At 45.3% G+C, this 144,179-nt stretch overlaps 1 long non-coding RNA gene across 1 annotated transcript; it reads right to left on the reverse strand.

Annotated features, from left to right (window-relative positions):
* Nucleotides 1-17,174: 17,174 nt before the first annotated feature.
* On the reverse strand, nt 17,175-77,800 carry LOC135179038 (uncharacterized). The gene is made up of 3 exons (XR_010303878.1): nt 77,624-77,800; nt 20,479-20,604; nt 17,175-17,328 (listed from the first exon to the last, which is right to left on the reverse strand). It is a non-coding gene; the product is annotated as an uncharacterized LOC135179038 (long non-coding RNA).
* Nucleotides 77,801-144,179: the final 66,379 nt, after the last annotated feature.

Here is a 144,179-nt window from a genome sequence, read left to right on the forward strand (position 1 = left end):
AAATTAAAAAAATGGTGGGGCAATGGTTTAACTCCAGCAGTCTTCTTCATCCAAAAAATACTTTGTGAACATTTGTTCTGATCTGTCCTAAACAGATCTTTTATTTTAGACCAAATAATATATGGTAGGCCAATGGGATGAGATTAACAAGGCTGAATGCAGGGTTCTACACTTTGGCCACAGCAATTCCAAGCAGCACTACAGGCTGGGGACAGAGTGGCTGAGAGCAGCCAGAAAGAAAGGGACCTGGGGGTGCTGGTAGGGAGTAGCTGGAGATGAGGCAGCAGTGTGCCCAGGTGGCCCAGAGAGCCAATGGCATCCTGGCCTGGCTCAGGAACAGAGTGGCCAGTAGGACAAGGGAGGTTATTCTGCCCCTGTACTCATAGAATAGAATAGAATAGAATAGAATAGAATAGAATAGAATAGAATCAACCAGGTTGTAAGAGACCTCCAAAATCATCCATTCCAACCTAGCACCCAGCCCTAGCCAATCAACTAGACCATGACACTAAGTGCCTCATGCAGTCTTCTATTGAACACCTCCAGGGACGGTGACTCCACCACCTCCCTGGGCAGCCCATTCCAATGCCAATCACTCTCTCTGCCAACAACTTCCTCCTAACACCAGGCACTGGTCAGGCCACACCTTGAGTGCTGTGTCCAGTTCTGGGCTCCTCAATTCAAGAGAGATGTTGAGGTTCTTGAATGTGTCCAGAGAATGGCAATGAAGCTGGTGAGAGCCCTGTGAGGAGAGGCTGAGGGAGCTGGGGGTGTTCAGGCTGAAGAAGAGGAGGCTCAGGGGGGGACCTCATTGCTATCTACAACTACCTGAAGGGAGGCTGTAGCCAGGTGGGGTTTGGTCTCTTCTGCCAGGCAACCAGCAATAGAACAAGGGGACACATTCTCAAGTTCTGCCAGGGGAGGTCTAGGCTGGATGTTAGGAGGAAGTTGTTGGCAGAGAGAGTGATTGTCATTGGAATGGGCTGCCCAGGGAGGTGGTTGAGTCACCATCCCTGGAGGTGTTGAAGCAAAGCCTGGCTGAGGCACTTAGTGTCATGGTCTGGTTGATTGGACAGGGCTGGGTGCTAGGCTGGACTGGATGATCTTGGAGGTCTCTTCCAACCTGCTTGATTCTATGAACATCTATTCTATGAACATTTCTCATGATACAAAACTAAACCATATGTAATGTTTTCTAAGTAAGGAAAGAAATTATGCCAAGCTTCTTCCCTCTCATAAAGCTTGGTCAAGTAGGACACTGTGACTCATTTCAATACTAAGAGAAACATAAATGCCTCAGAAATCCCAGGGAGTGATTTCTTTGTTCTGCTGAGCTGATGCTGTCAAGATGCCGAAAGCTGGATACGAAAAGCAAGACAACCAACAAAGAATCTTCCTCCTCCTTCTAAGCTGCACTAAAGCCTTTCATGTGGGTGAAGTTCTACTTAATTTTTAAGGGCCTTTATTGCTAATAATTACCTCAAAGCTCTTCAATTACCCTCACCTTTCAGAAATCACTCAAGCATCCGTTTACTTTCTCAAGCAGTCTTGTCAAGAGAAGCCAGAAACTGCACTGAACATTCATCCCTGTCCCTCAGAGGAGGAGCATGTGGAGCTGAAAAGACTAAACACCAAACGGCAGTGACAATCAATTTTGTACTGCCTGCCTTGACACCCTGGTATGCAGCTGTGTTCACTGATCTGGTGCTGCAGTCTTGCTTCCCCTTTGCCTGCCCACAGTACCAGCAGCTGGAACTAACACACCCAGCTGCTCTGTGCAGCTCTCCTGTTGAATACACGATGCAGTAGGAAAATAAATGAAGTGCCACTCTCAACTTTTTGGTCTGCATAACCCAGAATGTGAAACCACAGCCACCATGACACACTCAGCTATTATAGCATTCAAGCTTTGCTGCCCCTCATCAGCCTCTGAGCAGTTTATTTCCATGGCTGTTCAAAAGGTTAAGAGCTGGGATAGATTCAGTGACTTAAAATACTTATTTAGATCTAGGACCTCAAGTGAAACTGCCATGCTGCCTAACTGCTAGGAGCTGTCACAGTGTCCTCTACAAACACCATGGATATCGATGGGCAAAGAACTGGCTTAGTGGCCGTGCCCAAAGAGTGGCTGTCAATGGGTCCATGGCCAAGTGGAGGTCAGTGACAAGTGGAGTCCCTCAGGCATCAGTCCTGGGACATCTTTGTCAGTGCCATGGACACTGACTGCACCCTCAGCAAGTTTGCTGATGACACCAAGCTGTGTGGTGCAGCAGACAGGCTGTAGGACAGGGATGCCCTCCAGAGGGACCTGGACAGGCTGGAGAGATGGGCACAAGCCAACCTCATGAGGTTCAACACACCAAGTGCAAGGTCCTGCAGCTGGGTCAAGGCAATCCCAAGCACAAACACAAGCTAGGCAGTGAGTGGCTGGAGGGCAGCAATGAGGAGAGGGACTTGGGGGTGCTGGTGGGTGAGAAGGTCAACATGAGCCAGCAGTGTGCACTTGCAGCCCAGAAAGCCAACCAGAGCCTGGGCTGCATCAGGAGAAATGTGGTCAGCAGGTCAAGGGAGGTGATTCTCCCCCTCTACTCGGCTCTGTTGAGACCCCACCTGGAGTACTGCATCCAGTTCTGGAGCCCCTGGGACAAGAAAGATGTGGATGTGCTGGAGTGTGTGCAGAGAAGGGCCATGATGATGCTCAGAGGGCTGGAGCAGCTCTGCTATGAGGACAGACTGAAAGAGTTGGGGCCTTCCAGTATCTGAAGAAGGCATCAAAAAAAACTGGGGAGGGACTTTTTAGGCTTTCAGGTAGTGACAGGACCGAGCAACCTAGAATCATAGAATCAGTCAGGGTTGGAAGGGACCACAAGGATCATCTAGTTCCAACCTCCCTGCTATGGCCAGGGACACCTTACCCTACATAAGGCTGCCTGCAGCCTCATCCAGCCTGGCCTTAAACACCTCCAGGCATGGGGCCTCAACCACCTCCCTGAGTAACCCATTCCAGGCTCTCACCACTCTCATGCTCAACAACTTCCTTCTCACATCCAGTCCACCTCCAGCTTTGCTCCATTCCCTCCAGTCCTGTCACTCCCTGACAACCTAAAAAGTCCCTCCCCAGCTTTTTTGTAGGCCACTTCAGATCCTGGAAGGCCACAAGAAGGTCACCTGGGAGCCTCCTGTACTCCAGCCTGCACAGCCCCAACTCTTTCAGTCTGTCCTCATAGCAGAGCTGCTCCAGCCCTCTGAGCATACTCATGGCCCTTCTCTGGACATGCTTCAACACGTCCTGGAGCTCCACTTGCTCTATTTGAAGATGTCCCATCTCACTCCAGGGGGGTTGGATTGGATGACATTTTAAGATACCTTCCAGTCCAAAACATTGAATGATTGCACACAAAAGCTCCTACAAATACAACTGTCACTCTTGTGAGTTTGTGGAGCTTTTCAGGACAACATGCATCTCTGGAAGGTTTGCAACCTATAGATGGAGGTGCTGGCACTTCTCTTCCTTTAGTTTTTTAAATGGGGTAAAACATATTTTGCTTGTGATTCATCCTGAGAAATAGCCAAGTGGTTTAAGCCAAAAACCTGCTTTAATCTACTTTCAAGATCAATTAAAAATGTGTTCTCAGGCAGACACATGGCATGGGAAAATATCTGCCTGGAGGAATTAAAATTGAGCAGAGTTAGAAGCAATGGGGAAGAGGATTAAAAAAAAAGATGTTTTCCTCTGAGGGCAACTGTAAAATAATTTCTGTCTCTAGCACTACAGAACTCTTGTCAGTGAGGCAAAGTTTCTAATGGTATAAAAGCTCTGACTGTAATCTCTGAAGCAAGTTCAGCTCTTCCACTCATGTGTTTTGTGGGTTCAGTTAGACCTGGGCACTCACAAACTCCAACATCCTCTGTGAATGTGGCTAATGTAGGCTCTGTGTGAAGTCCATGGGGAAAAAAACAAACTAAAACAACAACAACAACAAAATCAAAACAACCCAAAACCCAACCAACCAAGAAACAAACCAACCAACCAACCAAACCCCAACAAAGCCCCTGGAGTAAGAATCACAGAATCACAGGAACATCCAGGTTGGAAAAGACTCTCAGGATCACCAAGTCCAACCAGTATCTCTCCTCCACAGGATTCACCCTAAACCATATCCCCAAGCACCACAACCAAATGACTTTTAAACACATCCAGGGTTGGTGACTGCACCACCTCCCTGGGCAGCTCATTCCAGTGCCTGACCACTCTTGCTGGGAAAAAGTGTTTCCTAATGTCCAGTCCCTGGGCAGCCCATTCCAATGCCAATCACTCTCTCTGCCAACAACTTCCTCCTAACATCCAGCCTAGACCTCCTCTGGCACAACTTGAGACTGTGTCCTCTTATTCTGTTGCTGCTTGCCTGGCAGAAGAGACCAAATCCCCACCTGGATCCAGCCTTCCGTCAGGTAGTCATAGACTGCAATGAGGTCACCCCTGAGCTTCCTCTTCTCCAGCCTAAACACCCCCAGCTCCCTCAGCCTCTCCTCACAGATCTCTCACCAGCTTTGTTCCACTTCCCTGGACATGTACCAGCACCTCAACATCTCTCTTGAATTGAGGAGCCCAGAACTGGACACAGCACTCAAGGTGTGGCCTGAGCAGTGCTGAGTACAGGGGCAGAAGAACCTCTCTTGTCCTGCTGGCCACACTGCCCCTGATCCAGACCAGGATGCCATTGGCTCTCCTGGCCATCTGGGCACACTGCTGGCTCATGTTCAGCTACTATCTACCAGCATCACCAGGCCCCTTCCTTCCTGGCTTCTCTCCAGCCACTCTGTCCCCAGCCTGTAGTGCTGCTTGAGGTTGTTGTGGCCAATCGCCCTTGTGGCATGCACATGAAGATAAATCCCTTATCACTAACACAACAAATCATTTTTGTTGCTTGTGCAATTTGAGGCAAGATCACAGAATCACAGAGTACTCTGAGTTGGAAATGACCTTTAAAGGTCATCTAATCCAAGCCCTCTGCAGTGAGTTGGGACACCTTCAACTGGATCATGTTGCTTTGAGCCCATTCCAGCCTGACCTGAAATGTTTCCAGGGATTGGGCACCTGCCACTTCTCTGGGCAAGATGTAGTTTACAGATGTGAGAAAAAGGGAACTGTTAGAAAGGCACAGAAATATTTTGATACTTTTTTTCAGAGGAGAACCCCTTTTGTTTAGCTGCTATCACCTTGTTTAGCTGCTATCACCATGTTTAGCTGCTATTACCAATACCTTGAACAATGCAGCTTTCCATTTGTAAGTGTTTTACTCCAGCTCAGTGTTGTACTCTTTTCAGAAACTGAAACAGGATTTTTTCCTTAGAAGCTGACATTTCCAGTGACAGAAACCAGAGCTTGATGAGAATCAAGCCACAGACAGCAAAAGCTACTACTGAAAACTGCTGTTGCTGCAGCAGCAGCTTCAAAGTTTGAGAGAAGAAAGGAACCCATTTAAAAGTCTGTAATAATTTTTGGCCAGTCACTACAAGAAAGACATCAATGTGCTGGAGCATGTCTAAAGGAAAGCAATGAAAGGTCTGCAGCACAAGTTTCATGAGAACTGAGTGGAGGGAACTGAGGATGTTTAGTCTGGAGACAAGGAGGCTGAGGAGGCTCCCTTGTCCTGCTGGCCACACTGTTCCTGGTCCAAGCCAGGCAGCCATTGGCTCTCTTGGCCACCTGGGCACACTGCTGGCTCATATTCAGCTGCTATCTACCAGTAACCCCAGGTTCCTTTCTGCCTGGCTGCTCTCCAGCCGCTCTGTCCCCAGCCTGCAGCACTACTAGACCCCTAGAGAAGGCTTAAACCGTAGATATTCTCCTTAGAGAGTGGACATCCATTTCTGCACTACCTGCATTTTTATTGCACACTGAACAACCTAGCTCATGCATAAACAACTTCATTAAGCAGGTTTGGAGCCATAACATTTCCTTTTAATAATCCTTACACAAAATATAGACACTCAGGTGCCCTTTTTTACTGCTGGATGCAACCCATTTTCTGTTGCCGAGGCTATGTGATCTGTAGAGCAAATGAGAGGTGGCTTCTTATCTACAAGAAAAAGCTGTCTGATAAATCACAAAGATGAATAATTTATATTCCAGCAGCAGAGAAAACAGCATTTCACACAGTTTTTCATGCAAAATGTCACATGAATTCCAAATGGACCAAACAATTTGTGTGAGATCGAGACTAAATTCACTGCCAGAAATGGAAAGAGAAGGGAGAAGCCTCAGCATTGTTGTGCTTGTAGTTTACTCAAGGAAAAGGATTATGATCTGCTGATTCTGTTCTCTATATTGATTTACATAGAGAAATAAATTAAGACTACTGAAATCAATGCAAAGAATAATTCTAATACACTCCTGCATAGAATCAGTACTGCAAAGAAGAGAGGATTTGTGTTCCTTTGTTTATAACCCCCCCCCTTCCCAATTTCAGTCTTGTTAGAAGAAAACTGTGAGGTTATTATTGTCTTGTTTGATCATTAGAGATTAAAAAGTCCTGCAACTGAAGAAGAGTGATTGAATACCACTGTTGCTATTACTGCTGCCTCCAGTTGCCAATTTCCTTACATGCAACCTCACAGGAGATGGCTTGAAGCATCTTAGTAGATGAGCAGGTTTAGTATGCAACAGGCAGACACAATATCTGCCTGGAATAAAAGCAGCAGAAAGCAGTAGTAGTAAAATCCCAGGGAATGAGGAGCCCCAGACAATGTTGTTGTGACAGGGATGGTGCAGACACACAGAGAGAGGGGTCTCCAGGAATGTGGAGCATTGTGAATAGCTGGGCCCACTTCCTTCTCTTCCTCTCTTAAAGTAAGGGTGATAAAATCATAGAATGGAATCAATGCTTTGGGCTGGAGAGGACATGTAAAAGTCCTCTATCCAAACTCTCTGAAGTGAGCATAGAATCAACCAGGTTGGAAGAGACCTCCGAGATCATCCGCTCCAACCTAGCACCCAGCCCTATGCAGTCAACCAGACCATGGCACTAAGTGCCTCATCCAGGCTTTGCTTCAACACCTCCAGGGACGGTGACTCCACCACCTCCCTGGGCAGCCCATTCCAATGGCAAATCACTTTGTGAAGAACTTCCTCCTAACATCCAGCCTAGACCTCCCATGGCACAACTTGAGAATGTGTCCCCTTGTTCTGTTGCTGGTTGTCTGGCAGAAAAGACCAACCCTCACCTGGCTACAGCCTCCCTTCAGGTAGCTGTAGACAGCAATGAGGTGTGCCCCTGAGCCTCCTCTTCTCCAGACTAAGCCACTTGTAGGTGCCCCATTTTTTTTTTAACCAGTTAAACAGATTATCTTGAAACTGTTAGTTTGCCACACTATTTAAAATAATTATTTGTCATGGTTTAAGAGGTTCCAGCTTATCCCAGACTCCCTAAAAAACACTACAGAGTCCAAGATCCATCCCAGGGAATGAATTAGTTGCCTCCAGATATCATGATTATGTTGTTCAATCCCATAATCCTACAAACACTTTAAAAGTAAGCAGCAAGGTCAGTTTGCTACCTTTTCTCCCTGCCTCTCCAACTCCCCAGAGGGATCCTCATCTGGTACCCAGGTAACTATGTAGGAGGACCCTGTGGTAGGCCGTGGACTTCAAGGCTGCTGAATGCTGCAGTCAGTCTGGCCTGTGTGGGGCATAAACTGGGAGACAATGGTGGATGGGAGAAAATGAGCACTGTGGTCTTGGTGGAGTTTTTATTGGTTTGGCTAGGGGGAAGAGTTTGGGGAATTCTCTTGTATCCTGTGTCTGTATTAGGTGGTAAGGATTCACTTCTTCCTGCACATCTTAAAACACAACCTTGCTCTATTTCTCTCCGATTCAGTCAGAGCTTAGAAAAGAAAAAAGAGTAAAGTAGGATAATCCCAGTCCTTAGAAAAAGATAATCTTAGTCTTTAGGAGAAGAGTAAAGTAAAATAATCTCAGTCCTTAGAAAAAGAGAAAAGATAAACTCATTCCTTAGAAAAAGGTAATCCCAGTCCTTAGAAAAAGAGTGAAGTAAGATAAATGCAGTCCTTAGAAAAAGAGTAAAGTAAAATAATTTCAGTCCTTAGAAAAATATAATCCCAGTCCTTAGAAAGAGTAAAGTAAGAGAATCTCAGTCCTTAGACAAAGATAATCCCAGTACTTACACAAAGAGCAAAGTAAAATAACCCCAGTCCTTAGAAAAATAGCAAAGTAAAATAATCTCAGTCGTTAGAAAAAGAATAAAGTAAAATAATCTCAGTCCTTAGAAAAAGAATCAAGTAAAATAAACTCAGTCCTCAGAAAAAGGTAATCTTAGTCCTTAGAAAAAGAGCAAAGTAAGATAAAATCAGTCCTCAGGATAAAGATAATCTTAGTCCTTAAACAAAGAGTAAAGATAAATTCAGTCCTTAGAAAAACAGTATCTCAGTCCTTAGAAAAAGAGTAAAGTAAGTTAAACTCTGTCCTTAGGAAAAAAGTAAAATAATCTCAGTCCTTAGAAAAAAAGTAAGATAAATTCGGTCCTTACAAAAAAAGAGAATCTCACTCTTTAGAAATAAAGTAAAATATTCTCATCTTGTCGCCCTCTAACACAAAAACCTACGACATTCCTTGCGCTCAGTCCGCGCTTCGCGAGCGGAGAAGCGGTAGGAAAGCGCACATGCGAACTGCTGTTTGGTGTTCACTCGTGACCACTAGAGGGCGCTGTGAGCCAGGCGCAGCTGCGGGTCCCGTTACCCTGCCAGGACAGACAGCCGCTGCGGAGGGAGCCTGCAGGCAGCGATGCAGCCCCGCGAACAGCGGCAGCGCCAAAACAGGGTTACGGCTGGCAGCACGCACCTAAGAGCACGAACGCAGAGTTCTGGCTTCGTTTCGCGTGGTAATAGTGTGGACATAACATCAGCAATTAGGAATTCGGGCACCTAAGCACTGTCTGCTCGCACAGGCTTCCACTGAGGGAAGAGCCAAGAGCTGGTCCCAAAGAGGCGCTTAGAAGCAATCCGTTGCGTGCCACGGAGCCGCAGGCTCATCCCTACCAAGATGTTATCCCGAGATTAATAAGATGGAGTGGAAATTAATTAAATTACAGTGGCAAAGGGAATTAAAGGGAAGGATGAGTTGTGTGGTGCACAGTAGTCATTACTGGCCGTAGCTTGGGCTGAGTGGTGCTCTGTGCTGCTTAATTGATTCTGCTGGAGATGAGGGGGAAATTGTCACCATTTATCCTACAGTTCTCATATGAAGGATGGTAAAAGTGCTCGGAAGGGCCGAGTCAAAGAGCAGCTCTGCTGTGAGGACAGGCTATGAACGTTGGGGCCCTTCAGCCTGGAGAAGAGAAGGCTTTAAGGATGCCCTGGAGTCCTGGGTACCTCAAAATTCCTCTGCCTCCGTAGTTTGAATGGGAGAGGAAAGGTGTGAAAAACCTGTTTCCCCCCTTGCCCTGCAGGTGTGAAGCAGGGGGAGCAAGGGGTCCTTCCAGCACAAGGGGTGCTCGTGCAGTGCCCGCACTGGAATTGGGCTGGGGATTGGCTGTGGTCTTCACGCCTGGGCAGTGGTAAATTGACTCTTTGTCTATGAAGAGTATAAATAGCAGGGGGCTTGGCACCTTGGGGTGCCCGCCTTGGAGTTCTCCCCCGCCTGGACAGTTCCTGCAGAGAGTCCCCTGGCGCTCCGAAGGACAAGCTGCTGAGGGGCAGGACCGTCGCTGCTTGGGCGGCCTCCCACCAGAGCAGCCTTTGTGCAAGCTCCACAGGCCTAAGGAGCCTGGGATGTCCTGTAGGAGAGAGCTGACACGTGTCTGGACTGCCCTTCTCTCAGCCAGCCTGGGTCACCTGTGAGTAGTGAGCTTTCTGCTCAGCCTGGCTGATTATGGCAAAGCTGTGTTTAATGGCTCAGCCTTTTCCCTTCTCTGACTTCTGAGATAGCCAAATTTATCTGTGGGATCCTTGTAAGCTCTTCTCAATCAAACTGAGTCTGCTAATTAGGCTAATTTCTGTGTGTAGTTCCGGGGTGAGGTATCAGGAAAATAGAGTAATTCTATTTTTATGTGTGTTCCTGACTCGGCCACGTTAATTCCCTGCCTCCACAACAGAGGAGACCTTGGAGGTGGCCTTCCAGTATCATAAGGGAGCCTACAGGAGGGCTGGGGAGGGACTATTGACAAGGTCTTGTAATGACAGGAAGAAGAGTAATGGGTTTAAACTGAAAGAGGGGAGATTTAAACTGGATGTTAGAAAGAAGTTCTTTGCAGCGAGGGTGGTGAGACACTGGCACAGGCTGCCTAGGGAGGTTGTGGCTGCTCCCTGCCTGGAGGTGTTCAAAGCCAGGTTGGATGAGGCCTTGAGAGACCTTTTATAGTGGGAGGTGTCCCTGCCTATGGTGGGGAGTTGGAAGTGGATGATCTTTGAGGTCCCTTCCAACCTAAACCATTCTATGATTCTATGAAACACCACATCTCATGGGTGTGGATAATGAAACCTGTTACCAGGGGTTGGCAACTGAATTACAACCTTCATGCAACAATTTAGTCCTGATGCTTTCTAAACTGTTCCTCTTGCACAAATACTTTAAGTGTAGAAGCATCTCAGACTTATACTAAACTGTACTTGAAACAAAGGACTATCAAACATCAGACAACTTTTAGCAGACCTGTTGTGACAGGACAAGGGGTGATGGCGTTAAACTAAAAGAAGGGAGATTTAGACTGTTAGAAGGAAGATTTTTTTACGCTGAGGGTGGTGAGACACTGGCACAGGTTGCTCAGAGAGGTGGTCAGAGCCTCACTCCTGGAGCCGTTCAAGGTCAGGTTGGTGGGGCTCTGAGTAACTTTATTGCTGACTACAACTCCCTGAAAAGAGGCTGTAGCTGGGTGGGGGTTGGTCTCTTCTGCCAGGCAATCAGGGACAGAACAAGGGGACACAGTCTCAAGTTGTACCAGGGGCGGTCCAGGCTGGATGTTAGGGAGAAGTTGTTGTCAGAGAGAGTGATTGGCATTGGAATGGGCTGCCCAGGGAGGTGGTGGAGTCACTGTGCCTGGAGGTGTTGAAGCAAAGCCTGGATGAGGCACTTAGTGCCATGGTCTGGTCTAGGGCTGGATGCTAGGTTGGACTGGATGATCTCAGAGGTCTCTTCCAACCTGGTTGATTCTATGATTCTATGATTCTGTGTCTCAGCTCTCAGAGTTTGGATAGAGAACCTGTAAAGGTCCCTTCCAATGGCATACATTCTGTGATTCTATAGTAGCTTTCCCCCTTGTGAGCAAATCACCAGTAATGTCTTTGTGTATTCATTCAGGACACAGAGGCACACAGTGCTCTCTTTATATAAGGAGCTTTCTTATCTTAAAGATCAGAACTGACATCACACATCAGACTGAGGCTTTGGGATGTCTTTTAGTCACTGCTGTCAACAAATCAACAGAACAATGCAGTGAGGAATTAGCGTTTGAGTAAGTGATATCTGATCCCCAGAGTTTGGGTTTACTTAGATCCTCCCCCGAGGGTGCACTACAAATACCACATGCAAATATCTAACTTCTGAGAAATATTTTCTCAGTAGTAATATAATTAAGTATAAAATCAACAATTTGAAGCTTTCTTTCCTTTCTCTTCCGTGTTCTTAAGCATTTTATGCAATATGATTAGACAGAAGTGCAAACAAGAGTATCTGAAAAAGTGAGGGAAAAGATTAATCACTTGCTCCAACTCTCAATGAAACCAAGGAGTAGGGGGAAAAGCCTCCTTGCAGCATCTGGACTGTTGTAGGATGAAGTTCCCCCCACAGAATCAGGAGTGTCAGATTAAAAAAAATGAAAAAAATAAATCAAGAGTTTATGAAGAATTTTTTTTCCTTTTGGTGAGTTATTTCCAAGTGCTTACTGCAAAGTGCCTGCTTTTTATAGAATCAAGCGGGTTGGAAGAGACCTCCAACATCATCCAGGCCAACCTAGCACCCAGCCCTGTCCAGTCAACTAGACCATGGCACTAAGTGCCTCAGCCAGGCTTTGCTTCAACACCTCCATCGGCAGTGATTCCACCACCTCCCTGGGCAGCCCATTCCAATGCCAATCACTCTCTCTGCCAACAACTTCTCCCTAACATCCAGCCTAAACCTGCCCTAGTGCAGCTTGAGACTGTGTCCCCTTGTTCTGTTGCTGCTTGCCTGGCAGAAGAGACCAACCCCACCTGGCTACAGCCTCCCTTCAGGTAGTTGTAGGCAGCAATGAGCTCTGCCCTGAGCCTCCTCTTCTGCAGGCTGCACACCCCCAGCTCCCTCAGCCTCTCATCCTCTCCTCACAGGGCTGTGTTCCAGGCCTCTCACCAGCTTTGTCACCCTTCTCTGGACATGTTCCAGCACCACAACATCTCTCTTGATTTGAGGAGCCCAGAACTGGATGCAGGACTCAAGGTGTGGCCTGAGCAGTGCTGATTCCAGGAGCAGAATAACCTCCCTTGTCCTACTGGCCACACTGCCACACTGTTCCTGATCCAGGCCAGGATGCCATTGGCTCTCTTGGCCACCTAGGCACACTGGTGGCTCATTTTTGCTATCTTCTATTAGGCACTGTGAGATAAAGTAGGACAGTCCAATCTATTAGCATATTGGTCCAACTAGGATGGCACTGACTATATCCTGGTGTTAATTTTAAGCCCTCTAAGGCTTTAGCACTCTCAGTCCCCAGTCTGTCTTGCCAGGAGAGGAATGATCCATCTGCTTGCCTCACATCTCTGTCCTACATGTGCATGATAGGGTTTATGAGACTGGACAGGACCTCACCACATTCATGGGCTTGGCATTTGGGCAGCATCCTCAATGCTTCTGTTTTACAGCTAGGAGGAGATAGCTCATAATAGGTCTGTCTGTGTCTGCTGGGCACCCACACCCCGATTCATGGCTGCCCAGGTCATCAATGATGGAATGAAGATCCTAAGAGAGCTCTGACCCCAGATTCCATTCAAAGGTCTCTGGTGGTATGCTGGCAAAAGCCACGAGTGAAGCAGGCAGAGTGTGTGAATTCATCTATGCAAACCCATGCTGCAGACAATGGAGCCATCATCCTCAAATCCTCCACAGACATTTCAAAGTCATTTTCCCCATACTTTGTGCACAATATACCACTTGTTTAATTCACATCAGAGAATTTCTTGTGAGCACATTTGAAAAGTCTTTTACAATTGCTTGGTCTATAGGAAAAAAAACCCAAACAATTAAAAAAGGCTGTATTTTATCATGGAGACATGGTAATTTTACAGCATCCCAGAGAAAAGGACCCTACCAGAGGGTCCCATCAGCAGTGTCACACAAGGATGTTCCCATCAGCAGTGTCACAGAAGGATGTTCTTGTGGAAGCTGCTTAGATGAGAACAAATTTCAAAGCTGACTCCCCCAAAACCTAATTACTATCTTCAAAGATCTCTATAAACATCCTTACTTAAGCCTAGAGGTTTCACCCCTCTTTGCCCACAAACATAACTAGCAGACCCCTCCTCAAGGACCTGCTTTAACTGCACCCCTCGGGCTTGAACAGCTGCTCCCCTCCTGTCTTCCACTGACCGGTAACAAGGTACTTGCCACGGAGGTGACTGCCACCTTTCAGTCACCACTTTGCACACTTCTAGAGGGGCATAAATCAGCTGCACAAAGTTAGGTGACAGAGCATCAGCAGGCTGGGTTTGATAATTTTCCAAGCAGTTGAGCCAGACTGCCTCCCTGACCTTGTGTTTCTGTCTCCCTGCTTTTCCTGCAGAGCGCCTGGTTCTTCACCCTCCCTGCCCACAATCCTGCCACTGTCGGTGCCAAAGCCTTCCCAGCTGCTGCTTCTGCCATCTGGAACAGCCTGCCCAGATCTCACTGCTTCATTGCCTCTCTGTCTCTGTTCAAGTCTCTATCCTTTCCTCCTCATTTATTACTACATCATTTTTCTCTTTCCCTCTGCTGTTTCTTGGTTTTGTTAACTCTGTCGTGCCCCTTGGGCTTCAGCTCAAATAAAACATGCTCAAAGAAGAAATATTTTGTGTGTCCTGGTTTGAGTCAGAACAGAACTAATTCTGTTCAGTGGTTTGACTTCTCTGCTCAGTGAGGGCACTTTCTGAAGTTCAGGTGTGCTTGCTGAGACAGTGCCTCCTTCTAGCAGTGAGAATGCTGATGGTTAGAGTTGCTACCATGGGTTGGGGTAGCAAACCAAGGTCACTACTAAACTACAGGTACTATGGGAGGTGAAGAGTAAGTGGTCACACCTGCAGGGAGGAACGGATGGGACAGGTGGCCCTAAACTGACCAATAAAGGACTTCATTCCATGGAAGTCATACTCAATACAGACTTGAGTGATCATGAGGGTCATGACTCTCTATGATGGTTTGGGTTTGACCTGCCCCCCTCCACTTTGGAAAATCACCCAGACTAGGCTCAGCAGCTCTGGAAATTGAATGAAGCTTTGTATTTACAGCTTAGCCCAATACACAAGCAGGTAGTTACAATATCTACAGCTATAGATGGAAATATACAAGTTAAAAGGTAATACAGAGGCACAACAGCCCTCCCAGAAACTTGAGTCCCCAGGAGGGGCTCTCAACCACCCTTCCACCTTCCTCCCATCCCTCTACCTTACCCAAGATCTTGCCTTATGTTTAAGGTAGTATGGAAGGTTGGCCAGGGGGCTTAGGAAGAAGGTGGATTAGTCAGACAGCAGGTTAAGTCAGAGAGAGAGAAGTTCAGCCCAAAGCCCAGAGAACAACTCTTGTTATCTATGTTTTTGTTCTTATTCTTATACACCTCAGCAAGCCTATGAGTGCAGTAGACATCACCACTGTTTCCTTTTCACAGCCTGTACTCTAATGTTTCTCACCAAAACATTCCAGCTAGCTCCAAACTAGCACACTCTCTTCCTTTTCTTCAGAGGCCAAAATCGAAGGAGAACTCCATCTGTTCTGCCTTTGATCACAGCCCATGAGCTCCTGAGTCCAGTTAGAGAATCTAGCTCCCAAATCTGGTTCTCATCTGCTGCTGAGTCCAGTCTGAGACTTTCCCAGTTCCTGCCCACAGCATGAGTGTTGACAGTGACTAATTGCCATCAGGGGAGATTGGAGTCCATACTGGCTTTGTTTATACTTTCATATATTTAATTTTATTGTTGTTATTTTCATTAAAGTAGCTTAGTTTTCCTTTCCAACCCATCAGTCTCTCTCTTTTTCCTCCTTTTAGGAAGGTATACGGCTTAATAAAGAGCATCTATCAGTTGTTAAGCCCAGCCCTAACCCTTAGCAAGTTGTTTAATAATGCTCAATATTCATTCTGAGAGTTTTAGAATCTGAGAAAAAAAGGAGAAAAAGCAGTAAATAAATGTGAAATAGAGGTTAGGCTCTAAACAGAAAAGCAATAAGAACGAACTCTATGACCACAATAATACTCATTATAAAGGGATTTCATATTTGAGGGACAGCTCATCATAGTACAGCCAGAGAAAGAGAACTTCAACCTTTCTGGATGTCTTTGATGTGCTAAACCAAGCTCACTTTTTTCCCCCCCTCCTCCCTGGTTCACAGCCTCACAGAATGGCAGAGGTTGGAAGTGGATTCTGGGGAGCCCAACCCCCTTGCTGAAGCAAGGGCTGCCAGAGCAGGTTGCCCAGGCTTAATAGTATAAAATAGAATAGAATTGATCAGGTTGGAAGAGACCTCCAAGATCATCCAGTCCAACCTACACCCAGCCCTATCCAGTCAACTAGGCCATGGCCCTAAGTGCCTCATCCAGTCTTTTCCTGCATCCAGGTAGGTTTGGAATCTCTCCAGAGACTGAGAATCCACAACCTCTCTGAGCAGCCAGCTCCAGTGGTCCAGCAACTTCAGGTAGAAGCTCCTAGGTTCCAATTTGTGCCCATTGTGTCATGCTCTGGACACTGCTGCAAAGAGGCTGGCTTGGGTAATTTGTGGTAGCATACAGTTCTCCCTAATCACAGACCACTGATTGGTGTGGCAGGAGGTGGAGCAGCTCTCTGACGTTTGTGGAAGGGTGGTTGGGAGCCCCTCCTGGGGACTCTGGTTTCTGGGAGGGCTGCTGTGTTTCTGTATTACCTTTTAACTGGTATATTTCTGTCTCTATATTCTATCTATCTGCTTGTATCTTGTGCTGAGCTGTAAATATAAAGCTTCATTCAATTTCCAGAGCTGCTGAGTCTAGTCTGTGAGATTTTCCAAAGTGGGGAGGGGGTGAGTAACCTAGCACCCAGCCCTATCCAGTCAACTAGACCATGGCACTAAGTGCCTCATCCAGGCTTTGCTTCAACACCTCTAGGGCTGGCGACTCCACCACCTCCCTGGGAAACCCATTCCAATGCCAATCACTCTATCTGCCAACAACTTCCTCCTAACATCCAGCCTAGACCTCCCCTGGCACAACTTGAGACTGTGTCCCCTGTATTATGTGTTAAGGATTCATGTATGTCATATCTTTTCCTGCACTTTTACCAGTGTTGTCTTGTGAATCACATCTCTCTCTCTTGTGTGATTTTATTGTGTCTGAAAGACTTTAAACTGAACAGTTTCAAAATTAAAGATGGAATGCATTGTTCCAGGGTGCTGTGAGCTTTATAGGAATTGTATTTATCTCATTCCCAGATCTCCACTCTGGCACAGGCTTCTTGCCTAGGTTGTATTCCAATAGGAGATATTTTGGGGAGGGACTTATCCAATCATAGAATCAAGCAGGTTGGAAGAGATCTCTAAACTCATCCAGTCCAACCTATCACACAGCCCTATCCAGTCAACTAGACCACAGAATCATAGAATCACCCAGGTTGGAAGAGACCTCCAAGCTCATCCAGTCCAGCCTATCACCCAGCCCTAGCCAATCAACCAGACCATGGCACTAAGTGCCTCATGAAGTCTTTTCTTGAGCACCACCAGGGACGGTGACTCCACCACCTCCCTGGGCAGCCCATTCCAAGAATCCAGTACTGTGGAAAATAAAAGGTAAATTTGAATATCTCCTCACATAATTGAGAAGTGACTCTCTCTCTCTATATGGACCCTGTACAATTATTAGTTAGGTCATTACTCAGTCTACTGGAGAATGAAGATAAATGGAAGCCGTTTGTAGCAGAACATTGCTGACGGTGCTAATGATGATGTAACAGCAAGTCACTATGGTGTAAGTGAGGAATCTTTAATGCAGACATATAGTTAGCCTAAGTAGGAGCCTGAATGAGTCATGGTGGTTTGCTCAGGATTAAATCTTCCAATATCCTGAGTTGTTACACAGGGTTCAGGCAGAGAAGAGGCAAGAAGGCAATTTCTGTGGTTCTGGGAGACATCTGGGAGGAAGCCAAAAAGAGAAAACTGCAGACTGCTCAAATGAGACTCACAGAGGACACAGAGAGTGCAGAAAACAAAGTGAGGAAAGGAAAGATCATTATTCATAGGTGGTTCAGAAGGGATAAGACATAATAACAGCTCAGAGGTGAATTGGTACCACATGCGAGCATAGATCAGGTGGAATGTGACAGTGGCACACCGAATGTATCACATTTAACAGTCACTAGCAATGGAGTGTGGCTGTCTTTCTCTGCAGTCTCTTAATGCTGTTTACACAGTCAGCCTTGTTTCTTAAACCTACAGGCTCATCTCTCCCTTCTGTGCCTTCAAGATGTCATTCAGCACCGTGCCACGTCCACTGACTCACCTGCAGCACAGTGACAGCTGCAAAGCAGGAAATTTTAGCAAAGCAATGTGAAGTAAGAGGTTGTTGAAGAGATAAGCTGTTTAATACTGCCTCACTCGGCCTCAGTGCCTAGGAAATAAACAGATTTTTCAGAGAATGGAGCCTGAGTGAGTGTGTATGTGTTAGATCCAAAATGCATGCAGCAATCTATGCAGTTACTCTCTTGTTTTTGGCTGCTGCTCTGACAGTGGCACACCACTCTCCGTGTGCTTGCATTTGACCCCAGTCTGCTTTTCAGCTGATTTCACTTGCCTTGTTGAAAGGGTCTCAGAACGAATTAGTTTGCCTCTTTTGGTAGCATAGGTCTAGTGGTTTCTACACTTCAAGAGAGCAGTTAGCTTAAAAGAGGTGACCTGACCTACAGAGATGGTAATAAAGGGACAGGAGTATTTAGGAGACTAATTTAATTTCAAGCTCTGTAAGGGGATATGGATGATAATTGCAGGATCATAGGATGTTAGGAGTTGGAAGGGACTTCTGGAGATCTTTGAGTCCAACCCCACCTGCCAGAACAGGACCAGAGAACATAGTGCAGGTCACACAGGATCACATCCATACAGGACTTGAAAGTTTCCAGAGAAGGAGACTCCACAACCTCCCTGGGCAGCCTGTTCCAGTGCTCTGGGACCCTTACACTAAAGAAGTTCTTCCTCATGTTGAGGTGGAACTTCTTGTGCTGTAGTTTCCATCCATTGCTCCTTGTCCTATTCTGGAGCATAAGTGAGCATAAGTCTCTTCCTTCTTCACACTCATCCCTCAGATGCTTATATACATTTATTAGATCATATAATCATAGAATCATTTATCAGACAGACTGAATCAAAACACTGCAAAAATCCAAAGCCAACTCATGTAACTAGGTAGAATCTTTCATTTGAAAACTTGGGGCTGAGGTACTGGGGTAATGTTTTGTACAGTCAATGACCTGAAAGTGATATTAAGTTGGTACTGGGAGCATCAAACAAATCATAGAATCAAGCAGTTTGGAAGAGACCTCCAAGCTCATCCAGTCCAACCTAGCACCCAGCCCTAGCCAATGTTTTTCAGACCAGATCTTTCACAACTGAGCAAGTAACAAGCCCCCTTTTGGTTCTTTGGTAGCAGCAAAACTCTTCAGTCTAATTAGAAAGCTCCAGTTTCAATCTGAAGAACGAGATGGAGGATAACCTGGAATCTGGTTTTGTTTCATCACGGAGATGTAATTTACCAACATGAAATAGAGATTTAAAGGAAGATCAAAAGGTTCTCAGGATAAGCATTCTGAATAAATGAGACAGTTATCTACAGTGAGTTCAAACTACACAGACAAGTTGGTCTTACATTGTAATTGTGACCTTCAGCACCATCCATCTGCTACAGCATAAATTAGAAACCATCAACCAAAGGATCCAACATTCCGTTGATGAGATCATTTAGGTAGCTTCACTTCTAAACACTTCTTCTGCAGACTGCAGCTCGAGCTAATTAATTGGTATCAAGGAAAAAAAGGCACAGGCATGATAGATGCTTCTCTCCCATCTATCTTGTTATGCTTTGACGGCTCATTAGGAAATGAGGGATTGTAACACCTCCAGGAACTGAGAGGAGTCAGTACGACTGGACAGAACCAGTGGCACAGAGGCAGGAATTTAGGTGTTAGCATGCACAGAGGGCACCAGGCAGCATTTCCAAAGCCAAATAGAAGGTTTTGAGCACCTTAGATTTGAGGAATCGCACCCCAGTCATGAATTTCTTTGGGAAAGGTTCAGCAGATGTATATTGTCACCTACAGATACTCCTTAATAGTCAGTTAGGATCCAAATCACAAAGCAGTTCCATATTGGTGATGTTTATAAACAGTAACTGGGCTGTGAAAATTCTTAGAATCAAAGAATCAAGCAGGCTGGAAGAGACCTCCAAGATCATCCACTCCAACCTAGCACCCAGCCCTACCCAATCAACTAGTCTATGGCACTGAGTGCCTCACACAGTCTTTCCTTGAACACCTCCAGGCACAGTGACTCCACCACCTCCCTGGGCAGGCCATTCCAATGCCAACCACTCTCTCTGACAACAACTTCATCCTAACATCCAGCCTATACTCCCCTAACACATCTTGAGACTGTGTCCTCTTGTTCTGTTGCTGGTTGTCTGGCAGAAGAGACCAACCCCACCTGGCTACAGCCTCCCTTCAGGTAGTTGTAGACAGCAATGAGGCTGCCCAGGGAGGTGGTGGAGTCACTGTCCCTGGAGGTGTTGAGGAAAAGCCTGGATGAGGCACTTAGTGCCATGGTCTGGTTGACTGGATAGGGCTAAGGGAGAGGTTGGACTGGATGATCTTGGAGGTCTCTTCCAACCTGGTTGATTCTATGATTCTAAAGACCCCTGAGCCTCCAGGCTGCACACCCCCAGCTCCCTCAGCCTCTCCTCTCCAGGCCAGATAAATATTCTTAGCTCCTCCTCATGTTTTGTTTCTTCTCAAGAGAAGTGCTTCACAGTATAATATTGAGAGAGATATTGGGACGTAGCTTGAGCTAGTGAAAAACGTTTACTACTGGGGTGCTTTGTCCCCTAGAAGAGCCCTGCTGAGAAGCACAGTAAAATCACAATCAGTCTTTCAGCTTTGCTCCCTAGGAGTTTAAAGATTTGACAAAAGAAAATCAAGAAGAAAGCACTCTACTTCCAAAATTGCCTTGATATCCTCCAGCCCATCAGCAGGTATGCAGACATTATTAATATAAGGGTTTAAATAACAGTTACTCACATCACTGCGGTGTCCTGAGGTACACTAAGGGCTCTGGACAGAAAGTTTCAAAGGAGAAATCCAGATGGCATAGCTGATTTAACAGGCCATGAAGCCATGTGTGAGTCTTTCCTGCAGTATGCAGCCCTTTAAAGAAAGAAAACAAACAAACCTCTAGTTAAGTCTGCTTTTAAGAGACTCATTCTTGGTGAGTAAAGAAACATTGCTACACCAAACGAGTGGCAGCAATCAAAGCATTGCAAGAGAAGCATCCAGAGCTACTTGGGAACATACTGAAAAGGAAAAATCAAACATATTGGGAGAGGCTGTTTCAGCAGAACAGATGCCCACTTGTTCAATAAATTGCCTTGGTTTGTATGTTTGTTTCTTCTAAAAGAGAATCTTGAGTTCTATGTTGGGCTGGATGGTCTTGGAGGTCTCTCGTCTAGTCTAAACCTGCCCTGGCACACCTTAGAATCATAGAATCAACCAGGTTGGAAGAGACCTCCAAGATCATCTAGTCCAACATATCACCCAGCCCTATCCAATCAACTAGACCATGGCACTAAGTGCCTCATCCAGTCTTTGAGGCTTGAGGCTTACAGGCTCACCTGAGAGCTAGCCTCCTTTTAAACACCTCTGGGGATGGTGACTCCACCACCTCTCTGGGCAGTCCATTCCAATGTGCAATCACTCCTGTGAAGAGCTTCCTCCTATCATCTAGCCTAAACCTGCCCTGGCACAGCTTAAGACTTAGAGACTCACCTGTGAGCTTTGTGTGGCTGAGCATGACTGTAAATATTAAGTTGTCTACCAAGTGTGGCTATTGATCCTTCATTTGAAACCAGCTAGGAGGAATTAGGTATGCCTCTAACTACCGCCTTTAATTCTCTGTGCCATTTGACACTAATGCCAACAAAACAGCTCATGCAGAGTAAGGCATATAAAACGGTGCTAATGGTCAGTTAGATAGTTAACTGCTGTCACCTCTCACATCATTCACAACTAATGACACGAAACAGTGAGACCAGAAGTCATGCTGATAAGTCTGGGCACAGGGGATTAATAAAAGAGACTGTATTTATCCAGGCAGAAAATAAACAAGGGGTCGGCACAATTCCATTGCTGCTTTTACTTAACATAGGTTGATAATGCATCTCTTCCCTCTTTATACCTTTTTCATTACTGAGCAATTCCAATAAATGATTAAACTGCTGATTATGGTCTGTAATCCAAGTCACCAAAAGTGAGCTAGAGGCAGCCACAGAAGTAACCTACAGAGCAACGTTTGCATTGTAAATTGCCACCTGGGATTTGCGAGCACTGACATCAAGTATGCTGCTCACATTGATTCTTATTTATAATCTGAGGTAATGATTAAATCACAGAAATGGATTAGGTTTCGTGGACATTTTTGCCTGAAATTAAAATCAAAACAAACCAACAAGCAACCACCCCACTACAGGCTGCTGAGAAGGGCTGATGTTGCAGTTCCTTCGATACTGAGTCTTCAAGCTTTGTTCTCTGCTCTTGCCAGCGTTCCCCTGCAGAACAGTGACTATCAAGCACTTCCAGTCGAGGAAAATGCACACTGAAATAGTGGCAGTTGTTTTTCTGATGTTCCAAACTGACTGATCTGTTTCTCTGTATGCACAGCTTCAGTAAACAGACAGCTACTCTCGCACGTCTAAGTAAATAAGGTTTCTGCACATGATTAGAGAATCATGGAATCATAGAATGAACCAGCTTGGAAGAGACCTCCAAGATCATCCAGTCCAACCTAGCACCCAGCCCTAGACAATCAACCAGATCATCTCACTAAGTGCCTCATCCAGGCTTTTCTTCAACACCTCCAGGGATGGCAACTCCACCACCTCCCTGGGCAGCCCATTCCAATGCCAATCACTCTCTCTGGCAACAACTTCCTCCTAACATCCAGCCTAGACCTCCCCTAACACAACTTGAGACTGTGTGCCCTTGCTCTATTGCTGGTTGCCTGGCAGAAGAGCCCACCACCACCTGGCTACAGCCTCCCTTCAGGGAGCTGCAGACAGCAATGAGCTCTGCCCTAAGCCCTCCTCTTCTCCAGGCTGAACATCTCCATCTCCCTCAGCCTCTCCTCACAGGGCTGTGCTTCAGACCTCTTACCAGTTTTGTTGCCCTTCTCTGGACACATTCCAGTACCTGAACATCTCTTTTGAATTGAGTAGCCCAGAACTGGACACAGCACTGAAGATATGGCCTGAGCAGTGCTGAGCACAGGGGCAGAAGAACCTCCCTTGTCCTGCTGCCCACACTGTTCGTGATCCAGCCCAGGATGCCATTGGCTCTGCTGCTCGCCTGGGCACTCTGCTGCCCACCTGGGCACACTGCTGCCTCCTGTTCAGCTACTATCAACCAGCATCCCCAGGGCCCTCTTTGCCTGGGTGCTCTCAGCCACTCTGTCCACAGCCTGTAGCACTGCTTGGGGTTGTTGTGGCCAAAGTGTAGAACCCTGCACTTGACCTTGTTCAATCTCATCCCATTGGCCTCTGCCCACCCATCCAGCCTGTTAAGGTCTACACATTAATAAGAAACCATGACTAGAAGCAGTTTGGTGATTCATATCAGCTACATAATCAGCTACAGTTACAATCCTTCCAGGTTTTTTTTTCTCCAGTTTAGGAGATGTTTGATGTAATCCAAGACCTGCTGGAAGAGTCCAGTGGAGAGCCATGAGGATGGCTGGGGGACTTGAGCACCTCCCTTACAAAGAGAGAATGAGAGCCCTGGAGAAAAGACTGAGAGGAGATCTGATCAGTGTCTATGAATCCCTGAGGGGTTGGTGTCAAGTGGATGGGGCCAATCTCTTTTTGGTGGTCAGCAGCAATAAGACAAGGAGCAACAGTTACAAACTTACACCTAGAATATTTCACATCAACACGAGAAGGAGCTTCTTTACAGTGAGGATGACAGAGCACTGGAATAGGCTGCACAGAGAGAGACTGTGGAGTCTCCTTCTCTGGAGACTTTCCAAACCCACCTGGATGCATTCCTGAGTGAACTACCCTAGGGGATCCTGCTTGGCAGGGAGGTTGGACTGAATGATCTGTGGAGGTCCCTTCCAACCTCTAGTGTTCTGTGCTTCTGTGAGTCTATCCAATTATGACATCTGCAATTACTTTGTTATCTAACTCACACAACACTCTGTATCAGAAGCTTACACCCATTCTGAACTCTTTTATTTGCAGTGGCTTTCCCCAAATGCAACTCTTGTCAGGGATTTTCTTAACTAATTTGCCTTTTTCTTGTTCTTTTGTTTACTAACTGAATAATTGTCAGAGTGTAATTAACACAGATGTCACATGTGCCTAGTTTGCAGGTTCAGGTTAAATTTATGCTACTGCATATGGAAGTGTCTCATTAGATTGCCATCTGAAATGGTGAAGGAGTTACTGTATTTTGAGCAAAGCCTTTATCACAGGCTTTTAGTCAGTGGCACTACAATGTTTTCATTAGTTGGCAGTTTCTAAAAGGAGGCTTTCCTGTTAAGCCTTATGTAAATCCAAGTTTGCTGAGGTGGAAATAGTTGTGAATTATCATAAAATCACAGAATCAAGCAGGTTGGAAGAGACCTCCAAGATGATCCAGGCCAACCTAGCACCCAGCCCTAGCCAGTCAACCAGACCATGGCACTAAGTGCCTCAGCCAGGCTTTTCTTCAACACCTCCAGGGACAGTGACTCCACCACCTCCCTGGGCAGGCCACTCCAATGCCAATCACTCTCTCTGCCAACAACTCCCTCCTAACATCCAGCCTAGACCTCCCCTGGCACAACTTGAGACTGTGTCCCCTTTTTCTATTGCTGCTTGCCTGGCAGAAGAGCCCAACCCCACCTGGCTGCAGCCTCCCTTCAGGTAGTTGTAGACAGCAATGAGGTCTCCCCTGAGCCTCCTCTTCTCCAGGCTGCACACCCCCAGCTCCCTCAGTCTCTCCTCACAGGGCTGTGTTCCAGGCCTCTCACCATCTTCATCACCCTTCTCTGGACACTTTCCAGTACCTGAACATCTCTTTTGAACTGAGGAGCCCAGACCTGGAATCAGTACTCAAGGTGTGGCCTGACCAGTGCCGAGTACAGGGTAAGAGTAACCTCCCGTGTCCCACTGGCCACACTGCTCCTGATGCAGGCAGGTTTGCACAGAGAGTGGCTGCTCCTCGCAGGGATAGCACCCATGGTTAGCTAGCACCAAGGGCTGGGCTGCAGAGAGGAGCTTCCTTAGGCTTGCTCCAGCACCTACCAGGACCCCGAGGCTCCTTTCTGCCTGGCTGCTCTCAGCCACTCTGTCCCCAGCCTGCAGTGCTGCCTGGGGTTGTTGTGGCCAAAGTGTAGAACCCTGCACTTGGCCTTGTTAAATCTCATTCCCTTGGCCTCTGCCCACCCATGCAGCCTGTCCACATCCCTCTGCAGGGCTCTGCTACCCTCCAACAGATCCACACCTGCTCCTTACACACTAATGTAACTCAGACACTAAACCCCCAGCATATCTGGACGTTTTCTACGTTTTGTAGGCAAAAGTTTTACAGCAAGGTTCTTGATATCATGGTCTTGAATTTTCCCAACTCTCTGAATTCCAAACTTATTTCCTATTACGGTGATTTAATTTCCAGGGATTTCCCTTCCATCAACTCCTTTCTCTTTTGGTGACACTTGCTGGCTTTGAAGAACTTCAGCTTCAGATTCAAAAGCTTTGGCAACAAATGCATTTGTTTGTCAGCAGTCACACAGAATCACAGAATATGGTTTTGGTGTGTAACAGCCTTGTTGGCTTTACTTAATCCAGGAGGAAAACGATTGTCAACTAACCCAGGACACATTTGGAAAGGGATCTGTAGTGCACTGCCTGGGAACACGATGACAGATTTGGAGCTGCCTGCATTTCCAAGTGAAATCTAATTTTCCTTCCATGAGCACACTCTTTGAGAAATGAGCCCTTATTTATGCAAATTGCTTTTAAATGAGAATATTTAATGGAAGGGTTTGATCCCCATATAATGAAAGCTCTTATAAATGTGCACCTAGGCAGCACAGACAGCCCCACTGCCTCTTCAGGCACTTACTCTGACACTTGCTTCATTGTTTTTTTGCTCTTTGTCAAAGTTTGAGCTGCAGGTTTCTAATTAGAATGAGAAACAAGTGAAGGATAGCTTGGTCTCCAAGCTGGTGAAACATGGCTTTGATGGGTGGAACACCAGATGGATAAAGAACTGGCTTGATGACCACACCAAAGAGTGGCTGTCAAAGGTTCCATGTCCAAGTGGAGGCCAGCAACAAGTGGAGTTCCTCAGGGACCAGTCCTGGGGCCAGTCCTGTTCAACATCTTTGTCGGTGCCATGGGCAGTGGCACTGAGTGCACCCTCTTCAGGTTTGCTGATGACACCAAGCTGTGTGGTGCAGCAGACAGGCTGGAGGACAGGGATGCCATCCAGAGAGACCTGCACAAGCTGGAGAGGTGGGCACAAGCCAACCTCAGGAGGTTCAACAAGACCAAGTGCAAGGTCCTGCAGCTGGATTGAGGCAATGCCAAGCACAAATCCAGGCTGGGCAGTGAGTGGCTGGAGAGCAGCCCAGAGAAGAGGGACTTGGGGGTGCTGGTGGACAAGAAGGTCAACATGAGCCAGCAGTGTGCACTTGCAGCCCAGAAAGCCAACCAGAGCCTGGCTGCATCAGGAGAAGTGTGGCCAGCAGGTTGAGGGAGGTGATTCTCCCTCTCTGCTCTGCTGAGACCTCACCTGGAATACTGCATCCAGTTCTGGACCCCCCATTACAAGAGGGCTGTGAAGATGCTGGAGTGTGTCCACAGAAGGGCCACGAGGACGCTCAGAGGGCTGCAGCAGCTCTGCTGTGAGCACAGACTGAGAGAGTTGGGGCTGTGCAGGCTGGAGAAGAGGAGGCTCTGAGGTGACCCTCTTGTGCCCTTCCAGGATCTGAAAGGGGCCTACAAAAAAAGCTGGGGAGGGACTATTTAGGCTCTCAGGAAGTAACAGGACTGGGGGGAATGGAGCAAAGCTGGAGATGGGAAGATTTGGTCTAGATGGGAGGAGGAAGTTGTTGAGCATGAGAGTGGTGAGAGGCTGGAATGGGTTGCCCAATGAGGTGGTTGAGGCCCCATCCCTGGAGATGTTTCAGCTCAGCCTGGATGAGGCTGTGTGCAGCCTGATGTAGGGTAGGGTGTCCCTGCCCATGGTAGGGGGGTTGGAACTAAATGATGCCTGTGTTCCCTTCCAACCCTGACTGATTCTATGCTTCTATGATACTTCCAACTCAACTCTTCTTCAGCCAGCCATCCTTACAAATCCAAGAAGGGCTGGCCAGACTGACAGGTGGCAGCACAGCCCAGTGGATGTTAAATTGCTCCAAAACACTTTGGGTTTTTTAAAGGAGGAAAAGGTTCCAACCTTCCTTTGTCTATATGTCACTCAAGATAGGGCTGGCTGTAGAAGTTCTGACCTTATCCCACACCTAAGTCTCCGAGGCAGACCTCGCACAGGGCATATTTGAATAGATTTGGTTAAGAACATACAAAAATTAAATTCTGATCTCTTAATATTCAGTTATGCTCAAACTATGCTGAAGGAAATCTCAAGGATGTTGTAAGTTCTTTTGGCATGCTAATGTAACAGATGCCAAAGCATGAATTAGCAGCTGCAACGGAGAGCTGCCGGCAGGTACTGATTTGTACGCTGATACGAACCCTTGAAGGTAATTGAGGAGTGACTTAGAAATGACTTCACACTCAGAGTAGAAAGACTTTCTTGTTTTTTCTCTTTCCCTACCCATAAGTTTGTCTTCAACTTCATCAGAATTTTGGGTTGGAAATTTCTGCTGACAATGGAATAGTTTTTTGATCTAAAATTGTTTCCGAGCTGTTCCTGACTGCACAGCTGCAGAAGGCTTTGTGGTGACCCAAGGGAGGGAAGGTGCAGAGATGGGAACAATTGCCTGAAGACAGAGATGCTTCTGCTGTTGCCAGTCTAGGCTGGCTTTTACTACTTTAGAGATATTGACAGGCAAGATGCTGGGGGCAGCCACGTGGAGAGGCACCAGGATGAGTGGGGGACTTAAGCATCTCCCTTAGGAAGAGAGACTGAGAGCTTCGGGGCTGTTTAGTCTGGAGAAGAGGAGATAGAGTTGGGATCTGATCAATGTCTTTAAATAACTGAGTGGTGGGTGTCAAGTGGATGGGGCCAATCTCTCTTCTCAGTGCTGCACAGTAATAAGACAAGGAGCAATGAATGCAAACTTGAACACAGAAGGTTTCAGCTCAACATGAGGCAAAACTTCTTTACAGTGAGGGTGACAGAGCACGGGAACAGGCTGCTCAGGGGGCTGTGGAGTCTCCTTCTCTTCTCTGGAGACTTTCCAGACCTAGCTGGATGCATTCCTGTGCAGACTGCTCTAGGTGATTCTGATTTTGGCAGGGAGATTGGACTGGATGATCTCTTCTACCAGGCAACCAGCAACAGAACAAGAGGACACAGTCTCAAGTTGTGCCAGGGCATGTCTAGGCTGGGTGTTAGGAGGAAGTTGTTGGCAGAGAGAGTGATTGGCATTGGAGTGGCCTGCCCAGGGAGGAGGTGGGAGTTGCCATCCCTGGAGGTGTTGAAGCAAAGCCTGGATGAGGCACTTAGTGCCATGGTCTGGTTGTTTGGCCAGGGCTGGGTGCTAGGTTGGACTGGATGATGTTGGAGGTCCCTTCCAACCTCCATGACTCTATGATTCTATGATCTCTGGAGGTCACTTCTAACTCCTAACACTCTGATTCTGTGAAACTAGAGAGAGTGTTCAGGGATTTTGCCAAGTTCTTTCTGTTTAGCTCTACTGAACACTTTGTTGTGAGGACTTCAGGCTGCTCTTCAGAAGAAATGATTACTTTGTCACAGGATGATGAGATCATAGAAGAAATGAGGTTGGAAGGAACCTCTGGATGTCATCCCATCCAAACTCCTGCTCAAGCAAGGCCAAACAGAGCTGGTTGCTGAGGGCTGTGTCCAGCTGGCTTTTGAATATCTGCATGGATGGAGGCTTCACAACTTCTCTGGGCAAGTTGTGCCAGTGCTCAGTTGACCTTACAGTGGAAAAGTGTTTTTTTGATGTTCAGGGACAACCTCCTGTGTTTCAAGCTTTGCCCATTGCATCTTTCCTGCTGCTAGGCCCTGTTGAAAAGAGCCTTGCTCTGTCTTCTAACATCTGCCTTCAGATGTTGATATATTTTTGTGAGCCCTGCTGAATCATCATCTGAGTATTTGCTTTGCTGAACCATCTTTGGTGGCACACTCAGAGTTGAAGCCTGTGGCTCTCTTAATGTGCCCCTAGACCTTCTCAGAGCCTTTCTACTCTCCTAGACCTTCTCAGAGCCTTTCGACTCTCACCACAAAGCTGTCTTATCATGAGTACAGACTTTTCTCCTGATGCTTCCTATCCTGCAGTTGAAAACTACCGATTAACAGTGTTGGAACTGAGCTAATGTATGGCCAGAGAAGTCAGATCCCCCTGGAAGATGTGACACATTGATTTTGGCTAAGTGCTGGCTCTGTGCAGCTATTCTTGTGGGTCAGATCCCAGAGTGGCCCAGTTTGGTGGGACATACTGGGTTTTCTGAGCTGAGCTGTTATTCACAGGTGAATAAATAATGTTGGAACCTGTTCCCTGTGATAGGAAAGAGAAGAGATATCAATGCCTAGAAGCTCCTGGAGAAGTCATTTCACATAACCTCAGACATAAAATCTTTCAGCTCACTACACCAATCTGATTTCCAAAGATTTCTCTTTTCTTTTCTTTCCCCCCCACCCCTACTCTTCCCATTCTGTTCCAAGTACAAATCTCAGATTTACCTTGGAGGAGAGTTCAGCCTTTACAGTGCCCATTCTAGAATCTCTTCTCCTCAAATTCACCTTCCATAAAGAGATTGCAAGGTGAAAAAAAGCAGTAAGAATAATCTAATTCCTGTGACAGTTAAAACCTGCTTTACTCATCTAAACTTCCTGCAGAATCTGATTCTTTGCCTGTCCCCTTACAGAAGGCTTCAGATTATCACCATCAGAAGTGAAACCTTGGTAACATATTCCATGAACCTCTTTCAGCACCATTATCTGTCACTGCTGACAAAATCCTTTCTTCCTACTTGCTGGTAACTATCCTGATCTCCTCCTTCTGGTTCAGCTCTTTTGCCTTGCTACCTTTGTACCCAACATGTGATATCAGCTTCTGCTTCGTTCATTTCCCACTTACCTCTTTGTCCATCACCTGTTACCTTGATAACTCCTCTCCCTCTCACCAATCTGCAGAGTATCTCAGAGGTGCAATTTCTATCAGCTGCTGCAGCAGCATCAGAGGAAAGCAGGATTCCATGAGTCTATGATTCTAGGAGGGATGAGCTAAGCAGCTGAACTGCTGCAGACTTTCACTGCATCCCCAGCGCACTTCATTTTGCTTTCTTGAGATCTGAGAAGGGTAGGAACTGGAGCTGAAGTGCCACCCAGACTCCCATGGCAACAACTAATCATTTTAGTTGCTTTTACTTTGTTTTATGTTATAGGGTGGAGGACTTTGCTGCTTGTTTTAAGCAGCAGAAGAGAGAAAGAGGCATTTATTTATTTATTTACCTAAGAGAATCCAGTGCAAGATATTGAAGGAGAAGTTATGCCAAGCCTTAAACTCTTGCAAACATGAATTTACAATGAAAACACTAACAGATGCTTAGTGGTAAAAAGCAGAGGAGTGGTTGCCATGGTATCAGATGGCAGGGAAGTTAGCTCACTTTTAAACTCTCTGGCAGTGTACACAGAACCAACAAGTGGACAGCAGTGCTGGCAGCCATTTATCTCTCCACAGCACTTTGAAGGGCTGAACGGAGGCTACTGCTGCGACTCAGCACTGTTGCACTGGAAATTGGGATTGCCAGATGCTCAGCAGCAAGGCTGGCTGGGCTAAGCTAGGGAGATGAATGAGGAACACATGGCTGGATTCTTGCAGCTTGCATATTTGCTGTGCAAAGGGACAAAGAGCTGCTCCTCCTTGCCTCGTACAACCAGAACTAAAGAAAGCAAAAAAAGCAGGCTTTATGCTCTCTCTAACCTGGAGAGGATAATCATAGAGCTATAGAATGGTCTGGGATAAAAGTCACACTTAAAAGCCACCTAGTCCAAGACCCCTGCAGTCAGCAGGGACATCTTCAACTAGATCAGGTCGCTCAAAGCCCTGCCCAACCTGATCTGGGGTGGTTCCAGGGATGGGGCATCTGCCACCTCTCTGGGCAACCTGGGCCAGGGTTTCACCAACCTTGCTGTGAAAAAAAAAGATCTTCTTTTTCTCTTTTTAATCTTTTAATTTCAAACTCTTACCCTGTGTTCTGTTGTAACAGGCCCTGCCAAAAAGACCTGGCTCCATCTCTCTTAAAGGGCTCCTTCAAGCATTGAGAAGGAACAGCAACATCTACCCTCTAGCCAGGAACGTAGTAAAATCAACGGAATCAGTGAGACAGCAGCTGGCCAAGGGACTAGAAGTCTTTTTCATATCAAATTCTCATTAGAATCCCTCTCTGTGATAACTGCCTACCAAAAGGGCATCTTGTTAAATGGCATTTTGAGAGCAAGTTATATCTGGAACAGAATCATAGAATGGTTTAGATTGGAAAGGACCTCACAGGTCTTCTAGGTCCAGCTCCCCAGCATAGGCAGGAACACCTCCCACTAGAACAGGTTGCTCAAGGCCTCAAGAAGCACAGAATCTACAGTCACCAAAACAAGCAGGATGCACACAAAGGAAACTTTCGCAGCCGAAGCCTTCACCTCCACTCCAGAACACCTCTGCTGACTTCAGGGAGAAGTTTGCAATGCTAAGAGACAACATGAGGGCCTGGGCAGGAGATGAAGCAGATCACAATCATACAAGAAACCTCAAATGGTTCAAAGTTTGATCACAGAATCATGGAATCAACCAGACCTCCAACATCATCCAGTCCAACCTAGCGCCCAGCCATATGCAATCAACCAGACCATGGCACTAAGTGCCTCAGCCAGGCTTTGCTTCAACACCTCCAGGGACAGTTACTCCACCTCCTTCCTGGGCAGCCCATTCCAATGCCAATCACTCTCTCTGCCAACAACTTCCTCCTAACATCCAGCCTAGACCTCCCATGGCACAAGTTGAGACTGTGTCCCCTTGTTCTATTGCTGGTTGCCTGGTAGAAGAGACCAACCCCCACCTGGCTAGAACCTCCCTTCAGGTAGTTGTAGACAGCAATGAGGTCCCCCCCTGAGCCTCCTCTTCTTCAGCCTGAACACCCCCAGCTCCCTCAGCCTCTCCTCACAGGGCTCTCACCAGCTTCATTGCCCTTCTCTGGACACGTTTCAGCATCTCAACATCTCTCTTGAATTGAGGAGCCCAGAACTGGACACAGCACTCAAGGTGTGGCCTGAGCAGTGCTGAGTACAGGGGCAGAAGAACCTCCCTTGTCCTACTGGCCACACTGCTCCTGAGCCAGCCCCGGATGCCATTGGCTCTCTTGGCCACCTGGGCACACTACTGGCTCATCTTCAACCTACTATCTACCAGTGGTTGCTGAGAACTGCATTAGCTCATGTGAGTCCCTAAGAGAGAGATCTGCTGCCAGGGAAGTGAGTAATAAAATATGTATCATAAATGCTAATCTTAAATATAAACTAGCAGAAACTTTTCCACATGGGAAGCTCTGTTATTTCCATCCTCTAGGATGTGAGAAATACAGGCTGTAGCTTTTCTCTGGAAGCAGGCAGAGCAGGAATTTCAAATCTACCTTTCACATACCAGCAGTGTGCCTTTTCCTGGTCTTGAGGGTCAGCCTCTCCCACCCCTGCTACAGCACAAAGTGAGCTGTCAACATTTCACCTGCATTATATTCATTCCTCCCATTATGGAATGTATTCCTGTAGGACAGACAACATAATTCACATAGGAGGTACACTGTGAGATGATGAAATTTCACTCAAGTGAAAGTCACCTTATTAAAAGCAAGTGTGAGCTTTATGTGACAAGAGGTTTTAGTGGCAAGAGTTTTTTGTGTGGCAGAATCATAGAATCATGGAATCATAGAATCAATCAGGTTGGAAGTGCTATGGTCTAGTTGGTTGGACAGGGCTGGGTGCTAGGTTGGACTGGATGCTCTTGGAGGTCTCTTCGAATCTGGTTGATTCTATGAGTCTATTTTCACTTAATTGCATTCTCCATGGGAGTTTTGCCAAACAGCAGTAATGGAGTTATGAAGTGGGAAATAGGTCCCCCTTTAGTCAGACCCAGTACTCGATCCAGGGCTTGGCCTCTGATGTGGAATATTCTACAACAACAATTTTAGTTTCCCATTCTAATTTTCATTTGACTGTGATTCCACTGCTGGCCTGCAATTTCTCTTTTAATTAATTTCTTGGCATGTCCATGGCTGCCTCCATCTTGAGTTGGACTTTGGGGAGTCCGATGGCAATGTGGTAGCCAAAGGCTGTCTCGAGCAGTGACTCAGATGTCTCGCTGCTATGCAAATAAGGAGAGAGGTTGATCCTCTTACTCCATAAATAGTGGACAGTCCAGAGCCTGCTGAGCTTTTTTGCGTGGCAGTGAGATGCAAATCAGGATCCCCTCTTGAGCAGGGAAGGCTCTGAAGGTCACTGCTTGAAGTTGAGAGACATATTAGCACATTAGATGCTAAGTGAAGTGGCAGTAAGTTCATCAGAATGGCATAATCTTAACCACTGAACTGGATGAGTTTTGGAGGTCCCTTCCAAAAGACATTCTGTGATTCTGTGATATAAAGGACTGATTGTGCATATGCAAACCTTTAGACATACAGCATTGCCCACGCCTGGGACTAAGTCTGAATCCTAAATGCACCTAAAGTCCAGCCTGAGAGAGTATATAGGATGCAAGGGGGTTTTCTCTGAACTTCATGGATCAATGGATGGGTCTCCCAGACACTTTTGTCTGACACTGTCCTTGATGCAGTAGTCAAATGTACCTTGTCATCAGATCTTGTTAAATCATAGAATCAACCAAGCTGGAAGAGACCTCCAAGATCATCCAGGCCAACCTAGTGCCCAGCCCTACCCAGTCAACTAGACGATGGCATTAAGTGCCTTGTCCAGGCTCTTCTTCAGCACCTCCAGGGATGGTGACTCCATCACCTCCCTGGACAGCCTATTCCAATGCCAATCACTCTCTCTGCCAACAACTTCCTCCTAGCATCAAGCCTAGACCTCCCCTGGCACAATTTGACACTGTGTGCCCTTTACTACTGAACCCACTGCATTAATAAAGTGCGTTTCTACTTCTTTCAAGTGGGTGAAGTGCATCACTCTCTTTCCATAACAATGAATGAAGAAGGAACTGAATTTTATGCAGGATTTTTCTACCCACTTTTCTCCAAAAAGATTTCCCCCCACCCTGTTCCTGGTTTTAAATGATAACTCTCAACTATGACTGCTGCTTCTCTTCAGTAGTTGTGAAATCTGTGTTGGTGCTCATACTGTTTAAACTGCCCTTTGAGTTTAGTTCTCCTTTATCCACACAGGCAGTACAAAGCTGTCAGACCTGCTCACGTTCTGTGGAGATCTGGACTGAAGTTCATCAGACTTACATAGAATGTCAGGGCCAATTATGAGAGAATTTTTAAGGAGCCTTGAAGAGAAGAAGGTAGCATATGTCAGACAAGCCACTAGAGCCTTGTTCCAGCTCGCCAGTGAGACCCTTAGGATTGGCAGACCCCTTTTGAGTGGCAGCAGAAGAGTAGCTCTTAACAGTCAGCAGTCTAAACTTTCATGCCAAACCCTAAGAAAATCCTCCCATTGCCATGAAGGACTGCTCTCTATCTTGCCATGGTCCTGCCCTGTCCAGCTCTGGGCTCTGCTGAGGTGGACTTACTTGCAGACCTATGTCCCTTCTGAGTCTTAACCTGTCCTTGACCTCACAGAACAAAATTAAATATAGGATGCCTTCTCCTTTGAAAAAAAGGGTTGGTCTCTTCTGCCAGTCAACCAGCAACAGAACAAGGGGACACAGTCTCAAGTTGTGCAGGGGGAAGTATAGGCTGGATGTTAGGAGGAAGTTGTTGGCAGAGAGAGTGATTGGCATTGGAATGGGCTGCCCAGGGAGGTGGTGGAGTCACCATCCCTGGAGGTGTTGAATAGAAGTCTGGCTGAGGCACTTAGTGTCATGGTCTGGTTGATTGTCTAGGGCTGGGTGCTAGGTTGGAGTGGACAATCTTGGGGGTCTTTTCCAACCTGGCTGATTCTATGAAAGAGTGGAAAGGGGTAAAACACCCACAGAAAGCAGTCTAGCACTGATGTTTGGAAGTTAAAAGAATAACTAACAATAAACGAAGGGCATTTAAGGTAAGGCACTGTAGAGACGTATAAGGGAAGGGAAAACAGCTACAAAAATATATACCAAACTGGATGGATGACAATGCATGGAGGTAGATTCAGGAGGTAGCAGGTCCACGCTGTGGTTGGCTGGCCATGTGACACAGCTGGAGCACCTGGAGCAGTGAGGGTGGTGTTTTTCAGGTGAGGCAAGCAGAAAGCACGCAGAAAGTTCACCAGCTCTCAGGAACTGGGGATGGGCTAATCTCTGCTCCTGGGGTCAGGTTCCAGACCACCTCTCAGGAGGGGGCTAAGGCACTGTGATGGTTTGGGAGTTATCTGCCAATGAATTCATCCAGACTGGGCTCAGCCAGCTGGAAGTTAAGGAATAAAGCTTTATATTCACAGCTTAACACAATAGACAAGCAGACATTCACAAGTTACAAATATATACAGCTACAGACACAAATATACAAGTAAAGGTACTACAGAACACAACAGCCCTCTCAGAAACCAGAGGCCTCAAGAGGGGCTCCCAACCACCCTTCCACCTTCTTTCCACCCCTTACCCCAGAGTCTGCCTTATGTGCAAGGTGAGCTGGATGGATTGGCAAGGGGTGTTAAAAGCAGAATGATTAGTTGGATTACACAGATTCAGGCAGAGCAACACAAGCCCAGGGAGAGAACACAGACACTGAACTCCAACAGATAGAGACACTGTCTTATCTATGTGTCCTTGCTTTTCTACATCTCAGTAAGCCTATGAGTGCAGTAGACATCACCATTGTTTCCTTTTCACAGCCTAGAATCTAATTTTTCTCATTAAAATATTGCAATTAGCCTCAAACCAGCACAGGGGTGAGGTTCCAGATCACCTCCTAGGAGGAGCCTAGGCGACCTGGGGTCACATTCCAGACCACCTCCCAGGAGGGATCTAGGGGAGCTGGGGTCAGGTTCCAGACCACCTCCTGGCCCTCCTAGAAGCTCAACCTGTGTCCCGACAGCTTTCCTTCCTGTGGGTGGTGTGGTGATAAGAGACCCTTGCTGCCAGGTTCTGCCCTGACAGCCCCATGAGAAGCCCCCATGGCACCACTGGCCCTTACATGGCCTTTGTGTGGTGCTCTTTTTCTCTCTCTTTAAAGACAGGCACTTATCTGACAGCTCTGGTATTCTCAGTGCCAGTTCTTAAAGATCATAGTAATGGTTCTGAGATTGCCTCAGGCAAATTTTTAAAGTATCTAGGGGTGAATTTTATCAGACACAGTTGATTGGAAAACATTTAACACAGTATTCCCTAACCTTTTCTTTCTGCATTTTATGATATTTCACTCTTTGCTGGTATTAACTATCTTCAAGTGAACATTTGTAGCTAAGACTATCACTGAAGGGCGTTAAACATTTTGATCTCTGTCATCATTTTTAATTCTCATGTCATCTCTCAAAGGATTTCCTTCTCGTCTGAGTCACAGTCCATGAACACTGCTCAGAGAGCAAAGGACCAAATAGACCTCACAATCAAACATTATCATAGAATCATAAAATCAAGCAGCTTGGAAGAGACCTCCAAGATCAGCCAGTCCAACCTAGCACCTAGTCCTAGCCAATCAATGAGACCATGGCACTAAGTGCCTCGTCCAGGCTTCTCTTGAACACCTCCAGAGAGGGTGACTCCACCACCACCCTAGGCAGCCCATTCCAATGCCAATCACTCTCTCTGCCAACAACTTCCTCCAAACATCCAGCCTATACCTCCCCTGGCACAACTTGAGACTGTGTCCAATGGCAAACTTCTTGAAGAGGCTGCCTAGAATTTTACCAGGAGTAAAACAATTAAAAAGAAAAACAACAACAAAAAAAGATCTTAAGGCTTTAGATATTATTTTTTCAGCAAAAATAGTCAAATCTCATCTACTTCATCAGATGCTGTGGCCACATACTAAAAGCCTTCATTATCGTTCTTTATTTCCATGCCTTATGTGTTTGTAATGTAAGCAATTAGAAGATGTTTAAATAACTTTAATGTTAGGACAGAAAGCAGTAAAAATCAAAGGATTTGAAAGTCAAAGCAGAACCTTTCCTTCATTTTATATTTGGGTTCTTTTTCAATTTCTTCTTTTATATCCCCCCCTAGCTCATTAAAGTGATTCATACAAGCCAGGCATATGGCATTAGTTGTGACTCAGAATCATCTTGTGTCGATGAAAAGAGGTTCAACAGCTTCAGTAGACTGAAGGTCAGAGTCTGAATGCCACATCAACTTATTAAAAATGTACCTCTTTGTAGACACTGAGTTTATTCTGAGAGACTTTCTCTCCCTTAATGGGTGTGGATTGTTGTGGAGGCAGGGAATTAATGTGGCCAAGTCAGGAAATGTGAAAAATAGTTATGTTGATTTCCTGGAACCCTGCCCCCCAAACTACGTACCAAATTAGTTTAGTTTATTAACAGATTCAGTTTGATCAGGAACATATTCCAGAAAAGGATATTATAGATAATTTTGGATACTTAGGAAGTCAGGAAATGGAAAAGGCTAAGCTATAAAACCAGCTTTGCCTCACTATCAATCAGGCTGAGCAGAAGAACGTGCCTTATGGAAGGTGTCCAGAGAAGGGTGATGAAGCTTGTGAAAGGACTGGAACACAAACCCTATGAGGAGAGGCTGAGGGAGCTGGGTGTGTTTAGGGCTGGAACAGCTCGGCTATGAGAACAGACTGAAAGAGTTGGGGCTGTTCAGTCTGGAGAAGAGGAGGCTCCCAGGTGACCTTCTTGTGGCCTTTCAGTATCTGAAAGAAGCCTACAAAAAAGCTGGGGAAGGGCTTTTCAGGATATTAGGGAGTGACAGGACTAGGGGGAATGGAGCAAAGCTGGAGATATGTAGGTTCAAGCTGGACTTGAGGAGGAAGTTGTTCAGCACGAGAGTGGTGAGAGGCTGGAATGGGTGCAGAAGAGAAGGCTCAGGGGAGACCTCATTGCTGTCTACAACTACCTGAAGGGAGGTTGTAGCCAGGTGGGGTTGGTCTCTTCTGCCATGCAACCAGCAACAGAACAAGGGGACACAGTCTCAAGTTGTGCCAGAGGAAGTATAGGCTGGATGTTAGGAGGGAGTTGTTGGCAGAGAGAGTGATTGGCACTGGAATGGGTTGCCCAGGGAGGTGGTGGAATCACTCTCTTTTTTTCTCTCTTCTTGTATTCCCTCTCTTCTTTTTTTTTTTTTCTCTTTTATTTCCTCTCTTCCTTTTTCTCTCTTTTTCCTCTCTCATTTTTCTCTCTTCCTTTATTCCCTCTCTTCTTTTTTCCCTTCCTTCTTTTATTCTCTCCTCTTTTAATTCCCTCTCTTCCTTTCTCTCTTTTTTCTCTCTTTTTATCTTCTTTTATTCCCTCTCTTCCTTTTTTCTCTTTTCCCCCCTCTTCTTTCATTCTCTCTCTTCTTTTATTCCCTCTCTGCCTTTTTTCTCTCATTCCCCCCTCTTCTTTTATTTCCCCTCTTCTTTTATTCTCTTTTTTTTCTCTCTTCTTTTATACCATCTCTTCCTTTTTTCCTCTCTTTCCCCCCTCTTTTTTCTATTCACTTTTTTCCTCTCTTCTTTTACTATCTCCTTTTTTTCTCTTTTATTTTATACCATCTCTTCCTTTTTTCCTCTCTTCCCCCTCTTCTTTTATTCACTCTCTTCTTTTATTCCATCTCTTCTTTTTTTCCTCTCTTCCCCCCTCTTCTTTTCTCCCCTCTCTTTTTTCCTCTCTTCTTTTATTATCTGTTTTCTCTCTTCTTTTATTTCCTCTCTTCCCTTTTTTTTCTCTTCCCCTCTTCTTTTATTCCCTCTCTTTTTTCCTCTCTTCTTTTATTCTCTTATTTTTTCTCTCTCTTCTTTTATTCCCTCTCTTCTTTTTTTTTCTCCTCGCTTTTTTCCCCCTCTCTATTTTTCTCTCTTATTCCCTCTCTTTTTTTTTTCTTCTTATTCCCCCAGAAGGAAAACAATTGATCCAATGACTTTAAAACATGCACCCTGGTAACTTGTGCAACTCATGTTTCCAGCTAGACATTTCATTTGCCCAAGATTTACAGGGGCGTTATAGACCCATAATTGTGTCATAATTAGACAGCAGCACAACCTAAACAAATACCACTTGATTATTAAAAACATTCATTGCTTTTAATAGTGCTTAATCTTCCTGAATGGCTTTTTAATAATAGTTTTTACATTTAATGTAGGACAAATGACTTATTAAAAGCAAATCTTATGTGGTTTCTCTTCTCCACATTTGGCATTAGGGCCATTAGCGCTAATGGGATTCGAATGGTATTGAGCTCGGGATAGCCCCCAAGTAGAAATGTGGGAACCTTAATTAAGTTTTTATTAAAATCTTCAATTAAATGCAATGCCAGATGATGAAGATAATATTTTTTTTTTTGGTTTGCATATTGTTTCATGCCAGTGGGGTTTTAAACGCTTTCGCAGGCTGTGGGGGAAACGGTCTCGGAGCAAAACTGAGAGCTAGAAGTTGTTTGAAGAATGTCCATGATCAATTTCCTCATCTTGTGGGCAAAATTGGCTTTTAATGGAAATTTTCCAGCTCTCTGTGATGTTGGACTGGAACAGAACCTAATGAATAGGTTAGTGAGTAACAGCCTTAACCTGCAGAGGAGAAGTTTCATGTTGAGAATAACAAACAACTTTTTGGCCCCAAGTGGAATGAGGTTCCAAAGCTGCCTAGACTGCAGGGGGCGTTGTGCAGCAGAAAAAAATCATCTGCTTTGTGCTGTATGTTCATAATAGCTGCCTAAGGGACAGTGGGACAATGAACTACTGAGATCTAAGCCAGTAGATCAGATGGATTTGTGCTGATGTCACTGAGCGAGTTACCACCCTGTAGCACTTCTGCAGTGTCCACTGTACTAACTGTCCTTACATAGAATCACAGAATCAGGCAGGGTTGGAAAGGACCACAAGGATCAGGCAGTTCCAAACCCCCTGCCATGGGCAGGAACACCTCAACCTACATCAGACTGGCCACAGCCTCATCCAGCCTGGCCTTTAACACCTCCAGGCATGGAGCCTCAACAACCTCCTGGGCAACCCATTCCAGCCTCTCACCACTCTCGTGCTGAACAACTTCCTCCTCACGTCCAGCTTGAACCTACATATCTCCAGCTTTGCTCCATTCCCCCTAGTCCTGTCACTCCCTAATATCCTGAAAAGCCCTTCCCCAGCTTTTTTGTAGGCTTCTTTCAGATACTGAAAGGCCACAAGAAGGTCACCTGGGAGCCTCCTCTTCTCCAGACTGAACAGCCCCAACTCTTTCAGTCTGTTCTCATAGCCGAGCTGTTCCAGCCCTAAACACTTCAAGAGAATGAACTCAGACTCAGATTCAGAGATAAGGAAGAATCTTTTTTATGCTTCTCTCTGAGATCTCCAAACTGAAGCTTTGCAGAGGTAAATAGTTGGGTTCAAAAATCTTTGAGGTCTTATCTAACGTAGATGATTCCATGAAAGGACACGATGCTCTCTGTTACAGATCACAACAGAGGCAATGGGAAGGAAAACTACCTCAAATACCAAAAGTATTTTATCACATAAGTTAGAAAAGTGGATATCACAGAATCATAGACTGGCAAGTTGGAAGGGACCTCAAGGATCATCTAGTTTAAATGAGCTGGCCCAGCACCCTGTCAAGCTGAGTGTTTAAGCTGCCCAATGGGGAATCCACTTCTTCCTCTAGGAGATGATTCCAATCTCTAACTGTCCATAAAACCACTGAATTGTTTGTGTTGGATAAGCTAAGATCATCCAGTCCAACCATCATCTCAACACCACCATGAACATTAAGCGATGTCCAAAAGTGCCATGTCCATGTTTCGTGAATGCCTCCAGGGATGACAACTCGACCACCTCCCTGGGCAGCCTCTTCCAATACCTGGCTACTACCAGAAAAGAATTTCTTCCTAATCTCCAACCTTACCCTCCTTGGCACAATTTCAGGTCATCTCCTCTCATCCAAACACCTGATACTAGGGAGAAGAAACCAACCCCCACTTCACTGCAACCTCCCTTCAGGGAATCATAGTGAGCAATGAGGTCTCCCCTCAGCCTCCTCTTCTGCAGGCTAAACAATCCCAGTTCCCTCAGCTGCTCCTACACTAAAATAAAACACATTAAAATAGAACTCATTAAAATAAACCACATCATATCAAGTTGTGTGGGAGGAGGTCTAGGCTGGATGTTAGGAGGAAGTTGTTGCCAGAGACAGTGTATGGCATTGGAATGGTCTGTGAGTCCTGTGTCCAGTTCTGGGCTCCTCAATTCAAGAGAGATGTTGAGGCACTGGAACGTGTCCAGAGAAGGGTGACAAAGCTGGTGAGAGGCCTGGAACACAGCCCTGTGAGGAGAGGCTGCAGAAGAGGAGGCTCAGGGCAGACCTCATTGCTGTCTACAACTACCTGAAGGGAGGCTGTAGCCAGGTGTGGTTGGTTTCCTCTCCCAGGCAAGCAGCAACAGAACAACTGGACACAGTCTCAAGTTGTGCTGGGGGAGGTCTAGGCTGGATGTTAGGAGGAAGTTGTTGGCAGAGAGAGTGATTGGCATTGGAATGGGCTGCCCAGGGAGGTGGTGGAGTTGCTGTCCCTGGAGGTGTTGAAGCAAAGCCTGGATGAGGCACTTAGTGCCATGGTCTGGTTGATTGCACAGGGCTGGGTGCTAGGTTGGCCTGGATGATGTTGGAGGTCTCTTCCAACCTGGCTGATTCTATGATTCTATGGTCACAGAGGCATTTTGATTCAATGATTCTATGTTGCTAAAATAAAAAGAAAATAAAGAACTACCTCCTTGACTTAAGAGAAAGGAAAGCAGGTGATGGATTGCAGCATTATTTCTCTGAGCTACAAATATTCCACTTCTATCATGGCTGTACTGGCAAGGGCAAGGTAGGTTTATATAAATATTCCAAGATAAAGGAGTTGAACCTTACAAATGTCTTCTCCCATTTAGTTCAGAAAATGCCCTCATGATACAACTGTCACATTTTGCCTGAACAAATGAACTTTACAGTGAAAGCTGATACTAATCTGAGCTACCTTCTTTAATGAAATGTTAAGTACACATAATTAATTTTCATTAACTGAGAATGCTTCAGAACATCATTGCTCTTCAGAAATTACAGAGATGTTCAACAGCCACATCTATTTATCTGTTTATGCCTCATTACATGTGATCTGATTTCCCTCGTGCTGTGCTTTGAGGGGATCCAGGTTATCCCAAATTTCCTAAAAGCAACTACAAAGGCCAAGATCCATCCCAAGAGATAAATTAGTTGTCCCTGGATATTGTAATTATGTTGTTGAATCCCATACTCCTGCAAACACTTCAAAAGCAAGCAGCAAGGTCAATTTGTTCTCCTTTCTCCTTGTCTCTCCAGCTCTCCAGAAGGGTCCTTATCTGAGTAACTATGTAGGCATACCCTGTAGGTCGTGGCCTTCAAGGGTGAGTCTAATGCGAGACAATGGGGGATAGGAGAAAATGAGCACTGGGGTTTGGGGAGTTTCTGCTTTGGCTTGGGGGAAGGTATGGGGGAAATTCTTATATATAATAAAATCAAGGAATCAGGCAGGTTGGAAGAGACCTCCAAGATCATCCAGTCCAACCTAGCATCCAGCCCTAGCCAATCAACCAGACCATGGCACTAAGTGCCTCACTCAGGCTTTTCTTCAACACCTCCAGGGATGGTGACTCCACCACTGCCCTGGGCAGCCCATTCCAATGCCGATCGCTCTCTCTGCCAACAACTTCCTCCTAATACCCAGCCAACACCTCCCCTGCACAACTTGACGCTGTCTCCCCTGTATTAGGTGTTAAGGATTCATGTATGCCATATCTTTTCCTGCACATTTTTGAACACAACTTTCCTGTGTTTCTCTGCAATCTGGCAAGAGTGTTATTATTTTACTGCCCTTTTTCCTTTGACAAAGAGTAAAGTGAAACAATCTCAGTCTGTCACACTCTTACAACACTTAGATTTTCCACAGCAGTTTGCAAGCAGTGGCCCTTATTAAGTTTGAGCAAGTGCTGTATAATAAAGCCAGCAGTCTCCAGAAGTACATGGGCAAAAGCTGCACTGAGAATTCCTTTCTCTTTTCCCGATGTATTTTGGCTGCTTTGCACAGTGTAGCATTTAACTGTGAGAGCTTTTCCTCTATCCCAGTTTCCTGGACACTGGCAAGCAAGAAGGGGAGAAGATAATCAGAGTGCTGTAGCTGCTCTGTTGTGAGGACAGCCTACAAGAGTTGGGGCTCTCCAGCCTGGAGAAGAGAAGGTTTGAGGAGACCTTGGAGTGGCCTTCCAGTATCTGAAGGGGGTTACAAGAGGGCTGTGGAGGGACTATATACAAGGTCTTGTAATGACAGGATGAGGAGTAGTGGGTTTAAACTGGCAGAAGGGAGATTCAAACTGGATGTTAGGAAGAAGTTCTTTGCACTGAGGGGGGTGAGACTCTGGCACAGGCTGCCCAGGGAAGTTGTGGCTTCTCCCTGCCTGGAGGTGTTCAAGGCCAGGTTGGATGAGGCCTTGAGCAACCTGTTCTAGTGGGAGATGTCCCTGCTTATGGCAGGGATTGGAACTGGATGATTTTTGAGGTCCCTTCAAGCCTAAACCATTCTATGATTCTATGAAGGAGAGAATCCTGTTTAGCTCTGAATCTGTTTGTGCCCTTAACATTTCTCAGTGAAGTGAAAATGTCTCTTTCCTACACCAGTTGTCCTTTGGGGAATTCAAACATTTTGGAAATGGGAATATCTTACAGCTTAGGGACAAGTTTGTCCCTCAGCCCAGATGTCAGAGTGGTTATGAAAGTAGTTGCATCCTGGTGTTGGAGGGGAAGGAGGTAGGTACTGTCTCTGTGACAAGAGGAGTTTGCAAACAGACTGTGTGAAATTCAGTAAGTCAAGCTAGACTCCACCTAGAAAGGCCAGGATGCCCTTCTGATTTTCATCAAAGGAACTGCAGAGAGAATGAAAAAAGAACTCTCAGCCATTCTGAGTCCCCAGTGAGGTACTCAGAAAACTGTGTTGAGAGATTATGATCATAAAATAGGAGATGACAACGTGGATTGAACTGACTAAAGAAAGCTCATGCTATTTTCTGGAAACAGTACAATGATGTGATGAACACAGTTGCTAAGAGATGTTTGTTTGAAAGAAAAGTATCTACTTTTTAAAATGTTATGAAGTGTTAGAGGTAGGAACTGGCAATAAACTACCTATAAAAGGATGCAGTGAACCAATGAGTTGCATTTCATTGACACCCAGAGTGATAGATGCGTGGCTTTGCCTGCACTGTTCTGACAGGTGCAGCGCTCACTCAGAGTTCCCTTTTTGCTCTCCCAGGTAAAACAGGATCCAGGAGAAGTAATGGAGCTTTGGATAATGTGCCTGGCAAATAGAGAACTCAGGTGATGAGCTTGTCCATAAACCTGTCCCCCAAAGTGTTAGTATCGATGATAGATGTTTGTCTAAATTGAAGATAAAGGCTCCGTCATACCCCAGGCTTCACTCTCCTTTTTGTTAGAGACCTTTTTCTCATGATTAACTCATTTCTTGTTGAAATTTAAATCTGTTACCCCTTATTCTATTCAGCATTGGCATGCAGGAAAGATTAATGCAGCCTCTCCTCCAATTCCTGTGTCTGAGAACTATTAACGTACTCTCCCATTAGCCTTTTCTTCTTTAGTCTGAAGTATCCTAGTAGCTTTCTTTATAGATCATGATTTTTACTTTATTTTACTTAATATCATTCTAATCTTCAGGAATGTGTCCAGAGAAGGGCAATGAAGCTGGTGAGAGGCCTGGAACACTGCCCTGTGAGGAGAGACTGAGGGAGCTGAGTTCAGCCTGGAGAAGAGGAGGCTCAGGGGTGACCTCATTGCTGTCTACAACTACCTGAAGGGAGGCTGTAGCCAGGTGGGGTTGGGCTCTTCTCCTAGGCAACCAGCAACAGAACAACTGGACACAGTCTCAAGTTGTGCCAGGGCAGGTCCAGGCTGGATATTAGGAGGAAGTTGTTGGCAGAGAGAGTGATTGGCATTGGAACGGGCTGCCCAGGGAGGTAGTGGGGTCACTGTCCCTGGAGGTGTTGAAGCAAAGCCTGGATGAGGCACTTAGTGCCATGGTCTGGTTGATTGGCTAGGACTGGGTGCTAGGTTGGACTGGATGATGTTGGAGGTCACTTTCAACCTAATTGAGTCTATGATTCTATGTGTCTCAACTGAGGGCACAAGGACACAGAAGGGAATTCTGCTGGTCTTCTGTGCTGACTACCTTGGTAGATGGGAAAGTGTGACACAGAGATGAAATGCCATCACAGCATGTAAACCCATGTCAAATCTGGAGAGGAAACAATATCCAATTCCTCTTACTCTACCTCTTTAACCCAAGATTCTCCCAACAAATCCAGAATGTAGCAGCCTGACTTTTTAAATGTCTCTTCAACATTAAAAGTCGACAGCATAAGTAGAATTAACAACCATACTGATAGAAAAAAGAAGAGAGTTTGGCTAATTGGAACATTTGCTCTCCTTGAGGATTTGAAATAATCCTCAGTAGTTTTATGCCCCTTGGGGGAAAATTTGGCCCCCCTGCATTTTAGGTGAAAAGAATAAATTAAAGGCAGCTCTCAATCCAATTTGAAGCAAAACATCCCAATGGGGGGGAAAAATATGATGAAGAAAATTAAACACAAGAGGGAAATCACAGCAGAATATTAAAATAGGGAAGGGGAAAATTAATAATGAGGGGGAAAAAATGAACTGAGATATTTCTTCTGTGGTATTCACTTATGTTTTCCCCGTTGATCACATTTTATGAGTGCTTTTAGCTCTACCACATAATGCATTAGGTGAAAGTAAAGCCTGGGACATGTTATTGCTACTTGCAACATCTGGTCCCTAACACGTTCTCCTTTGATCAACAGTATGTCATGTGCTATAGTGAAGCAGATTGCATAGTTCATCCTTACTGAACCTTCACCCTCAGGACATCATGTGAAAGGCAAACTCCATCTGCCTCAGAGAAACCAAAAATAACCTGAAATGTAGAAATTCACCACAGTCATGACAAGAATTAGTATTACAGGAAGACTTAGAAATAAGCTCTCTCTGCTTTTGTAAAGGCAGATCAGGATTCTTTTTTTATTGTAGGTGATGGTCTGAACACATCCCTCCATCTTCTGTCACTTTGTCTCCTGTTTTTCATGAGTTTTTGATGAAGTGCAGGGGTTGGAGCACAACCTGAAGCCAGGCACAACATGCAGCATGTACTGCACAGTCTTGGTTGTGATTAGATGGCACTGCAGGTGTCTACAAGTCAGTCAGCACTTGTACTACACCTTCCAGATCTGGAAGGCTCATTTCCCCTCCTTTTTCTCTGTTCAAAATTGATTTAGAGGTTTTTATCTGAGAGATCCAGAGGAAAACCAGATATAAGTGCAGACCTAGGTTGAATGGAAGCTTTGATCACTGTGTCCTGTGTCAAGCCATATGGCAGGGGTGTGCATATCACTGCACAAGTCATATGGTGCCTTCTCAGACCAGAGACAAGCCAGGGATAAAGCCTGGAGCTCCCTCTCCCATCCTGGATGTTCTGGTGTGAACACTACTTAGCACAGCAGTTCCTCCTGCTCCTCTGAGCCTGGCACGCTGGCTCAAGGTGTCACAGAGGAGTAACACTGAGAAAAAAGAAACTGATGGCAGCCAATGGTTTGCTTCACTGCAAAATATTCAGCTTACCTGATCTGGCTTGTTTTGTGTGTTGGAATGTCAAGAACACTGGCATGGGAAGTATAGGGAAACACAAACCCATATACCACAGCACTGCAAGTGTATCAGCTGAGCTGCTGCACTCAGAGAATCATCAATCAGTCAGGGTTGGAAGGGACCACAAGGATCGTCTATTTCCAGCCCCTCTGCCTCTACCCTAGATCAGGCTGTCCAGAGTCTCATCCAGCCTGGCCTCCTCAGTTTGAAAACTCTCAACCCATGCCAGCTCTTGGTAATTTGACTTAGATTAGTTTTTTATCTAGCCTGGAGAAGAGGAGGCTGAGGGGTGACCTCATTGCTGTCTACAACTACCTGAAGGGAGGTTGTAGCCAGGTGGGGGTCGGTCTCTTCTCCTAGGCAACCAGCAATAGAACAAGGGGACACAGTCTCGAGTTGTGCCAGGGGAGGTCTAGGTTGGATGTTAGGAGGAAGTTGTTGGCAGAGAGAGTGATTGGCATTGGAATGGGCTGCTCAGGGAGGTGCTGAAGTTGCTGTCCCTGGAGATGTTCAAGAAGAGACTGGATGAGGCACTTAGTGCCATGGTCTGGTTGATTGTCTAGGGCTGGATGCTAGGTTGGAGTGGATGATATCGGAGGTCTCTTCCAACCTGCTTGATTCTGTGTTTCTATGATTCTATAAAACCAATCCCCATTCACCAGAAAATGAAACCTGGAAATCAGCTGATTTATGATGATATGGGGTCGTCTGTACAATAAGATGCAGTACTAAGCTCTCTTTCATATTGAGCTTGTGCTGTGTTGTATGCTGACCTTAGTGAAGCCTATGAGTTCTCCTCAGTTCGAGAGAAGATGAGATGTTAGAAAATGGCTGGCTTTAACACATGTGAGGGGTTAGAGTGGATCCCTCCTCCAGTACAGTAAATTCACTACAACTCAGAATTAGGAAAGTGGAAGGAAAAATGGAATTCTATTTCTTATAACAATACAAGGAGAATAAACTACTGCAGAACATAGTAACTTTAGAGAAGATGGGGATGGGGTCAAGTGGTGGCGACGCAGCAAAGCAGCAGGTGAAACAGCAGTGGGGGAAGATAGCAGCAGGTGCAGCAGGTGCAGCAAGGGCAGACACAAGCTGTGCTTCCAGACATAAGCATTTGATGCTCCAGTGACATAGAATCATAGAATCATAGAGTCATAGAATCAACCAGGTTGGAAGAGACCTCCAAGATCATCCAGTCCAACCTAGCACCCAGCCCTAGCCAGTCAACTAGACCATGGCACTAAGTGCCTCAGCCAGGCTTTTCTTGAAGACCCCCAGGGACGGTGCCTCCACCACCTCCCTGGGCAGCCCATTCCAATGGGAAATCACTCTCTCTGTGACATGATATTAACTTATCCATTGCTGCCATTTTATAGCTTATCCCTGGAATGTTCACCTCTCCACTCAGAGACTCCAATACTCTTCCACTTCTAAGTTTCCCTGTTCCCAATTATCTGGCACCTGAGCAAGAGATGTAGCTCCAAGAGCCACACCACACACCTTTGGAGAAGAAACCTGTTGGATTTCCTACACTTTTTGTGAGGTTACTTAGATCACAAACTCGGAAATGTCTCGAGCACTTCTTCCCGAGTGGGGTGGTCATGGACCAATGCTGCCTTCACAGCAGCAGGGGGGAGCCGAAACTGCTAGGGCCCCTCAGTCTGGGGAGGCGGCCAGGCCATTGGCTACGGACAGGGCCTGAGAGAGGGCGGCCCAGATGCTGCCGGCTCTCTCTCGAAGGGCCCCAGGGCTTGCCAAGCCTGCTGGTTTGCACAGAAGGCTGCAAAAATGGCAAGAACCACCCAAAAGCAGGGATGGGACAAAACCAAGAGCCATACCGAAAGAAGAAGCTGTCCAAAAGCAGGGACGGTCCAGTCACGGCAGGAGCCTGTCCTGCCAGGCGCTCTGTTGAGCTCTTTCAAGACAGGAACTCCTGAGGCGGGAACTCTCCAGACGGGAGCTCTCCAGATGGGAGCTCTCCAGATGGGAGTTCTCCAGACAGGAACTCCCGAGGCGGGAGCTCTCCAGATGGGAGTTCTCCAGACGGGAGCTCTCCAGATGGGAGTTCTCCAGACGGGAGCTCTCCAGATGGGAGTTCTCCAGACGGGAGCTCTCCAGATGGGAGCTCTCCAGATGGGAGTTCTCCAGACAGGAACTCCCGAGGCGGGAGCTCTCCAGATGGGAGTTCTCCAGACGGGAGCTCTCCAGATGGGAGCTCTCCAGACAGGAGCTCTCCAGATGGGAACTCTCCAGATGGGAGTTCTCCAGACAGGAGCTCTCCAGATGGGAACTCTCCAGATGGGAGTTCTCCAGACGGGAGCTGTCCAGACGAGAGCTGTCCAGAGGGGAGCTGTCCAGACGGGAGCTCTCCAGACGGGAACTCCCGAGGCAAGAACCGTCAAGGCAGGAACCCTGTCTCTATTTATGCTTTTTCTAGACCAAGCATCCACTTGCCAGTTACTCTGGGTGTGAAACCCCAGCCGGCCACCAGCCCGATTCCACCATGGGTTTCCACACGAGTCAGCCCACGTGCAAAACCCCACCTTTTGCTGCACCAATTCAAGCCTGCAGGGCAGGGCTGGGAAGCAGGCTTTTGGGCCTTTCTTCTCCCATGGAGTGAGAGAGGGAGGAGAGAGGGATTTGGGGTATCCCTGGACAGCCACAAGAAAGCCTGTGGGAACTGTTGTTAGGGGAAAGGAGCCAGAGACTGAATTCCTGATAGCTAAACCTCCTCTTCCTTCCTCCTCCCCAATGAATGATGCAAGAGAAAAGCAAAACCCAAGAGAGTGAGAGGTTTTCTTTGGCTGTGGCTCCCCTGAAGGGCTCATGTTGAATTAGAACTTTTCTAAGCAGGAGGAGTGGATTCTGTTCCAGTAAACATAATTCAGTTATGAACTATTTCCATCATAGAAAGGAAAGTGATTAAAAAACTTGAAGGCCTAACTTATGAATTTAAATGCTTTGCAAAACACTCCCAGTAGAGAACAAAAAGGTGATAAAATTTGATATAAGGTCCGTTTCAGAGTGTGTTAATGCAAGACTAATGTAACCTTTTTAACTTGGGATTTCACTAATCAATAGCTACATCAGCAATAAATGCTGGCTATGTTTCATGTAAAGCTCATAAATATTTATGCATCTGAAGCACAAAGATAATTTCACCTGATTTTCTGTATGGCTTATTTTTTTTGTATGCTGAAGGAAATAATAAGGTGGCTTGCAAAACTTCAGAAAGTTCAAATGAAGGTGGATAAAATGGATCCCATTGAAGAAGTTTGGTTGGAGTGGGGTTTTTTTTAGCACAGGTCTGTGTTCCATGGTGGTGCATTCAGCTCTACCGAACCATGTGAAAAAAAAACAGAGGCAAACCAATATTTCATCCTGAACTCAAGAAGTTAAGGTGGTCAGAATGGCAGATGAGAGATTTGTTATGGCATCCTGGCCTGCATCAGGTGCAGTGTGGCCAGTATCTGCCCCTGTACTCAGCACTGGTCAGGCCACATAGAATCATAGAATCAACCAGGTTGGAATACACCTCCAAGATCATCCAGTCCAACCTATCCCCCAGCCCTATGCAGTCAACCAGACCATGGCACTAAGTGCCTCAGCCAGGCTTTTCTTCAGCACCTCCAGGGATGGTGGCTTCACCACCTCCCCGGGCAGCCTGGGCTCCTCAATTCAAGAGAGATGTTGAGGCACTGGAATGTGTCCAGAGAAGGGTGACAAAACTGGTGAGAGGCCTGGAGCAAAGCCCTGTGAGGAGAGGCTGAGAGACCTGGAAGTGTTTAGTCTGGAGAAGAGGAGGCTCAGGGGTAACCTCATTACTGCCTACAACTACCTGAAAGGAGGTTATAGCCAGGTGGTCTCTTCTGCCAGGCAAGAAGCAACAGAACAAGGGGACACAGTCTCAAGTTATGCTGGGGGAAGTATAGGCTGGATGTTAGGAGGAAGTTTTTGACATAGAGAGTGATTGGCCTTGGAATGGGCTGCCCAGGGAGGTGGTGGAGTCACCATCCCTGGAGGTATTCAAGAAAAGACTGGATGAGGCACTTATTGCCTGGCAGAAGAGACCAACCCCACCTGGCTACAGCCTCCCTTTAGGTAGTTGTAGACAGCAATAAGATCACCTTTGAGCCCCCTCTTCTGCAGGCTGCACACCCCCAGCTCCCTCAGCCTCTCCTCACAGGGCTGTGCTCCAGGCCCCTCACCTTGCTTCTTACAATGAAAATATTGCCAGCAGGAGCAGGCGAAGAGCAACTGCTTGTGTGACTGAATTCTGAGTTAAAAAAAAGTAAACCCATGTCATACTTATGTGACAGTTTATGCACATTAAACTGAAATGGAGCTGCTAATAATTCCAATCAGTTCCTCATTACTTTCCTTGTCAATGGGCCATTAATGAGAACACTGTTTTATCCTCTACTCAGGTCTGGTAAATTATGTTAAACAACAGATGTTGAACAGATGTTCTCATTATTTTAGTGTCTTGATTTCTGGTTCAGTCCTCAAGTTGTTTTACATGACTAAGTGTTGCATCACTCTTTCTGTGACAGCTAAAGCGTCTGAAAGCATCAACACCAAAAAATCTCATTAGCAGGCACAGCTCTCAAGAATTTCTGTGTAACAAATGGACATATCACTTCTCTTAAAAAGGCACAGCAACAAAGTGCTAGCAGTAAATGCTTCCACTTAGCATATCAGCACCAGAATTTCCTCCCATCACTCTTATGTGTTGCACTCAAATCAACGCTGAACAGGCTGCCCAGGGAGGAGTTGTGGAGTCTGTTTCTCTGGACCTGTTAAAACCCACCTGGATGCATTCCTGTGTGACCTACTCTAGGTGATCTTGACTTGATAGAGGGGTTGGACTGGTTGAGCTTTTGAGGTGCTTTCCAACCCCTAACATTCTGTGATTTCTTTCCTTTCAAGTCCTGGCTCACTGGAGAGGTCTCCAAAGACTGAAGCTGGCCAATGTGATACCCTTCTACAAGAAGGGCCAGAGGGAGGAACTGAAAAATTACAGACCTGCCAGCCTGACCTCAGTGTCAGGCAAGAGAGAAGAGGAGGCTCAGGGCAGACTTCATTGCTGTCTACAACTACCTGAAGGGAGGCTGTAGCCAGGTGGGGTTGGTCTCTTCTGCCAGGCAACCAGCAACAGAACAAGGGGACATAGCCTCAAGTTGTGGCAGGGGAGGTCTAGGCTGGATGTTAGGAGGAAGTTGTTGGCAGAGAGAGTGACTGGCATTGTAATGGGCTGCCCAGGAAGGTGGTGGAGTGGCTGTGGCTGGAGGTGTTGAAGAACAGCCTGGATGAGGCACTTAGTGCCATGGTCTGGTTGATTGGCCAGGGCTGGGTGCTAGGTTGGACTGGATGATCTTGGAGGTCTCTTCCAACCTGCTTGATTCTGTGACTCTGTTCTATGACTAATGGGGCATTGGACATAGATTAGTCAACGAGACCAGCACTTTGCCAGGCTTCACCATATTAGGTGAGTCCAGGGCTTTTGCTCTCCCCCTCCACAGTTGCCTCACCCAGCAAAGGAGGAGCAGGGGAATAGGGGAGCATGTCTGGCCAAGCCAACATGGATAAGCTCATGTTTACCCCATCAAGTCTACCACCACAATTACTAACTAAAAAAAAAAAGAAAGAAAATGTCAGAAATTAAACTTAAATTCATGCCAAACATATTTGAGGAATTAGAAATTAACTCCCCCCCCCCTAAAATTAATTATATATACTTCCAATAAACACAGAAATGTTCCTGAACAGCTCTTGCAGCTGTTTTGACCAAGGAGCTGCTAGAAAGAACTGCCACATGGAAGGATCAAATGAGTGAACAGCCTTTCTTGCTGCAACAGAACTGAGCTAGCTACTCAATTAGGTGAAATTCAGGAGAGCACAGTGGATGTAACCATGGTTGCAGAGCCTTAAAACCCAGCTCTGATGCTGGGTCCTTTCTTTGATGCCAAACTGCTGTGTCACTCACTGGCAAGTGAAGTAGGGCTTAAGAAACAAAGTTCATTGACTTGTAGAGAAGAAAAAGTAGCAACTGAATTCAATGGATGTTAACATCCAGCAGACGAGCAAAATGATTGAGGATGCAAAGCAGAGCAAGAAGATTTACTGTATCTGACATGTGGGTCACAAACCTGTTATTTGGCAGCAGTCACCTCCAGACTAACAGCTGAAGTGATGTCAGAAACTGTGGCAAGTGTCAGTGCATGGAAAATTGTTTTAGCACATGACAGTGCTTTAACTCAGCTGAGGGAATGTGCCTTACCAAGATGTCCATCAATGCTACAGCGAAGCCAGCTCCAGCAGGAACCAGAGACTTCCTTGTTTTCACTAAAGAGTATCCCAGGACAAGTTAAAACCTGATGTTGTTATTAGCTGAATGCACCAAATCATTTTCTGGTGTTTACATGCTGTCACTCTGCCTTCATTTTGCACAATCTGGGAAGGATGTGGACAGGATCACAGGATATTAAGGGTTGGAAGGGACCCAAGGAGATCATTGAGTCCAACTCCCCTGTCAGAGCAGGACCACACAATCTAGCACAGATCACAGAGTTAGCCAACAAATAACGACTGATGAGGAAGAAAAGTAAGCTTTGGAAGCTCTTTCAACAGCCAAAGAGTGTATGGTAATGGCTCTCAGGCTTTTCATTGCCCTGACCTCCTCTCAGCATCTATCAAGTGAAGAATTTACTGTGCCTTAGGTACCGTTCTGGGGCAGGAATTATGGTGTGATTACCGCTTCCCTGCCCAATCAAGGGCTAAAATGGTCAATGTTTTTCAGACAGTTTCCTTGGACTGGTCATAATTATTGTGCTTAGTCTTTGTTTGAGAGCATGAAAAGGCTGAAGCTGTTCTACTAAATCAGATAGAAATAGGTGAATTAAGATGAGTGAAACTGTCCTACTCACAGGCATATCTGCCCACCTAAGCTAAGTGTCAGATGAGGTGTGGCAAAGAGGCAGAGCAGAAGAGCTTATCTTCCCATGTTTATTTTCCATGTATGCATTTTTAAGTAGCTCTATCTCAAAAACAAGATCTAAATGTAACCTCAAGCCAGATGGACTTCCAGAATAAAACCCAGCCTAGCAGGCTGAGGGTGGAAAATGCCTCCTCTTTGAGAAATGATTGCCCCAGAGAAGTCTGGGGCAAGCTTGCAACGATTATGTGTGTTCATGGAGTCTAAACCCTGGGTACTGTCTCATCTGTTGCCAGTTGGAGAGCTGGCCTGATGAGTCCACAGACACTGCAGCATCCTGCTGTGTTGCTTTCAGCTGCGCTGGAACTGTTTGAGCCAGTCCAGAGGAGGACCACAAAGACTCTCAGTGGGCTGTAGGATCTCTGCTATGAGGACAGGCTACAGGAGTTGGGGCTCTGCAGTCTGGAAAAGAGAAGGATTCAAGAAGACCTTATAGTGACCTTCCAGTATCTTAAGGGGGCCTACAGGAAGGCTGGGAAGGGACTACTGACAAGGTCTTTTAATGACAGGATGAGGGGTAATGGGTTTAAACTGGCAGAGCTAAGATTCAAACTAGATGTTAGGAGGAAGTTCTTTGCAGTGGTGAGACACTGGCACAGGCTGCGCAGGGAAGTTGTGGCTGCTCCCTCCCTGGAGGTGTTTAAGGCCAGGTTGGATGAGGCCTTGAGCAACCTGCTCTAGTGGGAGATATCCCTGCCTATGGTGGGGGGTTGGAGCTGGACAATCCTTGAAGTCCCTTCCACCCTAGACCATTGTATGACTGTATGTTTGCATGCTGCTCTGCTGAACACATACGTTAGGTGATTACTGTATTCATATTACCAGTGGAGTAGTATTGAGATTCTTTCTGGAGAGCACTGAGAACTCTGGTTCCAGATTCATTTTTTTCGGGGGGGGGGGGGATTTAAAACAAGAGTTAATTGATCAAAGAGGTTTGCTTTTTGTTTTTAATCTGTCCAAGCTAGCTCCTCATATACATATAAATGAGGATTGAAGACTTGAGGCAGGACATATGGCTGTTTTGAACAGAGATAAGCGCATCAGAATCCGCATTTAGCTGTTTGTTGCAGGACACTAACAGACACAAACTGTTGTTTTCAGTACCCTTGGATGGTGCAGCTCTGCTTGTTAATCCACGTCTCAGAAGAAACAGGGGCTTGCAGAACAACAACTAAAAGAATTGGCAGGGTTCTTCTGAGTTACAGCTCTTGAGATTTACAGTCTGGAGCTTGCTTTTTATCTTTATCAGGTGGGTTTGTTTCCATCGGATAGCCTAGCTGCCCAAATGTTCTTTTAAGAGGTAATTAGCATAGACTCTTCTATTAGCTAATGTACCAACTATTTACATGCCTCAGATAGGACATAGAAAATTAAGACTCATTATGACCTCTGCCTGAGAACACTCAGACCCACAAAGCCTTGGGAAGAGTACAGCTTCTATTCTGGCAGCTGGTTCAGCTGTGGATGAGACCAGCTTCTCCTGCTGGAGTTATGCTTTGGCACACTCATAACTTGGAGCCCTCTAGAAGAGGAAGGTGAGCAGCAAACCTAAACCTGTATAACTAATTTTTAGGACTTTATCAGGGAGGGGGAACTATAGAACAAGGGGACACAGTCTCAAGTTGTGCCAGGGGAGGTCTAGGCTGGATGTTAGGAGGAAGTTGTTGGCAGAGAGAGTGACTGGCATTGGAATGGACTGCCCAGGGAGGTGGTGGAGGCACTGTCCCTGGAGGTGTTGAAGAAAAGCCTGGATGAGGCACTTAGTGCCATGGTCTGGTTGATTGGACAGGGCTGGGTGTTAGGTTGGACTGGATTAGCTTGGAGGTCTCTTCCAACCTGCTTGATTCTGTGAGTCTATGAAAGAAAAGTCCTTCACTATGACCTTGAACTTCATGTCATGGGGATAAGATGAAGTTCTGCCTGTGCCTGTTGTCTGTGGTGTGCACGATGCTCACTCCAATAAACTCTGATAAGTAGTTTCAGAGCAGACTCATCACCTCAAGCAGATTCCCAAGCAGAAGAGGAGTAGGTTACTTCATCATCTGTGAATCCTGAGGTATGGAGGGTGACTTGTTCTGCTTTACCCAGTATAGCTACAGCTGAAGCGTAGCAGAGTCAGAGAGGTGCCAGAGGTGCCTGGGCACCTTACAATAGGATCTGGTGCAGTTTGACTGCATCACTGCAGTGAGTCTGCTCTGACTCTGACTGTGACATGGACTATGAGCTCAGGTTCATCTTAAGCTGTTCTGCAGATACCTAACAAATCTGGCCCTTTGGTGATTTTTTGTGGTGCATCTGTAGTATCTCTCTATGACTAACAGAGATCTACTGCATTCTGGCTCCCCTTGTACTTGGAGCCAATGAATTATGGTTGCAGTGGTTTGAAACACTCCCAGGCACAATTCTAGCTCACTCTGGGTAGCCTGGTAACCTTTAATGGTAAATATCTATCACACGTAGGTGTCTCTAGAGCAGGCAGTAGCTGAGCAAGGTTTTTCTGAGCAAGGTTGCTTAGAGCAACTGAATTTATTTCTTGGATTTGCCTTTTAGTTCTTTTTCAGCTAAGTTTGGTATTTTATGTTTCAAGATGCTCCAAGGGGAGTTCAGACTTTCTTTCAGGTAACAGATGAATCTCTTGCTATTATTGCAGTAAAGCTATTGAAATGACAGTAGAACTGTGGGTGGCTAAACTGTGAGCCAAGGCATAGATTTGAAAAGATATTTGGTGTCATCATTGGACATTTCATCCAGGAGAATCCTTGTCTTTAAAAATACTTTCTGCTTTGCCTCATTTGATACACTGAAAGTTTTAATAGTGCTGAATTGGCAAATGGAACTCAAAGAGGAGTTAGAAATTACAACCTTTCTATCAAGGAAGTGATCACTTCAGGCTTCAAAGAGAAAAAGTTTAATGTTCTAATCACAGGAAAACGACACGAAAGTTCATCTGCAATGCTATACAAGCAAAGTTTTTGGTTGTTCTACACAAAATAATCTCTAGCCTAGTGAGACTGATTATGGGCTGTAGTTCTCAAATCACTGCCTAACTTCTGAGCTTCTTACAGTCTTGAGATGCAGGGGATTCTTAGTTCACAGAATCATAAAGATCATAGAATCAGTCAGGGTTGGAAGGGACCACAAGGATCAAGCAGTTCCAAACCCCCTCACTCCTGCCATGGGCAGGGACGCCTCAACCTATATCAGACTGGCCACAGCTTCATCCAGCCTGCCCTTAAACACCTCCAGCAATGGGGCCTCAAGAAACTCCCTGGGTAACCCATGCCAGTCTCTCACCACTCTCATGCTCAACAACTTCCTCCTCACTTCCACTCTGCATCTCCCCACCTCCAGCTTTGCCCTGTTCCCCCTAGTCCTGTCACTCCCTAATAGCCTAAAAAGTCCCTCCCAGCTTTTTTGTAGGCTCCCTTCAGATCCTGGAAGGCCACAAGAAAGTCACCTGGGAGCCTCCTCTGCTCCAGGCTGAACAGTCCCAAGAAGGTCAATTAAGGACAATTAAATTCTTAATAAAGACAATATTTTTTTATCTGCTGTCATGTCAGCTGCTCTGAAGTCTCATCATTAGGCACTAGGATGGTTAATTTTGCATAGATGTTTCCACAGATACTGCAGTGTACATTGCAAGCTTCATACTTTCGTGCAGACCACTTAAAGGATGTTGTTATTATTAGCGTGACATTGCCATGTTCCTGCAGGGCCACATACCACTGGGGCTATTTCAGCATTTAGTCTCTTTATAAGCAAAGCAAAAAGGAAGTATTGCCTCTTAGATTACTTTACAGTGAGATTCAGAGAGATTAAATGACCTTCCAAGGCTGAGAGGTAGCTGTCATGTCAGCCTAATGCTTTTGCTAGACAATATCCTCCCTCCATGAGCTTTTCCTGAGCTATGAAGAAAGACTTAATTCTCTCCTTTCTCTCTCTTAAGTGTGGAATTGCATTGAGGGCACTTCTCCATAAGGATGACTGGGGGACTTGAGCATCTCCCTTACAAAGAGTGATTAAGAAACCTGAGGCTGTTTAGTCTGGAGAAGAGAAGACTGAGAGGAGATCTCATCAGTGTGCAAAAATATTTGAGGAGTGGATGTCAAGTGGCTGGGGCCAATCTCTTTCCAGTGGTCCACAGCACAACAGACAAGGAGCAACAGCTACAAACTGGAACACAGAAGGTGTCACCACACTTGAGGAGAAACTTCTTTATGGTGAGGGTGACAGAGCACTGGAACAGGCTGCCCAGAGAGGCTGTGGAGTCTCCTTCTCTGGAGGCTTTCCAAACCTGTCTGGAAGCATTTCTGTGAGAACTACTCTAGGGGAGGGAGGTTGGACAGGAACCCCTGGGGGGGGTTGGGGGGGTGGGTCTTTCCAACCACTGAAGTTCTGTGATACTGTGATCTGAGCCTTCCTTCTCAGGAGTTCACCTCAAGACTGAGACTTTCAGTGAGATATTGCTCTCGGTGCCTAGGAAGAGCCAGCAGCTGCTTTGTAGGAGAACCAGCCCAAACAGGATGGCCCAATAAAGTATTCATTAGTAAAAAGGAGTAGGTTATGATGTTTTATGCCTATGATGGTTACCAGCATGAATATTTCATTAACACATTTTTACAGCTCTCACAGGGATTATAGGTAGCTGTTGATTAGACCTCCTGTAACACAGTGATTATGTTTCCAAGCCAGCAAGGGTGGCTTATGCCTGTGGTGGGCAATCACCAGTGCTGATTTTTATCATCTTTCAGGAGTAATCAAGTGACAGTTACCAAGTCCTGCAGCTGCCTTGCTGACTCAGAGTTGCCTTCTATGTATTTTAATTATGTTACAATCCCACTCTCTTCCTGGGGGGTGCCAAAACCCCTTTTACTGAGTTTTCAATGCCTGTTTTATTTGGCATATCACTTTGGTTGAAGCAGTCAGACACAAACGCCTTTCGCTTCCATGCACACCAACAGGTAGTAAAAGCCTTAATGAGCACAGATTTTAAGCTGCAGTCAGTAATGAGTGTAGAGTGCAAGAGAGGGCATAAAACTGTGCAGTAGTTAAGATTATTTTTACTCTGGGAAGGTTTTAATTCCAGAACTTCAAAAAACGCTTTTAAATTGACTTTTGTCCGCCCGTGTGTCTGTGTCTAGCTTTAATGTGGTGCTACGTTTTCAAGTAGGTATAGAGGGGGTGGGCAGAAATGACATCTGAAGATGAAAATAAAAAGTAAATACCAATTATTTCAGTTTTATACCAGCAATAAAAATATAGCAGAGCAGATGCTTCCATGACATCTTTTAAAAGCCGGGTGGTTATTGTCTGCATATGTTCAGTATCGAATGTAATTCATTTTCCCCTGTTCAGCTCAAATTAAGGGGAAAGCCAAGCATCAGCAACTCCACCCACGATGACAACAACAACAACTACAAGACCCACAAAATGTGAGGGAAAAAGGAAGGAGACAAGAAAAACAAAAAGGGGGAAGTATGGAAGAGATGTGGCAGGTTGGGAAGAAAAAAGAAGAAACGAAAAAAGAAGAAAAGAAAAAAGAATTAAGAACAAAAAAACACTCAAAGGAAGTGGAGGAAAGTGTAAGACATTGACTCAGAAAAGAAATCTTAAAAGAACTCCTTAAATGCAGCTCACTCAGCTCTGTTGTGATGGGAACTGAGCTGCTAAAGGGTGACAACGCTGAAGACAGGTAACTGATAATTGCTTTTCTTTCTCCCTGTGCTGTCAGGACGGAGCTGCTCATGTCTTGTTTTCCCTTGTTATTAGCATGGTTTGGTCCTGAAATGATGAGATTTGCATAAGAGAGAAAAAGCAGTCTGATGAAACTTTGGCTGTGTGGGCAGAGGGGAAAAGTGTTGGAGCACTACTACACAGTTTGAAATGTCCATCACCTCTGGATTCAGGAGGCTCATTCCCCTGATGTAAAAGTAATCCTGCAAGTATTGCCAGATCCTTGAAAATGCCCAAAGAGTAGCACAAACCACAGAAGCAGGCTTCACACCAGCTTTTTACTGTCTAAGCTGCATGGATGGGCATTAAAAATCTGGTTATAAAGGTAGATAGGACACAGACCTTATGTGGCACTGCACTGATCACAGAATCATAAAATCATGGAATCAAGCAGGTTGGAACAAGCTCATCCAGTCCAACCTAGCCCCCAGCCCTAGCCAACCAACCAGACCATAGCACTAAGTGCCTCATCCAGTCTTTCCTTGAACAGCTCCAGGGCTGGTGACTCCACCACCTCCCTGGGCAGCCCATTCCAAGAACACACAGGGCACTATGAAAGATGACTCTCTTCTGACCTGTTATATTCCTTATGATTCCAAACTGCTGCTTTGTCAGAGTTAACAATGTTTTTCAAAGCCAGGACTCATGTTGTCATTCATGCACCAGCATAACTATTTGAATTTTAGTTAACTCTCAAAAACTACTGAAGTGATTGCTTATAGAATACAGTGACCCTCCACAGGTGATGTCTGGGGCCGACCTGACATCTCTGTATGTGGTGCTGTCTTCTGTGTAAAGTCCTTTCCTTTCTAGCTGGCAGAAAGAAGACAATTACCTAGTCACTGAGGTGGCAGTATTTGGTTAGTGGCTGGACTGGATGATCTTTAAGGTCTTTTCCAACCTAACCCAATGCGTGATTCTAAGAAATCCCTGCTGCATTGTGCCGTATGACCAGAGTCGCTCTCATGGACAGAGGTATTCATAGAATCACAGAATCAGTCAGGGTTGGAAGGGACCACAAGGATCAGTTAGTTCAAATCCCCCTGCCATGGGCAGGGACACCCTACCCTAGATCAGCCTGGCCAGAGCTCCATCCAGCCCGGGGTGGGATTCAGATGTGACAAACTCCCTTCGTAGCTCTCGCTCTGATGTATGGCCAAGATGTAAAACTGTAACATGAGCTCTTTTTTGATAATGCAGACAAAAAATACAGAGTAAGACAGATCTTTTCTTTTTTTTTTCCTGTGATCTGGCACTTTTCTACAGCTAGAAACCTTCTCCAGGGGTGTTAGGGGTTTGCACAAGTACCTGGACACTACCTTAGTGCCAGACGCTTCAAGCTTCAGGGACAGTGTGGCCAGTAGGACAAGGGAGGTTATTCTTCCCCTGGACTCAGCACTGCTCAGGCCACACTTTGAGTGCTGTGTCCAGTTCTGGGCTCCTCAATTCAAGAGAGATGTTGAGGTACTGGAAGGTGTCCAGAGAAGGGCGACAAAGCTGGTGAGGGGCCTGGAGCACAGCCCTGTGAGGAAAGGATGAGGGAGCTGGGGGTGTGCAGCCTGCAGAAGAGGAGGCTCAGGGCAGAGCTCATTGCTGTCTATAACTACCTGAAGGGAGGCTGTAGCCAGGTGGGGTTGGGCTCTTCTGCCAGGCAACCAGCAACAGAACAGTTTCAAATTGTGCCACGGCAGGTCTAGGCTGGATGTTAGGAGGAAGTTGTTGGCAGAGAGAGTGATTGGCATTGGAATGGGCTGCCCAGGGAGGTGGTGGAGTTGCTGTCCCTGGAGGTGTTGAAGCAAAGCCTGGCTGAGGCACTTAGTGCCATGGTCTGGTTGATTGTCTAGGGCTGGGTGCTAGGTTGGACTGGATGATGTTGGAAGTCTCTTCCAACCTGCTTGAATCTATGATTCTATGATCTTCTCAGAGTAACTTAGCTTTTTATCTTAATATAGAATTTCTTTCACTAGTGTTGCTTTTAGGTACTTGCAAGAATGTCTCAGCCTGCCATAAAAAGAGAATGGAACATATGGAATGAAGATTTTTCAGTGATTTTGATGGACAGTTCACAACAGCCCATTTTACTATTTACTTCTCAACAGGAGGAAGGCAGAGATATGTGGGTGGATGGCAGTCAAGACTGTGGGCTTATCAGCTTGGCAGACTGCAGTATCATGCAGCACTACTTCAGATCACCTTAGAGAGGCTCATTCACATAGCCAGGTTTTAGCCATGGCAGTGTGGGACAGAGTGTTAGCTACTTTTCTTCACAGGGCAATGGATCACTCACTGAATTGGTGCAGGTGAAGCATTGTGGTTAGGCTGTGCTCACCTCCAAAGTGGCCTGGGGATTTCTGCACTGTGCTGCCAAGTAAACGCTCAGTATAGAAAGCAGAATGTCAATCATAGCCCTCAGTCAAATGGCAGCAGGAACACTCAGGTGAAAAAGGAGGATTTTGCTTGAGCCAAGATTTTTTCTCGTGTGGTCTCTTTGATTCTCAGTCAATAAGCCTCAGCAAAACCAAGCAGCACAACCGGCGTGCTGCAGAGTAGCCTAGCAAAGAGTAATGACTGAATGCACCTCGGACACTCTCACATTCTGTTGTGCATTCTGGGTTTCTCCTCCTGAAATAGGGTTGGTGGAGCTCAGAGGATGCAGAGAATAATGCTGACAGACTTGGGATTTACTCTGTAAAGAAGCAAAAGCGCTTTAGTCTGCGCTGGGTCGTCAGCCTTGTGACCTCATGGAGCAGCAAATGAATGCAAGAACAAGGGAAAGGAAAGAGGGACTCATTCAGGAGATTCAGCAGAGGCCTTGAACAAATACTGTGGTAGCTGAATAGTCAAGTTGCCCTACTGCATTCACCCTTACTGAGCATTGTGTATTCAGAAGATAAACACATGCAAGACTTCTGAGCCTGCCTGTATTACAAAGCATTTATTTCACTCCCCTGCTAAATGGTTTAAAGTAAGATTAAAGACTCTTAAGACTCCTTTTTACAGAGCTGATGCACAATTCCTTTCAGGGTGTAAAGTGCCTTGATAGGCTTCCATGACAAGGGACTTTATAAACTGGATTGAGTTATGCACCAGCACAATACAATTTGTAATAGGTAGTTTTGTCTCTTTACTTTGCTTACACTTCACACTTTGTGTGAATGGAACTGTTTTATGCAAGCTGACTTCAATATCAGAATTAGATATTTTGACACTCCCTTTTAAGAACATAAAGCTGTGCTTTTCACCGTGTTGGTTTAAAGCAACTGTCTCAAAGGCACTGCTGGAAGATATTGACAATCAAAATTGACGTGAAAAAAAGCAGTGGAGACCTGCATATGATAAGCACATTTTGTTTTGGGGAATGCATTCTTGCTCTGTAGGTGTTCAAGAAAAGACTGGAGGAGCCACTTAGTGCCATGGTCTAGTTGATTGGACAGGGCTGGGTGATAGGTTGGAGAGAGAGGCTGAGGGACCTGGGAGTGTTGAGCCTGGAGAAGAGAAGGCTCAGGGGTGACCTCACTGCTGTCCACAACTACCTGAAGGGAGGCTGTAGCCAGGTGGGGGTTGGTCTCTTCTGCCAGGCAACCAGCAACAGAACAAGGGGACACAGACTCAAGTTGTGCTGGGGGAGGTTTAGGCTGGATGTTAGGAGGAAGTTGTTGTCAGAGAGAGTGATTGGCATTGGAATGGGCTGCCCAGGGAGGCGGTGGAGTTGCTGTCCCTGGAGGTGCTGGAGCAAAGCCTGGCTGAGGCACTTAGTGCCATGGTCTAGTTGCTTGGCCAGGGCTGGGTGCTAGGTTGGAGTGGATGATCTTGGAGGTCTCTTCCAATCTGGCTGATTCTATCATTCCTACCTACTACTATCTCCATGCACGGGATGGTAGCAGCGACATGGGCAGCATGTTGGGAACACCAAGGTCTGCATTTACAGTTTTTATGCCCATTTTTGAACACTCATAAAGTAATGATGTCTGATCTGGTGAAACTTTCATACTTGCTCCAGTTTTTTTGGAAGGCACTAGGTTAGTTTTTTCAAGCTTGGTATCTCTACACCCCTTGGAAACACAGATCTTCATTCTTTTTGCAGTGGAAATCCCTTCTCAAAAGGCAGGCTTTATAATTAGCTCTGACAATAACATCTTATAAAACAAAACCAGACCCCAAAAGCTTTCCCTTTCCCCATGTAACTAATAAAGATTCCTAACTGCTTTTCATTAGCATTAAGCTTTCTCCTGGGGTCAGTGTTCATCAGCCTCATTACTTCTGCAGTGTCCCAATGTGCTGTTGTACTCTGCTTTGGGAATTCATTCTAGTGGTTCCTGTAAGGAGTGCTGGGAAAGTGAATGAACGTATCTGAGAGCTAGCTACACTCTTAACATGGCTTTTACTGTTTTTTACTGGTGATGCAAAGAAGAGGGGGGAAAAAAAGAGCCCTTTTAGACTACAGACTAAAGCCTGAGAATCTTAAAGTCACCATAATATGGCAGCAACACTATGAATTCTCATTTCTCTGCTTCTTCCCCAAAGCAAAAAGCTTGTGTCATGTGTTTAAGTAATGACTTGCAATGTTACAAATATAAATAGGGAAATAGTGGTTGGTAGGCAAATTTTCAAGGCAATGAAGAAGTTCCATCAAAGCTAATGAAAAGAACTGCCAGGGCTTCAGCATGTTTTAAAGCCAGGCTGTTTATAGGAGGCTCTCTGACTTTTTACGCCTAAGTGGGGAAGTTTTGCACTTAATTTCTTAGTGAAGGGGGGAAGAGATTGCAGATACTGTCATTAATTTTCCTTTTTCCTGAGGAAAACGGATTCTTTTCAAGATCTTCCTCTGTATTATTTGCACTAAGCAAACCATGCAACACTTTTCTTTCCCCGTTTAAAAGCAGTGCACAAAACTGTTTCACCACTTGTAACCAGCAAGCACAATGTTCTATGTGCATCACCATCTGGTCATTTCTGCACTTCAATCTCCTCAGCCAACACATAAAAATATAGAGTGATAGAGGCTCTTTGCTTTGTTGTCTGTGTTCTGATCCTTCAGCTCCTCAGCTGCCCCTGTAGAGATGCTGCAGGTTGGAGACAGAGTGGCTGGAGAGTAGCCAGGCAGAGGGGGGACCTGGAGGGACTGGTTGGTAGCCAGCCGAATGTGAGCCAGCAGTGTGCCCAGGTGGCCAAGAAGGCCAATGGCATCCTGGCCTGGATCAGGAACAGCATGGCCAGCAGGACCAAGGAAATCATTCTGCCCCTGTACTCAGCACTGGTCAGGCCACATCTTGAGTACTGTGTCCAGTTTTGGGCCCCTCAATTTAAGAAAGATGTTGATGTGCTTGAACACGTCCAGAGAAGGGCAACAAGGCTGGTCGGGGGTTGGAGCACAGCCCTGTGAGGAGAGGCTGAGTGAGCTGGGGGTGTGCAGCCTGGAGAAGAGGAGGTCTGGAGAGGAGATCAACCCCACCTGCCTACAGCCTCCCTTCAGGTAGTTGTAGACAGCAATGAGCTCTGCCCTGAGCCTCCTCTTCTGCAGGCTGCACACTCCCAGCTCCCTCAGCCTCTCCTCACAGGGCTGTGCTCCAGGCCTCTCACCATGTTCATTGCCCTTCTCTGGACACGTTCCAGTATCTCAACATCTCTCTTGAATTGAGGAGCCTTCCTCAATAGTCTTCCTCAGACACTATCCTTTGAAAAAGAGAGCTTGACTCTTGTAATCTCTGAGATACATGACACAGATGGAATGGAAGCCCTTGGTCAGCTTAGGATCACCTATCCTCTCTGCTCCTCCCCACACATGCCACCTCTGACTTGCTGCACCCTCAATGTAGCACACAGGATTTAGCAGTGACCTTGGTCTCCACAGAAGCAAACATTAGCAAGAGCCTTTGTGCACACCAGCCTTTGACAGGAACTACAAAGTATTATAACTTCTAGAAGAAGACACTGTCTGCTAAAATATGCCATCAACTTCAGAAAGTGCCACCAGTGAGAAGAGGCTGAGCTGAAAAGTGCAATCACTGGAGAGAATAAGTTCTCCTGTAATTCAAGGCTACCTGTCTTAGGTAGGAACTAGAAAGAAACTTGGCTATTTCCATCCATTCTTTAGTTTAAGAATTAGTGCTGCTAGGAAGGAAAAACCTTGCAGATGGTCATTTAGCTCTGAGTGCCACAGCTTGAGCAAGGGACAAGAACAGGAGCCTTATGATCTTCAGGAGGATGGAAGAGTTTACCCCTTGTTCACAAGGCTGAAGAATGTGTCAGTGATTGATTCTGCTCAGCCATGGTGGGAGATGTTTTCCTAGCTGACCTAGAAGTGGAGCTTTATTTTACATGCAGGTCTTGAAGCCTTGGACAGTCAGTTTAAAGCAATATTCTTCTTTCAGATCCTATCAAGAAGATCTTGCCTTTGATAGTCTTTTCTGTGTATCTTTCATGCTCAGAGATCTGTGGGCATGAGGTGAGGAGGGTAATGGAGTTAAGCTCAGCCATGTCAATCTGAAAGAAGACAACATTGCTCTTAAACAAATGCTCTTAGCCTGTTTCCTTCTCCTCAGGGAAATAGAACACATCTAGAAGATCAGGTTCATTTGGGCTTCCCTCTCCCCCTGTATTGGAAATTAAGAATCATTATGAATTATAAATATTAATTTCTGTATGAGTATTCATTTTTTATTATTAACATTAAAAAAAGGGGGAAATTCCCTGAGATTCTTTGGATTTCCATTTGACAGGAAGCAATTGCACAGAATTTAGCAGTTTAAACAATCAGAACTTGGAAAATAGCAACAGGAAAAGTTCTCACTGTGCTTATGGAGGCTTGGCATTCACTCCAGCAGATGTACTCATCATGCTTTGGGTCCCTGAGTAAATCTCCTGTATCAGAGACACTTTCAAACTCACAATAGTGATCCCAAGGTAAAATACAAAGTATTCCAGGCAGAGGGAAGGAGAGCTGAGTTGCTGCTAAGCTGGTGGGTGTGAGCTGCATACCTGTGGCCACCTTTAATGAGCCACAATGATGGGGGCAGGAAGACTCCATGCTGAATGCAGAAAGGCAGGATGCAGAAAGGCTGAATGCAGAAAAGCAGGATGCAGAAAGCCTACATCATCCCTGTGATGGTTTGGGTGGTACCCACCCCTACACACTTTGGAAATTACCCAGGCTAGACTCAGCCAGCTCTGGAAATTTGAATGAAGCTTCTATTTACAGCTAGCACAAGATACAAGCAGATAGTTACAATATATACAGTTATAGACAGAAATATACAAGGTAAAAGGTGTTACAGAAACACAACAGCCCTCCCAGAAACCTGAGTCCCCAGGAGAGGCTCCCAAGCACCCTTCCACCTTCTCCCACCCTTCTTAACCTCACCCCAATCCCAAGGAAGAATGGAGGTTCAGCCAGGGGGTTAGGAAGCAAAGTGGATTAATCAGAGAGACGGCAGAGAAGCTAGAGAGAGAAGTGCATCCCAGAGCTCCCAAGCAAAAGTGCTTTATCTATGTTTGGATTCCTGTTCTTATACCTCTCAGCAAGCCTATGAGTGAAGTAGACATCACCCTTGTTTTCTCTTTCACAGCCTGTGATCTAATCCTTCTCACCAAAACCTCCTAGCTAGGCTCAAACCTGCACAATCCCCTTTTAAATACTTCAGTTTGAAAATCAAGCTGGCCAATAGGCACAGCACCATTGTTCTGGCCAAGTAATTCAGAGCTTCCTGCCTCCTTCAGCCACACAGGCACAGGGAGGGCAGCACAAGACACCTGACAAGTGGTGCTAAGCCCCCTAGCCCTCAAGGCTTTGCTGGGGCCAAGCCCTTATTGTTTCCTCATCTGACTCCACTACCCAGACCCACAACAGGAGGAAGAGAGGAAGGGTTAAACTGGCCTGGCAGGATTTATGCCCTACCAGGACCCCCTCCAAGTTGATGCATTTTCCTAAAGCCTTGGCTTGTATATGCTGAGTTCTTGTTTATGCACTTTCAAACTGCAATAATGACAGAAACAGAAGCAAAGGGAATTAGCATGCACTGATTAGGCATAGTCAACAATGAAATTTAAGCACTTTGTGAACAAATGTGAGCTAAATGTCACACAGCACTTAGCAACAGAATGAAACAATATGGTAAGAGAAAACAACTAAGTAGAAGTAAGTGGAGGAGGGAAGGGTGGAATTGAAATGATTGATTAGGGGATTCAAGAAGTTCCAGTTGAACATATAGAGAAACAGGTTTAATTCAGTTTCTTTCACAGAAGGCTATGAACTTAAAAGGATCTCAGTGCCTTGAATTTGTAGCCTCCCACCTAATCTAAATTAGACCAATCATTTTAATAATGGTGGGAAGAGACCTCCAAGATCATCCAGTCCAACCTATCTCCCAGCCTTATCCAGTCAACTAGGCCATGGCACTAAGTGCCTCATCCAGGCTTTGCTTGAACACCTCCAGGGACAGTGACTCCACCACCTCCCTGGGCAGCCCATTCCAATGGCAAATCACTCTCTCTGTGAAGAACTTCCTCCTAACATCCAGCCTATACTTCCCCCACTCTGAAATAATTCAATTTATCACATTGGAGTAGTTGAATTTGGTCCCAACCTGGAATGAAAGTTAGAGATGTAAAAAGATTTGCTACAATGGGAGTTAAGATCATTATGTTTTCTCATAGCTATTCATTCCCAGAGGACCATTTACTTGAAATCCTGGGAGCTGTTGCTTGACATGGTAAACAGTGCAATATGATTAATTTATTGCTTTAATTTTCCATCATGTATTTAAAAAACCCAAACCCCCCAACAATATTAATGGGCAGGTTTTAATTAGTTTTTTAGAGTGGTAGCCAAGTCATATCTCATCAATAGTACATTTCCACTAAGTGTCTGTATCTGAGATTCAAAGTGTGCTAAGCAGTTTTTTATTCAAGTTGACACAAAGAACATGATCCACATCTTGTCTAAGTGTCATAAGTGTTATTAGCTATTCTGTGTGATCCCACTTGTACACACAAAACTGATTGAGCCTCCAGTGAAACACTTGCAGCATTGTCCTCATTTTAATTGAATCTTCAGCTGAGTTGTGTAATGGAGAGAGGTTTATAGGCAACAGGTGTTGAATTATTCTTAAGACTCATATAAAGGTGTACTGAAGTGGAAAGAGAACTGAATTTTGAAGGTGAAATCAAAGGAGGCTCCACCTTTTTTTGAGGGCAAATAATATAAGGCATGGAGCAAAAAAAATGCTCCAGAAACCATCATTTGTAATTCATCATATTAACATTGATGAAAGCATACTGCCACTAGCTAATATTAAGGAGAGCTGCAAGGAGTGAGCAGTGAAAGATGTGAAAGGTAATAGAGCAAGGCTGCCTTAGAGCTGGAGAGAACTATGGCAGTCATCCTGTTTTGTCTGTGAAAAATGGTGAGGTCTTCTGAACTTTAAAGTCCAGGCAAACTTTGAAAGTTCACTTCTTATTTCAAACTTATTACAGATCTGAGTAGGGAATTGGACAAGATGATGTGCACAAGCCTCCCCTGAAGGAGCTGGCATTGTGCAGCCTGGAGAAGAGGAGGCTCAGGGGTGACTTCATTGCTGTCTACAACTACCTGAAGGGAGGCTGTAGCCAGGGCAGGGGTGGCCTCTTCTGCCAGGCAACCACCAATAGAAGAAGGGGACACAGTCTCAAGTTGTGCTGGGGGAAGTCTAGGCTGGATGTTAGGAAGAAGTTGTTCGCAGGGAGAGTGATTTGCCATTGGAATGGGCTTCCCAGGGAGGTGGTGGAGGCACTGTCCCTGGAGGTGTTCAAGCAAAGCCTGAATGAGACACTTAGTGCCATGGTCTAGTTGACTGGATAGGGCTGGGGGATAAGATGGGCTGGATGATCTTGGAGGTCTCTTCCAACCTGCTTGATTCTATGATTCTATGATCAGCAGAAGAGATGCTGCAGCCTTTTCCAGGAGTGTGCATCCACTCTGAGTTCAGGCTTGAGTTCAGTTTATTAATTGTGATATATCCTTTGAAATTAGATTTTCTCTCTCCCTAAGCTCTTCTCTGCCATGGCCTGATCTTCTGTGTCTGAAACTGCCCCTGTCTGCCTATCTACCTACCTATATATCTACCTGTCTGCCTACCCACCTACCTATGTATCTACCTGTCTGTCTGTCTACCTATCTACCTACCTACCTACCTACCTACCTACTTATCTATCTATCTATCTATCTATCTATCTATCTATCTATCTATCTATCTATCTATCTATCTATCTATCTATCTATCTATCTATCTACCTACCTGTCTGCCTATCTACCTACCTATGTATCTACCTGTCTGTCTACCTGTCTACCTACCTACCTACCTACCTACCTACCTACCTACCTACCTACCTACCTACCTACCTACCTACTTATCTATCTATCTATCTATCTATCTATCTATCTATCTATCTATCTATCTATCTATCTATCTATCTATCTATCTACCTACCTACCTACCTGTCTGCCTATCTACCTACCTACCTACCTACCTGTCTACCTATCTACCTACCTATGTATCTATCTGTCTGTCTACCTACTAGAAGTTATATATGAAGAGCTACTATCTACAACAGAGATAAAAAGAGGAAAGAAAATGTGCCTCTGAGTGCCAGAGTAACCTTTCCCCTTCACATGCATTTCTCTCAGGCTTACTTCTGCCTAAAGAAAGTGTGGGTAATTTTGCCACCTTTATTTTTGTTGCTTTCAGTCTGCCCCATTTGGTAGTTCCAAGGCAAGTGAAGAAAAAAAACCAGGAAGGTTAAACAATTATGTATGGGTTTTTACAAATCTCATTGTTAGGGAGTTTAGTTATTGCAGGACCACCCAGGCATCCTAATCCATTTCTTCAGCTAAACATAAAATAAACATGCATAATGTGTGCCTATTTCAGTAAAAACATTATTTGAAGTGGCTTCTATGCCTTTTTAGAGCATTGGGAGGGGAAAAAAAACACCACACCAAAAACCCAGAAAAATGAGCAACTCTAAATTCCACTGCTTTTGAGAAACAGAATGAGGGAAAATGAGAAAATTGCATGTAGAAAGCTTTTATTTTATTCTTATGAGTCCACTCAGAGCTATTTCCCCCTCCACTTTCATGCCCTAGCACACTGGTGAGAAAAGTCTGTCTGCATCCTAACACTCAGGTGCCACTTCTTTCATAGAATCATAGAATCAACCAGGTTGGAAGAGACCTCCAAAATCATCCAGTCCAACCTAGCAGCCAGTCCTAGTCAATTAACCAGACCATGGCACTAAGTGCCTCAGCCAGGCTTTGCTTCAACACCTCCAGGGACAGCAACTCCACCACCTCCCTGGGCAGCCCATTCCAATGCCAATCACTCTCTCTGCCAACAACTTCCTCCTAACATCCAGCCTAAACCTCCCCCAGCACAGCTTGAGACTGTGTCCCCTTGTTTTGTTGGTGGTTGCCTGGCAGAAGAGACCAACCCCACCTGGCTACAGCCTCCCTTCAGGTAGTTATAGACAGCAATGAGGTCTGCCCTGAGCCTCCTCTTCTGCAGGCTGCACACCCCCAGCTCCCTCAGCCTCTCCTCACAGGGCTCTGCTCCAGGCCCCTCACCAGCTTTGTCACCCTCCTGTGGACATGTTCCAGTATCTCAACATCTCTCTTGAATGGAGGAGCCCAGAACTGGACACAGCACTCAAAGTGTGGCCTGAGCAGTGCTGAGTACAGGGGCAGAATAACCTCCCTTGTCCTGCTGGCCACACTGCCACACTGTTCCTGGTCCAGGCCAGGATGCCATTGATTCTCTTGGCTACCTGGACAACATCCTTTGACTGACAGCTTGGACTGTATTTGAGGGCTGACAAATGCATACAGACATTTTAATTGCTTGAATTTACAGTTCAGCTGTCCTGAAATAGCTTCTAGCTCAGGAGAAGCTCCAGATGAAATTTCATTTCATATACACCCAAGCACCACTTCTTCTCAATGAATTTGCTCTTGCTCATGGTGATTATTTTTTGTTCAGAAGCGAGGATTGAACTTAATGTCTACATGTTTAGGGGGCTTGAAACACCTGTGGAGACACTTCTGATTGAATGTTCTAAAACTTCTGTGCATTGAAAACTGCCCCATGCTCAAAAAGGCACCCAAAGCACCAAGGAATATGGTGCAAAGTTAACTTCAATTGCCAAGGCTGTGAAAGGATTTCTGTTTGTTATTTGACTTCAGTCTACAGTACCTGGTCCAGTGAGACACCTGAGGATCAGTTTTTAACACTCTCTATTGCAGGTACTGCTTGTGTCTATGAAAAAGGACTCAGGGCTGGGGCACCTCTCCTATGAGGACAGACTGAAAGAGTTGGGGCTGTTCAGTCTGGAGAAGAGGAGGCTCCCAGGTGACTTTATTGTGGCCTTCCAGGATCTGAAGGGGGCCTGAAATAAAGCTGGGGAGGGACTTTTCAGGCTCTCAGGGAGTGACAGGACTAGGGGGAACGGGGCAAAGCTGGAGGTGGGGAGAGTCAGAGTGGAGGTGAGGAGGAAGTTTTTGAGCCTGAGAGTGGTGAGAGGCTGGCATGGGTTACCCAGGGAGTTGCTTGAGGCCCCATTGCTGGAGGTGTTTCAGGCCAGGCTGGATGAGGCTGTGGCCAGCCTGATCTAGGGTAGAGTGTCCCTGCCCATGGCAGAGAGGTTGGAACTGCCTGATCCTTGTGGTCCCTTCCAACCCTGACTGATTCCATGATTCTAAAAATAACATTTGCTGACTGCTGCTGTGCCACCAAGGATCATCCTCTGAAACTCTTCCAGTGGATGCTCAAATAATTCTCTGTTTGAATAAATTATCTAAACAATTTGGGTAGCTAATAAATTCTGTGTCTGCACTAATCCCTACAGAGCACTGCAAATTCAGAGACAACACTGCTTTGTTATCTAAAACAACTCTTAATCTCTTAGAGGTGACCATTATAGATTGCACACCAAAACACTTTCAATCCCTATTTGTGTCCTTGTTCTCAGCGAGGATGCTTCCAGAAAACTAATCAATACTGAGCCCTCTAGTCCCCACCTTCTAATTATCTAATTAGGCACAGAAGTGTAACACAAACCACCAGGCTTCCCCCCCCCTTATTTTCCCCACACACTTACTTATTTCAACTCTTTTCCCTAAGTAAGGCTATCTTGCTCCTTAAATTTTAATTTATGAGGTGTTTCACCTGAAAGCAATCACCTTTGTAGTCAATTCCCAGAATAAAACATCTGCCTTTTCAATTCAGACAGCCTAGAAATGAAGACATACACCAGGGAACCAGAATTATGCCCTCTTTCAGAAGGTGGAGGTGTTTTATTCAGGTGGCACTGCAGCATCAGTCACCTTTTTCTGTGTTTTTAATGAGCTTATTTTTGAACTGGGCTATGGACAACGCAATTAGCAGATTTATTCCCCTCCCAGGTCGGTTGCTAAGTTTCTTATGCTTCAGATCTTCTTTATTAATCCTTTTTCCTATAGTAATTGACCTTTACATGGGCTACTTGAGACTTATAAGCCCATCAGCTGGTAGCACTACTGGCCTTCAACTCTTCCTGAGGCATGTATTTACATGGCAGTTTCAGTGCTGCCTGAAAAAGCACATCTTAGAGTTCTGTAAAGATGCACCCTGGGAAAAAATCATTCCTGCTGAGACCTTAAGGTTTTGCCTTGCATTGGAATGAACCTTTTAATCATAGAATCAAGCAGGTGGGAAGAGACCTCCAAGATCATCCAGTCCAACCTAGCATCCAGCCCTGTCCAATCATCTAGACCATGGCACTGAGCACCTCACCCAGGCTTTGCTTGAACACCCCCAGGGAGCATTTGCATTTTCTTAATTTCCTTCCTTTACTGATTCTTGGCATAAGTCATTAAAAGATACTATCTTGCCCCCTGAAGTCAGTGCAGTTTTGTGTCAGGTGGACAGATTCCTGTGTGCTCCCTTTGAGAGTCAGCACATTGTTTAATATGGTAGAAACATCTAAGACATTGTATTGCTGTGAAATTTAAACCCTTACACTTGCCACTGCAGCAGCTTTGGAGCTGTCTCTTATCTTGATTGTACAACTTAACATTAGAGCCACTTCTTTTTTCCTTCCTTTTTGACCTACATAAGATATCATTGAGATCAACAGGGGAAAAGAAGTTGAAGTACATATGCATGGATGAAAATGGTTACACAGGTAGGAAGTACTGCAGCAAACACTCTGGCTTTGCACTTACCTCCTGAGCAGTTGTTTTGTTGTCAGCTGTAGTTATAGTTGGGGAGGTTGCATTATTACAAGTCAGACAGAACAGGACCACAGAGTTTTAGGTGTTGGACAGAGAGCTGAAAGTCAAACTTTTGCCTCACTTCCCCCCCCACCCAAAAATACTGTTACAGTCATAGAATCATAGAATCAAGCATGTTGGAAGAGACGTCCAAGACCATCCAGTCCAACCTAGCACCCAGCCCTAGACAATCAACCAGACCATGGCACTAAGTGCCTCATGCAGGCTTTTCTTGAACACCTCCCTGGGCATCCCATTCCAATGCCAATCACTCTGCCAACAACTTCTTCCTAACAGGCTACTAACTTCCTCCTAACCTTGGCTACTCCAAGGTCTCCTGGGAGCCTTCTGTTCTCTGGGCTGCAGAGCTCCAACTCTCACAGCCTGTCCTCACTGCAGAGCTGCTGCAGCCCTCTCAGCATCTGATGTTTCTGCTGACTGCAGGGGGATTGATGAGATGACTTTAGGAGTTCCCTTCTAATCCAAACCATTCTGTGCTTCTATAATTCTATCTTTCCCTGGTTGTAATACTGAATCTGACTTGGAATAGTTGTTTTCAATGTGCATTATTATGGACCACAGCAATTACAGGTGCTCATATGTGCAACACCTATGACACAAAGTTTAAGGTTCTAAATGAGTGCTTGTTTGGGTTTTTTGTCTTTCAGAGTATCACATAGTTTGTCTGATTTCCCTCTGCACGCTTTGGAGATAATGCTTTGCATTTGCAGTGTGTGCAGGCATAACAACATCTGCCTCAGAGTAAGTTGCTGTGCTCACTACTCAATGAAGCAGTGAAGCATTTGAAACCCAGGAACATCCCTCAGACAGCGTCGCTGGTTAATGAGTCTTCATGCTCTGAATGTTGCGTCTCTTGCATCCCCTATCTATTAATCTTAAAACAAAGCACCCTACCTTAGCAGCAGTCACAGCAAGGAAAGAAAAACAACCCACAAGACCAAAAAAAAAAGAGCTGAGAGGGATCTCTGAAGAAAGTGTGTTCAAACAGCAATGCATCATGATCGTTCAGAAGGGAACAAAAACCCTAGTGAGAACATTGTTCTCCCTCTGTTGCCCTCTACACAACAGACACTTAACTTGCAGCTAGTTGTGGTTAATCAACCTTCACACACACAATTCCAAATTAGCAAAGGTCCTGCTGCTCTCTGACTCAATTTTCTTCCCCCCCCCCTTGATTTTCCCCCAGATCCATTCTGCTGCCTGGATATGAGGCAGGCACCAGGTTAGTAGGGCTGAAGAGCTGAGCAGTTGTGGATACAAATCAGTCATGAATGCAGGCTGCAGGAGGCGTGGACCAACTCTAGAATGATACACGAGTCAATGTCGACCCCATTAAGAAAGAATTTGAAGTCTGGCCAAAAAGAGGGTGCAAACCAAAGACTAATTTGCTCTTTTGGATAGGCACTGTCACTGTGAAGGTGAGAAAATACTGGAACGGGCTGCCCTGAGTGGTTGTGGAGTCTCTTTCTCCAGAGGCTTTCAAAACCTTCCTGGACACATTCCTGTGTGACTTATTCTAGGTGATCCTGCTCTGACAGGGGGGCTGGAGAAGATGATCTTTCAAAGTCTGTTCCAACCCCTAAAGTTCCATGACTCTGTGATTCAGTGATGATTTTGTGATTCTGCAATGCTTAAAAGGCTACTGGGGAAAGCTTGAAGGACAGGATACTTCGATTCCAATTTTACCACTTCTTTCTGGTTCTGGGCTCCACAACTCAGCAGAGATGTTGAGATACTGGACTGTGTCCAGAGAACAGTGATGAAGCTGGTGAGGGGCCTGGAGCACAGCCCTGTGAGGAGAGCCTGAGGGAGCTGGGGGTGTGCAGCCTGCAGAAGAGGAGGCTCAGGGAAGACCTCACTGCTGTCCACAACTACCTGAAGGGAGGCTGTGGCCAGGTGGAGTTGGTCTCTTCTGCCAGGCAACCAGCAACAGAACAAGGGGGGACAGCCTCAAGTTGTGCCAGGGGAGGTCTAGGCTGGATGTTAGGAGGAAGCTGTTGCCAGAGAGAGTGACTGGCATTGGAATGTGCTGCCCAGGGAGGTGGTGGAGTCGCTGACCCTGGAGGTGCTTGAGAAAAGCCTGGCTGAGGCACTTAGATTTCATCTTGTTAAGAACCGTGGCAGAAGATGACACTAAAACCACAGCATGACACAACAAGTGGTTCAGAAACTCCTAAAACACATGTTCCTTACAATCTACAAGAGGAAAGTAAAAGAGGACATATGAAATTGGCTCCAAAGTAACAGATTGACTTCTGCATGGAAATACAGATTCCAAGGTCATTTTTCAAGGGAATCACAGAATCAACCAAGTTGGAAGAGACCTCCAAGATCATCCAGGCCAACCTAGCACCCAGCCCTATCCAGTCAACCAGACCATGGCACTGAGTGCCTTATCCAGGCTTTGCTTCAACACCTCCAGGGATGGTGACTCCATCACCTCCCTGGACAGCCTATTCCAATGGCAGTCACTCTCTCTCTCAAGATCTGGAGATCTGGAGTAAGACCAATATGACATCCTGAGAGAGTTTAATTCATATGTTGAGAACATGAAGCTGACTTCTCAGATGCTGAACTACAGAACGAGTATTAAGGTGTGCCTTAAATAGCATCATAATGCTTTATCTTATCTAGCCATAACCACCAAGTGTAAGATAGTGGCCAGGAGCAGATTTATGAGGAGTCTGCCTCCATTGCTTAGTTTTATTTCTGCTTGTTTAAAAGGTTTTTTTGACTGCAATATAATTAGAGATGTTTTTACTTGGTGTGCTGCACAGAAAGTCGTTAGTGCATTCTCCTACATTCAGATGCCTACAATCACTTACAACATGAGGGTTTCAGCATGGTTCATTTCCAAGATGTTTGTTATCCTCTGTCCATTGCTCTAAGCATCATCCTGGAGAAAAGCACTAAGTGGTTTTGAACGCCTTCACCCTGCTGAAGATGCAGGGGAGTGTGTGCTGAATTTTCATTCAATTTAGATAGCAATGACTTGATACTAAACAGTGACCAAAATGCTTTTGTGTGTTCTGCTACTTTTTCATTTCATTTATTGCCTGTTAGTTAGAAGTGAACTGAATCAAGCAATTCCCCTTAAAGTGCTGGCATTAGCATCCAGGTTTGCAGAAAACTTCTCCACCAGTGCAGAACAGAAATACGTAAACATATACCACTTGCTGTTTCAGAGTTAAAAGCAGTGTAGGAAACCAACCCTCAGAATGCTGCTGTTGAAAGAGAGCGAGATAAAAGGCATTGTAATCAAATTGCCAAAGGGAGCAAGTTCTCGGGGCAAATCGTGCTCTTCAAATGCTAAATCCTGTTTTGCATTCCAGCGAGCAGGAAAAAAAAGGGGAGATGCAACAAAGAAAACAGACATCATCTTAGATTAGCCCAACCTCAATGAAAGAAAGAAAGCAAGCTGAAAATTGAAGAAGAGTTGATTTCACTACATGTTTATGTTAATAGGGTATTTGACTTTTGAATGCTTCATAAACCTTGTTATGTTCAGCGCTATTTGAGGTAGTAAAACAGCTGGAACTCTGCCAGAAGCTTTAATTGGAATCAGCTTAGCAGGAGCTGACAAGGTTTCCTAGTGGTTAGCTTCAAACTTATTATAAAAATGCAAAATGATGTGCTGCTTATTTTCCATTCCTCCTCCAGCCTACGCCCATAAAGGTGAGGCATAGCTGTGCCAGAAAATGGATTCGGGTTTGTTCTCACATGCCCCAGGCCTGCCATTCCAAGAGGGCAGTGTGGGTACTGCCACTTACAAACTTATAATTAGATCTTTCCTCGCACAGGAGGCTGCAGAGACTCACCAGAGAACTCTTGATTTTTTTGCACCTCTCAGTTATTGATTAGACCAAGCGCGTCAGACGTCCACAATAACACCTCTGTTAGCAAGACATGACTAGGCAATGGGATCAGAGAGCATCACCAAAACAACATCAGAGGAGTAGTCAGATTACATTCTTTACCTTAAAACGGGAGGTTGCAGAGCAGGACATCTTGCCATACAGAAGCAAGGCATTGCTGTTTTGTGGTACCAGCACTGCAGGCTTGTCCATATGGGGGGGGGGACTTGAAAGGCTGAATTTTGTCCCAGGAAGTAACTGCACTGCTCCAGTCTTCAAAACTGATTAAAAGCTTTGATCCAGGACTATTGAAACAAAAAGATAAAAAAAAAAAAAAAAAAAAGGATTGTACATTCATTATCTATAGCTAACATTTAATAGATGTGAAAACTCTTTCTCCCTTCAGATTGTCTACACGATCTCCGGGAAGCCTGTGCTTGCTAAATGTAGGTCAGACGGGTACATAACAAATACAGATAAATGACTTCCACCCAGGCTGTTAAGAGAGGAGTGAATCCCAGGACAACACTACATTGTCAAGAGGCCAAAAGCAGTGGAGAAAGTCATGTCTGGGAAACACAGCTTTCAGAGTTTTAATGGAAAATCTTCACCTTGGGAAACTTTCTGCTCATGGAAGATTCCCACTCACATCCCAGCCACATCTCACAAAGCCGTTTTCAGCAGGCTGTTTGGTGCCGCTAACAAACCTCACTGCAAACACTACTGCTGCAGGAAAGGAGCTCCTCCTCAACTGCAGTGGTTGAACAGGCAAGTGAAAGTGAGAATCAGAAATAGCACAAGTCATCGTTGTTTGCTGTTTGCAATTAGTTTGAAACCCTGTGGCTGGGCATCACGAAGCTACTGGCTGAGTTGCAGGAGCTTCTGCAGGGCCAACTGAACAGTTTCCTTGCCTTGCTGAAAGCCACAGGCTCAGGTTGTGCAAAGACCTGAAGCAGAAGGCTGCAGCAGTAATCTCAGATCCAGGAAGGCTTTGAGCTCCTTGGCCTGCAGGCCTGAGAGAAAGCCAAACCATCTGATAACTGCTGCAGCCTAGCAGATAAGATGATACCAATACGTGTAAAAGGAGGACGCAGGCCTCGTGCTGACCTAAGAGTGCAGTGGTCTAGTCTGAGCTTGCTTTGACCTAAGCTTATTTTTAGCTTGTTTTAGGTATCCTCATCATTGTCTGCTGACTACATTTGCCTTAGTTTACTGTTGCAAGGTGTAGTGCATAATGTTAATTGATAGTAAGAATAACTGGAAATTCTAAGACAACTGAACTCTATGACTCTTCCCAGGGAGGTGGTGGAGTCACTGACCCTGGAGGTGTTCAAGAAAAGCCTGGATGAGGCACTTAGTGCCATGGTCTGGTTGACTGGCTAGGGCTCGGTGCTAGGTTGGACTGGATGATCTTGGAGGTCTCTTCCAACCTGCTTGATTCTATGATTCTATGACTCTAAAATGAAATGTACTATAGGAAATTACATGTGTAGGATCATAGAGAGGCTTCAGACTCTAAACCTTCACAGTCAGTTTCTGCTTCCTAAAGGGATGCAACCCTGAGAGATAGGTAAAAAAAGTTCTAAGGTAAGCAAAGAGATCAGAAAACCAAGTATGATGTGGAATCCAGAATCGAGGGAGAAAGTGAGAGGGAAGACATTGTGTTAGATAGTGTAAAAATATCAATACCAAGGGGACCCAAAATTGAGAAGACAGATGGCAACAGCATCATTTTTACAATTGTCCTGTCACAGGTCAACAAGCTGAGGAATCTTTGTGTCTCTCTCTTGATCTTCTTGAGGAAGCCATCGAGACACTGGAAGGTGAAAAAGGTATACATATGTGTAATACAGAATCACAGAATCAATCAGGTTGGAAAAGACCTTTGAGATCTTCAATCTAATCACCATTATCTAATCAACTAAATTATGGCACAGGGTGTCACATCCAGTCTCCTTTTAAACACTTCCAGGGACAGTGATTCCACCACATCCCCAGGCAGCCCATTCCAATGCCAATCAGTCTTGCTGTGAAGAACTTTTCCTAACATCCACCCTGAACCTCCCTTGTGAAGCTTGAGCCTGTGTCCCCTTGATCTGTCACTGGTTGCCTGAGAGAAGAGACCGACCCCCACCTAGCCACAACCTCCTTTCTGGTAGTTGCAGACAGTGATAAGGTCCCCTCTGACCCTCCTCTTCTCAAGGCTGAGCACTCCCAGCTCCCTCAGCTGCTCCTCACAGGGCTGTGCTCCAGACTCCTCCCCAGCCTTGGTGCCCTTCTCTGGACACGTTCAAGCATCTCAATGTCTTTCTTAAACTGAGGGGCCCATAACTGCAGCACCATGGTTAAAGGACTTTTCTAGTGATAAATAGGTAGGTCAGACTATGGTTTTTAGTTTCAAGGGAGCTGCTAATAACTGCATACTGTGTTCCATCAAAACCTCACTTTGACAATAAATTCTCTGCTCCCTTTTGTGCCTCCCTTTTGCCTAGAACATGATTTTGAATGTAAGAGTGAATACCACATGAATGCACCTTGGTTTCACACACACACACACACACAGTATCACCAAGGTTGGAAGAGACCTCACAGATCATCAAGTCCAACCCTTTACCACAGTGCCCAAGGCTAGACCATGGCACCAAGTGCCACATCCAACCTTGCCTTGAACTGCCCCAGGGACGACGACTCCACCACCTCCCCAGGCAGCCCATTCCAGTGCCTAATGACTCTCTCAGTGAAGAACTTTCTCCTCACCTCGAGCCGAAATTTCCCCTGGCGCAGCCTGAGGCTGTGTCCTCTTGTTCTGGAGCTGGCCACCTGAGAGAAGAGAGCAACCTCCTCCTGGCCACAACCACCCTTCAGGTAGTTGTAGACAGCAATAAGGTCACCCCTGAGCCTCCTCTTCTCCAGGCTAAACAACCCCAGCTCCCTAAGCCTCTCCTCGTAGGGCTTGTGCTCGAGGCCTCTCACCAGCCTCGTCGCCCTTCTCTGGACACGCTCAAGCATCTCAACGTCCCTCCTAAACTGGGGGGTGCATAGGTCTGTAGGACAAGGAAAAAAGTCTCATTTGAAAAGTGGTCAGACCATATGGTTACCTGTTTATCATCTCTCCAGCATTAGGAACCACTAATCTCATATTAGTTAAAATTACTGATTTTGCTAATTTAACTGGTTCTCAGCAATCCCCTCCTGCAGGCAAGTGACAATATCTACTGAATTAAACTCCCACCTGCCTTCATAATAAATTATCTCAGCTAATTGTACTATAAATGGACTTCAGTTTATGTTTAGATCTGTCAGGAAAAATACCAGTGTGTGTGTGGTACTCTGCAAACAGTAACGAGAAAGCAAAGCAAGCAACAATAACAGCAACACAGTGCTTCTATCTTTTAATGAAATGAGAATTTGCCCCAGTATCCTAGAATTTCCTAACAGTCTCAGTTTTCTGACTCACTACTGGAACTCAACGAGGAGTGTTCAAGATGAGACTGGATGAGGCACTTAGTGCCATGGTCTGGTTGATTGGTTAGGGCTGGGTGCTAGGTTGGACTGGATGAGCTTGGAGGTCTCTTCCAACCTGGTTGATTCTATGATTCTATGAAAGAGAAAACAAGGTTAAGTTTTCTTTTGTAGTCATTAACAGACACCCTGAGTGACTCTGCTGGTACAAAAAAAGGTTATAAGACTCACCAGCTCTCATGGTCCTTGCATGATGCTGGTGAATAAATAGCACTAAGAAGCCAGAGTTTATGTTCTGCTTGTCTTGCTTGGTGCAAAGACTTTTTCCCTTCCCTTGCAAAAGGGCAAATTGTTTTCAGTTCTAGGGTGCTCTGTATAACACATAAAAGCAATCTTCTGTGTTCATCATCTAGCTGATACAGTTCAATATTTTCACAGTTATAGCCACACTTCTTTCAGGAACACCTTGCTTTGGACCAGGTAGAAATCAGAAGCAAGGCAGGTCACATCGATGGCTAATTCCATTTCACATCACTTCATTTTCAGTGTGTTCAAAGACAAATGTTGTTCACACAATTTCTCTCTGCAATATTGTGGCTGCATTGCAGTGGGAATGAAATTTCTCTTATTTGTGTGCTGGAAAGTGTAGTGACTGTAAAGGTAAGAAAGAGCTTATCTGAAGACCTCGAATCATCCTCCTGATGCAAAGAGACCCTGGAATGGGTTGCCCAGGGAGGTGGTTGAGCCCCCATCCCTAAAGGGGTTTAAGGCCAGGCTGGATGAGGCTGTGGGCAACCTGATCTAGGGTAGGGTGTCCCTGCCCATGAGAGGGGTTTGGAACTAGATGACCCTTGTGGTCTCTTCCAACCCTGACTGGTTCTATGATTCTAAAGAAACAAACTGAACATTGCTGGCTGACTGAGCAGCTGACAAGAGATTAGCAGGGAAACTGAACATGCAGGGCCTACTGGTAGCCAGCAGGTAAGATCAAGGAACAGGAGCTGAATGAAGTGGGAGCAAGCAGAAAACAAACTGGATGGTGAGCTTTTTACAGGGATGGAGGAACACCTCTAAAAGCCTGTAAAGGTACTGCAAATCTAGCCAAAACACACTTTGGAGCTCTGCATATTTGAAGTTCGTGTTTGTCAGCTTATTTGTTTTTGGAGAGTGATGAATGTGCAGTGCAGGTGCCCTCTTACACATCTCCTCTCCCTTGATGCTCTCATGGAGCCCAGTGCATATTTAAGTGATGGTAGGTGCGAATGCCCATTCATACAATCACTTGGCAGGGCAAAAAATGTTGATGAACATGTTAAAAAAGCTTCAATTCCTTAAATAATATCAATATTTGAGTGTTATATGTGGCTAGCTTGCTCATTTCACTAGTTATGATAGATCTACATACACATCTGTTGTACATTCAACTACTAAGAGCCTTATTTGTCCCTCTGTAGATAGGTTACCTGACACACAGCATCATCTAATGTGTCCATCACACAATGCAGTTGAATCAAGTTGTCCATGTAATGACCAGGATTAAATTGTGGGCATGTTCTTCACTAATATGTGGCAAAAAGTACTCAAAGCTGAATTTAGGAAGGAAAGTACTTGGACAAAATGGGAAATACTGCACAACTTTCTGGTTTAAAGAGATTGTGCAACAGATAAGATAAGGATGTGTGTAGATGTGGTGCTTCAGGACATAGTTTAATGGTCATGGTAGTTTGGTTAAAGCTGGACTTGATGGTCTTAAAGGTCTTTTCCAACCTTAATGATTCTGTGATGACATCCAGAGGGACCTTGACAGGCTGGAGAGGTGGGCCTAACCCAACCTCATGAGGATCAAGAAGAACAAGTGCAAGGTCTTACACCTGAGTTGGGGTGATCCCAAGCATTGATATAGGGCTTGAGAGCAGCCCTTAAGAAAAGGGCTTTAGGCTATTGATGGATGAGAAACTCGACATGAGTCACCAGTGTGCACTTGCAGCCCAGAGAGCCAATCAGAGCCTGGGCCGTGCCAAGGAAAGTGAGGGAGGTGATTCTTTCCCTCTACTCAACTCTGTTGAGACCCAACCTGAAGCACTGCAACTGGTTCTGGAGTCCCTATTACAAGCAGAATATGGACATGCTGGAAGGTGTCTAGAGAAGGGCCATGAGGATGATCAGAGGGCTGGAGCTCCTCTGCTACAGAGACAGGCTGAGAGAGTTGGGGTTATTCAGTCTGGAGAAGAGAAGGCTCTGAGGTGACCTTATTGAGGTCTTTCAGTATCTGAAAGGGGTCTACAAGAAAGCTACTGAGGGACTATGCTGACTATAGGGGAGTTATGGAATCACAGAATCAGTCAGAGTTGGAAGGGACCACAGGAATCATCCAGTTCCAACCCTCCTGCCATGGGCTAGAGTTAGACTAGAGGACCCTCAAAGATCCCTTCCAATCCAAACCATTCTATAGTTTTGTGATTCTATGTCTAAACAGACCATTTTTCAACCAAATCTTTGGAGTTTGTAACATTTGAGAAGGCAGTAAATACTCAAGCAGAAGAGAGCTCTTGCAAATGCTGCACCCTGCCAAACTGGTCCTGCAGCTGACGTATGAGCATTTGGTCCCCCTGTTATGCCCTGCAAAGTGCTACCCTCAGAACTTGCACTTGGGCAACTGAGAAACACCAAAGGGTATTTTCCTTTGGGCCAAGTTTTAGTTTGTTTGGGGTTTTTTTTTTGGTTTGTTTGTTGGGCTCTTTTCTTACCAAACCCTTAAGGGGAGGTGACTGTTGTCATGGCATTACTTACTTCTGATCTAAGTGCTTCCTTAAAATATGGTGCTTCTATGAGGAGTTATGCACATGAATAGGGAAGGAGCTCCACGGGTGGCCAAGTGTGTGACAGAAATCTGCCTGCTACCAGCATGTGTTGAGTATTTATCTTTGAAGCCATGTCATGCTAAAAAAAACCCAGAAATGTGGAAGCTATGCTTTACCACGGGGCTTATTTTGCTAAACAAGCACATTTAAAACAACTCAAGGTGCACTTCAAAGAGACTTCTATATTTAAAGTGAGTTTGTTCTCTCCAGGGGGGGAAATAAAACCCCAAACGAGGTATTTTACGGACTGATGAACTTTGTGACATGTGAGTTAGAGAAAGAGGATCCAATGTATCACTTGAAGTATCACTTAGTGCTTGTACATCATTTATTAACTGGACAATCGAGTTGCTTGTTCATGACTCTTGGCAAGACAAGTCAGGAAACTGCTGCCAGCTGTTGATGTTCTGCCTTGCTTTTGAAACTCTGTGTTGAAGGAATGGCAAGAAGCCAAACTCCAAAGAGTGGGAGTTGTGCAAGCTCTGGTCCTGAACTCTGTGATGAGTTAGGAAAGGAAGTTGTTGAGTCAATGTGTTGCTACAGGGTGATTAAAGGAATGTAGGTTCCTGAGGTGAAGCCCACAACAAAGTCTTGCATTGATGTGCTTTACAGATCAGCTTTGTGGGATTGCTGTACAAAAGCACACATGCCTATGACATCATGGAATGTTTTGGGTTGGAAGAGACCTCAAAGATCATCCAGTTCCACCTCCCTACCATAGGCAGGGACACCTCCCACTAGAACAGGTCCCTCAAGGTCACATCCAACCTGGCCTTGAACTCCTCCAGGGAGGCAGCATCCACAATCTCCCTGGGCAACTCCCAACTCACACCTATTTGTGTTCCTGTGTTTCCATGAGAAATGCAAAAGCTAAGCACTGTATGGAAGTGGCCCTGCAGATCACTCTTTTCTGGGCAGTTTCAGATAAGATACTCACTCCAAAACAACTTTCCTTAAGTTTTTAAATTAACCTGTGCCAGTGTCTCACATCCTCACTGGAAAGTACTACTTCCTAACATCTAGTTTAAATCTCCCCTCTGCTAATTTAAACCCATTACTCCTCCTGTCGTTACAAGACCTTCTCAATAGTCTCTCCCCAGCCTCCTTGTAGGCACCTTTCAGATACTGTATGAGGTCTCCTCGAAGCTTTCTCTTCTCCAGGCTGCAGAACCCCAACTCTCATAGCCTGTCCTCATAGGAGAGGTGCTCCAGCCCTCTGATCATTTTTGTGGTCCTCCTCTGGACTCACTCCAACAGTTTGAAGTCCTTCTTTAGGAGTTAGCAGCACATATGTGAGTAAATAAAAATGTCATCCCCTGTGCCACATCTCCCCCTCTTCTTACTGTGATGGTTTGGGTGCTCCCCCCCCCCTTTTGGAAATCACCCAGACTAGACTCAGCCAGCTCTGGAAATGGAATGAAGCTTATTATTTACAGCTGGCACAATATACAAGCAGATAGTTACAGTATAGACAGAAATAGACAAGGGAAAAGGTAATACAGAAACACAGCAGCCCTCCCAGACAGCTGAGTCCCCAGGAGGGGCTCTCAACCACCCCTGCACCTTCCCCCTACCACTCTCAACCATACTCCAGTCCCAAGGAAGAATGGAGGTTCAGCCAGGGGAGGTTAGGAGCAAAGTGGATTAGTCCAAAATGGAGAGTGAGGTTAGAAGAGATGCAGCTCAGCCAGTTCCCCAGCAGAAGTGAGACACTCCCTTATCTATGTTTGATTCTTATTTTTATACATGTCAGCAAGCCTATGAGGGAAGCAGACACCACCACTGCTGGCCTTTCACAGGCTGTAATCTAGTTCTACTCCCCAAAACATTCTAGCCTGCTTCAAACTAGCACACTGATCTACAATTGAAAGGTTTCAGTTTGGGATGTGATACACACAGAACCTGGCACAATCTCCCTGAGTAGCCACAAGCTGCAAATAAGTCAAGGGGGTAACTCATTACCTTCCTTTTAGATGAGAAATGATTGTTGTTAAACAGAGAATTAGCTTGGCTCTCTTTCAGACGAGTGAGGAAAGCAAATAGGACAGGACATTGCTGTGTGAAATGGAGCAGATGTGAACTGTCAGTACTGGTTCCTTTTAATCGAGTGGAAACAAGGTCCTGATAGACAGGGAGGAGTTTGAAGCAGAACTTTTTCAGGTTAGAAATATTACTGCCATTTCTTTGGCTGGACATAAGATGCTCTGAAATCAGAAAACAAAGCTGAGTATGTGTATCAGAGAGAGATACAGTGAAAGGGAATGCAAACAGAGCAGTGAAAGAGGATGCAAACCCCAATCTTTCTTTTTCTCTCCTATCAGAGGTGTTATAGAAAGAATCATTTTTTTCCTTCCTTGTCTAGTTCAGATGGGACTTGATGCCTGTTTGCATCCTAGATGATGGAGGTGGGGACACAAATCTCTTAAAGCTGTATCATCCTTCAACGATTTGAGGGACTGTTTTCTCCATTATGATGAGATCACTGCTCATGAAGAGTTTTCCTCAAACTTATGCTATTGCACTATTTTGGGGTTAATTTTCTGTATTGCTCTGATTTAAGCTTTTCAGAGACTCCAAAATAGCTAACAAAATAATACAATAATAGGATGCCTTCCCCTCTCTGGAAAGAAAGGGATTAGCTGTAGAGAGGAAAAGAGATAAAACACCCAAAGAATAGTCTTGCTTCAATTTGGAAGTCAAAAGGAAAACTTTAACAACAAAGAAAAGGTAATTAAGGTCAGGGAGTTACAAAGAGATATAGGGAAGGGAAACATGACACAAAAATATGTACACAAGCAGATGGATGGATGTAGATTCAGGGAATGGTGGTCCCACCGTGTGGTAGAATGGCAAAGCCAGGAGCAGCAGGAGCAAGGGTGGTGCTGTCAGGCAGTGTGCTAGTTTGAAGCAGGCTAGAATGTTTTGGGGAGAAGAACTTGATTACAGGCTGTGAAAGACAAACAAGGGTGATGTCTACTTCACTCATAGGCTTGCTGAGATGTATAAGAACAAGAATCAAAACATAAATAAGGGAGTTGCTTCTTCTGCCTGGGAGCTCTGAGCTGCATTTCTCTCTCTAGCCTCTCTGCTGTCTCTCTGATTAATCCACTTTGCTTCCTAACCCCCTGGCAGAACCTCCATTCTTCCTTGGGACTGGGGTAAGGTTGAGAGGGGCAGGGGGAAGGTGCAGGGGTGGCTGGAAGCCCCTCCTGGGGACTCAGGTTTCTGGGAGGGGAGTTGTGTTTCTGTATTACCTTTTCCCTTGTCTATTTCTGTCTATAACTGTATCTACTGTAAATCTCTGCTTGTATATTGAGCTAAGCTGTAAATAATAATCTTCATTCAAATTTCCAGAGCTGGCTGAGTCTAGTCTGGGTGATTTCCAAAGTGTGTGTGGGGTGGGGAACACCCAAACCATCACAGGCAGGCAGGGAGGGCACAGAGAGAAAGAAACAGAAAGTTCCTCTGTTTTTATAGGGGGCCTAGACAGGAGGTGGGAATGGGTTACCCACTACACCTGGGGCCAGGGTCAGACTACCCCCGAGGAGGAGTCAGAAGGACCTGGAGTCAGGTTCAGATCACCCCCAGGAGGGTTAACTCTCTACATTTTCTTTAGTTTGCCACAACGTGGTCTAGTTGACTGGATAGGGCTGGGTGCTAGGTTGGCCTGGATGTTCTTGGGGGTCTGTTCCAACCTGTTTGATTCTATGATTCTCTTTCTTCTCCCTTCTTTCCCAGTAGCACAAACAGGCAATCTTGGTACAGTCACCTGCTGCTAGGGTTTGCAAGGCAGTGTGGTGCACTCTTCCTTTAAGTTGCCTAGAAAATCCATCCTAGGATGTTAGCAGCACGTGGTAAATATTAAGAACACAGATATGTCAGGAGTTTCACATAATTACATATAGGATTTATCAGCATTTAGCTTAATCCCAGGAATTTTGGAGCTTAACTTGCTTTAAGTGGTTCAGAGTCTTCACAAGGCATAAACTACACTCAGAAACTCCAGGGTTTTTTTTCCCCCCCCCTCCTTGGAAAATGTGATTTTTTAGTTCACATAAAAACTTTTGGCACAGATTTGTCTTTTGTGTATCTCCCACAAACTTCAGACATCCCTCTCCTGAAATGATCTTTGTCTTTTCACAAGGTAATTGTTATAACCCACTGCTGGGGCAGGATTATCTATCTTTCCCCACCAAATCTCATTATTTTAAGGGGCAGAGCAGTGTTTAATTGCCTCCACACTAAGGAACATTTGTAATCAAACACTTTGTAGAGCACTTGGTTGGTTCTTTGATAAAGATTGAAAGGATCAGCAAATCTCTGGGAGAAGCCAGCAGGCATAACCACTATGCCTGCCTCTCAGGTGCCTATTGAAACTCCTGCTTGTCCTTGCTGCACATCAATTTGTGAACAAGTGTTATTGTGCTCAACATTTGTTAGGGAGAGCACAAAGACATAAAATTACTTGGAAATATATGCAGGAAAACTTTTTTTTTTCCTTGGGTGTGCTCATTTGAAGCAGGCTAGAATGTTTTGGGGAGAAGAACTAGATTACAGGCTGTGAAAGGAAAGCAATGGTGATGGCTGCTGCACTCATAGGCTTGCTGAGATGTACAGGAACGAGAAGTAAAAACACAGATAACCACTCTCACTGGGGCTGCTGGCTAAGCTGCAGCTCTCTAACCTCACCCTCCATTTTGGGCTAATCCCCTTTGCTTCCTAACCCCCTGGCCAAACCTCCATTCTTCCTTGGGACTGGGGTAAGGTTGAGAGGGGTAGGGGGAAGGTGCAGGGGTGGTTGAGAGCCCCTCCTGGGCACTCAGGTTTCTGGGAGGGCTGTTGTGTCTCTGTATTACCTTTTCCCTTGTCTATTTCTGTCTATAACTGTATCTACTGTAAATCTCTGCTTGTATATTGTGCTAAGCTGTAAATATAAGCTTCATTCCATTTCCAGAGCGGGCTGAGTCTAGTCTGGGTGATATCCAAAGTGCGGGTGGGGAACACCCAAACCATCTCATTGGGTCATACTTATTAGATAGATGGTTTTGGCATTTAGATTCAAGAACTCAGAAGCAGAGTCACACAATGTCAGGCGCTGGAAGGACCTCAAAAGCTCATCCAATCCAACCCCCCTGAAGAGTAGGATCACCTAGAGCAGATCACACGGGAACATATCCAGGAGGGGTTTGGATGTCTCTAGAGAGGGAGCCCCTCATGCTCTGCTGCAGAGGAACCAAAGTGCAAATCTAATGCTGTGTGTTAGCAGTTAGCTGGCACCCTGGCACTTGCCACTCTCACAGCAGGACCCAGAATGGGCGTCAGGAATCATCCCTGGTCTGTGGCAGTGTTGCTGATCAGTGGCTCCCAAACCACTTGCCCTACAGCTGACATAAAACTCAACTTAAACGTGTGGCAGCCTTGTATTTGCTCTAGCCCAGGGGCTAAAGGCTTTCAGGCTCCTTTTTCAAACAAAGACAGAAAGCTGTTACTTTTCATGAGGATGGACTTTCTAGCTCCAGGCAATGCTCTGGTCTGCTTCAGAGTAGTAGGTTGGTGACTGGTAACTGATACAAGAACCTCATCCTCTGTTTGGATGAAACAAATACCCTGACACAGTTTCCTCTGCAGTAAACTAGAAATCTTACTACCAACTTGTGCATTTCTGTCACTGTTTTGTTATCCTTGGATAAAAGGGCCCTGAATATCCTCATGTTGTCTTTGTTCCATGCAGAATGTCGAGTCTGGAGCTCAGTCCTGCAATGTGCACTCTTAAACACTCTCAATTGTACAATGTCTGGCACTGCTGAATTAATTTAGACTATCTGCCTCTAAACCCAATGCCTCTGCAAATTCATTGAAAAGAAAGCCAGGAAAACAAAGCCTTAGTAACAGAAGTGACAAATACTTCTAGAAGTAGTGCTAATCAAATTTTAGCTTTTGAATTCTATGACCAAAGAACTTTCTGTAAGGAAACAAAAAACCCTGAGGAGGCTCATGGGTGATTACTGCACTGCATTTTTTCATTCTCCCCTGTGAGTTTAAGCAAAACATCATTTTTTTGGGTCATGCTCTTTGTTGAATCTGTAGAATAGAAAACAGTCTGCAAGGGGAAGACTAGCAAAATTATCATTTTTCTTTCAGTAAGCTTATCCTGGAGCTCTTTTCCTAACCAGTGTTCTCCCAGTTTCTCTCCACAATCTCATTATCCAGGACTCATTCAATGCCTCTAGTTTATAAGCATTTTAAATTGGCAAAGATTACTGATTCAGTCTTATAGAATCATAGAATCAACCAGGGTGGAAGAGACCTCCAAGCTCAGCCAGTCCAACCTAGCACCCAGCCCTAGCCAGCCAACTAGACCATGGCACTAAGTGCCTCAGCCAGGCTTTGCTTCAACACCTCCAGGCACAGTGACTCCACCACCTCCCTGGGCAGCCCATTCCAATGCCAATCACTCTCTCTGCCAACAACTTCTTCCTAACATCCAGCCTAGACCTCCCCTGCCACTACTTGAGACTGTGTCCCCTTCTTCTGTTGCTGCTTGCCTGGCAAAAGAGACCAACCCCACCTGGCTACAGCCTCCCTTCAGATAGTTGTAGACAGCAATGAGGTCACCCCTGAGCCTGCATCCTCATTTGGAGAGAAGAGGAAGCCTTATGCACAGTCAGTCAGGGTTGGAAGGGACCACAAGGATCATCTAATTCCAACCCCCCTGCCATGGGCAGGCACTCCCTAGCCTAGATCAGGCTGGCCACAGCCTCATCCATCCTGGCCTTAAACATCTCCAGGCATGGGGCCTCAAACACCTCCCTGGGCAACCCAGGCAACATACTCTGGGAGCAGAGAATTTAAGCTTTCATTTGGGAAGCTAAAAAGATGTTTATAAGTTGCAGGACATTTGGATAGAGTGCACCATAAGGGAGAGGTAAATTATATGTCTTTCAGTTGCAAGTTACACATGGACTTAACATGATGGTAATGAGAAGAACAGTCACTTTGTTTATGAAAATGCTGAAGACAGTAACAAAACCAATGCTGAAAACCACAGACACTTCTGCATACAACACTGAAGCCAAGGATTTGTCTCATCCTTGGGAGTCCCACATTGGAAAACCAGCAGACTCTCCATCAGAACTCTCTCGGATGAAGGGGCCAGTAAGAACTCACTTGTATGAATGGGAGGATGAAACCGAAGACACCAGGACTGGAGAATGTATATTAGGTTTTGACAATGAGCATCTCTCAGAGATGAAGAGCAAGGATGAGGAGGGTGAAATAAATAAACAAATAGATACATAACAAATAAATAAATACATAACAAATAAACACATAACAAATAAATACATAACAAATAAATAAATATATAACAAATAAATAAAAACATAGCAAACACATAACCAATAAATAAATATATAACAAATAAATACATAATCAATCAATAAATATGTAACAAAAATACATAACAAATAAATACATAGCAAATAAATACATAACCAATAAATAAATATATAACAAATACATAATCAATCAATAAATATGTAACAAAAAAAACAAACACATAGCAAATAAATATATAACAAATACATAACCAATAAATAAATATATAACAAAAAAACCCATAACAAATAAATACAAAGCAAATAAATACATAACCAATAAATAAATATATAACAAATACATAATCAATCAATAAATATGTAACAAATAATACATAACAAATAAACACATAGCAAATAAATATATAACAAATACATAACCAATAAATATATAACAAATAGATACATAACAAATAAACACATAGCAAATAAATATATAACAAATACATAACAAATAAATACATAACCAATAAATAAATATATAACAAATAGATACATAACAAATAAATACATAGCAAATAAATACATAACCAATACATAAATATCTAACAAAAAAAAAAACCAAATAAATACATAGCAAATAAATACATAACCAATAAATAAATATATAACAAATACATAATCAATCAATAAATATGTAACAAAAAATACGTAACAAATAAATACATAGCAAATAAATACATAACCAATAAATAAATATATAACAAATAAATACATAATCAATCAATAAATATGTAACAAAAATACATAACAAATAAATACATAGCAAATAAATACATAGCAAATAAATATATAGCAAATAAATACATAACAAATAAATACATAACCAATAAATAAATATATAACAAAAAACCCCATAACAAATAAAAACATTGCAAATAAATGCATAGCAAATAAATAACCAATCAACAAACACAGTACAAATAAATACATAACAAATAAATACATAGCAGATAAATAAATATATAACAAATAAATGCATAATTAATAAATGCATAACCAATAAATATATAACAAATAAATACATAACAAATAAATACATAACAAATAAATACATAACAAATAAATACATAACAAATAAATACATAACCAATAAATACATAACAAATAAATACATAACCAATAAATACATAATAAATAAATATATAGCCAATAAGTAAATACATAGCAAATAAACACATAACAAATAAAAACATAACCAATAAATAAATACACAACAAATAAATACATAACAACCCCCCCACAAAGTATATTAGCTTTGATTCTCTTTGATTTTTTTGTTTCCTTCTGACATTTTTGCTCTGAATCACCCCTCCCCCCCTTTTTTCCCCCCATTCTGCACATTTCTCTTCCTGCTGTAAAGCAGACCAAATGAATCATTACTAATTAAGAATGACTAAATATTTCCTGTTAAGAAAAAAAAAATATTGCTTCCCACTTCTTCCTCCAATAATTTATCCACACGAGTTGCATTTGGCAAGGCTGCCAGGGGAATGACCTTGTTGGGTGCTTCAATTTATGTTTTCATCCTCAACAAATTGAGGGGGCTTGTGAGCCAGCAAATGTAAAAATGCAAGACCACATCTTAAAGCTAAAGCATTTCTTTTATCAAATAAACACAAAATCACAGCTTCTATATATGGCAGAAGCCCTAAACTATAAGACTGTAATAAAATCAAAGCTGAAATTTCCAGGTTTATGTTATATTTTCCCTCTTGTCAGTGGGAAACTTAATAAGCACTGCCTTTGGTAGCAGGCATCTAAGAGGAAAGGAAATGAAAGGAAAAATATGTTAGGGGCTTGCTTTATTTTTATTCTTTTTTTTTTTTTTTGGGTGCCATTGTAAAGGTTTTCATTATTGCCATTATTTTATTGAGGGCAGAAAGTTTTTCAGTGCAGCTACAGAAAAGTGTCCTTCAATACACTCTCTGAAAGCATGTTTCAGCACATAGAAGCCTGAGAGCAGAAAGTTAACAGAACAGAACAGACCTGCTACAAAACTTGTGTTCTGAAATGCTTTTTTTTTGAGGAGTTAAGGGACCAAAGAGAATTGGATGGACTGTGTCAGATCTTGCTGTTTCTGTGTTGCCTGTTTCTCTCAAAACCATGTCTGCTTCTTGAGAAAATCATCACAGAGTTGTCAAGATGGGAAAGGACCTTAAGGATCATTCAATTCCAACCCCCCTGCCATGGGCAGGGACAGCTCCCACTAGAGCAGGCTGCCCAAAGCCTCATCCAAACTGACTTTGAACGTCTCAAGGGAGGAAGCAACTAGATCAAGTTGCTCAAAGCCACATCCAGCCTGGCCTTAAAAATCTCAAGAGATGAGGCTTCCACTACCTCCCTGGGCAACCTGTTACAGTGTCTTATCACCCTCATGGTGAAGAACTTCTTCCTAACATCCAATCTGAATCTACCTACTTCTAGTTTTGCTCAATCCCCCCTAGTCCTATCACTACCTGACAGCCTAAAAAGTTCCTCCCCTGCTTCTTGTAGGGCCTTTCAGATACTGGAAGGCCACAATAAGTTCTCCTTGGAGCCGCCTTCTCTCCAGACTGAATAGCTCCAACTCTCTCTGTCTCCATAGGAGAGGTGCTCCAGCTCTCATGGCCCTTCTCTGGATACATTCCAGCATGTCCAGATCTTTCTTGTAATAGGGACACCAGAACTGGATGCAGTATTCCAGGTGAGATCTCACCAGGGTGGAGTAGAGGGGGAGAATCACCTCCCCCATCCTGCTTGCTCTGAAATCTCTGAGCAAGAGAGCAAGAACATGCTGAAGGTCAAGGGTTGGATGAAGGTCAAGGCTTGGTTGAGCATCATACTATGCTTTACTTTAAGCAAGATGAAGAGACCCTTCAACACACACACACACACACACACTTAGGCACCTTTCTGAATGGGGACCTCTATATGCCAGGCAAAAGTGTCCAACAGATACCTTTCATGAGAAGCTTACCACAAGAGGATGTAGACCTATTTCCAGGCCTACAGGCCCTTCACAACACACTGAGAGGCAAAGATGTTAGAAGATCTTCCCAGAGAGAGTGATTTCCCATTGGAATGGGCTGCCCAGGGAGGTGGTGGAGTCACCATCCCTGGAGGTGTTCAAGCAAAGCCTGGCTGAGGCACTTAGTGCCATGGTCTGGTTGACTGGCTAGGGCTGGGGCACAGGTTGGACTGGATGATCTTAGAGGTCTCTTCCAACCTGGTTCTTTCTATATTCTATGGAATTCTATATTCTAGCACTTTCTATTCTATGCTTAGAAACTGGCATGGCTGAGAGAGTTAATGCAGCTTTCATGTATGTTTTATTTTCATTATTATCTCTCTAGAGCTACCTAAAACGAGGTAGTAATGAGGTTAGTATTGGCCTCTTTTCCCAAGTAATTAACAACAGGACAAGAGGAAATGGAGGTGTTTAAGAGGAGGCTGGATGAGGCACTTAGTGCCATGGGTTAGTTAATTAGAAGGGTTAGGTGATAGGTTGGACTCGATGATCTTAGAGGTCTTTTCCAAGCTGGTGAATTCTGTGATTCTGTGATCAAGCCCTGACACACCTTTTCAGTTAATGCCATCAGTTCTTGGGAAGAGTGGCTTTCATGGGGTGGCAGTTCCAGCGTGGGCACTCATCTCCCACTCATCTAAGCATTTCCATCTCATTTAGATGTGTAAAGTATTTTTAAGACGCTAGGTGTAATGTTGCAGAAATACTCAGTGCCCTGTCAGGACGGAGGTTAATTTGTTCTTCAACAACATCCCAGCACGGTGATAATTCTGAGGAACAAATCAATCCCAACCTCTCTTTTTCTTTTCTTTGCTTTGTTTCATGCCAATAATGACTCTATTCCCTGGGGCAGATCTGACAAAAGAGCTAAGGAAGTTAAAGCTGTGGGATGGTGTGAAGCAATGGGAACACTCTGTTGTGCAGTAAGGGAGTTAACATCTGCCTCACAACAGCTGTTTCTGGCCCTGCATCACCTACGAGATGAAATTATCTCTGCAAAGATTTTATCAGACTTGTAAGGAACTTTATCAGTCTGATGCTAATATGGGGAGTTATATTTTTTTGTTCCCCTCAAGGATTTGTACAGCAGAGGTATGGCAGGAAAGTGATTCCTTTGCAGTGTCTGAAACTGCTTTAAACCATGGAGAAAATAAACGGGAAAAAAATTATTGGTACCGTGGATTTTAATCCATATGAAAACCTGACAGCATCTACTATGCCAATGAAATTCCTGTTGCAATCCAAATTAATCACAGCTTTTAAAATCTCTCTATTGAGATGCAAAAAGCTCCTAAGCATCCATGCGATCATGTACATTGAAATCCTCTTTCCCTGCTTTTCTTCCCACCAGACTAACATGAGGTTAAAGAGATGAATTTGCTCCCCCAAATAGTCTTTTCCACTCTAGAAGTAATGGATGCATTATAGAATATCTTACATTTATTTAGGTGCCTACTGGAGCTCAGGAAATGTAGCAGACTGCCACAGTGGAAAATTAATTCCCTGATATGACCTTGCTTTAAAGTTCAGGCAGTCCTTAAACTTCTTTCTCACATCTCCTAGTCATCCCACCTTGTTTCATACTCTGGGATCTGGCTGGCTTTCCAAAGCAGTTTATAGATGGCCTTCTTTGTGCAAATGATGTGATACTGGAACTGGGTGTTTGTCATTCCTGGTAAGTGGGTGATCTAAGATTTCAGCCTAAAGGTGATACTGAAATAGAGGACTGTACAAATAATAAATGATAATAATTAATCAGATCAGTCTGGGCATGCAAAGCAGCACTGCACAGCTCCCCCAGGTGCCTCTTCCCGACATGCAGAGTTCACCTTGAGGATGAATTGGCAGTTCGTTCTCCAAGCCCATGCAATTTCCAGTCTCCCTGAGAGGCTCTATTAGCAGCAATTGTGTTTGCAATTTGTAGACATGTCAATCACCTCATTTCATGGAGGCCACTGAACAATTATTAGAATGCAACAATTTGGGTTACTACTGACCCAGGCTGAATTTCGGCTGGTAATTTGCATCTGAAAGACTCCATATGGCATTGCAAAGTCCCCAAGCCTGCAGTTTCCAACTGTTTGTTTTGTTCAGGTATGCTTATTAGTTTTTAAACACATTCACACCGTCTACCCGACCCAGTTTCTGGATCTGGAGAAGACTGAGAGGAGATCTTATCCATGTGTGCAAGTATCTGAGGGGTGGGTGCCAAGCGGATGGGGCAAAGCTGTTTTTGGTGGTCAGCAGCAACAAGACAGGGAGCAACAGCTACAAACTGAAACATAGGAGGTTTCACCTCAACATGAGGAGAAATGTCTTTCCAGTGAGGCTGACAGAGCACTGGAACAGGCTGCCCAGAGAGGCTGTGGAGTCTCCTTCTCTGGAGACATGGAAAACCTGCCTGGATGCATTCCTATCTGAACTAAGCTAGGGGATCCTGCCTTGGCAGAGAGGTTGAACTCAATGAGCTTTGGAGGTCCCTTGCAACTTGCAATGTTCTGTGCTTCTGTGATCTGAATGGATAAATGCTATTGATTTGATTTGATGTATGGAAAGTGCAGTTTGCCAAATGAATTTGTGTGTGCCTAGGACATGAATCAAAAATGTTTCAGAGCACTCAGTATCTTCCCTGGGTTTGCTGCTCCTTTTCTTCAGAGTAGGGGCTTTAGCTCTCAGTCTTTGGAAGTATTCTGTAGAATTGCAGAATCATAAATCCATCAAATCTTAGCACTGTAGCATACAGAGTCACAGAATGATCTGGGTTGGAAGGCAGTTTTAAAGCTCTCCAGTTCAACCTCCCTTCCCAGTGAGCAGGGACATCTTCAACTAGAGCAGGTTGCTCAGGGCCTCCTGACCTGAAATGTTTCCAGAGCTGGAGCATCTACCACCTCTCAGGGCAGGCTGGGTCAGTGTTTCACTGACCTCAGCATAAAAAAAGTCTTCCTTCTATCTAGTCTAAATCTCTCTTTTAGTTTAAAACTATCACCCCTTGTCCTGTCACAACAGGTGCTGTAAAAAGGTCTCATCTTTCTGTACTCTGTTTCAAGCACTGAAAGGCTGCAATATGAAGGTCTCCTTGACAGCCTTCTCTTCTCCAGCCTGAACCACCTCAACTCTCTCACCCTTTCTTCATAGGAGTAATTACTGTTCCAAAGAATTCTAAGTCCTTATAGAAGAGGTGTTCCATTTCCATAGAGGCTTCTAGCCTCCACTTTACTACACTTTTCAGCCTGACTCTCTGCTCAGTAACACAAAAACACGATTATGACCTGGTGAGTCCTGGGAGAGGAGTTCTGCTTGGCCAGCAATACAGCAAAGGTGTGTATTCACCTGCAGCAGAGCCTGGCAGTTGCTTTCCACCAGCCATCCCCTGAATCATGGTGAAGGTCATCCCTGGGCATGACAATTTACAAGGTTGAGAGGTTCAATTTTGCATGAGCAGATGCTGCAGAGTTTAGCTAGTTGGCTTAATTGCTTGTGCAAGGTTTCAACCCTGGGAGAGCCGTTAAAGTGTTCGAACACCTGGGAGCGTGCTGAGGACTGCTGACTTCTGCAGTGCTTGTAGCATCGATGCTTTCTCTGGGATAAACAACTTGAACTGAAAACTCACTCACTATCACATCTCACAAAAAGTCCTCCCTCTTGCCTGGCTACAAAAACCACAAGGGAGCAGCCTTTCTTAAGGTTTCTGAGTCCTTTTGGTTACCAACCAGAAAGCAGAGAGAGGTACAAATGAATTGAGGGTGAAACCCTTCCATCCATATCAGAGGTTTCAACACTCGACAGTGGGAAGTTAGTTCACTTTGTTTTATTAGCACAGGCAGTGCTCAGTCTTGCATGAGACAAAGTGTGTTTGGCCCAGACCTACAGGAGCTAATCAGCATGCTGGGAATTAAGTACCAAAGTAAATGCTCAGCTGTGCTAGCCTGTGGGTTCAGAGAGCACGTTTTGCAGGAGTGAGCCCCACAAGTACTTAGGAGGATCTTGCCTTCACCAAACCGTGAAGAGTCCAGACAGCCAGGTCTAGTTCATAACTGTAATTCTACTTTTGGGAATGGCAATGGCCTCTGCACTTCACTGACTTGCAAGAACAAGACATAAACTTCCTCGTCCCTGCCCTCCTTGACTATTCAGAAGCTTCAAACGAGCTCTACCAGGAGCCTCATCCCAGCAGCCTGAGTCAGATACCTACAGCGTGGACCACCAAAGTCAGCAAAACGCTGGGAAGAAAGAACTCATTCTCATGCAAATATCTTCAGGAAGAAAGGAGAAGAGAAATGAAGTCTACAGAAAATATGATACCTTACAGTAGTTTCTAAAAAGAACATCTTCCCAAGTTTTCTTGAGCTGTCAGTAGCTGTTTGAGTTTGTTCAGAAGTGATGAGGCAAAATGAAATCCTTTCATAGATGATTATTTTTATATTTTCAGGGCCTCTTTTTTTCCCTCCCCCCATTCCCAGGTATTATCTACTGGCACACAAGATAATGCACTGTAACCAGGCAGAAGCACTACAAAAGGATCAAACATTCCACTTCATCACCTCCAAATACTTTGATGCTACTACGGGCAAGAAGAATAGAGGAGAAGAAGCAAAAGGACACTTTCAAATAGAAGGCAGGAAGGGAAGAGATTAGACACTGAGCTGCTATAAATTACTGCTGATAAAGCTGAGAAATCCCCAAACGTTAGAGATGGAGCAGCCTCGTAATGCAAGTAGAGATTTAAACTTCAGCAACCAACCTCACCTGCCCCCATGATTACTTGGAGGAAAATAGTCCTCAATCTCCACATTTTTTTTGGTCTCAGAAGAAAGAGAAATGAGCAGGAGGATTACATATAAACCATCCATGTTTATAGAAGAATGATCTATCTAAGTGTGAATGGGTCATGGATGGGTTGAGGGGAAAACCTTATCTGCTGCAAAAAAAAACCCCTTCAAGCCAAGCAAAAAGGCACAACTCACAGCTGAAGCATGACACAGATAACCTCAAGTGACCTTTTGATTTGTCTGTCATCTCCTAAACCTGGTGACACTTTTCTTTTAACAATAAGCTTTCCTGATAATTTCCTTAGTGGCTGTGATGGTTTGGGTGTTCCCCACCCCCACACACTTAGGAAAATCAGCCAGACTAGACCCAGCAGCTCTGGAAATTGAATGAAGCTTTCTATTTACAGCTTAGCACAAGACACAAACAGATAGTTACAATCTATATAGAAATAAACAAGTTAAAGGTAATACAGAAACACAACAGCCCTCCCAGAAACCAGAGTCCCCAGGAGGGGCTCCCAACCATCCTTCCACCATCCTCTCACCCCTCTACCTTGCCCAACACTCTGCCTTGTGCTGGAGGTAGTTTGGAGGGTCAGCTGGGAGGGTCAGAAAGCAGATGGATTACTCAGACAGACAGCAGGTTAGGTTAGAGAGAGAAGTGCAGCCCAAAGCCCAGAGAGAGAGAGAGACTCTGTTACCTATGTTTGTGTTCTTGTTCTTATCCATCTCAGCAAGCCTATGAGTGCAGTAGACATTACCACTGTTTCCTTTTCACAGCCTAGAATCTAGTTCTTCTCACCAAAATATTCATAGCTAGCTTCAAACTAGCACAGAACTTCATCAAAACAGTGCATTCTCATTTCTGTCAGGCTAGGCCCTTTCTATGGGATAAAATATGGGATCTGGGGTTTAGCCTGGAGAAGAGGAGGCTCAGGGCAGACCTCATTGCTGTCTACAACTACCTGGAGGCTGTAGCCAGATGGGGTTGGTCTCTTCTGCCAGGCAACCAGCAACAGAACAAGGGGACACAGTCTCAAGATGTGCCAGGGGAGCTCTAGGCTGGATGTTAGGAGGAAGTTGTTGTCAGAGAGAGTGATTGGCATTGGAATGGGCTGCCCAGGGAGGTGGTGGAGTCGACATCCCTGGAGGTGTTCAAGAAAAGCCTGCACGAGGCACTTAGTGCCATGGTCTGGTTGATTGGCTAGGGCTGGGTGCTAGGTTGGACTGGATGATTGTGGAGGTATCTTCCAACCTGGTTGATTCTATGTTTCTATGAAAATACTAATATTATTCCTACCACCCATGCCCCTGAAGCATAGGATTACTCTGCATCTTCTTTCCTTCATCTGAGCACCTCATTACTTTATATAAAGAGGTGAATATGGATAAAACAAACACAACAATGAAGTCTTCATTCCACTTTTAAGTTAGGCTTAGTTAAGAAGTGCAAGAAGCTTCAGAAGAAAACTTCTTCTGTTAAAATTATTCAGCCAGCTGGAACATTAAAGAGATTCAATCTTTTGGGCAACCACCTCATTTATGGCATGCTTATCTTGACATATCAAAACTGTTCCTTGGCCTTAAGAGACAGTGGTAGTGAGCGTGTGATGATTTCAGCAAGGAATGGCAGGAGACAAACTGTATCGAGCCTTATCCTCAGTCACACGTAGGAAGTGTAAGAAGATCTGCATGTAAATGAGAGCTGTTTCATATGCTCTCTTAATATACCATAATACTCTCAGGCTGTTATTCCATGGATATTCTGACTTTTAATAAAACAGGCATTCTGAAAGCTCTCTGATGAGGCAGGCTCGTGCAAAAGCAGCGTGCCTGAGAAGAAATGGCATTTTGGTCCCCTCATTGTACTCATTTTTGCATCCATGTCTTCAAGTTATTTTAAAAGCTTAGGGAAAGTTATTGTGGAGTGAAACTGCCCAGAAAAGAGTGAGCTGCAGGGCCACTTCCATACAGTGCTTAGCTTTTGCATTTCTCATGGAAACACAGGAACACAACTAGGTACGAGGTGGGGGTTGCCCAGGGAGATTGTGGATGCTCTCTCTCTGGAGGTGTTCAAGGCCAGCTTGGATGAAGCTTGAGTGACCTGTTCTAGTGGGAAATGTCCCTGCCTATGCTGGGGGGTTGCAACTGCATGATCTTTGAGGTCCTTTCCAACCTAAATCATTCTATGGTTCTTTGACTTCTAGAGGCCAGCTAGTCCAACTCCACTGCTGAAATAGGATCACCTAGAGGATCATATCCAGGCAGGTTCTGAGGTTCTCCAGACAGGAAAACTCCATAGCCACTCTGGGCAGCCTGTTTCAGTGCTCTGACACCTTCAAAGGAAAGAAATTTTCCCTTGTGTTCAGATGCAATCTCCTGTATTCCAGTTTGTGTCCTTTGCCCCTACTCCTGTCACTGGGCAACATTGGAAACAGTCTGGATGAATCCTCTTGATGCCCATCCTTGAGAAATTTGTATCTATTGATAAGGTCACCTCTCAGTCTCCTCCAAGGTAAACAACCACACCTGTCATAGCCTTTCCTCACAAAAGTCACTCCACTCCCCTCATCATCTTCATATCAGCTAGAGGGCAGAATGTATCACCTTGAATGTAAGGCAAAGTCTGGGATAAGGTAGAGGGGTGGAAGGGAGGTGGAAGGGCAGTTGGGAGCCCCTCCTGGGGACTGGTTTCTGGGAGGGCTGTTGTGTTTCTGTATGACTTTTTAACTTGTATATTTCGTATATAGAATCATAGAGTCAGGCAGGTTGGAAGAGACCTCCAACATCATCCAGTCCAACCTAGCACCCAGCCCTAGCCAGTCAACCAGACCATGGCACTAAGTGCCTCAGCCAGGCTTTGCTTCAACACCTCCAGGGATGGTGACTCCACCACCTCCCTGGGCAGCCCATTCCAATGCCAATCACTCTCTCTGCCAACAACTTCCTCCTAACATCCAGCCTGGACCTCCCCTGGCACAACTTGAGACTGTGTGCCCTTGTTCTGTTGCTGGTTGCCTGGCAGAAGAGATCAACCCCCACCCGGCTACAGCCTCCCTTCAGGTAGTTGTAGACAGCAATGAAGTGACCCCTGACCCTCCTCTTCTGCAGGCTAAACAACCCCAGCTCCCTCAGCCTCTCCTCATAGGGTTTGTTTTGTCTTTTGTTTTGGGTTTGTTTGCTTTGTCTTTTGTTTGTTTTGGGGTTTTTGTTGTTGGTTTTAATTTGTTTGGATTTCTTTTTGCCATTTTCCCCCCTCCTCATTAAATGAACTTCTAAAGTGCTGTGGAATTCCCCAAATGACAGGGAAATGACAAGGCTAACAGATAACAGATCCAGATGCTGAACTTCCTTGTGTGGTACTCTTCCATTAAAGAAACAAGCCCAGATTTTGACGACAGAGAACTGCAATCTCAGCCCTGGTTTTGGTTTTCACAATTGATAGCCACAAAGTGCAAGCCAGTGCTTGTGACAAACCTTCATTTTGAGAAAGCTTTGGTGCTAGTTTGAAGCAGGCTAGAATGTTTTGGTGAGAAGAACTAGATGACAGGCTGTAAAAGGGAAACAATGGTGATGTCTACTGCACTCATAGGCTTACTGAGATGTGTGAAAACATAGATAAGACACTTGGCATCGTTGTCACTGGGGCTGCTGGCTGAGCTGCATCCTACTCTCTAACCTCACCCTCCATTTTGCACTAACCCACTTTGCTTCCTAACCCCCTGGCCGAACCTCCATTCTTCCTTGGGACTGGGGTAAGGTTGAGAGGGGTAGGGGGAAGGTGAAGGGGTGGCTGAGAGTCCCTCCTGGGGACTCAGGTTTCTGGGAGGGGAGTTGTGTTTCTGTATTACCTTTCTACCTGTATATTTCTGTGTACAGCTGTATATACAATAAATATTTGCTTGTATATTGTGCCAGCTGTAAATATAAGCTTCATTCATATTTCCAAAGCTGGCTGATTCTAGTCTGGGTGATTTCTAAAGTGTGGGGGGGCAGGGAACACCCAAACCATCACAGCTGTCAAAGCCATGACGAAAGTAAAGCCCTCTCTGTATAGCCTCCAGCGATACCACTTCGCACTCTGATCTCTCTCGCTTTTACACGCTTTGGTAGGCAGGTTGAGTGCTTGACTGGCAAACTCCAAGGAAACCCAAAATGCTGCTAGGAACTGTGCTGGCTGCTGTGCAGTTGCCACTGTCTTTGTTCAAGGCTGAGCCTGTCACCTGATATCTCTCTAACAAGTGCTGACTTGTGGAATAAAAGCTCCAAGTCAAGATGTTTAATCACCCAAGGTCTCCTAAGGATCCCACATCAGGGAGCACACCAGTTTTAATGTACTGTTGATTTACATTCCTCTTACAGCTATATTCAGAAGGCAGGATGATTCAGTTTATGTTTGAAGCTCTTTTCTCCTGTGGTCTGCTACATCACATTGAGTTTTCTCATTGCTGAAGCAGAATTTGGGGGAAAGGGTTGCTCATAAATAGTCTTCAGCTTCCCCAAGTGTTTGAAATTAGCCTGTGATTTAATATTGATGAAGGATTTTGAAATCTCTGTGAAAGGTGCTATAGAAAACACTTCCAGGGGCAGTTTCAGACACAGAAGATCAGGCCATGGCAGAGAAGAGCTTAGGGGAGAGAGAAAATCTAATTTCAAAGGATATATCACAATTAATAAACTGAACTCAAACCTGAACTCAGAGTGGATGCACACTACTGGAAAAGGCTGCAGCATCTCTTTTGCTGATCATAGAATCATAGAATCAAGCAGGTTGGAAGAGACCTCCAAGATCATCCAGCCCAACCTAGCACCCAGCCCTATCCAGTCAACTAGACCATGGCCCTAAGAGCCTCATCCAGGCTTTTCTTGAACACCTCCAGGGACAGTGCCTCCACCACCTCCCTGGGCAGTCCATTCCAATGGCAAATCACTCTGTGAAGAACTTCCTCCTAACATCCAGCCAAAGAGAGTGCGAAGGCAACCTGCAGATGAGGAAGTTGAACAGAGGCTAAAAGAAGCACAAAAGGGTTTCCAAAACCATAGCTTCCTGTAGGGTCCTTGGAGTCTCATAGTTCCACCAACATGAGAGCAGTTTCTGAATCATTTGAACTGTTGTTTGTTCAGATGTTTTGGGGTAGATTTTTTTGCTTTGAGCAAAAATGCCAAATGAAGATGAAGGAAGTTAACTTCATTTTTGACATCAAATAACCATTGATAAAATGAGCCCATGCCATCTTGCTAAAGGGAACTGATAGTTTTGAATGCAAGAGCCAATAATTACAGCAATTTTACATTCCCCAAACCCCTGATTGACAATATCTTCAGATGGCTTCCCATGCCATTTCACTCCTATAGCTGTAGCTTAGTGATGCTGCTGAGCATTACAGTAAATATTGACTATTTGTCTTTGAATGGCTGACAGTCTTATGGTTTTATTGAAGCAGGAGCAAACAAGAATCCTTTTGGCACTGGCTTTCCACAAAGAGATTAATACAGCATACACATATATTAGCATCAGCAGCATAGCAGAAAGATTATTGAGTCCATCATGGACTCTAATGCCATCAGTCTCACTTCTCTGGAAAGGCTCCTCTGAAACCCAAAAGCAATTAAGTCTTCCAGGCATTAATCGTCTTCAAAGAAGCAGCAAAAAAAAAAAATCCCTGAGGTGCAAGAGGAAAACAAATGAGAACACAAAGAAACACAGAGGGGAGAGGGAAAGGAGAATCAATAGAAGACTGGCACTGGCACTCCAAAGGCACTCCACTTTAGGATAGCATCAGCATATGAATATGGGATGAAGAGTCTTATTCAAACCTGAACTCCGAGTGGATGCACACCACTAGAAAAGGCTGCAGCATCTCTTTTGCTGATCTTAGGACCAAAGAATCATAGAATCAACCAGGTTGGAAGAGACCTCCAACATCCTCCAGTCAATCTAGCACCCAGTCCTGTCCAGTCAACTAGACCATGGCATTAAGTGCCTCATCCAGACTTTGCTTCAATACCTCCAGGCACAGCGACTCCACCACCTCCCTGGGCAGCCTATTCCAATGCCAATCACTCTCTCTGACAACAACTTCCTCATCACATCCAGCCTAGACCTCCCCTGGCACAGCTTGAGACTGTGTCACCTTCTTCTGTTGCTGGCTGCCTGGCAGAAGAGACCAACCCCACCTGGCTACAGCCTCCCTTCAGGTAGTTGTAGACAGCAATGAGATCTGCCCTGAGCTTCCTCTGCTGCAGGCTGCACACCCCCAGCTCCCTCATCCTCTCCTCACAGGGCTGTGCGCCAGGCCCCTCACAGCTTTGTCGCCCTCCTGTGGACACCTTCCAGTACTGCAACATCTCTCTTGAATTGAGGAGCCCAGAACTGGACACAGCACTCAAGGTGCTGTGATGCTTGGGGATACGGCTTAGGGTGAACCTTGTAGTGTAGGGATATCAGTTGGACTTGGTGATCCTGAGGGGCTCTTCCAACCTGAATGTCTGTAATTCTGAGAGCATGAGAGGACTTTTGCACCAATAAGTAGGGCTTTTAGCCCTACCAAACCAAGATTCAAGTAGAGAAAAATGTGGAAACCATTTCTTGTAGAGAAGAGTGTTTTTTACATCCCTAGCATTGGTGCTGATAAAATGAAACACTTTTCCTTCTCAAAGCAAAACCTTTCCTTAGAATTTCAGAATCCAGCCATTTATGTTCCCATTGAGAGGAACTTTGTCAAGGGATAAAGGTTTAATCCCCAATGCACTGTGCATTTTAATCAGTTTAAATCTTTCCCTGAGAACAGACATTTCACAATCAATAGATTTTAATAATCTTGGGGAGAAAATTGCATTAAAGGCAAGCAGTAATACTTTTTTTTCTGGCTCCCCTCTTTGCTACTATTGGTTTTCTGGTTTGTTATTAAGAATCTTAGCATGAGACTCACTTCTTCTTTATTTCCGCCCCCCCCCCCCCCCCCCCCCCCCTTCCCTCAAGCCCTCATCTGTTCTTGAGGACTTTTCCTCCTATGAAGTTCTAATCCTCTGTTTGTGACAACATAATCATTTCCACAGCAGCTAACTGCAGTATTCGTAACTGCTGATTGGAACTACAGGTGGGGATATGTAGTAAGGATCTACTGAATGAGAAACCAAACAAGTGCCAGACAAGCCAAAACACATGGCAGAAGCAGAACTGTTTTCTCCAGTGTGTTTCCAAAGCAATGCTGTTGTCTTTGGGTTTTCCTTTTGCTGTAAACAACCACAGTGGTTGCTGTAGGCATCCACTTCTCTAGGCAGAGCCTCTCAAAGGCTGTTTCCCTTCTCCTGTTTTCCATACAGTGCTGGTGTTTAGAGTGATTATAATTGCAGTTATTGTGTTGTGGGATCATCCCATCACCCATTGTTTTTTCATAGAGCCACAGAAGAAAAAAGCACCTGCAAACTAATGTTTCTGCCACTCTGAGTTCTCCTCCTGAAGGATGAGAAGCTGGAGCAAAGCACAGAATTTTGGCAGTCACAATAGGATTGCATAGAGAGAGAGTGGGGGGGGGGAAGCAAATGACAAATAGTTTTACTGGAAGATTGAAGAAGTTATTACTCTATAATTTGCCCTGCAAGGGACACACATATGGCTCTATTGCAGCACCAGCCCAGGAAGCAGCTGTAGCTCCCCTGCATTTCAAGGAATGGTTTAGGTGGGAAGGGATCTCAAGGATCATCCAATTCCAACCACCTGCCACAGGCATTTCAAAGAAAGGTTTAGGTTGGAAGGGATCTCAAAGATCATCAAATTCCAACCACCTCTCATTAGAACAGGTCACTCAAGACCTCATCCAACCTGGCCTTGAACACCTCCAGGGAGGGAACAACCACCACCTTCCTAGGCAACCTGTGCCAGTGTCTCACCACCCTCACTGCAAAGAACCCTTTCATAGAATCACAGAATTATTTCCTAACATCCAGTTTGAATCTCCCCTCTGCCAGTTTATACCCATTACCCCTTGTCCTGTCATTACAAGATCTTATCAGCAGTCCCTCTGCAGCCTTTCTGTAGGTCCCCTTCAGATACTGGAAGGCCACTATAAGATCTCCTTGATCTTATCAGATCTCCTTGAAGCCTTCTCTTCTCCAGGCTGCAGAGCCCCAACTCTCTCAGCCTGTCCTCAGAGCAGAGCTGCTGCAGCCCTCTCAGCATCTTTGTGGCCTCCTCTGGACTCACTCCCACATTTCCATGTCCTTCTTGTGTTGGGGGCTTCAGAACTGCACAGAGTACTCGAGGTGGAGTCTGAGGAGAGGAGAGTAAAGGGGGAGAATCCCCTCCCTTGCCCTGCTGGCCACTCTTCTCTTGCTGCAGCCCAGCACACAGTTGGCTGGCAGGGCTTGCCCTCCACACTGATGTGCTTCTATCATCCTTTCTCACACAGCCAGGCAACTCTGACCTGGCTCAAGCAAAGCAAGAGCAGAGCTCATCCCATCACCCAATGTTGAGCTCAGATGTGTAGAATCTGCTCTTCACATGTTTCCTAAAGCTGCAGTGGCAGCCTGGAGTTCATTTATTCAAAAATGGATGGGACACATACAAGGGGAACATGGGAAAAAACATTTCAGAGGCAGCAGCTCAGTAGTTGGCATTCTAGACCTGAGCATGAAGGTGGAATTTCCAGTGCAAGTGTGAAGCTCTGCAGTGTATTTTCTTCCTGCAGATTGCATAAGGGTGCTACACCCTGCTGGAAAGATTAAAAAAGGCTGTGACAGTCTCTCTCTCTCAGTGAAAAATAGAGTACAGACATCAGCAGAGCTAGACCTGGTCCAGATAAAACAGAGCTAAGCTTGTACTCATTCTTTGTCTTTAACCTAATTCAACTCATATTTCTTTGAGGACTGGAAATTCTTGTTCAGACCTTTATGGCAAATATCAGAGAGAGAGAGGAGTTTTGCCACTAGGTTTAATGCTGTGGAATAGTAGAAGATTTATTATTAACTACTATTTTTTTCCCTGACTTACCACTTTCAGCTAGAAAATAGCGGTCTGTGCTGGGGGATGTGGTCGTTGGAGTTAGATTTCTAGCTCAGATATAAAAATATTCAGACCAGAGAAACTTAGAAGTAGAAGCTCTGAGTGGAGAGGTGAATAGGGGACACAATCTCAAGTTGTGCCAGGAGAGGTCTGGGCTGGATGTTAGGAGAAAGTTCTTGCCAGAGAGAGCCATTGGAATGGGCTGTCCAGGGAGGTGGTGGAGTCACTATCCCTGGAGGTGTTCAAGCAAAGCCTGGATGAGGCACTTAGTGCCATGGTCTGCTTGATTGGACAGGGCTGGGTGCTAGGTTGGACTGGATGAGCTTGGAGGTGTCTTCCAACGTGGTTGATTCTATGATTCTATGAATGGCAACAATGGATAAGTTAATATAAATTCATTGGAGCATCAAGAGCTTTATGTCTGGAAGCACAGCTTGGACCTTCCCCTGCTGCTTCTGCTGCACCCACTGCTATCTTCCCCCGATGCTGTTTTGGCTGCTGCTGCTTTTCCTGCTTCGCCTCCACTTGACCCCTTCCCCATCTTCCTTAAAGTTATCATATTTCTGTAGCAGTTTATTCTCCTTATCGTGTTATATTTAAACTATAAGAAACACAATCTCATTTCCCCCTGACTTTCCAAAGAACTCCTGCTGGAGTGAGTTTATTCTACTGGGGGATGGATCCGCTCTAACCCAGGACAGGAGGTTTGTTATTAATTGGAAGCTTCAAAAGCTGGGCAAATTCATGCTAAAACCAACTTGAAAATGACAAAGGACTTTTTGTTTTCCTCCAACTTTCAGTTCACCATCCCTAACCTGTGAAAATCACCTCAAAGTCAATACTATTGATTACATTTCAAAATCCATTGCAATGACAGTTCGAAGTGGCAGGTTGTCAGGCTTGGCTTTAGGTTACCTTTTGTCAGCACTGCAATTTAAGCTGTATTTTTTAACATGGTTTCAAAGCTTTGCCACAGCTTTGAAGGTTTCATCCACTGATGGAATATGAATTCCACGCAAGGGCATCGTGGTTTTTGTGCTGTGAATAAACCAGCTCCACACCAGGCCCATAACTGCAGAAGTGTGGATATAAACTGTACATACTTTCTGATGGTAATGTGCATGCACATTTGTATGAAGCATTGCAGATAAGTCCATGACCCATTTTTGTCTTCATTCCAATGAATATGCATTGGGTGACTGCAATGATCAATTAAACAGGATCATAGAATCAGTCAGGGTTAGAAGGGACCACAAGGATCAGCCAGTTCAAATGCCCCTGCCATGCCCAAGGACATCTCACACTACAGCAGGCTAGCCAGAGCCTCATCCAGCCTGGCCTTAAACACCTCCAGCCATGGGGCCTCGACCACCTCCCTGGGCAACCCATTCCAGGCTCTCACCACTCTCATGCTCAACAACTTCCTCCTCACATCACCCTGAATCTCCCCACCTCCACCTTTTCTCCATTCCCCCCAGTCCTATCACTCCCTGACAGCCTAAAAAGTCCTTCCCCATTTTTTTTGTAGGCCTCTTCAGATCCTGGAAGGCCACAAGAAGGTCATCTGGGAGCCTCCTCTGCTCCAGACTGCACAGCCCCAACTCTTTCAGTCTGTGCTCACAGCAGAGCTGCTGCAGCCTCTCAGCATCCTCATGGCCCTTCTCTGGACACACTCCACATCTCCACATCCCTCTTGTAATGGGGGCTCCAGAACTGGATGCAGTACTCCAGGTGGGGTCTCAGCAGAGTGGAGTAGAGATGGAGAATCACCTCCTTCACCCTGCTGGCCACACTGCTGCTGCTGCAGCCCAGGCTCTGCTTGGCTTTCTGGGCTGCAAGTGCACACTGCTGGCTCCTGCTGAGCTTCTCCTCCAGCAGCACCCCTAGGTTCCTCTCCTCAGGGCTGCTCTCCAGCCACTCACTGCCCAGCCTGGATTGGTGCCTTGACCCAGGATTTTCATCTCAACTACAGAATATTTTGAAACTACTTGGATTTATTTTTTTCTAGTTACCTGAGTTTTCCTCTAATAGAAGGGAGGACTTCTCTGATGGAAGAAATGCTCTTCAAGGGAATGGAAAATAAACCAAACCACCACAACCAGAGAATATTTGGTATATAAAAGGAAGCAATTTGAAACTGTAATTGTGAAGCAACTGAAATTGCCTTTGCTCTGCAACAGATGAAATCAACTGCTGGCAACCAAATGTGAGAGGGAAAAAACCCTCAAACCACTCAAAACTGCTGCAGACAAAGGCATGGACTGAGTGCTTCAGTGTTTTCTTTCTGCTGGTCAAAGGCTGGTCACAAGTAATATCGAGGCTCCTGTTCAGTCAGGCTGTGGCAGCCCTCACAAAACAATGCCTGGAGTGAAACAGTTTTCTCAGGAGGATGGTAGCATTTTCTTTTGTTGAAGACTGGGCATCTGCCTGCCACTTTTCTATCCTGAGCACCATGGGATGCCTGCCTGCTTGCAGACACAGCTGCCTGGCACTGCAGTAGGCATGCCAGCCAGTCTCTTCATGCTCCCTTGCTGCATGATCTAACCCCACCTATTTCTTAGTGATTCCATAGGGGCTGCTCCTTTCTCTAGTTCCATGCCCTGAATGCCACTCCTCTTATCCTACCAAACTGCAGCAGCTTTTAGACTCCAGCCTATTATTACCCAAATTTTTCTCCCTCCTTTTGTCCCTTTCTGAAAGAAAGACTGCTTGTTTGTGGGGATCCCCCTTCCTGGTTGGTTGTGGAGTTCTCTACTCTTGTATCTTTGCAGTCCCAAAATGATGGGGGTGTATTAGTTCATTCTATGCGATCACTTGAAAACATCATGTGTGCTTGTGCCCTTCTGGCCCAGAAGACCATTGGCATTCTGGGCTGCCTCAAGCAGAGTGTGGCAAGCATTCTATCATTAAACCTTGAAAGGACAGATAAGATGGACTAATTCCCCATTGGTCAGATTTCAGAGGGAAAATACAAAGGGACAGTACTGTCCTCCTGAATGAAAACAATAAATTGCTTTGGGTTCTTTTCATCCACTTTCTGTCTTTAGTCAGCTACTTAATTTTTCAAGTACAGGAGAATGAATACCATATGATAAGCCTCAACATTGGCTCAGACTTCAAAATCCATTTCCTTCTACATTGTTTGTTCTTTCTGTGGTTGCCAAGAAAATCTGCATGGCTTCTGCTTAAGCTGAAAATTGGGTTTGAAGTTGTCCATTCAAACACTCACACCACAGCTGTCACAAGCTGCACACACAGTTTTTCATGTCAGAGAATCCTTCTTCCACACCACCCTCAAGTGGAAGCCTAGACTGAGAATCATTGAATCATAGAATCAAGCAGGGTGGAAGAGACCTCCAACATCATCCAGTCCAACCTAGCACCCAGCCCTATCCAATCATCTAGACCATGGCACTAAGTGCCTCATCCAGGCTTTGTTCCAACACCTCCAGGCTACTAGAAAAGCAAAGCTTTGACTTCCCCTTCACATGGAGCTCATGCAGGTGCTAAAAAGAAATTCTGAAGCCTGAAAGCCACCTGTAGAAATCCTGCATTGGCCTGTGGGTTTTAGAAGTGGTGAGTGACATAAAACCCTCTTGGAGCAGGCAGATAACAACAATTTGAAGTGCACCTTCTGTTCTTTATCCTCCCCACTCACTGGCTTTTGTGACCAGGAGGGCTAATGCCATTCTGGGATAGATTAGAAGAGCTGTGGTTAGTAGGCTGAGAGAGGTTCTCCCCCCCCTCTACTCTGCCCTGGTGAGGCCACACCTGGAGTGCTGTGTCCAGTTGTGGGCACCCCAGTTCAAGAAGGACATAGAACTACTTGAGAGAGTCCAGCATAGAGCCACAAAGATGATGGAGTGGAGGATCTTCTTTATGAGAAGAGTCTGAGGGAGCTGGGACTCTTCAACTTGGAGAGGAGGAGACTGAGAGGTGACCTCATCAGTGTTTACAACTATGTGCAGGGTGAGTGCCAGGAGGCTGGAACCAGGCTCTCCAGCCACTCACATTCGGTGATCCTGTGCTCCACAACCTCCCTGGGCAACCTGTGCCAGTGTCTCACCATCCTCACTGCAAAGAACTTCTTCCTAATATCCAGTCTAAATCTCCCCTCTTTCAGTTTAAACCCATTTCTCCCCATCCTGTCATTACAAGACCTTGTCGACAGTCCCTCCCCAGCCCTCCTGTAGGCCCCCTTCAGATAGTGGAAGGCCACCCCAAGGTCTCCTTGAAGTCTTCTCTTCTCCAGGCTGCAGAGCCCCAACTCTCATAGCCTGTTGTCATAGCAGAGCTGTTGCAGCCCTCTGAGTGTCTTCATGGCCTCCTCTGTACTGGCTCCAACGGTTCCATGCCCTGCTTGTGTTGGGGGCTCCAGGACTACACACAGGAGTGCAGATGGGGTCTGAAGAGAGCAGAATAAGGGGGAGAATCCCCTCCTTTGCCCTGCTGTCTGCACTGCTCTTGCTGCAGCCCCAGAAGACGCTGTTGTTTTATCCGGGGCTGAGAGAGAAGTTGCATTTTCTATTCCCTTTTCTCTTGTGGTGGGGGGAGCTGGCACTTGGTTATTTCCAGGCATTCTGTGGTCATGTTTCATTACACAGCATAAGAATATGAGACAGCTAAATGACAAAGTCCCCTGGTGAACGTTGGAAGCGGAGCACATCCCAGGACCGCAGTAAACAGGCTAAATTACAAATTCATGGACTGGTGAATATGGCCACTCAGCGAGACAGGAATGGCTCATCTTAATAGGCAGTGTGCTCTGCTGAAAGGGCATGCAGAGGAGGGCACAGCTTTATTTATTTATTTACTTGAGGGATGAGCAGAGCAGCCCTCAAGGAAAGAGTCTACAAATTGATTTCAAGCGGGAAGCTGGAGTTGTGCAGCCTGGAGAAGAGGAGGCTCAGGGCAGAGCTCATTGATGTCTACAGCTACCTGAAAGGAGGCTGTAGCCAGCTGGGGTTGGGCTCTTCTGCCAGGCAACCAGCAACAGAAGAAGAGGACACAGTCTCAAGCTGTGCCAGGGAAGGTCTAGGCTGGATGTGAGGAGGAAGTTGTTGGCAGAGAGAGTGATTGGCATTGGAATGGGCTGCCCAGGGAGGTGGGGGAGCTGACAGCCTTGGAGGTGTTGAAGCAAAGCCTGGATGAGGCACTTAGTGCCATGGCTTAGTTGATTAGAAGGTGTTAGGTTAGAGTCAATGATCTTGAAGGTCTTTTTCAACCTGGTTAATTCTGTGATCTGTGGGAGTCTGTGAATTTTCTAGTTGTAAAGAGTTGCCCAGACAGAGTGGGCAAAGTCCTGCAGTCTGCAGTGATGTTTTCACCACTGTGTCCTACAGCTAGCAAAGAAAGGGTAATGGTACTCACGAGTTAATGGTGAATTAAAGGCAGGGCCTAGTGATGAAATACTCAGACTTTTTTTAGGAGCTGATTCCTCAAGACTTCAATCAATCAAAAATAACCTCCCCAGGAGAATGCACAACAATTTTGAACCTGAGCCCTCTGCCTCCACCTCTTGTCCTCCTTTGTCATCTTCCCATACCCTCAATGGCTGCATGAAGTCATTTTTGTCTTCAGCAGCAGCTGTGTCACTTCTGTTCCTGTCTTTTGCTAGGAAGTGTAAAACAGTTCTATGGCTGATGAAACAGTGAGATAAATCAAAAATCATCATGCACCTTTCAAATTTCTTTCCCCCTGTTTTTCTTTTATACAAAACAGAAGGAAGCTAAAGGAACAGAGAGGGGGAAAGAAACCAAACAACAGAGTAGAAAACAAAAACAACAGAAAAACTTCTGCAGACTTGCATTTTAAATACACTGCTTTTTTTTTTTTTAAGGCTTCTAATTACTATTCATGTGAAGCTACTACTGATTCTGGGTGGATTATTCCATGAAAAGGAGATTTAACGCCCATATTTCCCATAACAGTGGGGCTTTGTGGTTGTTTTTCTCTACAGGCTGATGTGGGCTTTTTTTAACTCTCTAGTAGATACAGAAATAATCTTTAGCAGTCAAGGATCCTGTGAATGATGTGTGGTAGTCATTCACCCTGTGTGAAGCTCGTGCTGGTGGGCCCATTGCAGCTACAGTGATCCTGAGCTACACATGTACATCCTCAGGCTAACATCTTCATAGCTCACAGGTGAAATGAAAGAAGAAATTATGCTAGAAAGTCACACTGGAGGTAATGGAGTGCAGGCTGCAGAAATAACTGTGCTAGTTCAAGCCTAGCTGGGATAATTTGGTGAGAGGAATTAGATTCTAGGCTGTGAAAAGGAAACAATGGTGATGTCTGCTGCACTCATAGGCTTGCTGAGATGGATAACAACAAGAACACAAACATAGATAACATAGCTGCTGCATGTCTCTGACTGCCTGCACTTTTCTCCCTAACCTGCTGTCTGTGTAACTAATCCTTCTGCTTTCTAACCCCCCTGGACATTCCTCCAAATTCACCTTGAACATAAGGCAAAAATCTGGGATAAGGCAGAGGGGTGGAAAGGAGGTGGAAGGGTGGTTGGGAGCCCTTCATAGGGACTCTGGTTTCTGGGAGGGCTGCTGTGTTTCTGTATTACCTTTACCTTGTATATTGCTGTATATAGAATCATAGAAACAGCCAGGTTGGAAGACACATCCAAGCTCATCCAGTTCAACCTAGCACCCAGCCCTGTCCAACCAACTAGACCATGGCACTAAGTGCCTCATCCTAAAACCATCTAATCCAACCTATCACCCTGTCCTGTCCAATCAACTAGACCATGGCACTAAGTGCCTCATCTTAAGATCATCCAGTCCAACCTAGCACCCAGCCCTGTCCAATCAACTAGACCATAGCACTAAGTGTCTCATCCAGGCTTTTCTTCAACACCTCCAATGAGGGCAACTCCACCACCTCTCTGGGCAGCCCATTCCAATGGCTCTATATATTGTAAATACCTTCTTGTATGTTGTGCTAAGCTGTAAATATAAAGCTTCATTCTAATTTCCAGCTGGGCTGAGTCTAGTTTGGGTGATTTTGTAAGACTGGGAGGGCAGTAACACCCAAACCATCACAATAAGGAAGGAAAAATGATAAGTAGACATTCTTCAGAAAAATGAAGCAAGAAAGGCTTTGTTTTATGTTAATTCTTTGGGGTTGTGCAAAGAAGGAAGACTGCAGAGCTGCAGACATATGTGTTTAGACAAAAATAACTTAATTACTGAAGATTAAATGAGACTTTGGGTAAGAAGTTATGAAAACACCATAGTAATAGAAGGATATATGTAGGGAAGGACAACACATCTTTAAGATCAGAGAAGTTACCTTCTGCATGAAGAATGGTTTGCTGGAACAGAACAGAATTGCCAAGGCTAGAAGGGACCTCAAGGATCATCCAATTCCAAACCTCCTGGCATGGGCAGGGACACCTCACATTGGATCAGGTTGCTCAAAGCCCCATCCAGCCTTACCTTAAAAATTCCCAGGGATGAGGATTCCACCACCTCTCCGAGCAACCTGTTCCAGTGTCTCACCACCCTCATGCTGAAGAACTTCTTAATATCCAATCTGAATCTACTCACTTCTAGTTTTGCTCCATTCCCTCTAGTCCTGTCATTACCTCACACCCTAAAAAGTCCCTCCCCAAATTTCTTGTAGCTCCCTTCAGCTACTGGAAGGCCATAATAAGGTCTCCTCAGAGCCTTCTGTTCTCCAGACTGAACAGCCCCAACTCTCCACAGGAGAGGTACTGCAGCCCTCTGATCATCCTTGTGGACCTACAGCAATGATCTAGATGGAAGCATAGGATAGAGAAGGTACAAACTATGCTATGAAGAAGCAGATGAAAACATCCAAACCATTGCAAAAAGAGACAGGTCAGGAAATGTTTGTATGCATTAAGAGATACCCTTAAAGAGTCTCACCATTAATCACAAAGACTTCAATGACCCTGGCATAGACTAGAATAAAAAGCCTGAAATGACTATGGAAAGCTATTTCTGGGGGTAGAGTTATTTCCTTTTAAATCTGCTGAGCAATCAGCAAGGCCATACCTGCCTTGGGATGTATCCCCAAGAAAATAAGATGTGTGATAAGTGAGATAAAAGTTGGTAAAGATTTGGTTCTGGTGATGGTGGAGCAACAGCATCGAATTGTAAGCACTCATGAGAATATTTACCAAGATTGAAGCACAAAAATATTGAGCTTTAAAAAGTCAGAGCATGAAGAGCATGAAATATATTGAGAACAGTGTGCTGAATATTAAAGCACATGCTAAGTGCATGCTGCAGACAGGCAAGTTATGAGAACAGGTGAAAGTTCTTGCACAGAGTCACAGAATTTACTTAGCTAATGAGAAGTTACTGTTAGCAGTCAGACAGTAGGGGTTTGAACAGTTGAGAAAGGCACTTGTTGTGGTAGGCCTGATAGGATTTGGTGATCCTGGGAGTCTTTTCCAAGTGGAACATTTCTGTGATTATGCAGTTCTGTGATTAGCATGGCAAGAGAATATCATAGAATCAAGCAGGTTGGAAGTGACCTCCAAGAGCATCCAGGCCAACCTAGCACGCAGCCCTGGCCAAACATCCAGACCATGGCACTAAGTGCCTCAGCCAGGCTTTGCTTCAACACCTCCAGGAACAGTGACTCCACCACCTCCCTGGGCAGGCCATTCCAGTGCCAATCACTCTCTCTGGCAACGACTTTCTCCTAACATCCAGCCTAGACCTCCCCTGGCACAACTTGAGACTGTCCCCCCTTGTTCTGTTGCTGGTTGCCTGGCAGAAGAGCCCAACCCCACCTGGCCACAGCCTCCCTTCAGGTAGTTGTAGAGAGCTCTTTCACATTCATACAACAACATGAAATGATACCTGGGGAGGTTTCCAGGAGCTGCACTTATACCTCAATTTCCTTGGCCCGTTTACAGCAGCTTGAGATGGTAATGTTTTTAAGGCAAGATTAAGGTAAGAAGAAAATCAGAGAAGAAATAAAAAAAAGGAGATTTAAAAGCTGAATGTGTTACACAAAGAAGATTACACTAAAAAAAAGGAGAAAGTGGTAGAGGGCAAAAGAAAAGGAGAAAGTGGTAGAGGGCAAAAGAAAAGGAGAAAGTGGTAGAGGGCAAAAGAAAAGGAGAAAGTGGTAGAGGGCAAAAGAAAAGGAGAAAGTGGTAGAGGGCAAAAGAAAAGGAGAAAGTGGTAGAGGGCAAAAGAAAAGGAGAAAGTGGTAGAGGGCAAAAGAAAAGGAGAAAGTGGTAGAGGGCAAAAGAAAAGGAGAAAGTGGTAGAGGGCAAAAGAAAAGGAGAAAGTGGTAGAGGGCAAAAGAAAAGGAGAAAGTGGTAGAGGGCAAAAGAAAAGGAGAAAGTGGTAGAGGGCAAAAGAAAAGGAGAAAGTGGTAGAGGGCAAAAGAAAAGGAGAAAGTGGTAGAGGGCAAAAGAAAAGGAGAAAGTGGTAGAGGGCAAAAGAAAAGGAGAAAGTGGTAGAGGGCAAAAGAAAAGGAGAAAGTGGTAGAGGGCAAAAGAAAAGGAGAAAGTGGTAGAGGGCAAAAGAAAAGGAGAAAGTGGTAGAGGGCAAAAGAAAAGGAGAAAGTGGTAGAGGGCAAAAGAAAAGGAGAAAGTGGTAGAGGGCAAAAGAAAAGGAGAAAGTGGTAGAGGGCAAAAGAAAAGGAGAAAGTGGTAGAGGGCAAAAGAAAAGGAGAAAGTGGTAGAGGGCAAAAGAAAAGGAGAAAGTGGTAGAGGGCAAAAGAAAAGGAGAAAGTGGTAGAGGGCAAAAGAAAAGGAGAAAGTGGTAGAGGGCAAAAGAAAAGGAGAAAGTGGTAGAGGGCAAAAGAAAAGGAGAAAGTGGTAGAGGGCAAAAGAAAAGGAGAAAGTGGTAGAGGGCAAAAGAAAAGGAGAAAGTGGTAGAGGGCAAAAGAAAAGGAGAAAGTGGTAGAGGGCAAAAGAAAAGGAGAAAGTGGTAGAGGGCAAAAGAAAAGGAGAAAGTGGTAGAGGGCAAAAGAAAAGGAGAAAGTGGTAGAGGGCAAAAGAAAAGGAGAAAGTGGTAGAGGGCAAAAGAAAAGGAGAAAGTGGTAGAGGGCAAAAGAAAAGGAGAAAGTGGTAGAGGGCAAAAGAAAAGGAGAAAGTGGTAGAGGGCAAAAGAAAAGGAGAAAGTGGTAGAGGGCAAAAGAAAAGGAGAAAGTGGTAGAGGGCAAAAGAAAAGGAGAAAGTGGTAGAGGGCAAAAGAAAAGGAGAAAGTGGTAGAGGGCAAAAGAAAAGGAGAAAGTGGTAGAGGGCAAAAGAAAAGGAGAAAGTGGTAGAGGGCAAAAGAAAAGGAGAAAGTGGTAGAGGGCAAAAGAAAAGGAGAAAGTGGTAGAGGGCAAAAGAAAAGGAGAAAGTGGTAGAGGGCAAAAGAAAAGGAGAAAGTGGTAGAGGGCAAAAGAAAAGGAGAAAGTGGTAGAGGGCAAAAGAAAAGGAGAAAGTGGTAGAGGGCAAAAGAAAAGGAGAAAGTGGTAGAGGGCAAAAGAAAAGGAGAAAGTGGTAGAGGGCAAAAGAAAAGGAGAAAGTGGTAGAGGGCAAAAGAAAAGGAGAAAGTGGTAGAGGGCAAAAGAAAAGGAGAAAGTGGTAGAGGGCAAAAGAATATCTCTGCTGTAAGACACATCCCTCTAAAGCAACCTGGCTAAGAGAAAAGCTTTTCTCTTCACAAACACACCAAAGAGGCAATGGTTTTTTTGTCTCCTCACGATTCCTGATGGCTTTAGATGTAATTTCACCGCTAGTTAGACGAAAATAAGCTGCACACAGACAATTTAAGGCAATGTCTTCATGTAAAGTATATTAGAGAGAAAAAGGCTGCTAATAGGTTTTATGCCCTACATGTCTGCTGAGCAAAACAACACCAGGAAAGCAAGCTGGAGTGAACAGAGTGTATCTTACAGCTCACAAATAAACCCAGAGCAGTAGGAGATCTTGAAGCTATTTAAAGACTTTCATGGACTCTAAAAGCCATTCTCTGTGAATCATGTTGCCTTTTCAAACACTCTGAAATGATTCTTTGTTTTGATTTCCAAGTTTATTCTTATACAAGTTGACAAGCTGAAAAAAAAAAAAAAGGCCACCATAAAGGAAAAGATAAAGAGGGGATTTGTGTTCCTGTGATATCTGGTAGAGAGACATGGAAATGATCAAGGGGTTGAAGCAGCTCTGCTACGAGGCCAGGCTGAGGAAGCTGGGTTTGTTCAGCCTGGAGAAGAGGAGGCTCCAGGAAGACCCAATAAAAATCTTCCAGTGCCTGAAGGGGGCTGCAAGAAGGTTGCAGAGAGGCTGCTTACAAAGACAGGATGCAGGTGATGGCTTCTAACTAGAAAAGAGTAGATTTAGATTGGATGTAAGGAACAGGTTCTTTGCTATGAGGGTGGTGGAACACTGGAACAGGTTGCCCAGAGAGGTGGTTGGGGTCCTTTGTCTGGAAATCACAGAATTAAACCAGCTTTGAAAAGACTCTGAAACTGTGTACACTCAGTTTTTGAACGTATCTAAAGTCAGTTCAAGTATCACAGGTTGGAAAAGGCCTTCAAGATCATTGAGTCCAACCTATCACCTAACCTTTCTAATTACTAAACCATGGCACTGAGTGCCTCATTCAGCCTCCTCTTAAACACCTCCAGGGATGGTTACTTGATCACCTCCTTGGGCAGCCCATTCCAATGCCAATCACTCTTGCTGTGAAGAACTTCTTCCTAACATACAGCCTAAACCTGCCCTAGTGCAGCTTGAGTCTGTGTCCTCTGTCACTGGCTGCCTGGCAGAAGAGACCAACCCCCACCTGGCTACAACCTCCTTTCAGGTAGTTGTAGAGAGTGATAAGGTCTGCCCCGAGCCTCCTCTTCTCCAGGCTGCACACCCCCAGCTCCCTCAGATATTCAAAGTAAGGGCTCTGGGCAACCTTATCTAGTTGAGAGTGTCCCTGCTGACTGCAGGGAGGGTCAGACTGCATGACCTTGAGATGTCTTCCAACTCAGATCATTCTATGATCCTGTGATTCTAAATCAGAATAGATTACAGCTTGGCACAGAGCTATGTGCAGAGCAAGACTCAGACCCTTACTGCAGTGCACAAATCGACACTGTGAGAAAAATGGGAGTGAAAACTAGAGCAACCACAAAGCTTTCACTTCCTTTCACAAGTTAGAACTGCTTGTGAGGATGTGGTGGTTTGAGGGATCCTGGGTCTCCCTTAACACCATAGGGACAGGGGCTCATCCCAGGGGGATGGACGTGTTCATCCCAGGATACTGTAATATTGTTATTCTATTCCAACCCAGGTAGCTTGTGGCCTCAAACTGGGACAGAGGTAAAACCATCCAAAGAGAACAAGAGCAAGTGGGGGTTGAAATTTGAAGGTTTTAAAGAGACCTAGAAATATCAGAGTCAATTTCACTGGACACAAATAGGCTTTGCCACGATCTAAATGAGAAAGCTACGAGGCTGGCTGGAACACAGCTGTGCCTCACAGATTTTACAGCACAAATATTCAGGATGCCATGATGTAAAAGAGGTTATTGGGGAAAAAAACCCCACACAGCCTTCCTTCAGGTAGTTGTAGACAGCAATGAGGTCACCCCTGAGCCTCCTCTTCTCCAGCCTAAACATCCCCAGCTCCCTCAGTCTCTCCTCACAGGGCTGTGCTCCAGGCCTCTCACCACATTCATTGCCCTTCTCTGGACACACTCCACTACCTCAACATCTCTCCTGAATTGAGGAGTCCAGAACTGGACACAGCTCTCAAGGTGTGGCCTGAGCCGTGCTGAGGACAGGGGCAGAATAACCTCCCTTGTTCTACTGGCCACTTAGATTAACTTTATTCACCATTTCCAGCCTCTGATAATGTTTCACACAAAAGTTTCCAGTTCATTTAAACCCCTCAAAAAGCCAAAAGCAAACCCCTGGAAGTTTCCACTCCTCATAAACTGTTACAAAAGTAATACTGAAGTGACAAAGCTAGAAAGGGCTACAAGAGAAAGATTTTAACTTATGGACACAAACAATCCCAACAGAAAAGAAAAGAGGAAGTGATTCACAGAGATTCATAACCAGGTAATGTGATAGCTTTCATAAAAGGGATTGGTGAAATCTTCACTTTACAGTCTGGTCATCTACTAAGGCTCATAATGGACTGTTATGGAGTACAAGCCCTATGAGAAGAGGCTGGGGGAGCTGGGGTTGTTTAGCCTGGAGAAGAGGAGGCACAGGGGTGACCTCATTGCTGTCTACAACTGTCTGAAGGGAGGCTGTAGCCAGGTGGGGTTGGTCTCTTCTCCCAAACAACCAGCAACACAAGAAGGGGACACAGTCTCAAGTTGTGCCAGGGGAGGTCTAGGCTGGATGTTAGGAGAGTGATTTGCCATTGGAGTGGGCTGCCCAGGGAGGTGGTGGAGTCACAATCTCTGGAGGTGTGCAAGCCAAGCCTGGATGAGGCACTTAGTGCCATGGTCTAGTTGACTGGCTAGGGCTGGGTGCTAGGTTGGACTGGATGATCTTGGAGGTCTCTTCCAACCTGCTTGATTCCATGAAAAGGCATTTGGTTTAGGGTAGCCTGTAGAATGGAGTGTAATGGAAGTGAGCAGATATATGCTGTAGAAAGGAGAAAAAGCCTCAGGCACAGAGCAAAGCTGTATTAAGAGAAAGCTGGGCACAGTCACAGGCACACAAATACAATATTCCTATATCTGTGTTTACTCTAAAGAGATGGTTTGGGTTTTTTTCCTGAAAAATAAATTACAGCAGTAGGTGAAAAGCCTACAAGGGAATCAGATAGATGAACAGCACTGCAGAATTCTGTCTCCTGGACAAAGGGAAAGTATACATCATAGTTACTGTCACCATTGACGGTTAGAAGGAATCTAGAGCAAGTGCAACTGCTGGGCTTAAAAAGAGAAAAAAAAGAGCAATAACAACTGTCTTAGTGGCACTGCAGCTTGTAAGCTGCTGTGAGGTTAGGTTGGTAGAGAGAAAGAAAGAGAGCTGGCACATCATCCATAAATCATCCAACCTGAGCAGAGATGTAGCTCCTTGACTTTTCAGCAGGGCAGGAAACCAACCTGAATTTTCAGTGGCACAAATGAGACACATTGCACAAGGACAGCCACAGAATCCCCAGCTGCCATGAGACAGGCTGATGAAATGCCTTTAACTCCAGAGTGCCAGTTTGTACATAAAAGAGAGAGCTCATCAACTGCCTCTAAGCATCAGTTCCACTGCAGAGTTCAAGAGAGACCTGCTGGAAAGAGTCCAGTGGAGCACCACGAGGATGACTGGGGCACTTGAGCATCTCTCTCATGAAGAGACAGTGAGAGCCCTGGAGCTGTTCAATCTGGAGAAGAGAAGACTTGAGAAGGGATCTGATCTACAAATACCCTCGAGGTGGCTGTCACATTGGTGCCACGTGGTCTAGATGACTGAATAGGGCTGGGTGCTAGGTTGGACTGGATGAGCTTGGAGGTCTCTTCCAACCTGATCGATGCTATGATTCTAAGTGGCTGGGGCCAATCTCTTTTCACTAATCAGCAGCAATAAGACAAGAGGCAACAGCTACAAAGTGGAACAGAGGAGAACATGAGGAGAAAACTATTTACAGTGAGGGTGACAGCACTGGAACAGGCTGCCCAGAGAGACTGTGGAGTCTCCTTCTCTGGAGACTTTCCAAACCTGCCTGGATGCATTCCCATGTGATCAGGTATAGGAGATCCTACTCTGGCAGGAGGGTTGGACTGGATGAGCTTTTGAGGCCCTTTCCAGCCTCTGACATTCTCTGATTCTGTGAAATTCTTCAATTTCTGCTTTTCCTTTTTTTTCTGCATGCAACTCAATGACAAAAGACATTTCTTTATCTTTGCATGTCCTGCTTTCAGGGTATTTTCAGAGGCTGAGAGACTTGGGACTTTTTAGTCTGGAGAGGAGAAGACTGAGAGGGGATTTGATAAATGTTTATAAGTGTCTGAGGGTTGGGGGTCAGGAGAGGTGGGGGACAGGCTCTGCTCAGTGCTCCCTGGGATAGGACAAGGAGCAGTGGGTGTAAGTTGCAGCATAACAGGTTCCAGCTCAACACAAGGGGGAACTTTTTTACTGCGAGGGTCACAGAGCACCAGAACAGGCTGCCCAGAGAGGTTGTGGAGTCTCCTTCTCTGGAGACTTTCAAGGCCTGTCTGGATGTGTTCCTCTGTGATCTGTTAGATAGGATTGTCCTGCTTTGGCAGGGGTTGGATTGGATGATCTCCTTGGATCCCTTCCAAACCCTAACATCCTGTGAGCCTATTGCTTGTTTTTAATGCCTCATGCATAGCAAGTATCAGCAAAAGAAGATGCAGGAATTAGAGGATAGATGTGGTGGTTTGGGTGTTCCCTGCCCCCTCCCACTTTGGAAATCACCCAGACTAGACTCAGACAGCTCTGGAAATGGAATGAAGCTTATTATTTACAGCTAGCACAATATACAAGCAGATAGTTACAGTATATACATGTATAGACAGAAATATACAAGGGAAAAAGGTAATACAGAAACACAGCAGCCCTCCCAGAAACCTGAGTCCCCAGGAGGAGCTCCCAACCACCCCTTCACCTTCCCCCTACCCCTCTCAACCTTACCCCAGTCCCAAGAAAGGGGAGTTAGGAAGCAAAGTGGATTAGTCCAAAATTGGGGGTGAGGTTAGAGCGTAAGATGCAGCTCAGCCAGCAGCCCAAGTGAGAGTGGTTGTCTATATTTTGCTTTTCTTGTTCCTATACATCTCAGCAAGCCTGTGAGTGAAGTAGACATCACCACTGCTTTCCTTTCACAGCCTGTCATCTAGTTCTTCTCACCAAAACATTCTAGCCTGCTTCAAACTAGCACAATATATTCTAGAAAGGAAGAATATGGAGGGAAAATAATCAGTTGCAAGCAATGAAATGAGTTTACAGACTGTGCCCTGTGTAGCAGGTGGCTACATTTCTCACCTGCCAAAGATCAGTGTTGATCAGATATGAGGCTTCTTAAATTGGCAAAACTCTTGTTGACTTCAAGGCCATGAGATTTTTGCCTGATAAAGACTTTGGGATATGGTCCTATCTGAGCTACCTAGGACATGAATGTTAACTAAGACTTATGGCCTGATGAGAGTTTCTGTGCTTCAGGCTGCCTTTCCAGTGTGTATTTATATATTCCATTTTCTGCATCCAGTGGTTGTGCTTGGGCAGATGTATGAGCAGCACAGTAGCTGCTCCGTGGGTAATGCTATCCTTCTTCCACTTCCACAGAAACACATAAACAAACCCAAACTTCATGCAGGGTGCTTAATGCCCATCTCACTCCATATGCTGCATTCCAAGGGACTATGTCATTTTCATGGCACTCCAGCAAGCTTTTGTGCCACCCCTGACACCAAACATCATTTCACTACAGCTTGCAGCGTTTGTAACGAGCTGGACAACAGAGCCCACATGCTACATGCCCTGAAGAGGAAAGGAGTGGGAAGAAAAGAAAGGGGGAAAGAAAAATACAGTCTGCCAGCAAGGATGCATTTTTGCTTTACAAATGTACTTTGCAAAAAGTCGCTGGAGGCAAAGCAAAATTAAGCTAAAGCAAAGGGAAAGATTTTGGTTTGCTTTGTTTATTGCTTAAGGAACTCATCATTTCCCCAACACTCATCTGCTCTTTTCTTATTTTCTCTCTTTTCCAGCAGTAGATGGTTTGAAAGCTGTAATGTGTAAACTCTAAGTGATTCACTGGTCAGGTCACCGTGAGTCCTGTGTCCAGTTCTGGGCTCCTCAATTCAAGAGAGATGTTTTGGTGCTGGAACATGTCCAGAGAAGGGCAACAAAGCTGGTGAAGGGCCTGGAACACAAACCCTATGAGGAGAAGCTGAGGGAGCTGGGGGTGTGCAGCCTGGAGAAGAGGAGGCTCAGGGCAGAGCTCATTGCTGTCTACAACTACCTGAAGGGAGGCTGTAGCCAGGTGGGGTTGGTCTCTTCTGCCAGGCAACCAGCAACAGAACAAGGGGACACAGTCTCAAGCTGTGCCAGGGGAGATCTAGGCTGGATGTGATGAGGAAGTTGTTGGCAGAGAGAGAGATTGGCATTGGAATGGGCTGCCCAGGGAGGTGGTGGAGTTGCTGTGCCTGGAAGTGTTGAAGCCAAGCCTGGCTGAGGCACTTAGTGCCAATGTCTAGTTGATTGTCTAGGGCAGGGTGCTAGGTTGGACTGGATGCTCTTGGAGGCCTCTTCTAACCTGGTTGATACCATGATTCTATGATTTCATGGTAAGGCAAATAATCCAACCAAAACATCTTGCCTGGCAGAACAGCTCTGAGTGTTCTCCAAACTGTTTTTCTGTGATATGGAGCAGCTACACCATTATGAAAATGCTCTGTTTTAGCTTATTTCAAGAACCTGTATAGGCTACAGTACCCAAAGGTCCTTTTGTTACACTGTATGATTTATCCACTGCAGTTGCATCAAGATTTTCTCTGTGCAGGCAAGACATATAACCTGCAGAGGACAAGGGTTATGTGGCACAAGAGAGAAGTTTGGAGAACTGATATAGTTCCCAAGGACCAGGAAGAAGGCAGAAGTAGTGGGGGAGATAGTCAAGATGGGAGATACTATAGCTGGGGGGAGGGGAAGGGAAGGAATAAGGAGAGAAAAAAAGGAAAAAGAGAGAAAAAAAGGAAAAAAGAGAAATCTTTATCCTTTTTAATAATAAATAAAGTGTCACAGCATTCAAACAGGTCTCAGTGCCACCTCCGCAAAGAGCACTTAAACACTGGGTAAGAGAGGTTCAGATGGAGAAAGACAGAAGCATGCACACTCACACACACACACATATACAAGTACACCTACTGTATTCTAGACACCTTCAAAGAACACTCAAAGAGATTCAGATGGAGAGAGAAATGACAGGACAAGGGGGCAAGCAGTGAGCAGGTGGTGTCCAATGACAGGACAAGGGACAAGAGGTGGAAGTTGAGGTATAGGAAGCTGCATGAAAACATGAGAAAGAGCTTTTCCCACTGTGAGGGTGACAGAGCACTGGAACAGGCTGCCCAGGGTGGTTGTGGAGTCTCTCTCTGGAGGTATTTAAGACCTGCCTGGGTGTGTTCCTGTGTGATCTGGTGTAGGTGATGCTGCTCTGGCAGGAGGGTTGGATGAGATGAGCTTTCCAGGTCACTTCCAGCCCCCAAACATTCTGTGATTCTGTGAAATCCTTCAATTTCTCTCTTCCCCCCACCCTCTTTTCTGCATACAACTCAATGACAGAAGATGTTTCTTTTGAGGTCTCTTCCAGCTCCTAACCTTCTGTGCTTCTGTGAAAGACACATGCACAGACACCAAAATACATCTAATATATTCCACTCACCTTCTTCAAATGGCCAGGCTCTGTTAAAGAATAAACACCCCACAGAGAGGGACCTGGAGTTTTACCAGCATCCCTCACTTCTTTTTTAGCTCTTCCAGATATAAACATGTCCCTGCAATTTGCAACCATCTCTCTCCTTTCCTTTCCACAACTCATTTTGTGTCCAAGAGCTCATTATCCTAACTTATTGCATATGCAAACAGATGAACTGCAAGCCATCTTTCCACTGAAGCAATTGGGGTCAACACAATTAAATGGCTAACTTTTATCATTCAGCTACCAGGTTGGGACTGCTTCAAAACCTGATAATGGACCTTGTACACAGTAACTAATCTGTAATTTTCCTCTTTGCCTAAAAGAGAGACTAATGATGATGGTCAGCTGTGATCATCTGAAAACTGCATTCTGCAATGTGGATTGCCTGTCCTAGACAAAGGACAAATCCATCAGTCTCCTGACTTACCTGAACAACAAACATCAGCACAACAGTTCCAGAACTCTTCTGTGCATTTGTTTCATAAATATATCTATTAGTGCACTTTCCTTCTCTGTGCTTATGCCCCACCTCCCTTCTCTCAAGGCTAAGGATGAATAAGAGATATTGAACATATTAAGCATCTTAGGCTCATCTCACTCTAAAGGATAGCAGAACCACAGAAACATCCAGGTTGGAAAAGCCCCTCAAGATCACCAAGTGCAACTTAGAACCCTGACCTACAAGATTCCCTACTCTACAAGGATGCTTAGAGGGCTGGAGCAGCTCTACTATGAGGACAGGCTGAAAGGTTTGGGGCTGTGAAGTTTGGAGGAGTCTCCCAGGTGACCTTCTTGCGGCCTTGCAGGATCTGCAGGGGGCTACAAGAAAGCTGGGGAGGGACTTTTTAGGAGCTCAGGGAGTGACAGGACTTGGGGGAATGGAGCAAAGGTGGAGGTGGGGAGAGTCAGAGTGATGTGAGGAGGAAGTTGTTGAGCATGAGAGTGGTGAGAGGCTGGAATGGGTTGCCCAGGGAGGTGGTTGAGGCCCCATGGCTGGAGGTGTTTGAGGCCAGGCTGGATGAGGCTGTGGGCAGCCTGCTCTAGGGTAGGGTGTCCCTGGCCATGACAGGGGGGTTGGAACTGGCTGGTCCTTGTGGTCCCTTCCAACCCTGACTGATTCTATGATTCACTGTAAACTATCTCCCTAAACACCACATCCAATTGACCCTTAAACACATCCAGGCTGGGTGACTCCACCACCTCCCTGGGCAGCTCACTCCAGTCTCTGACCACTCTCTCCGTGAAAAACCTTTTCCCAATGTCCAACCTAAATCTTCCCAGCCTCAGCTCGAGGTCATTTCCCTTTGTTTTGTCTCCCATTACCTGTGAGAAGAGTCCAGCAGCAGCCTCTGCACAATGTTCCTTCAGGTAGCTGTAGACAGCAGTGAGGTCTCCCCTCAGCCTCCTCTTCTTCACTCTAACCATCCCCAGCTCCCTCGATCGCTCCTCATAAGATCTCCAGGCCCTTTCCCAGCTTCGTTGCCCTCCTCCGGACTCACTCCGGCACCTCCCCATGTCTCCTGTATTGTATCACCAACAGCTCAAGCTCCTGTCTGTGGTGAGCAGCCCCAAAGGACACACAATGGGCCAGAGCATGTCCTGCCTTATTTACCTGCCTGTCTGCATGGCAGCCAGAGGTGGGAACACAGGACAAAGAGACCCAGGCAACCCAGGCCGGTTTAATCCGGTTGCCTGAGGGGGTTCATAAGGCCCACGGCCCTGTGGTGTGCAAGGGGAATGCGCCCCCAGTTTGGAAGGCAGCACCTGTGGGTTCTGCCATTTTGGGTCTACCTGGATGAGTGCCAGAGGTGGTTGTGTGGCCAGAGAGACCATTGGCCTCGGCCATTGCCCTGTAACTGGGGGTGAGCAGGGGAATGAGCTGCTGGCCTGCTCCTTCGCTCCTCGCTCACCTGCTGCTCGCCTGCCTGTCCCCTCAGCCGCCTCAGGCTGCCTCAGTCGCCTCAAACCACCTCAGCTGCCTCAAACCGCCTCAAGCCACCTCAGCTACCTCAGCCGCCTCAAACCGCCTCAGCCAGCAGCTGACTCCACTTTGCAGCCCAGATGGAACTCACCACAGGAGTTGTGTTGGACACTTCCCTGCCTGTGTTCTGGGCACAGCCCTCAGGCCCAGTGAGTATTCTGAACTCTCTGTTCCAGCTGCTAAAGGGTTTTAATGCACCTCACAAGCGGCGAATGAAGCTGCCAGAGCTCTGCTAAAGACATCTCTGAAACCTCTCAGAATCCCATTGGATAGAGACATTCTGCAGCACAGTTCTGCTAACCACATCCGAGAGCTTCTGTGGAGAGCTGTAAGGCAGTTTGGGGGAATTATTTTGTGTGTATTATTAAATCATTTAATAGCTTTTAAATAGGCCTTATTGCATTTTACCCTAAACTCAGAGTTCAGCTAGTCCCCTTCATAACACTGTCTCACTGGCACCTTAGGCAAGCACAGGGCTGTGGTGAGAAAGGGAATGATCTCTTGGGTGCAGAAACAAAGCCAACCTTAGCAAGGATTGTGCACAACAACAGTATCACAGTATCTCACAGTATCATCAGGGTTGGAAGAGACCTCACAGATCATCAAGTCCAACCCTTTACCACAGAGCTCAAGGCCAGACCATGGCACCAAGTGCCACGTCCAGTCCTGCCTTGAACAGCTCCAGGGACGGCGACTCCACCACCTCCCCGGGCAGCCCATTCCAGTGTCCAATGACTCTCTCAGTGAAGAACTCTCTCCTCACTTCAAGCCTAAATTTCCCGTGGCACAGCCTGAGGCTGTGTCCTCTTGTTCTGGTGCTGGCCACCTGAGAGAAGAGAGCAACCTCCTCCTGGCCACAACCACCCCTCAGGTAGTTGTAGACAGCAATAAGGTCACCCCTGAGCCTCCTCTTCTCCAGGCTAACCAATCCCAGCTCCCTAAGCCTCTCCTCGTAGGGCTGTGCTCAAGGCCTCTCCCCAGCCTCGTCGCCCTTCTCTGGACACGCTCAAGCATCTCAATGTCCCTCCTAAACTGGGGGGCCCAGAACTGGACACAGTACTCAAGGTGTACAGTGCAGAGTACAGGGGCAGAATCATAAAATCATAGAATCAACCAGGTTGGAAGAGACCTCCAACATCATCCAGTCCAACCTATCACCCAGCCCTATCCAGTCAACTAGACCATGGCAGCAAGTGCCTCATCCAGTCTTTTCTTGAAGACCCCCAGGGACGGTGCCTCCACCACCTCCCTGGGCAGCCCATTCCAATGGGAAATCACTCTCTGTGAAGAACTTCTTCCTAATATCCAGCCTATACCTACCCTGGCACAACTTGAGAATGACCTCCCTGCTCCTGCTGACCACACCATTCTTGATGCAGGCCAGGATGCCACTGGCTCTCTTGGCCACCTGGGCACACTGCTGGCTCATGTTCAGGTGGGTATCAATCAGTACCCCCAGATCCCTCTCTGTTTGGCTGCTCTCCAGCCACTCCGACCCCAGCCTGTATCTCTGCATGGGGTTGTTGTGGCATCACCAGAGAGGCTTCTTGCCAAGTTGCCTCCTGATCGCTTACAGAAGTCGAAGAGCAATTGCTCTGTGCTGGTGGCAAACAGTGAAGTTCATTTAAACAGCAAATTGGCTGGGGCAAACACTTATGCTGTCACATGGCACTGATATGATTATCCTTCCTCCAGTCATTCACTGAGAATTCTTCTGGGTGGGAAAGGCATGGGAGGGGAGACCAAGGCTGCCTTCACTGACTGCGCTTCCCAGCCTGCCTACCACCACATCGTGTTCCTGCTGGGAGTTAGCATTCCATAGGCTGAAGCACATTTTGCCTGCAAAGGAGCTCATGAAATCTCCCATCTCAGCTGGGGCAGGTTTGATCAGCACATGAATGTGAAGAGAAAAAAAAATATCTATCAAAGAGAATCCCTCAGGTTCCAGGGCTGTAACCTGAGCTTTTCTTTTTAATCCCAGACATGCAGACCTGGGCTGACATCTCAGGTACCCTCACTATTCTTGGTTAAGGGAATGCAAATGATACCTGCACGTCTTCAGGTGGTGCCATGACCTCGTGCATGTTAGCTCTAAGTCTAGTTGAAAAGGAATGCTCTGAACCACTCGACGGATTAAATGGTGACTCCCACAAAGCCAGTAGGGTCTTCAACTTTGGCTTCCACAGAACTGAGATTTGACTCTGTCTCTTTTGAATGTGGGCTCCTGCCTCTGTTGGAAGAAGAGGTTCTTTCTTTTTTTCTTCTTAAGGTTTCCCTTGAAGTAAGTACTTGTGAAAGACTTTAGTCTCCTGCTTCTAGAAACTGTTATTTCCCCCCTTTTACTTTCAGAGTAGTGTCAGCAAGGAAAAGATTTCTCCTACTAACATACCATTATGCATCAACCTTCAACTGCAAGGACAGCCTCAGAGTTCAGTCTTCACATCTCTATGACTCATTCTCCTTTTATTCCCTCTCAGTCTGAGCATAACATGTGTATAAAGAGGAACACTCCAGCTCAAAGACTCAAAGACTTGTAACTTCCTAAGAAAGAACTGCTTAAGGTGCTTAGCCACAGCTCAAGAAGGACATGGAACTGTTGGAGCCAGTCCAGAAGAGGCCACCAAGATGCTCAGAGGGCTGCAGCAGCTCTGCTCTGAGGACAGGCTACGAAAGTTGGGGCTCTACAGCCTGGAGAAGAAAAGGCTTTGAGGAGACCTTGGAGTGGCCTTCCAGTAACTGAAAGGAGCCTACAGGAAGGCTAAGGAGTGACTATTGACAAGGTCTTGTAATGACAGGATGAGGACTTTAAACTGGCAGAGGAGAGATATAAAGTGGATGTTAGAAAGAAGTTCTTTCCAGTGGGGAGATTCAGAGTGGATGTGAGGAGGAAGTTGTTGAGCATGAGAGTGGTGAGAGCCTGGAATGGGTTGCCCAGGGAGGTGGTTGAGGCTCCATCTCTGGAGATGTTTAAGGCCAGGCTGGAAGAGGCTGTGGGCAGGGTGTCCCTGCCCATGGCAGGGGGGGTTGGAACTAGATCATCCTTGTGGTCCCTTCCAACCCTGACTGATTCTATGATTAATAAGACTTTATATGTAATACATTTTCCCTTCTCATTCCCTCATTCCTAATGGAAAGAATCTTAAACACCACTTCAAACAGTTATCTCTCCATGTATTTGCTCATTGTTCTAATGACACCATCTGTACCATTTCCTTCTTTGGGCTGGAGCAGAGGGTACAGGGGAGGGGGAAAAGAAAAAGAAGCACAGAAAAATTCTACTCTGCATTCATAGCTGTGTCTGCCACACACTTTTTTGATTGGTTTTTATTTAGCTCTCTATTTACCTATTAAAAATCACAATCTACATTCCACCTGCCTCAGATCACTGCTGGACAGAGAGTTGCCATTCAAACATAAGTACTCAAAATTACTCTTGCATCTCTCATAAAAAAAAAAAAGAGCTCTAATTCAGCTAATCTTTTAGAGGCATTTGTGCTCCTTTTTTATGTGTGTAACTTTGTGTTCACAAACACTGGATTTCAGTTGTCATTTTATTACCAATGAGTCAGCACCATGATGTGCTCCTGAAACTCATTATCTAGTCAGCTCAAACTGAACTAATTTGCTTAAAGCCCAGCAAACTGTCATTTCTGTTGTGCACACTGAAATCTGAGAGGTGGCCACAGTAAGCTCTTTGAATCATGGTAACAGCATTTCCCCCACTCTCTATTTCTTACCTGTTAGTCCATTGCTAATCAACAATAACATCTTTCTTTTCTCTCTCCCTCTCAGTTTACTTCACAGAATCAGTCAGGGTTGGAAGGGACCACAAGGACTATCTAGTTCCAATCCCCCTGTCATGGGCAGGGATACCTCACACCAGATCAGGCTGTCTAGAGTCTCATCCAGCCTGGCCTTGAACACCTCCAGGGATGAGGCTTCCACCACCTCCTTGGGCAACCCCTTCCAGGGTCTCACCACTCTAATGCTGAACAACTTCTTACTCATGTCCAGTCTGAATCTACCCATTTCTAGCTTGGTTCCATTCCCCTTAGTCTTATCACTCCCTGAGAGCCTAAAAAGTCCCTCTCCAGCTTTCTCAAAGCCCCCCTTCATATACTGAAGGCCCCCTTAAGCTACTGGTGAAGGGTTTAATGCCAAACTGTCACTATTCAAATGCAATACATGAGTGCACTCACTCAGCTCCATAACCTCTTCTCATATGCTTTTATGAGCTCATTCAAAGAACTTTCATTGATCTGCAAGTCCATTCCTCCTCCAAAAATGGCTTCTCTATTATCTGTTTTCTGTTCATACATCCAATTCTCTTTATTACAGTTTGCTGCAATGTAGAAACCAGTCTTGCTGGCCTTTGATTTTCCCAGTTCTCTCAGGGCATTGCTCCCTCAGTAATGCCACTGGATGTTTTCTCTGCTTCTTGTTTGAAATGCATTTTAGCTGGCACTTCTGGGTGAAACCAGCATTCTGAATGAAAAGGAAAACCCAGAAACCTCTCCTAATGCCATCATTAATCATGTTCTTGTTTAACATCTTTGTTTGTGACATAGGCAGTGGCATTAAGCTGTGTGGTGCAGCTGACAGGCTGGAGGGAAGGGATCCATCCAGAGGAACCTTGATGGGCTGGAGAGATGGGCACAAGCCAACTTCATGAGATTCAACAAGACCAAGTGCTAGGTCCTGCACCTGGGTTGAGGCAATGCTAAGTACCAATATAGGCTGGGCAGTGACTGGCTGGAGAGCAGCCCTGGGGAGAGAGGGTCTTGGGGGTGCTGGTGGACAAGAAGCTCAATATGATCTGTCAGTGTGCGCTTGCAGCCCAGAGAGCAAGTTGACCCTGGGCTGCAGCAAGAGCAGTGTGGGCAGCAGGGCGAGGGAAGGGATTCTCCTCCTCTAATCCACAATGGTGAGACCCCACCTGGAGCACTGCATCCAGTCCTGGAGCCCCTAGTACAAGAAGGATATGGATGGGCTGGAAGGCATCCAGTGAGGGGCCCACTTCAGACACTGAAAGGTCACAATAAGGTCACCTCAGAGCCTTCTCCTTGCCAAACTGAACAGCTCCAACTCCCTCAGCCTCTCCTCATAGCAGAACAGCTCCAGATCATCCTCATGGCCCTTCTCTGGACACCTTCCAGCACATCCATATCCCTCTTATAACAGGGGCTCCAGAACTGGATGCAGGCAAATGAGAGTGAAGACCATTTTATCCTGAGCTAAGTCAGGTGGCAGCAGCACACTCTGCCCCTGGCTCCCTTGCTACACTTCTTGAATCATAACATCAACCAGGTTGGAAGAGACCTCCAAGCTCATCCAGTCCAACCTATCCCCCAGCCCTATCCAGTCAACCAGACCATGGCACTAAGTGCCCCATCCAGTCTTTTCCTGAACACCTCCAGGGATGGTGACTCCACCACCTCCCTGGGCAGCCCAGACTTTTGTGCAAAAGAAAGGTAAAATCTGTTGGTTCTTGTCTTTCTTCTTGCTTCAGGCTGTTTATTAGCATCTGAAGTTCATAAATTTTGCTTGGAACCTTAATTCCAAATCTACCTAAAAAGTGATTTTAGTCTGGAGTGGAAATGGAAATGCAGCTGTGACAACACTGGAAGTTGAAGATCCCTTTCAGATCACCCAGTTCCTATTTTGTTCTTTCTATTTGTATTCACCTTCTTAGGTTTTAATTACTTCATAGCCTAAAACAGCTCCATCACCAGGAACTTTGTCCTGATATCCAGATTCTTTGTCAGCTTGCAGGCTTCCAACTCTCCTAACTCAGTCAATAGTTAATTAATCACCACTGTTAATTAATGACTGTTTCAAGCAGTTTTCAGTTCAGATAGTGTATCCATCCACAGATATTTGGCTCAATCTTCCACAGAACACTTCATGAGATAGTATCAAATGCTATAACAGATTGTTTCTATCTTTGAGCTCTCTTTCCCACCATACACATGTGTCTGCATAAAATTATACTCTTCTGGTAACAGCCTTTGTAAGCTCATAGTGCTGCTTCTTCATGTTAGCACAGAAGGCTAGAGGCTGGAAGGGACCTTCAGAGACAATCCAGTCCTACCTCCCTGCCTAATCAGGGTTCCCTAGGCTGGTTTGTACAGCAATGCATCCAGACTGGTTGTCAAAGTCTCCAGAGGAGACTCCAGGCAGGGCTAGTCAGTTCCAACCCCCCTGTCATGGCCAGGGACACCCTACCCTAGCTCAGCCTGGCCACAGCCTCATCCAGCCTGGCCTTAAACACCTCCAGCAATGGGACCTCAAACACCTCCCTGAATGAGACCATTCCAGGCTCTCACCACTCATGCTCAACAACTTCCTCCTCATGTCCACTCTGAATCTCCCCACCTCCAGCTTTGCTCCATTCCCTCCAGTCCTATCACTCCTTGAGAGCCTAAAAAGTCCCTCCCCAGCTTTTTTTGTAGGCCCCCTTCAGATCCTGGAAGGCCACAAGGTCACCTGGGAGCCTCCTCTTCTCCAGCCTGCACAGCCCCAACTCTCTCAGTCTGTCCTCATAATAGAGCTGCTGCAACCCTCTGAGCATCTGGATGATCTTGGAGGTCTCTTCCAACCTGGTTGATTCTATGATTCTATCCTCATGGTCCTTCTCTGGACACACTCCAGCATCTCCACATCCCTGCTGGCCACACTTCTGGTGCAGCCCAGGCTCTGCTTGGCTTTCTGGGCTGCAAGTGCACACTGCTGGCTCAAGTCCCTCTCCTCAGGGCTACTCTCCAGCCAGTCACTGCCCAGCCTGGATTTGTGCTCAGGATTTCCTCGACCCAGATGCAGGACCTTGCACTTAGATCAGTTACCCACAGCCCGTGTGGCCTTTGGAACAATTTGCTGTGTTCCAGTAGGGTTCATCAGCTATGTTCCCACAGAAAACTGGGACACCACCAGTTATTGTCATACTGGTGAACAGCCTTTAGTTAAAATGCTCTGAGGTTAATTTGTTGTCATCCTGAATGCTTTGATCTAGGAAGCCTGGGGGGAGGAGAAGAAACAATCCCAACTGTTACATACAAAGGTCACCCCAGCACCTCCTGGAGCTGATTTTTAGGTGCCATTTGCCTGCTTTACAAGGCCATTTTCAATGGACAGTATCCAGAAAGCATCAGTTTCTTGTTGTTAGTCAGAAGTACTAAAGGACATCTAATTTCAGAGATATTAGTGTATTTAGAAAAGTACTTTATCAGGAGTTATGACCAGGATGCAGCATAAACACTTTTTCAGGTGAGTCCTTTGTTTCCCCTCAAAGAAGACAAAAACTTTTCTCAGAGATGTTTCTGAGCAGGTTCAAGTTAGCAAAGCTGAAAATCTACTTCTAAGTACAGAACTTGTTACTTATTTCTGCTCAAAGGACACTCAAGTCTGGTAAGCTTCTTAAAACCTTGACCAGGACATGCTGCAAGTATTAAACCATCAATATCTCAGCTTTAACAAAAGGCACATGCATATAAAATCAAAATGACTTATAGTAGGTTCAGGTAAATAAAGCTTCTTAGAAGCTTGATACAGACTTAAAACTAGAACCCTTTCAACAGCTCATAACCTCCTAGTCTGCAAGCTGAATGTAGAGAAGGCAAATCAAAATCAAAACCAACTGGAAGTTAATGTGTGTGTGCTAAGCAATAAGGTTTAATGAGATTACAGGATGTCAGGGGTTGGAAGGGACCCAAAGAAATGGAGTCCATGTCCCCTGCCAAAGCAGGACCACAATCTAGCTCAGAGGTACAAAGAATTTATTGCATAGACTCATAGAACCAGAGAATGGTCTGGATTGGACAGGACTTCCAAAGGTCATCCAGTCCAATCCCCCCCTGCAGTCAGCAGGAACATTGTCAACCAGATTAGGTTGCTCAGAGCCCTGTTGAGCCTCACTTCAAATATCTCCCAGGCTGGGGTCTCAACCACCACCCTGGACAACCTGTTCCAGTGTTCCACCACCCTCACAGTAACCAACATTTCCTAACACCCAATCTAAACCTGCTCTTAGGGCTGCTTGGTGTGTAGAGCTATGAGATGCTTGGAGTCAGATATTGATCTAGTACACAGAATCACAAAATTAACCAGGCTGGAAAAGACTTCTAGGACCATCTTCTCTAGTTTGAAGCCATTGCCCTTGTTTGGACTGGCTTTAAGGAACACCACATAAATACTTAGATGTGTACATAGCTTTGACTTTTTTCTTTAACCATTTCACTTATTCATGCTGTTGCTTGTGTCCTCTTGGCACATATCTTACCATGCCTGACAGTGGAGGTAGGGGATCTAATTAGTAGCAAGGTGGATAGTTTAAAGTAGAAGCAAATGATGATGGCAGCCTGATAGAGCCCAGTGATTTGCTGGAGAGCAGCCCTGTGGAGAGGGATCTGGGAGTGCTGGTGGATAACAAGTTAACCATGGGACTGAAATTTGCCCTTGTAGCCAGGAAGGCCAATGGGATCTTAGAATCAATCATAGAATCATCCAGTCCAACCTAGCACCCAGCCCTACCCAGTCAACCAGACCATGGCACTAAGAGCCTCATCCAGGCTTCTCTTGAACACCTCCAGGGATGGTGACTCCACCACCTCCCTGGGCAGCCCAGGAGACCAAAGGAACATCTCCTGCCCCACTACTCTGCCCTGGTGAGACCTCATCTTGACTACTGCATTCAATTTTGGGCTCCCCAGTTTAAGAGGGACAGAGATCTGCTGCAGAGGGTCCAGTGGAGGGCAATGAGGATGGTGAGGGGACTGGAGCACTGCCTTCTGACAAGAGGCTGAGGGACCTGGGGCTGTTTAATCTGGAGAAGAGAAGACTGAGAGGGGATTTGATAAATGTTTATAAACATCTGAGGGCTGGGGGTCAGGAGTGGGGGGACAGGCTCTGCTGTCTTGCTCCCTGGGATAGGACAAGGAGCAATGGGTGTAAGTTGCAGCATAAGAGGTTCCAGCTCAACACAAAGGGGAACTTCTTTACTGTAAGGGTCACAGAGTATTGGAGCAGGCTCCCCAGAGAGGTTGTGGGGTCTCCTTTTCTGGAGACTTCCAAGTCTGGATGTGTTCTCTGTGATCTGTGCTAGACTGTGTGGTCTTGCTGTGGCAGGGAGATGGGACTCATGATCTCCTTGGGTCCCTTCCAACCCCTACTATCCTGTGATGGAGACACTTGGTGCCAGGCACTCTGAGTTCCTGTGACTGCTCTGCAAACTGCAAGTCTCCTGGGGAAGTGAAGAGATCAATTGAAGAACGGCAGATGATTAGTGTCAACTGAAGAAGTGGATAATAGCCCTTGAAAAGAAAAACTAAACCTAAATAACATTTGATACTTCACCGAGATGGCAAATTCATTTCTGAGGCTGTGAACTGAATGGTTTCTCCTCTTTCTCCCTCCCTTAAACCTTGATTTCCAGCTCAGATTTACTAGACACACTTTAAACGTATTTATTTTTTGTGTTGCTATTTTTACAGTTCCTTTATAGACCAGAACTGCCAATTTAATAGGTTCTAAAAATGACTGCTTTTATTTTTGGTGCACAGAACACTGTGTACCAAACGCAGTGCAAAGGAGTTGCTCAAAACACATGGACTTGAATACTTTTAGTTGGCATTTCAGAGTAGAAGCTTGCAGCTCAGGTTTGTTTTTCCTGTGAAAATTGGGATGTAAAGGCTATCTTTAAGTAAATAATTGATTGTTTTCCCTTCTTGTCCTCCTTGGGGAGGGAAAATTAAGTGATGAGAGATGATGTTTTTCAAAATTCATATTGATTATTAATTTTGCTGTTCAGAACTGTCACCACCCCCAACCACACCTTGAGTCCTGTGTCCAGTTCTGGGCTCCTCAATTCAAGAGAGATGCTGAGATACTGGAATGTGTCCAGAGAAGGGTGATGAAGCTGGTGAGTGGCCTAGAGCACAGCCCTGTGAGGAGAGGCTGAGGGAGCTGGGGGTGTGCAGTCTGCAGAAGAGGAGGCTCAGGGCAGAGCTCATTGCTGTCTACAACTACCTGAAGTGAGGCTGTAGCCAGGTGGGGGTTGGGCTCTTCTACCAGGCAACCAGCAATAGAACAAGGGGACACAGTGTCAAAGTTTTGCCAGGGGAGGTCTAGGCTGGATGTTAGGAGGAAGTTGTTGGCAGAGAGAGTGATTGGCATTGGAATGGGCTGCCAAGGGAGGTGGTGGAGTCGACATCCCTGGAGGTGTTGAAGAAAAGCCTGGATGAGGCACTTAGTGCCATGGTCTGGTTGATTGGCTAGGGCAAACTGAATGAGCTCTTCCAACCTGGTTGATTCTATGATTCATTATCAATGCAAATGATAATAAAAATTAGTAATGAATAAAACATAACAATATAGTCACGACGCAATTAAATGAATAGGACTCTAATTCCTTCATTTGTTGGGTAGTCTATTGAGGATGCTGATTAACTGTGCCTTTAATGCAAGCATTCTGGAGCAGATGTCATGCATAGCCCAGAACATTACAAGCATGACTGTTCTGCTTCCAGGCTAAGATTTCTTTCAGCTCAGAATGGGCTTAATAAAACCCTACATAATGGACTCAGTAAACACAAACTAGCCTCAGGTAAAGCCATTTTGTGCCTTTTTTTTGGTCACTGCATTCCCCAGAGGTCAAAATTCTAGCACTCCAGTTCAGTCATATTGCCTTAGCAAACAAGGTTATAGAGCCATAGCATGATTTGGAAGCTGAGAGAAGAGTTATGATGACTACAGTTGTTTAGTCCAAAGGGTTAGTGACTGCTCACCAATTTGGCTTTCCTGAACCAGGTTGTTTACAGTTATTGCAGCTCTCCTTATCAGGAACAACAGTGCCTACAGCTGGAGAGGACTCTGACAGGGAAAGAATATAGGGATTTCAGCAGCATACAATGAAATAATTGCAAGGAAATAAGAGGGTTTTCTTTGGAAGAGTGCCTGAAGGTTTCTAAGCTCTTTTCCATAAAACCAACTTGCAATTTTTATGTGATGTCTAGCATAAAACCAAACCGACATAATGGAAAAAAATTAAGAGATGATAATAATGGAAACAAAAATCTTGTTCTGAGGAAAAAGAAAGACATCAAATATGCAGCTGGGGATTCATTTTTAGTTACAACAGTGTTTTCACTCTACAATAGTCCAAAATATTACTATTATTATTAATAGTAATAAAAATAAAAGGAGCAGCTGAAGCAGAAGCAGCCAAAGCAGCAGCAGCTGAAGCAGAAGCAGCATCAGAAGCAGGAGCAGAGGCAGCATCAGCCAATACATGTAATTAATAACACAATGGAAATTGCTACCTATACAATTTCTCTCCCATCCCTTTCTCTATAAGATTGTTCACCTTCCCAATGTCTTTCTGAAGCAAAAGCAGCAGCAGAGGCAGCAGCAGCCAATACGCATAATTAATAATACAATGGAAATTACTGCCTATACAATCTCTATCCCATCCTTTTCTCTGTAAGATTATTCACCTTTCCAATGTCTTTCTGAATCCAAATGTCAACAGGTGAACGTTTCTCAGCTGCCACAGGGATGGTAATGATGATAGGTCATTAACAATGGAGAACTTTGCATGAAGCAGCATAATCTTTAGGGTGGAAGTTTCTTTCCTTGCAGCTTTGGATTAATTTCTTCAAGTTTTCTCACAACAGATTGTTTCCTTTTTCATTGCTCCCAAATGACTCTTGACAGGAAGAGTTATTGTTGGCCATGCACCAACTCCCTGGGCTTTAGGGACTGTTGCTACACATTATTCTGAGAGGTTAAGATGTCACACTTGGAGTGATTTCACCAAACAGTAGTTGCAACCGACTAAACACAGTTCCAGCTACACCACTTCACACGAGACCTGAGACCTTGCTCTGGCTGCTCCGTGCAAAGTCTACAACTTCCAAGAGCAGTGGCAGAAGATCAAATTTCCTGGGCTACAGCTGTCACCACAGTGAACTGACACATAGCACTGACTTCACTCTGGTGGCATCTGGCTCAAAGGATGGATGCCTCTGGGTAAAATGGAAATGAAATTGTATATTCATCCTGAAGGAATCTTCCAAAGTGTTAGGTGAGAGAGTTCAGAAGAAAAATATCAACTTTTGGTTTAAAAACCCCCCACCTTTAGTTAGCATAGTTAAGGAATGCAGGACAAAGACTGACAACAGGAAGTTCAATAAGCACAAGCACAGGGTCCTGCATCTGGGCAGGAATGACAACAGGCACCAGGACAGGTTGGAGCTGTCCTGCTGGAAAGCAGCTCCGTGGAGAAAGACCTCAGAGCGCTGGTGGACAGCAAGTTCTGCATGGGTCAGCAATGTACCCTTGTGGCCAGGAGAGGCAAAGGCATCCTGGGGTGCAGCAAGAAAAGAGTGGCCAACAGGTCTAGAGAGGTTCTTCTCTCCCTCTACTCTGCCCTAGTGAGACCACACCTGGAACACTGTGTCCAATTTTGGGCTCCCCAGTTCAAGAGAGACAGATATCTGCTGCAGAGAGTCCAGCAGAGAGGAACAAGGGTGACTGGGGGACTTGGGCATCTCCCCCATGAAGAGAGACTGAGAGCTCTGGGGCTGTTCAGTCTGGAGCAATCTGGGAAGGGATTAGATTGATCTGTGAAAGTATCTGAGGGAAAGGTGTCAAGTTGATGGGTCCAGACTATTTTCTGTGGTCAGCAGTAATAAGACAAGGACCAATGGATACAAATCAGCACAGAGAAGGTTTCACCTCAACAAAAGGAGAAACTTCTTTACAGTGACAGAGCACTGGAACAGGCTGCCCAGAGAGGTTGTGGAGTTTCCCTCTCTGGAGAACTTCAAAACCTGCCTAGAAGCATTCCTGGGCAATCTACCCTAGGGGATCCTGCCTTGGCAGGGAGGTTGGACTGGATGATCTCTGGAGATGCCTTCCAAACTCTGAAGTTCGGTGATCCTGTGCAAGAGACATCTTTCAGTGGTTGGGGAGTGAAATTGAAAGTAATGAAAGATGAAGAGGTCCCTAAAGGTGTTGAAGAAAAACCTGGATGAGGCACTTGAGTGCCATGGTCTGGTTGATTGGACAGAGCTGGGTGCTAGGTTGGACTGGATGAGCTTGGAGGTCTCTTCCAACCTGGCTGATTCTATGAAACAGAACAAAACTCTTCCTTGCTAGATCAGAAGCCTGAACTTTTACTAGTTGGCTAAAGTTTTCAGAGTCAGAACTTCTCAAATCCATAATTCTTATCAAGTTTGTTAATCTAGACCTCATTTCTAATCAAAGCTGTTCTCTTATTCACCCAGAGTTTGGACTACTGAGGACACCGAACCCACGAATGCTCCTTTTGAGACCAACTTCTCTCAAATGGGGATCCAGAAGTGTTTCTTATTAACTTGCTGTGTCTGTATGATGGCAGCATATGGTTTTGTTGTTATTTCTCTGAGATCAAGAATGCTAATTTCCATATATCTCCATGTTGCTCTCTGCCTCCTACATACTTAGCTTACTCTTTAATGCTTTGTTTCCAAATCTTCTTTGAGACTACTGAAAACAAGAAGAGACTTATAAAATAAATATGTTGGAGATGAATAGCCACATCTTTCATAAATCTATTCTTTTTAATTACAAATGAGCTCAACACAGTAATGTATTTTACTTTAATTACAATTTTGATGACCTACTCAGAGCTGAAAGCCATTTCTCTTTGTTTAATGACATGCATGTGTGTGTTTAGGGACTCTTGTTGCTAAGTGATTGCCAGGAAAACTGTTGAAGCAAACTAATGAATTGTCAGATAATAATCCCCAGCGTTTCTACGGAATGGCATCATTGGCTCAATAAGAGGCCTGCCTTGCATAGAATCAAGCAGGTTGGAAGAGACCTCCAAGAGCATCCAGTCCAACCTGGCACCCAGCCCTGTCCCATCAACCAGACCATGGCACTAAGTGCCTCATCCAGGCTTTGCTTGAACATCTCCAGAGATGACAACTTCAGCACCTCCCTGGGCAGCCCATTCCAATGCCAATCACTCTCTCTGACAACAACTTCCTCCTAACATCCAGCCTAGACCTCCCTTGGCACAACTTGAGACTGTGTCCCCTTCTTCTGTTGCTGGTTGCCTGGTAGAAAAGGCCAACCCCACCTGGCCACAGCCTCCCTTCAGATAGTTGTAGACAGCAATGAGTCCACCCCTGAGCCTCCATTCTCATTTGGAGTGAAGAGGAAGCCTTACATACAGTCAGTCAGGGCTGGAAGGGACCACAAGGATCATCTAGGTCCAACCCCCCTGCCATGGGCAGGCACTCCCTAGCCTAGATCAGGCTGGCCACAGGCTCATCCAGCCTGGCCTCAAACACCACCAGGCACAAGGCATCAAACACCTCCCTGGGCAACCCAGGCAACATACTCTGGGAGCAGAGAATTTAAGCTTTCATTTGGGAAGCTGAAAAAGATATTTATAAGCTGCAGAACATCTGGATAGAGTGCACCATAAGGGAGAGGTAAATTATGTATCTTTCAGTTGCAAGTTATGCATGGACTTAACATGTATTTTCAACTGACTCATTAAAACCATTGCTAACATATTTGATAGCACAGGAAGGATGTTCAAGGATAGCTGAACGTACACAATCCAAGTTCTCACTCTTTAACTGAAGAGCAAACTAAGACTACTCTTAAAGAAATGAGCCACAAATCTCACATTTCTTCCCCCCCCCCCTTAATTTTGTTTTTCAAGAGAACAAAGCCAAAAGCATTGCATTAAAGCAAAAACATTCAGCTAAGATGATTTAGGTGTTGAGAAACTCAGGGAAAATTATGGTTTGGACCTATTCTAATTTAGAAAACACACTTCCCCCAAATGCTTTTCTTTTCCATGCTGATTTTTCCTCTATGTTTTCCTTTTGTTCACTTAATAAAGTAGCTCCCCCCCCCCATTAATCCTACTAGACCAGAACCATGTTTGTGTAATACATTATTAAAGTGGTGTCAGCCTCATGATGTAGTGTGCTTGGGGCTTTGCAGCAGCATTATTTACTTGGCATCCCTTAGAAAAGCACTCAAGGGATCCCAAAGCAATATTAGGTCCTTTTGCAACATGCTGCATAACCTGTTTAGTTAGGTGCTGCTATCTTGCTAACAAAACCAAAGTTGGTCTTGTTTCTTGCATTCTACTTCAGGCTTACTTTTTGGAGGCAGGCTTTGTAGACCCCACAACAATGGCCTAGAATTTGAAAGAGCCTATACGTTGATTTAAATATGTTACTAGTGGTGGTTAAAGAATAATTTGCCCTTTCTCTCTGCAACTATATACCAATCCTGGAAAAAACAGAGAAACACACAATGACAGGGGTTGGAAAGGACCCTTGGAGATGGAAAAGACCTGCGACTCCAGGCCAGGCTTAAGATAGGCATAGAAACAAGCAGGTCAGGAGAAACCTCTGAAATCATCCAGTCCAACCTATCACCCAGCCTTATCTAATCAACTAGACCATGGCACTAAGGCTAAATGGAGAATTTTAATGAGAGAAATTAAATCACTGGTTGTAAAGAGAACATAATGATGAAGCCTGTATCACTCGTTGCTTTGCTGAGAGGAATAACAAGCCAAAAAGCAAACAATTTGTCCCACTTTGCTCCAGGACTCTGCTTTATTTTGCTGCTCTTTCACTCTGCTCTATTATACAACCTAGCAGATTGGAAGAGACCTCCAACATCATCCAGTCCAACCTAGCACCCAGCCCCAGCCAATCAACCAGACCATGGCACTAAATGCCTCATGCAGACTTTTCTTCAACACCTCCAAGAACAGCAACTCCACCGCCTCCCTGGGCAGCCCATTCCAACGCCAATCACTCTCTGGCAACA

Source organism: Pogoniulus pusillus, chromosome 10, assembly GCF_015220805.1.
Source record: "Pogoniulus pusillus isolate bPogPus1 chromosome 10, bPogPus1.pri, whole genome shotgun sequence".
NCBI lineage: Eukaryota > Metazoa > Chordata > Aves > Piciformes > Lybiidae > Pogoniulus > Pogoniulus pusillus.